Here is a 139468-nt window from a genome sequence, read left to right as displayed (position 1 = left end):
TAAATTGTACCGTCTAAATATTGGATGCATCCAGCTCGGAAATATTGATAGGCATGATATATAACACTGGCATGGAATCCAAGGTACTTTTTAGCAGGTAGTAATTGCTGAAAGGCGTATATTTAGTAGAATTCAATGTGTGCAAAATTTGACCGCAGAAAGTTTGGATACGGCTAATCTGGAAGAATAGATGGGAATGAAAGATAATACCGGCTTAGAAACAAAAGCACATTTTTAGCAGGTAGGAAATGTGCATATTTGGTGTATCATGTACTGTAGCTAATAAATGTGTAGATGTAGGACTATTCAAGTTAATCAGGAACATTTTCTTGAATATTTTGTCACTTTTCTGGTGAGTGGTCATTGCAGGTTGTATGCGTATATTTTGGAGGAATATGTCCAGTGTGAGAAATAGGTTGCCTTAACAAATCCTACTTGCCTTGGCTACCTTCTATACCCTTGCACACCCATCGAGTAAAACAAGAAGACCTTGCTCATTCAGCCCTAAGGGAGTGACAATCCATTTTTTTCTCAGTTATCACTGTAGCTAGATCGAGATATGGCATGGCGCCAGGTCACCAGGAGGGTGTCAGCTTAGCCCTTGCTCATTTAATATCAGATCTATATTGAGGTATGGTGCGTCGCCAAAGGGGTCATGACCCAAATAACAATCTAAAACCTTGTTTCATCTGCATAAAAGTAATAAAGTTTCTTGTTGACTTGCATCTCAATTTTCAGTGCTTGGGACCATCTATGTTGAAACCACTAGTATGCACTTAGGTCTTACAAGTTATGATCTTACGAGTGCCAATATGCAGGCTTACAAATTACTTTTAAGCAGTATAGCATTGACCTTTTCTGCTTACTGCGTTTTGCCATCTAAACTACACTGGAATACATTGCTCTCTCATTTTCAGCTATTGCAGATTATTGGAAGCAAGGTGAAGAAGATATGTCTTCCCCAGTCAAGGAAAATAATTGCATTTGCCGTTGCAGGTAGTTGTTTCTTCGACTCTGCATGTTCTTAGCACTTTTGCAGCCTAAGAATGTTACTCTTAGGCAACACATTTTGCCATGAACCAAGATAATTCATTCGGGGTTTAGGGAAACAAGAAGGTGACATATCTTCCTTGTTATCTTTTTATTTCAGTGGTTGCATATGGGCATTATCTTTCTGCTAATGGTGCCATTTCGATAGATAAACCAAAAGGAAGTAGAGATCAATAATGATCCTAAATTGTATTGACCTGTCCATGTTTTGCAGTTGCCCGTGCGAATTGGCACATAACCATCCCAGAGCGCTGAGACCCTGGTATAGATGCCATTGCCTGGTCGACTTTCTGATGGACAAATGGTCTAGTGCCCTGTTTGTTGGTTAATGCATGTACTGAGTTGTTCCTGATTTGAGTAAGTTAGACGAAGTGCTGTTTTAACAACATCAGAAGGGTGTTCTTCTCCGCAACCTGATTTCTGGGTGTCCAAGCATAGAAACTCTCCAACTTTTACTCCTCACCCTAAACTGGTTTCCAATTTATTTGAAATCAGGTATGATCGATTGGTTCATTGAGTTTGTTGAAGTTAAAATTCAGTGCTACCGCAGAATTTTTGCAGTTATGTCCGTCAATTAATCCATGGACTGTATCAGGGCACGTTTCTTTGCTTGATGGTACACTGAGATGACTGCAATTTTTACCCATTTGGTTTTGTATTTAATAATTGTAATGACCCTGCGTACCAACAAAAACATTCTGTGATTTGCTAATTGCTATGAACATTCGAAGTGTATCCTTTACGTTAAGTCTCCAGCAGGACGATCACATCGCATCCACGTGTACGATGCCTGTTTGGCCGGGTTTAAACTCTGGGCCATCCACGTGGATGGGCCAGAATTTGAGTTCAAAATTGGTATGTACGATGCCTGGATAGCCAGGCGAGCCGTAAATAAATGTATCCGCATGCTATTTTTCAGTGTTTCGTCAATAATTTGGTTTCGCAGGCCATTTGCATTTCCAACAGTTATCAACTTGGTTCCATGCCTATTATAGACCAAGGTTTTTTTTCTCGGCGATAAAATTCCGATAAAACCGAAAATCACGTTTTTCGGTGGGGCCCGGTTATTCTTTCTACCGCTCAAAATTTTTGTTGGTTTTGAAATCGGCCCAGCCCAAAAACCAGTCCACCCCGCTAGTGACCTTCGGAGTTCCCATTCCAACCCTAGCGCCATCCATTCAATTCCCAATCTCAGGCTCTGGCGGCGGCGGCACTCTGCGGTTTGCGGCTCTGCGCTCCGCTCGTTCCTGCTCGCCGGCGCCATAGCTGCGGCGGCGCACACCGCCTCGCCTCCCAGTCGGCACCGCGCGCCGAGCCTCTGCCTCCTTCCTGCCGGGCCGAGTCGCGCTTGCCTGTCTCCTGCGCCGGGCCCGACACCGCAGCAACACACGACGCACTCGGCCGCCGCTCTACGTGACTGCGCCCGGCCGCGGCTTCTCCCTGCTCGACTACGGCACTGCGCCCGGCCACACTGCACCCCGCCTCTCCCGCGCCACACAACGGCCCGGACGCCGCGACGCACGAGCCCCGGCCGCCCGCTCGAGTTCCCTCGCCGGCCTCGCCTAGCTCCAGCCTCCAGGAGCTCCGGTCCCTCGCCCTCACCGGCCTCCAGGAGAAATCGAGCTCCTGGGCCACTGCCGGCACCGCGCTACCTGGGCATTTGGCGCTGGAGGGAGGCGCCGCCGCTGCCGGGACCCGATTCCCCGATGCCGCACCCGAGCTGCGCCTTCCCCGACGCCTTGACCATGCTACCAGAGAAGGTGAGCCTCTTAAATTTCAGCAGTGCTTGCCGATTGTAGCAAGGTAAGCTGAGCCTTTTCAATTTCAGCATCTCGGAGTGGTGATGGCAATGGATGGGGGAAGGGAAGATGATGCGCCTGCGCATCCCACGCGAGGTCCTGATGATGCTGTTGAGCAAGATGCGGTGCAACGCCGCTGCAGAGGTAAAGGCATCGCTGGTGCATCCTCCAGTGGTGCCGCCGGCGCATCATACAGTGGTGCCATTCCTAGGGGAACAACGGACAGTAACGGTGGAGTGGAGGTGACTGCAAAAGATGGTAAATCGGCAAACTAGTTGCTTATTAGACTGTCATTGTGAAATGTTGGTTATTTATCTTGTTTTGAAGTGCTGATTTGAGTAGCATTGTGAGATTTAGATTTTAGAGTTTAGATTGGCAAGTGTGCAGCATAAAATTAATTGGCAAGTGTTGATCTGTACTATTGAACCATTCTTGATCTGTACTATTGAACAAGTTCAATCCGTGATATGCAATGATATACAATGATTTAATTGGCAAGTGTGCTGCATAAATTAAAGTTGAGTTGATTTAATTGACAAGTGTGCTGCATAAATTAAAGTTGAGTTTGTATGTGTTTCAACTTGATCCACTATTGATCAACTTGCAATGGAAAATCTTGGTCCACTATTGATCAACTTGCAATGGAAAATTTTGGTCCACTATTGATTAATTTGTATTCTCTTATCAGCTGGTAAGGATAAGGGAATCCCTCTCTGTCCGAGCTCGAAAAGGATGAAGAAACGTTCTGTCAAGACCTTGTACTGAAGCCTGAAAGTCAGATTCGAGGGTTCATGCAAAATGAATTGCTATTTGCCTGGGTTTGAGCTTGTCTTTTCGTGTGCTTCTAATATTTAGAACCATGGACTATTCTATGTAGTAATTGTTGGTACTTGGAATTGGAACTATGGATGGAGACTGTAATATTTGGGATTGAGCATCTTCGTGTGCAATATTTGAAACTCCATGTTGAACAGACTATCTGTTGCTTCGTGATAGCCATATTTCTAATTTCTATGCATTGTTATATCTTTTTTTCGCTTTTAGATTGTTTGAAAATAATCTATGTTATTCTCAGTACAAAATGAGGTATTTTTTTGAAATTTCGTCCGAAAACAAAACGTCGAATCCGAGAATTTTCCGATAAATCCGATAAACGTGTTTATCGGTGACCTCCGGTTTTTTTTGTTACCGGTAAAGAAAACCTTGTTATAGACTCGAAAAACCTATTTGAAATCCCACAGTTTTTTCTCTCTTTCTTTTTTTCTTTCTGGAAGGTACAAGCTCTCAGAAAATTAACCAGCAGCACACAAATTTCTACCTAAGTAAAAAATAAAAAAAAGCCCAAATAGTAAACCAAAGACCCAAAAAAATGGGCTTATATTGTGAAAAAAGGTTTAAAAGAGAACCAAATGAAAGAGCAAAAAAAAATAAAGAGAAAAGGCTAAGCTATTAGCAGTTGTTCCCTCCAAAATCCACAATAAATTTAAGAGGATAAGCCAAGCTTCCCCTGCCTTCACTATCCCCTCCTCCCCTCAGCCTCTCATCCTATCCATCCAAGAACCCCGAAAATTCCAGACCCGGGAGCGCGCAGAAATTAGCGCCCGCTAGCCAGCCAGCCAGCCAGCCGAAGCAGGCCGCAGCCATGGCCGCCCCCGCCACGACCTCCCTGCTGAGCACGCTGCTGCAGCTGCCCCTTGCCCCTTTCTCGGGGAAGAGCTCGCCGCCGTCCGTGGTGCACGTGGCCCGGCGGGCGCCGACGGCGGTGGTGGCCGCCAAGGGGTACAATGTGCAGATCCTGGTGGACGAGAACGAGGGCGAGGAGTCCATCTTCCGGCGGTTCCGCCGCGAGGTGATGCGCGCCGGCGTGCTGCAGGAGATCAAGCGCCGCCGGAGGTACGAGAGCAAGAAGGACGAGAAGAAGCGCAAGGCGCGCGAGGCCGGGCGCCGCAACCGCCGCAGGTAAACGCCCCGGCACTTCTGTTCGCTTTCCTTGATGCTATAGGCCAACCGAGCTAGTCCGTGGAAATCGGATACGATTGTGCACGACCCGTTTCAGGATGCTCTGTGCTTGCGGTTTCTTGTTCTTCGTGATGGAATTGATTATTCTTGTCATCAATTTACCCGCACACATTACCCGCAAAAAAAAAACCCGCACACAGCTATTCGAGACAGTGACGGGGTAGTGGTCATCTATGAATCACCGATACTTCACTAACCCAGCCATATCTGTATCCGATACTTGCGTATCCGATACTTCGATACTTCGATACTCCGATACTCTCTCTATACTACCACTATGTCGTTTTTTAAACTCACGTATCGCCGTACCCGTATCGCCGTACCCGTATCGCGTATCGGTGATACATAGGTGGGCATCGATGTTCAATGTTCATGCCTGTCAGTGTCAGCAGAAGGGATACTATGCAGTTGTGGTGATAATTGAGACTCACAATTTGAATTTGGTGTGGTTGATTGTGCGAATTGTTGGAAGGTTCGATCTCTGTTGTTGTTGCAAACTTAAAAGTAGCTGTGCTCGAGTTCATCTTAGTGACGTAGGACAAGATTTCTCTATTGCAACACTAATGTACAGGTAAAATTTCCTGGTTTAAGTTAGTATTGTGCTGACCAGTTTAGCTTGGTGATGGAATAGCTAAATAAAGAGATAATATCAGCTGGTAAAGTTTCCTGGTTTAAGTGAGTATTCTGCTGTATAACCAGTTGAACTTGGTGATGTGATTGCTGAATAAAGAGAGAATGTCAGCTGGTTCCTGCCTTGTTGCTACTGATTCAGTCATTTCATCAGTGCATTGTGCATTGTTTTTAGGTTTTGATGGTATTGTAGTGTCGTGGATGGCTCATTTGGATTCCACTGCTGGCATCCTTAGGACTAGGCAATGAGCCAATGATTATAGACTAGTTTAAACAAGCCAAGATAAGTTCAGCTCAAATGATGCCTACCTAGGCAAATTTTGGACTTTGGAGGGCATCTCTGGTTCCCATTAATCGTACATGATCAGCTAAGTTATGCTACGTGGTAGATCAATTTTAACTAGAACGGTAATGTGCTGAAAACTTTGCAGGCGCATGATGGATGAGCCAAGGTTCCCAGAAGAAGATGCAGGGGCAGCTGCAAGAGCTCGCGATGAGGATGATGACAACTGGGAAATTGACGGTCTCCTGTGAAACAATGGAGTTCATAAGTTCAGAACCCTCCAGATACACAGTTTCGACATTTGAGTTCTTTTTTGGCTAGGCAAAGCACAAAACTGTATTGAGTTTTGGCAGTGTTCATTTCCACTTCAATTGTACGATCGCTATGTTTTACTAAATCTTAGCTAATGCAGCATCCGTCGCTTTCACTGAGCCCTTGTGTCAACTGTGTTTCAAATCTGTCTTTTCCATCTGTTTCGACACCATAGTTTAGATATGTTTATGAAAGTTCAGAAACTGATGAGCAACGGTGTTCACAAACTGCATCTGCTCCTTTTCTGCAGAGAATATAATTAAAAGCTGCATTGGGACAAACAAATTACACCTTTCTTGCATATGCTTCCTATGATCATAAATATAAGTCCATCTAGGTTTGACCTAAGTCAATAAAAAGATGAATGATCTTGAATGAAAAGAATGGTACAGGTATTTTATAATGAATCTAATAGTATCAATCTTAAGATGCATGTTGTAAATATATACAAAATTTGAAATAGTGATGACCAAAGTTTAATTATTATTTTTACTTGGGACAAGCCTAAATCAACTTTATAATATGAATGAATTGTGATTACAACTAATTTTGCTCATTGCATATTTGAAGTTTAAATAGTAAATATTAGCCGATGGAAATGCTTTGTGCTCCCTTCTTGCGTACTAACTGTTAATCTTGACTCAGGAAGCATAGGCATTTTTCTTTTTGAAAAGAATATGCATGTTAAAAGAAAGAGAAAATAGACCAAGTATGTATATGCATCAGATGGAAGAAGCTCGACTAGTCGACTTGCAAACTTTTGCTTATTAAAAAAAGGAAATCATGCTGTTGACACTGTCAGGCAGGAAGATCTGCGCCTGAACAATCAGGATGACTTGCTGCGCGCCAATCTCCCCTGTCCGTCCCAAAAATAGTAGAGAGAGAACTGTCGTAGCGTCAGGGGGCAGCAACTGCCAGCGGTTGCTCGCGAGAGGCGCCTCCGTGACACCCGGTCGCCGTGCCGCCGCGGAGGCCTCTCGCAGCCGCACGCCTCCGAGCACCGGCGGCAACCAACGGACACGAACGTCCTTGACCGGATCCGCCGGCCCGGCGCCGCTCCATGGCCGCCTTTTTAGAGCACCGCGGGCACCTCCTCTTTCTGCCTCGCTGAACCTCCACGAGGATCTCCGATCCGCGCTCGCGATCCACCGCTGCCACCACCGTACCGTACGCACCTCACCCGCAGCCGTATCTCTCCCCGCATCGATCGATCGCCATGGCGCCGTCCACGCGCGCGCGGCTCCTCCTCGCGGCGGCGGCGCTCGCGGTGGCGTGCGCGCTGCTGGCGGCCACGCCCGCCGGCGCCGACGCCGCCCCCGTCGAGGGCCTCCCGCCTGCCCTCGGCGCCAGCGTGTTCGGGTGCAACCCGGCCACGGACAAGACGTGCAAGCCCGAGGGCCCCAAGCTGCTGCCGGGCGGCGGCGTGGACATCGACGGCGACGGCGACGAGGACGAGCTGCCCGGGTTCAACCCCCACTTCAACATCCTCGGCCACGCCCACTGAGTTAGCTGTGGGTGGCCGTGTCGTGTGTGTGTCTTCGATCGATCTTGACGCTCTCTAATCTGGACATGCTGTTGCGTTTGCATTGTACTATTGTGAGCATATATGATGGTAAATGGAACAAAGAATCTCAAGATCTCTAGGTTTTTTTTCTTTTGGAGATTAACTCGAGCTTTCTAGGTTTAATTTGTGTGGAGATTAACATTTGACTCAAGCTCTCTAGTTCAATTTACAATCATTTTCTCCTTGTTCTTGATCATGACAACTTGGCGTCTCTGCCCGTTCGTGGCAGGGCTGCACAGCCCATTCTTCATTTCTTCCATTGATGATTGATGAAATGCTGAAGCATAGCAAATCATGAATTAAGTAGGCTCATTAGATTCGTTTCGTGATTTACAACTCATTCTTTTCAAAAAGAATTTGTAAACAAATTTTATTTAGTACTTAATACATGTGTTTAAACATTCGATCTGATGAATTTGGGATAGACTCTTTTTTTTTTATCGAAACACGGCCGCATGCGTACGTGGGGCGTTGGGCGTGGAAAAAAAAATCGAGCTTGGAGTTTGACGTGTGTGCGGCGGTAGAGAAGATATAACACAGATCGATGGGTGTCGGGTGAGAACAGATCATGGCTGTCAGGCTGTCTGTTTGTCGGGTGGACTCTCTCTCTCTCTCTCAGATCTGATGAAGCTCAAAGACTGTGTTTATTGCACTTTTGTTGCAAAAGTTAAGATGCAAACTCAATCTAGAAAAGTTTACACAAAACTAGCAAATTTCAAGTGCATGTGCGCTAGAAAACAAAATTCTTGGAAGTTTGTGTGTTCTAGTACACATGCACCTCAATTTCGTCATTTTCATTTGATTTTTCTTACGCCTTATAATACGTAGTTTTATTATAATCTAATATAAGGCATCTTTGTTTCAACTTACAAATATAGTAACAGTTACAATCAGACCCTATTATCTAAAACCAATCCAACGACTCTGCCAGCCTTCGTTCCTCTCTGCGACAAACATTCCCTTCCGCAGATCTCTTACATGCATGCCTTTTCAGATGCAAAAAAAGGTCAGCCAGCTAGGAGTGCGGAGTGCCTACGGAAGAGGAAACATTCACTGCGTCGGGCACGCTGGAGCTGGAGGCTGGAGCTAGAATGGTGTGAGAGAAAAATACTGTTGGGCTAGCTGGAGCTGGAGTTGGCGGCTGGAGTGGTGTAAGAGGAAAATACTGTTGGGCTGGAGCTGGAGCTGGCTGCCGAACGCAGTGATTAACGTTGGTGATTGTGAGTTCTAAGTTGAAAGCAAAGGATCGGAGAAGACGACATGGCAATGGCATGCGAGTAAACTAGCGAGGAAGAGGAGCGGGCACCAAGGCGCGCGCGAGGCCTCTGCCCCCGGGCGCGGTGTCACGGCAGTGCATCTTCTGCGCCGCTGTCCCCGGTCACTTTGTAGCTAGAGTACGTTGCTCCCGATGATGGCTGTGTGCGTGCCGGTCTAGTATCTTGGATCGCAGGAGAAAAGACTCTCGCCTCCGTCCTCTGTTTTCTAAACCCTGCAACCGCATCGGCGCACGATTCCGGCCGGCCCCTCCGTATATGTATTATTTGGGGTGTTCTTGGATTCAAGCTTGCAATTTGCTCGGATTAATTAAAATTCCGGAGGAAATAGTGAATCCCCCGCCCCCCCCCAAAAAAAAATCTAATATTATAGGTATATTTGTTTGAGCTTTCTGGCAGCTTATCCCATCGTGAAAAACCAAAAGCTCAAACAAATAGTGAACTCCTCATACAGCTTTTGGAAAGCTAGAAGTCCAGAAAAGCTAAGTTTATATGGAAAGCTCAGTTTTATGAATTTTTTGTAGCTTTTTAAGCTCAGAAAGTTAAACACATCTTCTAAAAACTAGTATTGATTTTTTAGAACAAAAAGATAGCAGCAGCATTTCATAAAAACTTAAAAGCTGCAGCTCAAATAAATAGGCTCTAACACTCTACCCTTGCTATATAGTATGGCGCTTATATAGAACCGTCACTTAGGGGTCGGTGTATGCTGCTCATAGGGTTATAGTGTATACTCCTAATTCCTAATAGCTTGGCACATGACTCGCCTTCTACTAAATTTAGCCCCCCTTCTCTCTCATCTCCCTCCTTACCATGACCAGGTCATATAAGCTTTCTGCTTAATTAACTTAACCAAATTTTAGCTATATATCATGCCGATCCTAGAGCTCAGGGTCGCTAGGGTTTGGCAGTTAGAGGTGATGCGTGAGATGGGACATTGGGGGTGCCAACAATTTTGGAGGGCCTTGTTAGTGCTACATGACTCCACCTGCAGCCAGCAGCAGCAGGTATAGCTAGCACTTGGCCAAAGCTGCTTTTTCACATCGACCACAGCCCCGGCCACTTCCTCTGTTGCTTGGGAAATCCTATCTTGGTAATCTCCGACGGATCCGACTGTCTTGCCTATGCCTGGCAACAGACGGTGAGCACGCAGATCTCGATCACCAGCCGAGGGATTCTTGTCTTGAATTTGCTCGAGATCTATCTGTGCCTGGCCATAGGAAGGAACACTTGTAGAAGAGATCTTGTGACGAGAGAGGAGGAAGAAGAAAGGTGCAGGAGGCCATGCATTTAGCTGAAGATCTATGTGTCTGCTCCGACCATGCATTCTGCGTGATAAAATTGCATGGTGGATGGAGCGAGCGATATTGGCGAGGTTCAATCCGATGATGGGGGTTTTGCACGAAGGCGAATCCAGTATCTGATTGAGCCGCGCCAATATCACTTGCTTCCACCATATACACACAAAAAGGATCGCAGCAGCATTCTAGCTACTTTCAAAGGTTAGATCTTGTTATTATTGTTTATTTCATATTATTTGATTCAAATTCTTAATTTCTTATCCACCTTATTAGTTCATTTTTTTTCTTTGGAACAAAGGAATATTGTGTTGTTAAGAATCCTGAGTGCTACATACCGTTCCCTCTTTATTACTGAACCTTGGCCGAATTACAGTTGTTTTTTTTATACTTGCTTGCTGAGTTAGTACAATATAATTCATTGATTGATGCCAATAAGTACTGCTGCACGCTTGTAGTTAGTTAAGAAGCGGCAACTCTATCCTGATTGAGATTACCAGCATGTAGTACGTACTAGTAGTTCAATAATTAGCCGTTTAGAAAAGGTCGCGGCATGCATAGGGATCAACCAACAGACACCAATTTATTTCAAGATCTCAAGCCAACAGATCAGAAGACCTTTTTTGTAAACTAAAGTTTGGTGGCAACGTTAGGTTGCAATCCAAACAGGCCACTTGCCAGATTTGCTTAACATGATCATTTAGGTCATGCTTTTTTTCTAAATTAATAATTTAGACCATGTACTTGCACGGATTTTATGCACCACTAATTTCCCGACATTACAAATTGTTCGCGAACCGTAGATCATCATTGCAATGATCAGTTGTGTCAATTTCACACTGCCAAACAAGCTAGTGAAGTATAGATGCGCGCCCACACACACGAGATGTAATAATGTAAACCTAAGAGTCATGAACTGACTGTACATCTTGGTAATGTGCGTTTGCCTATACGTATGAATTACGTCGTCCATCTCACAAAACATGGACCAGGACAAACGTTTATCTCATGATTTGTGAAGTGTTGCCGTCCATATGGTACCCATTTTGAATGATTGATCTGATCTAGCAGACGACCATGTATACAGAGCTCGCTTTGAATGCAAGTTCCTCGGAAGCTTGCAAGAACAATACAGCCTATACAGGTGCCTTCAGTTTGGGTTTTCTAGCTATGGAATCTTTTGTTCCAAACTAACGGGTCCTTGCCGCTAGCTCCTACTATAGAGGCTCAACATCAATCATCCTATAGCTAGTTATAGTCTCTCTCTTTCAGGCTGCTTTCAGCTTGCGTATGCCCACAAGGACCGCAAATTGAATGTAACAGTGGCGGACGCAGAGTGCATCGTCATCTTTTCTTTTTTTTTTTGAAACGAAGTGCATCATCATCTTCACGATCGATGCGTTTGATCTCTATTGGCGTGAAAATTGCGAGCTTGCCTCCGCCTTTCTTCAAGCATTTCTGATGGCATAATCATACAGCCAAAGTTTTGGCATAAACTAGACATGATTGCCATCGTTATGCTATTGGCAAGGAAAAAAATAAATGCAGCCTGCACCTGAGTATAGACAAATTTGCACTTTTGTTAGTCACAAGAAATTATTATATGCACGGAGCATGTCGAGCAGGCCAATGTTACAGTGGGTGCGCACCCTTGATGAGTGGATTTTACTGTCGGAGAGATTGAAAGGTAACAATTGGAGTTTTACAGTCGAGGAAGGTAGGTAAAAGGATGGTTTGAACTTGAAAGGTCAAATTGGCTTTTTTTAACTTTTTATTTTTAGAATTATAAAATACAATTCAGACACTCACAACGCACGCACACTCACACACCTACAAACATGTTGTTAATCTTACCTAACATCTTCGAACACTGAAAAAGAAGATGGACTGGTGGGCCGGATCAACTCGAAAGAAAATATGGGAGCCTACTCCACTCCTTGTTGGCCCGTGGAACCGGCAACCGTGGCCAGCTCGGTGGCCCAACCGTCGGGTTCCCCGGGCCAGCTCAGCTCAGCTCCCGCCCGCCGCGACCGGAACGGAACGGCACGCCTCCTCTATCGCCTCCAACGGGCAACGGCTACCCGTTCGCTGCCCCGCCCCGCCCCGCCCCGAGGCAGCCCCTCCCCTCCCCTCCTCGGCGACACGACCGCCGCCGCCGCCGCCGCCGCGCCTGGGAGGAATCCAAGCAAACCAAACCCCGCCCCCACGCCGTTCCCGGTTCGTTGTCGCCTCCCGTACAAAGCGCGAGCACCCTCCCGCCCCCCCTCCAGCCTCTCGATCTCTCTCCCTCTCCGGGTTGGCAATTGGGCGTCGATTCGCTTTTTCCACGGCCGGGGCTGGTCGGTCTCCGCGTCGAGGAACCGGTTTCTCGCTGATTCCGTGGAGCGGCCGGGGCCGGCGGCGGCGGATTAGATCGCCGAGGATTTCTCAGGGTGGTCCGCTCAGCTCTATGCTGCCGCGATGCCGGCCAGCAGCATCCGCTCGGCGTCCCCCGACTCCGCCGGCGACGTCGGCGGCGCGCTCGCCCTCATGGACCTCGCCGTCGGCGTCGGCGGCGGCGGCGCGCTCTCCTGCGGCCGCAGCAGCTTCTCCTACCGCCGCATCCCCGATCCCCCCCTCCGCCTCACCGTCCGCAAGCTCGACGGATCCTTCTTCGGTACCTTCCGGAACAATCTCGCGCCATCTATTTTTGAGAGATCTCTATTTTTTTCCCCAAAAAAAATCTGATGAGATCTGACGTTTTACTGCCACCGCCACTAACAGACGTGGAGATCGCGAGGTCGGCCGCGGTGTGGGAGCTGAAGGCGGCCATCGAGGAGCTTTTCTTCACCCTCTTCGACGACACCGACAAGGCCATCTCTTGGTACGGCGCATTGCCCCCACAACATATATGCTATAATACTCTACCCTGAACAATTTGGATTGCGGCTTTCGCCTTCACGAAATGGTGCTTTTACGGTTATGGATTCAGATTTGCTGAGGTTGTTGGGTTAATTGCCATTTTTCATGCTAGCAACTTGACATCCAAGGACGCCGCTTGCTTGTTGTAGGCAGCACGTGTGGAGTCACTTCTGCTTATGCTTCAAGGACGAGAAACTGACGGATGACAAGGCAACATTGCGTGCATTCGGCATTAGGGATGGTGATAAGGTTTGTGCACTTTCCTTCTCACTTCTCAGCCATAGGTTCATGGATGAATTTGTCCAACGAAGGCCTCTTGAGGCGCCGGTGCATAATGGGGTTCTTGGGCGGGTCGATAATGTAAAGAGGGGTAGAGGTAGACCTAAACTGACGTGGGATGAGTCGGTTAAGAGAGACCTTAAGGATTGGAATATCTCTAAAGAGATAGCTTTAGATAGGAGCGCTTGGAGACTAGCTATCAATGTGCCTGAACCTTGAACTTATTTCTTTCGGGTTTCATCTCTAGCCTACCCCAACTTGCTTGGGAAAAAAGGCTATGTTGTTGTTGTTGTTGTTGTTGTTGTGCCGACTAATTCTGCTGTGTCTTGTGGGGTAAGCATGAATATCACATAACCAGCTTCGTTTACCAAACAAAAGTGGTACCATTACTAATTCAATACTCTAGAAATGGAACTAGCATAAGACATTTGCAGAAGCAATTGTATGTTTGGTTAAGCTTTAAGCTTTAATTTATTGCCAACCACAATTCCCATATTCCCTTGCATGTGTAGAACAGTAACTCAATGCTCAGTTCCTTTTATTTTGTAAAGTACATGTTCAAGGACCGTGATATAGTGCAGAACTACACTGTACTGCTTTTACGATCTCTTCTATTTCTTGATTGACAAGGAGATTAAAAATACCACGATGATCTGCCCTTTGTGTGCTTTGAATACGATAATCGAACCATTACTGTCATGTTAGTCTGCTTGGATAATCAAGTATAGCACACTTTCTAGTAGTATGTGTTTGCCCCTCTTGAGGTATTGTTTAGTATTTTGTGACATTTGCTATGGCAAGGTTGACATCCCGCATAATAAACTTCACTTTGTGATGCAGCATATCCTTAGGTTTCAGTGCCATGCCCCCTTTCTTATACTTTCTCCATTCATGCAGCTTCATTTTACCCAGCATCTCTCTGTTGACGACAGCCCATGCAAGAGTCTTTCCAAAAACCAGAAGGCAGCATCTCACCGGAGGTATTTAATATTCTAATGCCCTTGAAGGCGGCCACTGTGTCTGCTTCGTCACACATCTTCGATTTCCAGGAAGCCCAAAATTCTAATGCTGACAACGGGCTAACATCACAAATATTGTAGGTCAACTACTTCGTTGGATGATTCCAGGCCAAGGAATTTGTTGGATGATCTCAATGAAGATGAGGGTGTGAAGTTTACTTATAGCAGGTGTTCTACAAGTGTCTTTGAAGATCTTTGTATTCATGAGTACAATGAGGAGCGCGTGGAAGAAGAAAGGCCCAAGAAGGGAAGTTTGTTCCGCGGTTGGTTCTCTTACTCTAAACTGATGAGGGGTAACAGGAGGACGCATGCAGAATACACCGTGCCACTATCTTGTGAGAAGAAAAATACACGTCCAAAGTTTGGGAAATGGTTCTCCTCGAAAAGATGAAGACCCAGTGCAGTCAATGACCAAATGGAGGGTCTCTGTGGCATGTGTGTGCTTCTATTGCACCGACATGAAATTCTGGAATGGTGTTTGATCTGTCTATGTACACGCGCCTTCATACCGCCAGCCGAAAAAGCAGATGACATGATTCCTTGCAAATCTTAGAAAAGGCTAACTTAGTGATCTCCCAAAGTTTAATGTATATACGTGTATGATCCGAGTTATTGTTCCTTTATAAAAAAAACTCAACGATCTTATTATATGGTGCAATGAAAGGATTCAACTATGTATTGCGCTGCTTGTTGCATGAGAAACACTGATTCAATTCAACTATGTATCACATCAAACTACACATGAGCATCCCTTTGGAAAGAACAAATGAAACAGCAGAAGTTGAAGAGTAATAAAGTAATAAAGGAGAAATCCTTTGATTAATGATTACACTAGCTTACTTGGTAGAAATCAGATCAGAGGCTGAGAGGCCGCAGGTCTCTACACAGAAGAGCTAGCTACTAATGGCCAGCGCCCCGTCGGCTGGGCCCGGCCCTCGCGACGACGAACACCGGCAAGTTGGCCGTGGAGAACCCGCTGCTGCCGCGGTCGCGCAAAGGCCTGGCGCCCTCCGCCGTGCTCAGAGCGTAGCCGCAGAGGAGCAGGAGCACCGCCACAACCACCGCGCGGACGGCCAGCCGGGACGGCCGGAAGGCCATCGTCGTGTTGCTAGGTCTAGCTGCTGCTGCTGCTACCTCGACAACGAAGAAGAAGACCGTTGCGCCCCCACCTTCGTGGTATACTGGTATGTGAGAGGGTTAGAGGAATGGTAGGAAGGATGGAGATAGTCGGATCGGAGCTTGTAGTAGCTTGCAAATGGCAGCCGAGTATGAGCTTTAATTTGCGAGGTGCAAGCAGTAGTTTGCTTCGAGGAGGAGGAGGAAGACGCGCGAGGAGGCATAAATGGTGAGGTGTGAGGGCATGGGGCCCTTGCGTGAGACGTGTGCGGCAAGGAGTTTGAACGTGGAGGGGAGTTGACAAATGGGAGGCGGGAGGAGAGGCGAGAGGAGGAAAGCGGTCGAGATCGAGTAGGTTAGATCTCGTTAGGCTGCAACCACTCCCTGCTTTTGGGTTGTGAATCAAATCTAGCTTGCTCGCTTTTCTTTTTTGTCTCCCTTTGGGCTGCATATCTACACGCCGGGTCGTCTTGAGGGCCTTGACCCGTGTGGACGTGCTTGTTCCTCTTTCCTGGAGGATTGACGTACTTGCTTATTAGTAGCAAAGAGCAAATGGTTCATGTGATGATTAAGTATTAATAAGTGGGTGCTTTGGATTAATTAAGGATAGATGGCCCATGACTTGATGTTTGAAAGTTGGGAGAATATAGTACTGTTGTACTATGTTGTGCAGCAGACTGCAGTGCGCTGCAGGGTGCAGAATAATACAGTATGTCGCGTCTCTATCTACTATAAAAAGTCATGCTAGAACAACCACTTGTATATGGACTAAGTAGTTCATATGAGCAGCTTTTGCGCCAGTGGACTATAGTTGTTGCTGTCTCCACAATGTTTCACCCAACAAGTAGTCTACAAGGTGGGCCCCATATGAGATAAAAAAATCTTTACAATCCTGTGCAAAACCAAGAAAGAGAGAGAGAGGAGTAAGAGAAAGTAATATTTTTTTTAGTTCCTATGGGTAGTCCATAAGCTTATGGCTACTTTTTGTTATGGACTACCTTATGAACTAGTCTCACAATGTTCCAGCTATCTGATAGCAAATATTTTAAACCCATAGACTACCTTATGGCAAACATTATGATTGGTCAACAAAAGTACACCGTTGATCCATGGAGATGGAGTCGAAATTAAACCTTGGCGGGGTAGCAAAGCTAGCGAGCATGCACCGAGCGAGAAATTTACTTACATGGTCGGTAACGTGTGTATACTTAATGCTGCAAGATTTTCTTGCTGTGCTTTCTTTTTTCCTTCACTTTTTGAATGATTTTGTGATTCCGTATGTTCATGGTGTTCAGACTGTTGAACTAACGTAGAAAATTCCATTCTATTTATACCGTCTTTTCTAATGAGAAATTACAAGGAATATTGTTGAATGCCCGCCCCCTAGCTAGGAAATAACTAAAAGTGTCAAGTAGAGTTGTACATATTCCTCGCTCGCCCCCACTGATGACCAGCTTCAGTAGTTCAGGTGGTCGGTCGTCGTGCCGGTTATCTGATATAGAGTGTCTTTGAAACTAATCTTATTACTACCGGCCGGGCACCGTTTATTCCTTTCTTTGGATAAGAAGAGATCCTTTGGATCGCATGGTAGTTAAGATCACACCCGAGAGGACCAAAAAAAACCTTCGGTCTTCATCGATCGATCTTGTCCGTCCTTTTGGAGACCAAGCAAAACTCTCAGCCCGCACGCAGTACGGTCATGCACCTGGTGGTGGTGGCGGCCGGTGACGAACCTGCAGCGCCATCATGCCACGCAGCGCAGGCATTGCATTGGGTGCCCACCGACTGGCACAGTGTAACGACCCGACCCGACCCGGGTAACGGCTAAGATCTATTCTGCACGTTGAGTAAATCGCACCTGCTAAATAACTCTCTTGCGCTTTCGTCCTCGCTTCGCGCAAAAAGTTGCAACCGAAGTTATTCAACTATCCTGGGCCTGGTATTTAAAATGGCTCGTCCCTCTCTCGACTTCCGGTCTGTCACTATACTCCCGTCCCTATTTTTTTCCGGCGCTACAGTACCCGAGCTACAGTAACCCGGAATTCGGCCCGGCCCACCTAGCCCGTTCTGTTACAGACAGCGGCCGCGGCCGACGCGCAACCACGGCGTGGCGCATGCGTGCGCGCGCCACGCCTCTCTGATCCGTCCGCGATCCGTCGAAAGAAACTCGTCGAGGCGCTGCGGTAGGCGGCGTGTGCGGTGTCTTGCTGGGTGGGAATTCAAGCGAGCGGGGGCGAGGCAGGCGCGCGCTGACCTGTGTCATGTCCCCGAATTCTTCTTCCCCGGCCGGCGCGGCCTTTGACCCCACTACCATGAGGGTGGCGCAGGAAAATATGAAACCACTTATAATGCTGCATGATTTTCGTGCCGTGCTTTCTTTTCCTTAACTTTTTGAATGCTTTTGTGTGTCATCTGATGAATGAGACCACGCAGCAAGCCCGATCCGTTCGTGGTGTTCAGACGACTGTTCAACGTTAGAATACATATGTCCCGGCCCCTCTCATCGTCCTTTCCAATGAGAAATTAGCAAATAAAAGCGTCAAGTAGTGTTAGATATTCCTCGCTCTTTATTTTTTTAAAAAAAAAGAAGAATTCCTCGCTCGCACCCACTCATGACTAGCTTCAGTAATTGAGTCGTTGGTCGGTCGTGTCGGTTTCGTTTTATCCTGATGATCGAATAATAATGTCTTTGAAAATTAAAAAATCCAGTTACCGGCCACCATTATGCATGTATTCGATTCTTTTCCTTGCATAAGCTGAGAGATCATCCTTTAATTTGGATCGCACGGTAGTTAAGATCACACGATCGGGGACCATCCGACGCCGCGCGCCGCCGTGCAGCTCCGCGAGCGCACATGCATCGTCTTTCACCTGCAGACCGGCCGGTGGCGGTCGTCAGGCGGGCGTGGCCCGCCAGCCTGCTAGCTGACGCGGCGGCGTTGACTGACTACCTGTACGCGCCCCGGCCTCCTGCTCCGCTCCCTTCCGATCCGTGAGCTAGCGCTCGTCGCCGTGCATTGGTTGGGTAGGCGCGCACTAGAGCGAGGTTAATGGTGGAGCATTTTCACCGGCCGGTGACGAGAATATATATACTGTACGGCCGTAGTGCGGCAAGATTCCCCAGCGACGAGCATTCTATCGATTAGTTTCCTGTGGCGACAATTAAAAGATATATATTCGGAAATATGTCAGGTGTAAATTAATTTTTTTTTACAAATCATACAAACTTTAATCTAAATCATCGAATTAATATGCATTCATTCGGGTCGCCGAAAGGGTTCGACCAGCGATCGAGAGCGTGGTCCCGCGCCGTGCAGTGTCCCCGAATTCTTCTTCCCCGGCCGGCGTGGCTTTCGAGTTTTGACAGGCCGGGCCAGCTGCACATATAGATATCTCTCTCGGTTATTAGTGCTGGTGGTGGCCTGGCGGGTGGCAGTGGCATGCAAGCTCCGAAAGTCCAAACTGAAACGCAACCTGAAAGCAAGCAATGCAAAGGTGCCTGAACCGCCCGAAGGCCTAAGCAATTCAAAATGAGTGGCGGCGCAAATGAGTGTTCTTCGTTCTTAACCCTTTGCTCCCGGGCCGGATCCTTTTCTATTCTCGTACAGCCCAAACGGCCAACTGGCGGCGGGGTTCGGGGAAACCCTCGAGGATGTGGTCACGGGCCCATGGCCCATACTCCTTCCAGCTCTGCGATGCCAAACTCACCGATTGTACACTGGGCCGAAGAGTCTATGCCGAAGAAAATTATTAAATAGATAGATTCAAAATTACAAAACTAAGAAAACTAGCATTAGCACTTGATAAAAATATTTAATATCAGCAAAATAGATAAATTCGAAATTTAAAATATAAGAAAATTATAATTTGACTATATTAAATACAACTAATAAATATGACTTGTAAATAGATAAATTTAAGCATTACAAAATAGAAAAATAATAGACATTTTGTATAACAATTAAGAAGCAAATTAGGAATAAAAATAGCTTTTTCTAAAGTCCACCAAATACCTAAAGTATTAGGGTCCGTTTGTTGGGGTTTCTCCAATGTTTTTTAAAGTTACACCAAATACGTAAATATAAAACGACCTCACCCAAGAAATTTAAAAAAAGAAAATCTAACACCTCGGTAAAACTAAAAGGTCCGCACTCCTCCTGTCCTCCGGTTTGTTTGATAATCTCCAATAGATCTTTTCTGTTTTGCCTTTATCACTACTACAGAAAAGAGGTTTGTGATCCTTTGCATTTGTCCCAGCTGGTATTGAACCCGGAACTAATATGGACATTAGTCCCGGTTCCAACGGCTAGAGTACGAAAGGGCACTTTAGTCTCGGCTGAAGCCACCAACCGATACTAAAAGTCTACCTTTAATTCCGGTTGGTGTTACCAACCTGGACTAAAGGGCCTCTACGAGTTAGTTCAATAGAAAAATATCCCATGTAAAATCATATGTATTGCATAGGTGGAGTGGTAATGAAGCTGCGTGTGAGGCAAGAGGTTCTGGGTTCAATTCTTACAGGGCGCAATGTATTTTTAGTGTCGCAGACAACCGGGAGTTCGACTCTCCGTTCTCACATTAATTCAAAAAAGAGAAGGATTTACACTATTGGATTTTATAAAAATCTAACGGTCTAAAATAATCTCAAGAGTCATATCGAGTATGACTAATAACTATATAAATTCAGAATTTAAAATAACAAATGGAACATGATCGCATAGTCCATGTCGAATGCGATTAGTAAGTAAGTAAATTCAGAATTAGAAAAATAAGAAAATTAGCAGTTGACTAAAGAGTCCATATAAAGTACAATTAGTAAATTGCTAAATTAAAGTTTATAAAAATAAGAAAATTAGCACTTGATCAAAAAAGTTACATCAGTAAATAGATAAATTTTAAATTAAAACATAAGAAAATTACCAAAGAGTCTATATTGAATATGACTAATAAATAGATACATTTAAGAATTATAAATAGAAAGATAATTATTTTTTATAGCGATTATGAAGCAAATTAGGAATAAAAATAGTTTTTCCTAAAGTCCACCAAATACATAAAGTATTAGGGTTTGTTTGTTGGGGTTTCTCGAACAGCTTTTTTTAAAGTTATACCAAATACTTAAAACTAAAACGGCCTCACCCAAGAAGTTCAAATGAAATCCCAGAACAGCTTACAATAGAGAGGAGAAAAAATGGCTTCATTGGTTTCTCCTTCCTCCTTAAGTTCTAAAGTGTTCTCAGAATTACCATATTACCGCTAAGAAGCTGTTTTGACAAATATTTTTTAGAAAACAGTTTTGGCTCCATAAAAAATATGATTCTAAGTCAAAACTAGAGCAATTTTAGAAGGAGATGAGTCCAACAAAACAGGTCATTAGTGTGCAGTTTAGGGAGTGTCTTAAGAACCCTGAAAAATTATTAGAATAATGATGGGAAGGCACAATTGAATAGCATTAACTTACAGGGAACAACTATGAGTAAAATAAAAATAGAGAAAAGAGGTTAACACGAGTCAGATTTGGAGATAATGTTGATGGCCATAGAAAGTGGTGAGCATAAATAGGAGGATTGTTCCTTAGCAATAGCAATAGTTGCATGAAATTCACGGATTGAAGATTGTAGAATAAAAAAACTAGTTAGCAGCGCTATTTGCGCAGGACACTAGTTTAGGTATTATTTAACAAGTTCTATTATAATATTAAGCTAGTTTTTCTATCGGTATGTAGCTACGTATGTCACACCCGGTTTTAAAAATAAAACCGAATGCATAACTATATGCATGCCAGGATCAAGTTTCATACATATAGAGACATCATAAGTGAATAATCAGTAACAATATCACGAAAAGAGAAATTAAAACAATTAAAAGACTATCAGAGTTTACAGCTTATCCTGGAAACGAAGACTCCAAACTTCACAGGCAGTCGACTGGGGGTTGCGTACGCCTAGAACTCAGCAACATCTTCAATAGACTCCACCATAACTTTCTCCTTCTGAGCAGCAGTAAGCAAGGGTGAGTACACTTATGGTTGGTACTCAGCAAGGCCACAAGAAATAACCAGAATGTGATTTATATCCATCTTTAAGTTTATTAATCATGTGAGGGTCCAAGCCGCTCTTGACCGTGAGCACGGCAAACCGGTTAGTTTTAACTCTGCAGAGGTTGTACACTTTCACCACAATTCGCGTAAAAGTTCCGAAGAACTTTGAACCCAACCACGCAATGTGCTAGCTAGGCACAGTACCACACTTCCGAGGTGTGATTGCATAGGGACGCTACGAGGCCTTTACAAAGATTCCCTAACCTATGACAATCCGCTAAGGTTTCAAGTCAAAGCGGTCATAACACTATCCTAATGAGGTGGTACCTTGCCAAAGGACCATTAAACAATACCAATTGCCCCAAGAGGACCGAGCTATACCCCGTCGATGCATCCCCTCTTGCCCTTTCGGTAAGATTGTCACAAGCTAGAGTCTCTAATTAATCAGCCAAGACCAGAGCCATATAGTATTGTGGTTGTACTGTTTTCTTGGGTGGTTCTCCATGTTCCAATTAAATCATCATACTCTTGTAAATAAAGCATAGATAGAAAGATGGTTAGGGTCACTTGCCTTTCTCCAACGAAAAGCTACTCTTATTGCTCTTCAGCTCTTGCTCACTTGGAACTCTTGATCTTTAATCTTCGAACGGCGATCCTTCTACTCGGAACAATCATCGGGCAAACATACAAAGCAAACAACAAGATACAACTAAGAACTGTAACGACCCGGCCCGGGATAACGGCTAAGATCTACTCTTCAAGTTGAGTAAACCACACCTACTAATTAATCCTCTTGCGCTTTCGTCCTCGCTTCGCGCAAAAAGGATCGATCCGGAATTAATTAGCTTCCCGTGACTCGGTATTTAAATTGGTCTGGCTCTCAATGGTTTTCAGTATGGGACAATTCCCGCGGGTGAACAGTGCTGCGACGCTACAGTACCGACGTGCTACAGTACTCGAGCCACAGTAACCGACATCAGGCCCGGCCCAATTCGGCTACAGTACCCGAGCTACAGTACCCCCCGCCTGCTACAGTACCGGCCCACCACTGTTCCCTTGGCTGTTACAAGAACATTACACCATAACAAAAGAAAGGCTTTAAAAGAACACACTAAAGGATAGGGCTTGCTGCTATGATTACGAGAGCGCAAGAAACGCGGAAAACGGAGCTAAAACGGCGATTCTACGGGTTAAACGATGCTTCAGGGATCTAGTCGCGATTAACTAAAAGGTTAAGGACTAACAAAAAAGATTTGTAAGACACAACAAAGTGTGCTCACAGAGGATAAAAAGGTGATAAAACTACTGCACACGTCACAAGGATCACGTGAGTGCAAGAATCGATGAAAACAGAGTTAAAACGTGAAAGATATGGCTAAAACAGTGCACCAGGGACTTGTTTGTGAGAGTTTTGAACTTCCAGGGGCTAGATCTGAAGAAACCAGGGGCTAAAACCTAATTAACCATAGACTTCAAGGGCTAGCACGTAAAAACACCTAAGCAGGACTGCGGGTTCTATTTTGGAAAAGCAGAGGGGTTAAACCATAAAATAAAGGACTAGTTTGTAAATTCTTTTCACCTAGCATGGACCGCGGGTTGATTTGCATGAAACCGAGGGTCTCTTTTGCAAAGTGTACTAGGGTTGACCGGTATTCAGCTCGGTTGACTCAGGTTGAAACAGATCTGGGCCGTTCGATCTCGATCGGCCGGCTCAGAACGGATCGGGCGGATTGGGCAGCGACGCTGTGACGCCGGCGGCGGCTTCCGCGGCGGCGGGCGGCGGCGAGCTCGCCGGACTTCGCCCAACGGCGGTCCGGGGCTGGTTTTTGAGCGAGGCTAGAACGGGGAGCACGAGCGCGGCGCGGGCGATTGACCTAGGGCATCTGCACGGTGTATTGGCGCGCGGACAGAGCTCACGGCGGCGAGCGGCGGAGCAGCAACGCCGACGAGCAAAACCGCGGGGAGAAAAGCGAGAGCGCGAGGAAGAACGGGTTGGCGAGCTTCACAACCTCGACGCGAAGCTACTGGGCGGCGAACTCGTTGACGGGAAGCTGTGGAACGGCGTCGTGGCGGCGGCGGGCTCCGAGAGCTTCACAAGGCGGCACGGCTAGGGTTTTGCGCGAACTGGGGGCGGCGGCTGCGGTTCGATAGGGTTTCCAGGGGGAGCGGCGTCGCTTAAATAGGGGCGAGGTGGGGCCACCTTGGCGTGCGCGCCAAGGCGACGGGCGGCGAGGCGTGGCGTGGCCGGACTCTGGCTCGAGTCCGAGCCGCGCACGGGAGGAAGGAGACGGTCCCGACAGGTGGGGCCTACCTGTCGGCGGCAGAGAGGAGAGGGGGCGCGAGCTGGGCCGGGGAGAGGGAATTGGGCCGGCGGGATTGGGCTGCGCGGGGAGAAAAGGGGAAAGGAAAAAGTGCTGGGCCGGCTGAGGCGTTTTGGGCCGAAAGAAGCTTTTTCTTTCTTTCTTTCGCAAGAGATTCAAACAAATTCAATTTGAATTCAAATTTGAAGAATTCAAGTTCAAATTGAACCACAACATTAAAACAATGCAAGGGTAGCATGAGTGCAACACACAACCAACTTCATTATTTTTTTTAATTCAAACAAACTTTATTTTTTTTTACTAAATTCCCTGTGAAGAAAAAAAATGTTGCGAAAATTTTAAAATTATGAGAAAAATTGTTTATTTATTTTTAATTTTAATCACATCCTGAAATTCAAAAATTTCAGGGTGTGACAACGTACTACCTGGCTTTCCTGTTGGTTTGTAGGCTTGTACCCACACAACCTACGAGATTGTACTTTGACTAACGATTTCCATAAAAAAAACAGCAGCAATACTAAACAAAAAACAACCTACGAGATTGTAACTAACGATTTCCATTAAAAAACAGCAGCAATACTAAACAAAAAAACATTAGGTGTCGACGTGTCGTGAAAAAACGCTTTACGATGAACGTACAAACTCACTAATTAATCTAGTATTGCCGGTCTCTAGTACGTAATTCATGACGTGATAGCGGAATAGTCAGCCAGCATCCTATTCCTAGCTAAAACACAGTTGGTCCATGCATGCATTATACCCTCCGATCCAGGACGCGACCAACGCGCGCAATAATCATCCAACATTTGTAGTGCCCGCAGTATTCAACGACGACCCAGCGTAGGCATGCTCCCAAGCTAGTTGTCTGTGCTAGTGACACATACACATATACAAATCATGGAGCGAGCCCTAAATTTTCCGATGGAGCCCCACATGGCAGCTACCTCAACGACCCGGCCGCGGCCATCTCAGAGCGAGCAAACCGGCTGTGCTCGCCGCAAGACTTGGTCCTCTCGGGCGGCTAGGGTTCCGGGGGGGTTCTGCGGCCGGGTGAAGCCGTATTGCTTCCTCTTAATAAAAATGATGGGGTGCGTTCACCCCCCGCCACGTTTTTTTAGAGCGAGCAAACCGGCGGCCAGTACATGGCAGGCGCACACGACAAGTAACAAGAATAATCGTTCCAGTCTACGATCGTCGATGGGAACACAAAGCAGGCATTGCATTGCTCGCTTTAATTTCTCTCCTCTAGCTTGTTCCAAGAAAATGCAAACATGCTAGCTCGGAAACAAAAAAAACAAGAGTTGGCGTCGCCATCGTGCAGCTCTAGACTGCCGAATATCCTGCTAATAGCTAGGTCCAGAAGTCGCCATCGACCCGAGGTGTATTGAATTGGTGATCGATGATAGCAACAGGGATGTCGAGAACTCTAGATTGTTAGCTTGAGCCGCGACGACGACGACGACGACGACGAAGAAGAAGATCGCGGCACGATGGATTGGCCGGAGCGAGAGCTGCGCGGCGCGCGGCGTGCCTTCCAGAAGCATGCTTGGTAGAAAGAGTCGCGCACGGAATTGAGGCCTCCGCCCTGCTGTATCTACTCTCTCTTTCTCGGTAGCGGCCAAACCGCGCTGCGTCATTGCTGGGCTCACCGCGAGGCGGACCCATGCGGCGGAACCGGCGATGCGAAGCAAGAGCAGGAGAGGATAGCATCACAGCCGCAACCGCAAGGGAAAGCCCGGCGAAATCCTACAACTACAAGGTGAACAGCCAGCGCCGGTGTCTAGCCGATCGACGATACATGTGACTAACTGGTGTGACGTGCTAATTGTCGTGTGGTTGGATGGCATGAAGCGACTTCATTTCGTATGCCTGTCGTGGCTCTAGAAAGAGGGCTACAGCCGGGTGGCGTAGTGCACCCGCCTAATCCCAGAGGGTGGTTACTCGGGGAAGTGCAAGCTATTTGACAGATCTACTTATGAAGCAAGAACACAAGAACACACGGGGATTTAGAGTGGTTCGGGCCGCCAGAGCGTAATACCTTACGTCCACTGAGAGATGTATTGCTCTTGTGGATTAGTCTATCCTCTGCCTCCAAGTCCTTCCTTGGACTTTAGTCCTTCTCTAGCGGGTGTCTCCCCTTTTATAGCGCAAGGAGGGCGCGTACACAGGCGTTGGACTCCGACATGTGGGCTCAACAAGTATGTATAGTATACTATGAAAAAGACATTAACAGTGCTTCAGTGGTTGAGAATCTCTTCTCGGATACGCTTCATCACACTGTAGACTCTCTGACCGAAGGGAGTCTTCACTTGTCCCATCGGGGAAGCGCCCGTTGAGGGAGTGTAGGTTGCGGCGTAGACTGTTGGGTCTACCGCGTAGGCGTTATGATACTCCGTCGCCGAGCTGTCGTGTCTAACTGGCGTAGCAGACTGACGCGCGTGGCGTTGGTGGCGCCAGCGGCTGTACTGTGCGCCTTGGTAACGCGCGATCAACAGTTCAGCCTGGCAACAGTCTCCTCGGGCTCTGCTGTGGCAGAGCGCACTTAACGTCTATCGCATTGAATGCGGTAGGTGGACGAGTCTTCCCGAGGAAGCTTGGTGGCCGCACCACGTGCCTGCGCCTGCGGACACGTGGCGGCTCCAGACCCCCCAGGCGGGGCGTCTGTTCCCTCCCCACTGAGGGGTCCGAATAGTATATGGGGGTTCGGGACCCGTGGGAGGTCCGGGGTCCCCGGCTGTTTGGCTGAGTGCTCCCTTCTCTAGGACACGTGGTGACACCGGACCCGTCCGCGAGTGGGAAGCGGGTCCGGGACTGTTGGTCCGGTGAGATGGAGTCGGACCCCAGGGGTCCGGCTGCTCAGCTTCTTAGGGCGTAGTTACGGATAACTACGCGAGTCTTGACGAGAGGTACCCTAGTGCCCTTTCGTGGATGGGATTCGTCTGTGCACCTTGTATTGATGAACCGTTGTTCCAGAGAGATGACAAATTGTCTGCATATTCTCATTTCTTCAGCCCTGTAGCTGATAAACCATGTACTAGAAAACATGTTGTGGCGATTTCACTTTAGGTCGGAACTATTGTTTTTAGGTACACTTTCTTCTTTTACATCACTTATATAAGACTATGCATGAGATGAAAAATTGATGACGTGGAACACAGGACCTATGTACTACTAGGCACCGGACTTGTGGCCCGAGAATGCATGTCGACTGCCTAAAGAATCCTGCAGATGATCAGTGAATCGTGAACCATTTTACTGCAGATGATCGTGTGAATTGTGCAAAGCATTAGTAGTATGTGACAAGCACCGTTGGTACCAGGTCCCAGCGTCCCTGCTGCGCAAACCAAGTACTCTAGCGAATCGACCTCCTGCGTTGTCTTTTGTGCTAGCGTTTCTTCTTCCACTGAACAAAGAGAGGAGCCAACTTAGATCCCTCTAGCTCCGCGACACACACAAGATAGCCAGCCGTCATCCATGGCTGTCACATGTCAGTCTCTGTCCGTGTGTGCAGCATCCGTGGTCACCTCGGACGTCATCACGCTCAGCAGGGCCATCGTCCTCTCCCATATAAATGTACAGGACCAGTAGCCTTGTACCACTACGTTGCTTAAGGAGTTCGATCGAGAGCTGAGTCATCAAGTAGCTTCAGCTCCGAGAAGGCCGACGGCGACCCAGAAGATCGTGGCCGATCCGACCCTGGGAGCTCGCGCGCACAGTGCGCGGCCATGGGTGAGGAAGCGGCGGCCGTGCCCCATGCCGTGGCGGCGGCGAGCGCCCCGCCGCACCTGGTGCTGATATGCTTCCCGGGGCAGGGCCACGTGAACCCCATGCTCCGCCTGGCCAAGCGCGTCGCGGCCAAGGGCCTCCTCGTGACCTTCTCCTCGCTGGCCAGCGTGGGCGCGAGGCTGGCCGCCGCCGCGGGGGTGTCGGCCGGCGGCGACGGCGTGCCCGTGGGCCGGGGCCGCGTGCGGTTCGAGTTCCTGGAGGACGGCGACCCCGGGCCCGACCTGGACGACCTCATGCGGCACCTCGACACGGCCGGCCCGCCGGCGTTCGCGGCGCTGCTGCGGCGCCAGGCGGAGGAGGGCCGGCCCGTGGCGTGCGTGGTGGCGAACCCGTTCATGCCGTGGGCGAGCGACGTCGCCGCCGGCGAGGGGATCCTGACGGCGGTGCTGTGGGTGCAGTCGTGCACGGTGTTCTCGCTCTACTACCACCACGTGCACGGCCTGGTGGAGTTCCCGCCCGAGGATGACCCGGAGGCGCGGTTCCGGCTGCCGGGCCTGCCGGAGATGTCGGCCGCCGACGTGCCGTCGTTCCTGCTCCCGTTCAAGCTCCTCGCCGACGCGATCATCACGCAGTTCCGCACCATCGGGCGGGCCTCGTGGGTGCTGGTGAACTCGTTCGCGGAGCTGGAGGGGGACGTGGTGGCCGCGCTCCCCGGCGTGACGCCGCGCCCGCCGGAGCTCATCCCCGTGGGCCCGCTCATCGAGCTCCAGCAGCAGGCGGGCCAGGAGGAGGAGGACGCGGTGCGCGGGGACCTGATCAAGGCCGCCGACGACTGCGTGGAGTGGCTGGACGCGCAGCCGCCGCGGTCCGTGGTGTACGCGTCGGTGGGCAGCGTGGTGCTGCTGTCCCCCGGCGAGGTCGCGGAGATGGCGCACGGGCTGGTGTCGACGGGGCGGCCGTTCCTGTGGGTGGTGCGGCTGGACACGCAGCCGCACCTGCCGGCGGGGTTCGTGGAGTCCGTGTCCGGGCGCGGCGCGGTGGTGGCGTGGAGCCCGCAGGAGCGCGTGCTGGCGCACCCGTCGACGGCGTGCTTCCTGACGCACTGCGGGTGGAACTCGACGCTGGAGACGGTGGCGGCGGGGGTGCCCGTGGTGGCGTTCCCGCAGTGGGGGGACCAGTGCACGGACGCGCGCTTCCTGGTGGAGGAGCTCGGCATGGGCGTGCGCCTGCGGGGCGCCCGGCGGGAGGCCGTGCGAGAGGCCGTGGAGGCCGCCGTGGCGGGGCCCCGCGCGGGGGAGATGCTCGCGAGCGCCAGGCGGTGGAGCGCCGCGGCCAGGGCCGCCGTGGCGCCCGGCGGTTCCTCGGACGCCCACGTCCAGGCGTTCGTGGACGAGGTGGCGCGCCGGGCGCGTGGCGGCGGAGCGGCTAAGGCCGAGGCCCAGGCGGCCCAGCCTCCTCCCGCCGTCGCCACAGAGGCCTCCTAGCGTCGAGACGTGATCTCCAGAGGCAGAGAGGGTGCTAGTGCTAGCTAGGGTAAATGGCGGTAAAAAAAAAGGGAACAGTAAATAATTAATCGTGCGGCTACCGCGAATTTGATTTCGTTTTTTCACGGTTTTGCACTGCTCAATTCGATTCCAACCAGCAGATTCTGTGTGTTCTGCTCCTACCGTGGTTGGGCTGCCAATCTTGTTGCGTTCCGTGGTGTCCGCGTGTTGGCGGAAGGTTCGGAGGCGACGACGCGTGTGGTGCCGGCGAGCCGCCGCGCCAGCCAAACGAGAGAGCCTGGAAGCTTTTTGCCGGAAAACTAAAGTTAAGTTACGGGCGACTGGTCGAGGTGCGCCCGCCCACGGACGACGGCAGGAGGGCCGCGGGCAGCAGGAACGTACGGGCCACGGGCGAGCCGACGGCGACGTCGCGGCCACGGGCACAAATGACGCGGCGCGGCGGTTTCCCGGGCGGCGGGGATGGGTCGCGTCAGGCCACTCAAGTCTCCACACATGCATGCGAGCTAGAACAGGTCTGCCGTGATCGCCGGGCAAACGCTCAGGGTCAGGGAGCCGCCCGCCCCCCCGGACCAATCATCCACGAGACCACTCATGTGTCGGCGAAAGACAGGCCCGAGCAGATGCTTCCGTCCTGGAAGGATCAGAGGGTGTGCACGCTCTCGTGTCGAGGCACGTACTCGCAGGTGCTGTTCCTCGTGTTCCTCGTGGCCCAGCGAACCCTGTGAGGAGGAGTAATCAGCTTGGTGGCCGGGCCCTCGTGCCATACCGGCCTTCATGGTGGCGGAGCCGCTGAAGCCGACGGCTGCCGACGTCCGGCCACCATCACTATCAGCAAGCTAATATATATAGTGTCCCTATCTAGTTAATAAAGCACTCTCTTTACCCATAAAAAACGATTTATAGAAACATTCTATTTTTTAAGGGCGGGTCAAAACCTAATACACTCCTACAAAGAGAGCGGGACTATTATAGTAGTTGACCCGCTCCCAGAAAAACATTTTCAAGGACGGCCGTGCCATCACTCATCGTTAAAGATAGCACATTGGAGCGCGGGCCCTCGCAGGAGGAAGGCCTCGCCGGTGCTGTTGTAGTGACCGGAGGCGTGGTCCTCGCGGCCCGTCCGCCCCGCGGCGGGAGGTGGCGCCGACGGAGCTGCTGCAGCTCCCCTTTGTGGCTGACATTGGGGTCGTCGAGGATGGAGATGATGAGCTGCTTGATCTCGACCCTGGTTGTAGCGGATGCGGCTGGCCGCCTTGCCCGGCGACCCAGCGCTGGTGCGCCTGCGCGCATTTGAACGCGGCGACAAGCGCGTTGGACAGCACGGGCGTGTGGTGCCTGCCGTGGAGGTGGAACGTGATGGCGGCAGGTCCGGCAGTTGATGGCGACGTTGAAGCAAAGCTCGAGGGCCTTGCAGTACTGGAGGGGGTGGGAATGGGAGCGGCCCGTGCCCGATCAAAAGATGCCCATGCTACTCGCTGCCTTTCGCGAAACAAAACACAGCTCGGCCGCACGCCCCCCGCGTCATCAGGCGCGCCAGGGATGACGGACCATCGACCCGTGTACTACTCATCCGGGTTCAATTCCCTAAAGTTCAGACTTCCAGACCGCACTACGCTTGTCAATGTCGTTCTTCTAGTGGTTTGGTACGATCGAAAGAGATCCGCCATTATTAGTCGTTAAATCCCAAAAGCACTACTGTTACGACGACCATCGAGCCCGACGGAACCCTTCTCTAGTTTTCTGTCAACTGTCATGACATGGTGCCATACGAAAGCGCCCGCGCAAGCCATACGGCAGAGTGACAACAGCCGAACAGCCCTCAAGGATTTCTTTCTCACATTCCTCCAACTCCAGCCTCCAACTCCAACCTGCCGAACAGTGTTTTTCTCTCATACCACTCCACCTCCAGCCTCCAGCTCCAGCCTGCCGAAGACGGTGAACGTGGCACGGTACGGTTTTGTCTGTCGTGCCAAGCTCCTTTCTTGAAACTTTGGAAGTGAACTTTTCAAAAAAAAAAACTTTGGAAGTGTCGTCAGTTCGTAAGTCGTAACCGGTAACCCTGTCCTGCCCATCGATCAAACTTTATAGTGTGGTCGTCAGGTCAATGCATCACTTTTTAGTTATTAGTCTTCTCGTGCTGATCTCTCTTCCCATCGATATTCCACTGTAAACATGTGTCCATGTTCAGATATTAGTGTGCCGATGATCACCTATCTATATGATCTGTCCATGTTCAGATATGATAGCTTGTGCTGAGAATTTCTGAATGGCCTGATACTGTAAGCACCTGCATGCTTTTCGGCTCACGTTCATCCTTGTTGAATAATGACATCTTCTGCATTAGCAGGGAGCTTGGCGACTCACCGTCCCTTTAGAAACGGAGGAGTCTAAGCCTGGTGATGATGACGCTCTGATGACAGTGAAGAAGAACCGATGCATGCAGCGGTTTAAGCTATGCTCAGTCCAGGGCTTTTTGCATTGACCAGTTGTTCGCAGCAACGGAGGGCGTCAAAGTATGTATGCATCTTGTCTGTTGGCGTTTGCGTCGCAGCAATGCTCGCAGGTCTGCACTCCGCAGGGGAACATCTCTCCTGTGCTCCGCTCCTTCCCATGCTCCCACTTTTACAAGAACCATCATAATATGGATGAAAAAATAAATAAAAAATATGAATAGGTAAATGATGTAAAGATGCATGCTCCGCCATTTCTAAATTTTGTTTCTTCTTGTACAGAATGTACAGAATTTTGTTCATTCTCAATTTTTGCATGAACATGGATATTTTTCCTTTATCACTCCATTTATATTTTGGTTGATTTTTTAGTACAGATTTTGATGGATTTTTGGAAGCAGGAGTATGAGAGCATGGAAGGAGGTCGGAGCATGAGAGATGTTCTTGGTGGGGGGTGGTTTGGGGGTGTGTGGGTGTGAGTGGGTGGGGGGGGGGGGGGGGGTTGTTAATGCACTCTCCAAAACCAAGTTCAGACCTCGTTTAGCTTTTTTCAATTTAAGTCATAAGTCCCGTCATATCGCATATTTACACACCAATTAGGAATACTAAACATAGATTTATTACAAAACTAATTTCATAAGTTGTGGATTAATCACGAGACAAATCTATTAAGTCTAATTAGTATATAATTTGACCACTAATTACTACAGTAACTATCCGCTAATTATGTATTAATTATACTTAATAGATTCAACTAGAGCTCTAATTGCAATTTATGCAATTAGTTTTATATTAAGTTGATATCTTAACATTCGAATTGACACCCGAATATGATATGACAGCAACTTAAAAAACTAATCAATCCTAAAATATTCCCGAAAGAAGTTAGATTAGTCTCGCATTTAATACTCGCATTTAATAGATAGCTGCTGATGAATGCAGCAAGGTGGATTTCCTGTCGTTCCCGGCGCCACCTCCGGCAGCACCGCTAGCATTTGCTCCGACAGATCTCCCACCACCTTGATCAGAAAATCTTGGGCACCAGGAACGCATTGTGCGCCTGCAGTGGTGACCAGCAAGAAGAATGGAACAAGAATGAAATTAATCCAAGAACAGAAATGGTTACTGGATGGATACCTGAACTAGTGAACCTCCACCGCTTGGAAAATGGAAAGCCACGGCCGAACCTCCGCCGGTCGAGATGGGGGAACGAGATCGTCTGTTCGCAGCCACGCCTTGTTGATTCCAACATGGGCCGTTTGCAGAAGCAAAACAAAGAAAACAATAAAATCAGCCCACAATGAAACAGAAGGCAAAAAACAGTCAAACACAAAATCGGCCCACATTGTGTGAGAGCGGACCCAAAAATTGGCCCGCACCAAAAGCGGCCCCCAAAAATCGGACCTCTTTCATTATCCGTCCCTATAAATTTGGCCCACATCTGCTATGGACCTATTATGGGCCTTCCCTCTCCTCTGTAGACCCGAACAGCATGTAGGAACAAATCGGCTCATGACCAAAGGAAAGGCTAAGAGCACCTCCAGCAGTTTGACAAATCGAGTTGTCATTTCTGATTTTTGGCAAAAATATTAAAAATACTCTTCCAACAGTTTGGCAAAAGACTTGTCAATTTTTGGCAACTTGGAAAAAACCAGCCTCCAGCGCGTAAATATACGCGCGCGGCGCGCGGTTGGCATCGTGGTTTCTAGTCAGGTGGGAGAGTGAAAAAAGAAATAAATAACAGAGAAGGGTTCCTGATTTAAGTTTTCAAGAGGTGGAAGGGCATAAATATAATTTTGTTTCTCTCTCAGGGTTCCTGATGTAAGTTTAGATCTGGATTTGGCAAGTGAATTATGCCAAATTGTTGGAGATAAGCTCTTTTTTTACTTGGCATATCTTTTTAGAAGTTAGCAAAACACAAGATATGCCAAGTAAAATATGGCAAACTCTTGGAGATGCTCTAAGGATGGCAACGGGTCGGGTTCGGGTCGGGTGGAGTGTCTGAGTACCTAAAACCGAAATCCGAACTTGAAACCCGAACCCGCCCCGAACACCGATTCGGGTTAAAATTCATCCCCGAAACCAAAACCCGCGGATACCCGAAACCTGACGGATAATCCGAAACCCGAAATTATTTTTCACAAACCAGCCTCCGCAAACGGGCACGAGCAGCACTCCAACCGCTGTCGCCCTGCTAGTGGGCTGGGCTGTTTTGGTTTTTTTGGATCGGATATTGAAGTGGGCCTTACTAGTATGAAGGGAAATGGGTTCTAGAGTTTTTTTTATTTTTTATTCGATTTATCAAAAATATATATTCAATTTTTTTTTTGCAAAAATGTCACCCTGGCGCCAGTTCGTTTGGCGGTAATGAGATACCGCCGGATGAACCGGCGGTAAGGGTTCGGGCCCACCGCCTAACAACATATCGCCGGTTCATCCGGCGGTAAGAGGCCAGGCCAATGGGCCTTCGTGGGCCGGTAACTTACCGCCGGTTGAACCGGCGGTAGCTTGCGCTTACCGCCAGATGATCCGGCGGTAAGAACCTACCGTCGGACCAACCGGCGGTAAGGCCCCACCTCTTAATCTCGCCTGCCGCCGCCCACCAGCCCGCTCACTCCCCGCGCCGCCGCCCGCCCGCCAAACGCCGCTCGCTCTCGCGCGCCGCCGCCCGCTCTCGCGCGCCGCCGCCCGCCAGCCCTGCGGCCTGTCCGCTCCGCCGCCCGCGTCGCGGCTGGTGAGGGCCGGCCCCCGCGCGCCGGGGTTTGCGCGGCCCCGCTCCCCCGGCCGCGCGCTCGCGCTTTGGTTCACGCGCCCACTAGTGTGTCAGGTATATTTTTATTTTTAGTTTTACTAATAATAATTTGTAGATTAGTATTAGAAATATTAATGATTTAGATATAGTTTTAGATGTAGAAATAGTTTTAATAAATATTAGTGATTTACGTATAATTATTTTTAATATGAAATCGTTGAACTTGAAATTGAAAATATTAGTTTACAGACGAATATAATTTCATATATAAATATTAATGAGTCCAAACAGACATATTAGTGTTATAAAAATATTATTAATTGATATTATGTTACATAGAAAACCTATGAATATATGTCAGTAATAGTAATAGAAATTAAGATAGATGTAAATAGTAATAGAAATTGTAGAGAAACAATTAAGATAGATGTAAAAATAGTAGAATTATTTATTAGCATTGATTAAATTCTAAGGACAAGTAATTATTGTCGTAAATATTGGCAGGCATGTCAGATGATTTGTATTTTCAAGTGTTCTATGGGTCAGGAGAAGTTAGATATGGTCCTGAAGGGATAGATTTGTCAGAGTTTAGCTCGATCACAAAAAAAGTACCCCGAGATAGAGAGAGGACTTGGATTTCAATATCCAATTGGATATATAAAGCTTTCAGCCTTAGTCGAGATGAACATGAGATCTCTGTCATGACAGTGGTCAGTCGAAGGGAACCAGTATTTTGTGAGCTATTGCCGCTTGAAGGGATGCAAAACTGGAGGAACTATGTCAATATAAGTAGTAGCCGAGGCTTACCGCTTGTGTTGTTTGTTCAAGCATTCGAGAAGATTAGTTTTAGAATTGAAGCGGGCGGGGATCATGAAGGCCAGGGAGATATAGTATCGAAAGAAATTGAGACGATGCATGAACCTCATGAAGAAGGTGGTGAACTCGAGATTTTAGAAGATGATAGACATACTGCACACGAACCTCGTCAAGCAACTGGTCAGGCTGATGAAGGGGAAAACATTCCAGAGATAGTTGAAGAGTTTCAGAGGGAGGGTGAAGAACAACACAATGCAATGAATGATGACTCCTCGGATGATGATGATGATGATGATGATGCAGATTATCATGTCCCACACAACTGGTCCGGGTATGATTTTTCAAAATTAAGTGTAAATGAAGGTGAAGCGGTGCCTTGGGAGTACAGGCAAAATGAGGTATGCATCGGTTCGGTGTATGCCAACACTGACAACATGAAGGAAGCTATAAAACGTTGGTCGACTCTCTCTTTGTAAAGACAGTTCAAAGTTGTCAAGAGCAGTCCGAGAACATATGACGTGCGTTGTGTGAGAAGCGAATGTCCTTTCAGGGTGTATGCTTCTATGGGCAAGTGGCAGGATTTCTGGGAGGTCAAAAAAATTGTGGAGCACACATGCCTACTTGAGCAATTAGAACCAGAGCACCGCAACCTCAGTGTAGGTTTCATAGCTAACTACATGTACCCTTTGATCGTGGACAATCCTAGTTATGAACCTAAGTCAATCATTTGTGCTGTTGAGGAGGAGTTTAAATATAAAATTAGCTACAACAAAGCTTACAGAGCGAAACAGAAAGCGCTGCATATGAGGTGGGGGACGTATGAAGCTTCGTATCACAATATGCCGGCATTGCTGCACACTATATGTCTTAGAAATCCTGGTAGCTACTACGACTTGAAAACGTATCCATGTGCCCAGAAGCCTGGAAAGCAGGTACTCCAACGGTCGTTCTTGGCCTTGGGCGCTTGCATTGAGGCGTTTCCGCACTGCCGGCCAGTCATTTGTATAGATGGGACATTTTTGACAAGATGGTATAAAGGCACAATCCTCACAGCTGTTGCAGCTGATGGTAACAGATAATTGTTGCCTTTGGCAATTGCCTTTGTGGAGAAAGAATCAGGGGATACTTGGTATTGGTTTTTGCAGAGGGTGAAGCAGATGATTGTCAAAAATGTAGAGAACGTGTGTTTGATTTATGATCGGCACAAGGGTATATTACAAGTAATCGATGACATACAGAATGGTTCTACTGAGCGTAGTAGGACTGCACTTTGGCCAGACCTAAAGAGTAGGTGGTGCATGAGGCATATGGGGGCAAACTTTCATAGTCAGTTCAAGAACAAAACCCTTATGAAGCTATTCAAGCGGTTATGCAGCCAGAATCAGGAAAGGAAATTCAACTTCCTATGGAAAAAATTGGATGAGCTAACAAAAAAGCAAACGACGGAGCTAGCGAAGAGATCTGTCAATACAGAGGAGGACGACCAGGCCTCACTTGAAGACGTGGGCTTGGACGGTCCGAATGTCAGGCGCAAAAGGAGAAGGGCAATTAAGACATTCTCGGAGTGGATTGAGCACGAACCAAAAGAGAAATGGGCTTTACTGTTTGATGAAGGAGGTGCTAGGTACGGTTTAATGACTACTAACCTAGCCGAGGTATACAATTGGGTGCTGCGTGGTGTAAGATCATTGCCACTTGTTGGGATCGTGGAGTTCTTCTTGTATCGCACTTGCGAGTATTTTAGGGACCGTTACGCTGTGGCACAGAAAGATATGGTCGATAATCGCAAAGTTTACGGATACAATGTTACGGAGCATATGGAGGAAGCTTTCAAAAAGGCCCGTTTACATCGGGTGACTCCAGTTGGCTCTATGGAACGTCGGTACGAGGTGATGTGTAGAAACAAAGACCAAATGGGGGGCCGGTGTGAGAAGCATGTGCAGGAGTGTGTTCTCCGTCCTGATGCTTGTATTTGCTCATGTTATAAGCCAAAACTGCTGCACCTGCCGTGCACACATGTCATTGCTGCCTGTTTTGAATCTGGTGGACTACAGGCTCGTATGTATGTCTCAAATTACTTCATGAAGGAAACTATTTGGATGACTTGGAGGCACGAGATTTATGGGTTCCGCATCCTGGGAGACTTCATAACTGATCCTGGACACAATGCAACTTACATTCCGGATCCAGATCCAGAAATGTTTCAAGGGGTGGGCCGACGCAAGAAGAAACGCATTAGAAATAACATGGATCGATCGGAGGCTGGTCGAGATGTCCGCCTCTGCTCGAAGTGCCATGAGACGGGTCATACGTACAAGGATTGTTCGGCATTGAGTTATGGTGGCCGCACAGATGGAGCGGGCCCATCAGAAGCTGCTCCAAATCCGGCAACGCAGGCAACGGGTCGTCGTGGCCGCCGTCCTAACAACGATGGCCTTATGTGATCGATGACGATTGTCATTTATGTCATTCGCTATTGAATCATGTTCGATGTTAAATTATGTAATATTAAGAACTAATATGTCGTAAACTGATTTCGTCTTGGCGTACGAATATTTGTTGTAATATTTGGCACAAATGTATGTTCAACTTTGTTGCTGTAATTGGAAATTGAAGTTATATGATATGTAATTTATTGTGCATTATTTATTAGTTTATTACGTTATATTTTATTTAGTATTTTATTGAAAATTTATTGTATTACTTAATATTTTTATTTATGTTCTGAAATTTTATTTAGTATTTTATTACGTTAATGTTATTATGCTTAATATTGTTATTTATGTTCTGAAATTTTTTGTAATAAATCTTATTATACAGGTATGGCGCACGAGGAAGGAGCCACCCCTGAGTTGCTCGATGCTCTCGTCGACAAGCGCCACCGGTCGTACATGTCTGCGGTCCGTGGCATAAGCTTAGGGACGTTTCGGGCTCGTGTGCCCATGTCGACAATGCCGATACACCGTCGCTGGGTTCCTAGGTACGGGTTATATTTGTCACATATTTTAATTATTTCCTTAACTGTTTGTTCTAACTTGATTTTCATTTTCGCGATGCAGGCTACACGCTTCAGGTCTTCTCCCGATTGCGCAACTTGTGGAGGGAGATATGGCCGACCCTGCACGTCGATCTAGGGACAGGGCTCCACGGTTTCAGTTCGACATGTCCCTACTCGCGGCACTTCTCGACCGTTGGCGTCCGGAGACGCACACGTTTCACCTCCCGGTCGGTGAGATGACCCCTACTCTTTAGGACGTGGCGATGCTTCTAGGCTTGCCGTGTGCTGGACGAGCCGTGGGTGCAGAGGACGTGGGACTCTCGTGGCGCGACGACCTTTTGGCTCGGTTCCCCGGGTTCAGCGCAACGAGCTAGCGTTGCCGTACCGGCCCTTGCCTGCGAACCACGCACACGAACCGACAAAGAGGTGGCTCCTACAGTTCAGTGTGAGTACATAAATGTTGATTCTTTCCGTACCTATATTGATACGTATTTGCATTGACGACTCGTACCATTTTGAAGGCGGACTACATGAGGGCAGACGCAGCCGACTTTACGGTTGCCAGGCACTTCGAGGCCTAGTTACTGTGGCTGTTCGGCTGGGTCATGTTCTGCAGCTCGCAGGGTGACTCGTGCCCCCAAACAGCTCATTCCTTTGGCAAGGTCGATAGCTGATGCTCCACTTCACGAGATGCCACAGTTCAGCTGGGGTTCTGCCGTTTTGGCTGCGAGTTACAGGGGTCTTTGCACGGGCGTGACGAAGGTCTCAGCAGAGGAGCCCATTTTTGTTGGGTGTCCTCTACTGTTACAGCTCTGGTCGTACGAGCGCTTTCCCATCGGCAAGCCAGAGATGGACTTCGAGCCATACGTCCAGCTGTCCGCAGACCACGACGACGTCGACAAACCTACGATGGGTTCGTTGTGGTGCCTCAGGAGGGTACGTTACATCGTTTGTTTTACTTATTGTTACATGCCTACACAAATGTACGATTTAGCGGTTAACTTATTTTCACGGACTATTAGAGTTAAATCTAATTTGTATAAATTTTAAAAAAATATTTCCCTAACCTCCGCCATCTCTATTATTTTCTGAAATATCTCTAAACGTAAAGAAAATAATTATAGTTCAGACAGCCTATAAAATAATAATTATACAATTAATTACAGCAGTGAGAGCATATAAAATAATTAAAAAAATTGTGGGAATACCTACCGCCGTTTCAAACGGCGGTAGGGCGCTGGCCGTCTACAGGGCAGCTACAGCCGGCTATAGCCGCGCTGTAGCCCGGCGGTAGCACTTACCGCCGGTTCGTTTGGCGGTAAGGAGCTACCGCCGGATCAAACGGCGATAAGTTCCATGGGCCGTGGGCCAAGGATCTTGCCGCCGGTTCATCCGGCGGTACCTCCTTACCACCAAACGAACCGGCGGCAGGGTGACATTTTTGCAAAAAAATTATACCGACATATATTTTTGATAAATCGAATAAAAAATAATATAAAAATAAAAAAATTCTGGGTTCTAGGAGCTATTGGATTGGGCTGGGTTGGGTCTTTACTAAACATGGGTTGGGTGCGGGTCGAGTGTGGGTTCTGACCGGGCGTGGATCGAGTATTGGGTCCTCATCCACTGAAGAGCAGAGTCCTCATATCCACTCATCCGCAGGGAGCCGCCGCCCTCCTCATTGTCCGTCCTCGACGACAGGCTGCGCCAGCCACCCTCCGCGTCGGCCGCGACGACCGCCCTTCGCGCCGACCGCCCTCCCGCCGGCCGCGACGACCTCCCTTCGCGTCGGCAGCACCGGCCGCCCTCCTCGCCATCCTCGCCGGCCCATAGCGCCCTCCTCGCCGGCAGCGTGCCGCTCGGTGTGCCCATGGCCGTCACGCTGCCCAGGGCCTGCAACAACGCCTTCGTCCCTCCTCTAGTGCCAAGGTAAATCCATCCATTCATCCATCAATCGAGCTCTATGTAGCATTCATGGCAGTAATTCTGTGAGACACACTGAAAGATATGCTAATCCGGTGATCTTTGCAGACACGACGACGTCGGCTCAGACCCCGGCTCCTTGCGGGTCCCGTGGCGGACGACGCGCCTGCTCCCTCCTCCTTCATGGCGGAGGAAACCATGGATCTTCAAATGAGTTGAAACCATAGTTGTGGGGGTGGGTTAGTACACTATACGGGATAACGTAATATAATCGTGAGGGTGGGTTGGTTTTATTTATCAACGGATTTGGTTGGAGTGGGTTTAGTTTTTTTATAAGACTAGTATAGACCGATGTGGGTACATTGGGTTTCGGCCCACTAGCAGGGCGATCCGAACTTACAGCTGACACCCACGCGCCCAGCTTCCAAGCCTCCAACGGCAGCACCAATAAGGACCTAGGATTAAAAAAAAAACACGCATGCAGCCATGCACTGTGCCCAACGGCCGAACGCCATGCACCCCGAACGGCAGCAAACGGACGGCCTAGGCCCTAGGGTGGCCCCCATGCCGGAGCAGCGTGCGCCCGCTCCATTCCGGTCAAACCTGCGCCTGCTTTGCTCTCCCTGGCAAACGGACAAGCCGATCCCACCTCCTACACGCCCAGGGATTTTTTTACCGACCGTTGCGTTCGAACCGCCGGCGCTTGTTCCGGCTAACCGATCCGGTTTGACCGGTTACTGGTAAAAACCGGTCAAACTCAAATTTAAATTCAAAACCCGCAATTATACTGGTTTCGAACGGCTAACCGGCCGGTTAAACCGGTTTACCGGTCCGGTTTGACCGGTTACCGGTCGGTTTGAGTGGTAACCGGTCGGTTTGATCGGTAACTGACCAAATTCAATTTTTTTTCTTTTTTAGTTTAAATTCAAATGCCCGCAAAGTATATCAAATGAATGTTTGTATAATATGTTTTAGCCTAAATGAACCCTCCAACCCTCTTTTGTACTACTTTTACATTATATTTGTATGCACGTTTTTTTGTTTAACTTCAAATGCTCGCAAAGTATATTAAATGAACGAATATTTGAAAAAAATTGACACCATTAGATTCGTCGCAACTTGAAGTATTTTTAAGAATTTTTTGGGATTTTTCTATTTTTTGGAATTCAAATTTAAAATTTGAATTTGGCCCGGTTTCTAACCGCCCAGATCCGGAACCGGGCCGGGCCGGGCCGGTTAGACCGGTAACCGCGGTAACCGGTCCGGTTCCGAGCGGTTTTTTTAACCCTGCACACGCCAGGCCAACCAGCGGACCGCGGACAATTGGATCTTTCGGGTCCCGTTAGAAATCTGGGGATTAAATTAAAAATCCACCCCAAACCTCTGCATTTTGGGTATCCGAACCCGAGAATTCGTGGGTGAAAATCAAGCCTCGAAACCCGAACCCGTGGACCCAAAATCCACGGATATCCGACCCGACCCGAACCCACTGCCTTCCTTAGGAAAGGCATGGTCTCTGAAGCTAATCTTCTACACTTGTTGTTGACAGCCAAATTTGGCATATGCTGAGGCCGACCGGTCTGACCGGTCGGGTCTGTACAGTCCGGGTAGAATTAGGTTTTTTGTAAAGAGTCCTCATGTAATCCTACTCGTGAAGGGGTACTGCTTCCCCGGCCTATAAATATAAAGGCTAAGGCCGATTGAGGTTATTCCCAATCGAATCAATACAAAAAATCGCATTACTTTTATCTCTCAAACCCTAGCCTTTTCCAACCATAGATTGCTTTCTTCATTCGTCCCAGCGGCGTTTGAAGACGTTCTGAGTGGCCTGCCGACCTCAGAGCAACCCTACAATCACGAGCTCCGACGGGGTCCCTCCCGAGCTCGCTGTTCTAGGTTTCCAGCGAGCCCCTGCCTGCACCGGTCAGACCGGTCGGCGAAACCGGTTAGACTGGTCCGCCCAGTGTTTCGCGGGTGTTGATCGTTTTGACGATCATTCACGCGTTCTAGCGCACTCGAGTGTGTTTGGCGCAATTCTGTGTCAACACACTTTTTGGCGACTCCGCTGGGGAACAGATTAATCTGGTTTCAAAAAACCGATCTAGTCTAGATTCTCCAAGATGAGTACTCATGGTGAGATCCACAATGACAACATCATCAAGGAGACCATGGAGGAGCTCACTGAAGAGGAGCGCAAGGCCTACCTCATCGCTAAAGAGCACCTGAAGGAGCAGTTTCTTCAGGGATTCAAGAAGGAGCGAGGAGGCCTAGTCAAGAGGGTCGGGGAGTTCGTGATGCCATCGTTCAAGTTAAACCAAGACAAGGTCGTGGTACTTACTAATGATCCCTCTGAATTAGTTAGGCAATTCTCTCTCATGGTAGATTTGAAAATATCCGCTGCGCAAGTAGCTTCGGGAGAGACTCTTGCTGGGCATAATGATGAAATTGCAACGCTTAAAAAAGGTAAAACTGTCGAGGGTGGCGCTCAATTCACGGAATCAGATTCGGCTGGCACATCTTTTACCCAAGATCAATTCTATGGGATGCCGCCGAACTCGTTTCCAGGGCAATCTCCGTTGCCGTCCACTGTTCATGCGCCACCGGTCCCACCGGTCACCTCGACCGGTCAGACCGGTGCAGGCGGTCAGACCGGTTACTCGACCGGACAGACCAGTATGACAGGATAGCAACCAGTGCCCTCTGTACCGTACACGTCTTACCCTAGTTCGGCCGTCCCTAGCCGAACTAATGAGATGGTGATGTATACAGGGCCTCATGCTACGTCACAGCAGGGATCTGGACCTCATCGAGGGCCAATTTCTAACACTAACATGGCTTACTCCGGTCCTACCATGCAACGTGTTTCATCTTCTCTGAATACTTCGGCCAGTGGTGCTTATCAGGCCGATTTTAGTAGATTTAAAGAAGATTTAGCTGGAGTACTTAAATCTAAACTTGGGATTGATATGGGTGGGTCGCGTTTATATCAAAAGTCATATCCTCCTGAGTTTGATTTTATTTCATATCCTGTTGGTTGGCGTATTCCCGAGTTTGTCAAATTCAATGGTGAAGATTCTCGTACGACTTGGGAGCATGTTAGCCAATATGTCTTGCAATTGGGAGAAGCGAGTCTTAATGATGCCTTGCGGGTTCGTTTGTTTTCTTTGTCTTTGACTGGAACCGCTTTCTCTTGGTTTTCCTCACTTGCGCCGGGATCTATTTTAAATTGGAATCAATTAGAGCGCAAATTTCATGATCACTTCTATAGTGGGGAAGCCGAAGTTCGATTGCTAGACTTGACATCGATTAAACAAACTCGAGATGAAACAGTTTTGGATTACTTTCAAAGATTTAAAGCTTTGAAAAATCGGTGTTTTAATTCATCTCTTTCAGAAAAGGATTTGGCAGATTTAAAGTTTAATGGGTTGCGTTCTTACTTGAAGGAAAAACTTGAAGGTTTTGATTACATTACGGTTAATCATTTGCAAATGCGAGCTATTGGCACCGAATTTAAGTATAAAAATCTTAAAGATACTTTCAAACCTCATCGGTCCAACACACATGTTCTTGATCCTAATTTGGATGGTTCGGACGATGATAGTAAGGAAGTATATGCCGCTGAATTTGTTTGGCCATCAAAGGCCAAAACCGGTTCGGTTCCGTCTCTCAAGCCGATTCAAAAGAATCGGCAAGAGGAGCCGAAATTTACTTTTGATGTTTCTAAGTGTGATCGGATTTTTGATGAATTGCTTAAGAATGGTAACATCCGATTGTCACATGCTATTCCATCTCCCGATGAGTTTAGACGACATGCATATTGTAAGTGGCATAACTCTACATCTCATGCTACTAATGATTGTAATGTTTTTCGTCGACAGGTACAATCGGCCATTAATGAAGGACGATTGGTACTTTCTGAGATGCAAATTGACAAAGCTCCTTTCCCTGTTCATACGCTGGAATTGAACAATCCAAAGGTGCTCATTCGGCCGGAACAAGCCGAAGGAGCTAAGCGGAAGCATGTTGTCATCGGTGATCCAAGACCGATGGACACAAGTGATAAAATCCTTGCTCGTGAAGTTGTCAAAGAAAAAACTGATGATGGCAAGGATACTTTGAAGATCATCGTCAGAAATCCCAGACTCGGGGGGCAAGGAAGCTCTCCACCAGAAAATCGGTCTGCTGATCAGGCACAACCGGTCAGACCGGTGTCTGCGACCGGTGAGACCGGTCCGACCGGTTCTTCCAACCGGTCAGACCGCCCTGGTGACCATCCCCGGACCTTCAAGCCGAAACGTCCGGAAGTGGGTACTTGGAAGACCAACGAAGTGAAGGTGCAGGGAAGAACTGCTAATCAAAAGCCCACCTTCAACCAGTTGTTGAACAATATACAAAGGCCGTTCAAAACGATCGGCCGTTAACAAAAGAGACCACGTTCACCACCGCGTCAAGATCGTCCAGCGTCCCCAAGGAGGGAATCCAGCAGGCGCAAAGGTGATGTTGTCATGTTATATCCTCCTCAGAAGATGTATGCTACCATGCCGTGGATGCCACCGTTTTCAAATGCAACAAATCCGGCATGGGAGCATGGGGGGATATGGATGCAGTATTTCCCGATGCCTTATCCTCCACATTATCAAGGGGAAAGCTCCAGGATGTCAGTGCATGACCGATTGGGACCACGCCAATCCGGTCCAGGGCAGCAGGTTGCACCGGTCAGACCGGTACACACTGACCGGTCAGACCGGTCTCATCAGAAGCCGGGTCAAGCTCCTATTCCAAGGTTTGAGTATCGCGTCAAAGAAAAAAGGGGGGAGCAGAAGACCGTGGTTGATTCAGAAAAGCCCAAAGCCGATGTTATTCAAATCGGTGAAATCGAAGTGCCCATAAGAGATACGGGCAAGAGATCGATGGATGTAGATACATCGGTTGATGTTCCTTCACAAAAGCCGGTCATGTCCAATGATCATGAGGCCGGTAGCAGCAAGGGTGCAGCGGATAAGTACCATCAGCCTAGATGGTGCCCTTCAGGATGAACTCATACTCAAAAAAGGAAATTGCAGCGCCTCCACAACAAAGAAAAGAAGCAACAGGAGAAGGAGAAGATGAGGGATGAGGAGTTCAACAGATACAGGCCTATGTTCCTTCAAAGCAAGGTGTGGAAAGCTAAGACAGCTGACCAGCCAGACAGACCGGTCGGACCGTCACAGCCGACCGGTCAGACCGGTCAGGAGGACCGGTCGAGCCCAGTGCAGAGGCAACAGCTGAATCGGTGCCACCCGTTTCGGTTTCTTCTGTTGATGAAGCCCCAGCAGTTCCTCCGACAGCTGAAGACGAGGAATTGGTAGACTACGAAGTGTCTCCAGAGCGCACCAATATGGAGATCAATGTGGTGCACTTATCTTCGGATTACTTCGTGGTTCCGGAGGAGGATTTGGCTCATCTTCAGTTCGGGCCCCGTGAAGCTGTGTTCCAGAAGCCAAGCGAGAAAGACAATCATCTGAAGGCTCTTTATATGAGGGGACACATCAACGGGAAGCCAGTGACTCGCATGCTAGATGGTGGGGCCATTGTAAATCTTATGCCATACTCGTTGTACAAGAAGCTCGGTGGCCAAGACGAAGACTTGATCAAGATGAACATGACCGTTAGTGGTGTTGGAGGGAGCGAGCCCCTTAGCGCCAAAGGAGTTGCTTCCATGGAGCTCACCATTGGAAGTAAGACGCTTGCCACAGCTTTCTTCATCTTGGAAGTGCAAGGTAACTACAATTTGATTCTTGGGAGGGATTGGATTCATGCAAATCAGTGTGTTCCTTCTACCTTGCATCAGTTTCTTGTTCAGTGGATCGGCGATGAGGTTGAGATTGTCCATGGGGACACTTCATCCTTTGTTGCTTTAGCCGATTCGGATTCCATTAGTGCACACGACAACGTCAAGTGTTTATTGGGCGTGGACCTGTCCGATTATGATTTGATCAGTTGCACTAAGGATGGTTTTGTTTCTGCTGTACTAAAGCCGATGGATAATCGGCTAAATCATTTAATATAAATCAGATGAGTACAACAGAAGCACCAGAAGAGACCGGTCAGACCGCCCGTCCCGACCGGTCAGACTGGTCCTGTCCCGTTCGGCGCACAGGGCCGACCGGTCAGACCGGATACCCCTACCGGTCAGACCGGTCCAACACAGAGTGGCTGCAGCAGAGGCTAGATCAATATCGGGCGCGCACGAACGATATGTGTGAAGCCATTGAAGATTCTGATGATCTAGATAAGCTGGGTCAATGGTTTACATCGGCCGATCCTTTAGAAAATGTAGACATTGGTGATGGAACTATTCCTAGGCCGACTTTTGTAAACAAAAATTTATCGGCTGAATATAAAGCTGATTTGGTTAATTTATTGAAGGAATTTGTTGATTGTTTTGCTTGGGAGTATCATGAAATGCCTAGTTTGAGTCGTGATCTCGTTGAGCATCGTTTACCAATTAAAGCCGGTTTTAGACCTTATAAACAACCGGTTAGGCATTTCAATCCCATTATTTATGACCGAATTAAAATTGAAATTAATCGTTTACTTGATGCTGGATTTATTCGCTCTTGTCGTTATGCTGATTGGATCTCTAATATTGTGCCCATTGAGAAAAAGGATTCAGGGAAAATTAGAGTATGCATTGATTTTAGAGATCTTAATAAAGCTACTCCCAAGGATGAATATCCTATGCCTATAGCCGATATGTTGATCAACGAAGCTTCCGGACATCGTGTCATTAGTTTTCTTGATGGTAACACCGGTTACAATCAAATATTCATGGCCGAAGAAGATGTATCTAAAACGGCCTTTAGATGTCCGAGATTTGTCGGCTTATTTGAGTGGGTGGTTATGACTTTTGGTTTGAAAAATACGGGTGCTACTTATCAAAGAGCTATGAATTTAATCTTCCATGATTTGATTGGTGTCATCTTAGAAGTGTATATTGATGATATTGTCATTAAATCGGCCGGTTTAGATCATCATGCAAGAAAGTTGGAACCCCTACATGCAAGAAGGATTTACAGAAGTTCTTGGGCAAGTTAAATTTCTTGAGAAGATTTATATCTAACTTGTCCGGGAAGATCGATGCTTTTATTCTTATTCTTCGGTTAAAAGATGAAATTGTAGCGGATTTTATTGTTGAGCATCGGATTAATGACAGGCATGATTTAGAAGTCGGCTATAATGTTACGAAAAAATATTTCAACATTCGCAAGCCGATGCAAACGAAAGCCGAGTGTCTGGTTCTGGACGCACCGGTCCGACCGGTCAGCGAGACCGGTCTGACCGCCCAGACCGGTCACACCGGTCCAGAGACCGGTCTGACCGGTGATGCTGTTGCTTGTTCTAATTCGGCCAAAAAAGTTGATTTAATTGTCTCGGCCGAGTCCAGGATTGGAGAGTTCCTCTTATGTCGTATTTGAGAAATCCTGGTCGTGGCGCTGAGAGGAATATTCGGCGTTTGGCTTTCAAGTATGTTTTAATTGACGATGAACTTTATCGTCGGACTGCCGAAGATTTGCTCCTCAAATGTTTAGACTCGAATTAGGCCCGGATTGCTATGGGTGAGGTTCATGAAGGTATTTGTGGTACTCATCAATCGGCTCCTAAGATGAAGTGGTTACTTAGAAGAGCCGGTTTTTATTGGCCCACCATGCTATCCGATTGTTTTAAGTACTATAAAGGATGTGAAGAATGTCAGCGGTTTGGCGATTTGCAATTGGTGCCTGCTGCGTTGATGCATCCTATTATTAAATCATGGCCGTTCCGAGGTTGGGGGTTGGACTTCATTGGGCAAATTAATCCTCCATCTTCAAAGGGGCATCGCTTCGTGTTGGTCGCTACGGATTATTTTACTAAATGGACCGAAGCGGTTCCTTTGAAGAATATGACGCATAAAGAGGTAATTGAGTTTATTACTGAGCATATTATTCATAGATTCGGCATTCCACAAACTTTGCCAACGGATCAAGGTACTTCATTTATATCAAAAGAGGTGCGTGCCTTTGCCGAATCATACAAGATTAAATTGCTCAATTCCTCTCCATACTATGCTCAGGCCAATGGGCAGGCCGAGTCTAGTAATAAGATTTTGATCAAACTTGTCAAGAAGAAGATAGAAGAAAATCCTAGGAGGTGGCATGAAGTGTTATCCGAAGCATTATGGGCTCATCGTATATCTAGACATGGTGCTACTAAGGTTACTCCTTTTGAGCTTGTGTATGGTCAAGAGGCCGTTTTACCCGTTGAGGTGAATCTGGACGCATATATATTAGCAAAACAAAATGACCTCTCCGCTGTTGAGTATCATGATATGATGATGGATAATATTGATGAGGTGACCGACAAGCGTTTGAAGGCTTTGAAGGAAATTGAGAAGGACGAGCTTCGGGTGGCTAGAGCTTACAACAAGAAAGTAAAACTTAAATCTTTTCAGGTTGGAGATCTAGTTTGGAAGACAATTTTGCCTCTTGTGATGAAAAGCAACAAGTTTGGCAAATGGTCGCCAAGTTGGGAGGGTCCCTACAAGGTTATCATGGTTATCTCCGGTAATTCATATATGATGGAGACGGTGCAAGGTGAGCGTCTACCTAGAGCTATCAACGGGAGGTACTTGAAGAAATTTTATCCTAGCATATGGCAAAGTGCATGAAGACAAAGACGGCCGGTATTATATATCGCCCTTAGTTTTGTTTTAGGACTTGTATGCTCTGTGTAAAACATGTACATCAGGATAGTTCTTGCTTTTTGGCTTGTGAAACTCACCAAAAAGCAGGGGGGGCATATGTTGACAGCCAAATTTGGCATAAGCTGAGGCCGACCGGTCTGACCGGTCGGGTCTGTACAGTCCGGATAGAATTAGGTTTTTTGTAAAGAGTCCTCATGTAATCCTACTCGTGAAGGGGTACGTCTTCCCCGGCCTATAAATATAAAGGCTAAGGCCGATTGAGGTTATTCCCAATCGAATCAATACAAAAAATCGCATTACTTTTATCTCTCAAACCCTAGTCTTTTCCAACCCTAGATTGCTTTCTTCCTTCGTCCCGGCGGCGTTTGAAGACGTTCTGAGTGGCCTGCCGACCTCAGAGCAACCCTACGATCACGAGCTCCGACGGGGTCCCTCCCGAGCTCGGCGAAACCGGTTAGACCGGTCCGCCCAGGGTTTCGCGGGTGTTGATCGCTTTGACGATCGTTCGCGCGTTTTAGCACACTCGAGTGTGTTTGGCACAATTCCGTGTCAACACTTGTCATGGTAATGAACCCCGAACCTCCGTGTGGTTGCAATGGATCGGTGCAGCGGTGCTGATAATAGCACCCAGTGTGTGTGAAAAAACGATGCTTGATCAGGAGAGCGAAAATTAGAGCATCGATTTTGCCACTGCAGCCGGCAATGCTTGGTAAAAATTTTCTGGCCTCGAAGCCAGTAGAGTGATCGATGCCTGAAGCCTGATCTATTGAAAAAATGGCGCCAGCAGAGCCGCTATGCGGCAACCAACTCTCATCTCCCACCCCATATCAAGTTCTTTTATTTTTTTATGGGACCCCACAATGATGCTTGTACGCTGTACCAAAACTAAAAATCAAGCATCGTTTATGACAAGATCTTCGAAGCATGGAATTTGGTACATCACACTATGGGTGCCCTAAGGATCCGTACAAGAACACATTGCATATCGATCCATACCAGAACATATCCTATGTTGCCAGCCTTTTAAGTGTTCCATATCATCAAATATTCTAGCATATATACACATGCAAAATTTGAGATTAAACAAAAATTTGCGCAAAGAGAAACAAAGAAGAGAAATCAGCACCTAAATGGTTGCGGGTGGAATTGGTCATATCTGATCCGCAACCTGGAACTATTCAAGTGTAGATTTCCCTTTTTTTCTTCATGCACAATTTTTTGTTCAATCTCAAATTTTGCATGAACATAGATAATTGCATCCTCTGTCAATCCATATTTTTGGTATAATTTTACATACATCGGTTTAGTTGCTACCATGTTTGGTAACACAGTAACACTTAACCGGCTTGTAACACCAGATGTTCTCCGATCCATGCATACTATTGAATCATCATGTCATCATCTTTTGCTAAAAAAAGTTAGGCCATCATCATTTTAGAAAATTACGCGTGTCTTCCAAAAGAAGTGTGCGTGTGCTTGTCCGTTGGCACCAGGGGTGATGTCCTCGGTCGTGTTGGACTATGGAGAACTAGATGAAATGTTGTTCTTACAGGAGGCAAGAAGCGTGTGCCTCGGAAGGTTGGTGCTTTCAGATCGGAAAGGATATACATTGCTAGCGCAATAAATGATGGAACCATCGCCTCAAAGATTCCGATGTGGGTCGGTGGTGTAACTTCAACCCATTATTTTTTTCCATCTGTTGCTGCGCGGCTCTAGATAAGATTAAACTATCAATCTAAGGCCCTGTTTAGTTCCCTTCAAAATTCAAAAACTTTACAAGATTCTCCATCACATCGAATGTTTTAACGCATGCATGAAGTATTAAATGTAACTAAATAAAATAACTAATTACACAGTTAGATTGTAATTTGCGAGACGAATCTTTTGAGCTTAGTTAACCCATGGCGGGACAATAATTATCAAATACAAACGAAAGTGCTACAGTGTTTTACACCCAAATCTTTACGCAACTAAACAAGACCTAAGCATGAAAGTCTGCTATGCTATAACTGTAAGGTTGCCGCTACTCGTGGAAGGGTGTAAGTCTGCTGCTACTCGATCGCGACAACCAGACCTTGTTGTTTTCTCATTTCGATTTCTTCTGCCTTTTCTTCTTCGGTTGCTAGTTTTGTTTTCTCCCTCAACCTTCCCCTTTCATTGTACTTTCTCTTCTATCCATTCTTACAAATATTTTTAGTCTTATTTTATTTTTCTCCTCTTATTTACTTACTCCATCCGTCTCAAAATAATTGCACATCTAGAGTTCAAAATTTGTCCAAAAAAAGTGCCATTTTGACCCAACTACTATAAAAGACAAGTGTTTCCGGAGTCTTTTTACAAAAGAGAGGAGACATTGTCTAGATCCTTCTCATAAAAGACAAGGAGTATTTTTGTAATTTCACACTATGCATTATTTTGCGTGTCCGGTCTTAAAATTGCATTTATTTTGGGACCGAGGGAGTACTTATTTCTTTTTCTATTCCTAGGTAGTTGTTTCCTTTATTTTATAACACATATTATTCTTTCTTCGTTTTCTGTACCACACAAATTCATAATTGACTCTCTAGAAAAGAAGTGTGCCTCACTTGTTCTTCATTTTTTCCATTCTCCATGTTTTCTTTTCATTCTTTTTTCTTCCATATTTTTCTTTCATTTTTTCTTCTGTTATTTTTTTTCTCCTTTTTAACATATTTTTCTTCTTTCTTCTTTTTGTCCCTTTTGTTTTCAATTCTCTTCCTTGAATTTTACGTTGACTTCTTCCGCCAATAAGAATAAATTGTTTGTTTTGTAGATTAAATTGTTCCATAATGTTGACCCATTTGTTCGCATTGTAGATTAAATTGTTCCGTGATGTTAACTCATTTGTTCATGATATTATTTTTTCATATCTCTCATATACAATTAAATGTTTGCGATGTATAATATTTTATTCATTGTACATTTTTATGTGTTCCTTATATTTAATTTTTTTGTTCATCAAAATTATTATTTTTTCACAGCATCTGAAATTAATTATTTAGTTTTGAAGATCTTGTCAAAGAAAGACAATGGTACAATTCAAATTTATGACAAGAAATATAATGGTGACATCCAAGTTTAATTTGGATGCACGATTTAATAGTTATAATTTTTTAGTTTTGAATTTTCATGCATATAGATGATGTCATCTTTGTTATATTCTTTTATATGCATGCATCAAATTTTTTATTCATGATGTTCAGCGGTGTACTATTATTTGTTTGTCCGGTTTAATATTTTGTTCATAATAGTCCATACGTTTGAGCTTTATCAGAAAAATGATTGAAAATGGAATTCTCCAAATATAGCCAAGTATGATTTTTTTTTTTGAAGATCTTGATGCAAGAAATACAATATTCCCACTGAGATTTATGGGTTTTTTTTTTGTTTCAAACAAGTTTGCATGTGGATGATGTCATTATTTTATCTTATCTGCATGCGTGCACATATATTTTTGTTTTTCCGTGTGCAAATAGTCAAATTTATTGGGCTGAAACATGGCCCACCACGTGTAGAGCCGCTTCTTTAGGTGATGGTGGAATGATGTATCGCCTCAAGTGATATACAACCGCGTCCCTTTCAGATCCCCTCTTTCACCTTCCATTTCTAAAGAGTCTTTAGGGAGCCTCCATTATAAATTAGAATTGGCGACTATCGCTGGAGTGGAAGCAAAATTTAAAAGCCACCAGAAGCAGCCCTATTTAACATTTAAAGGGTTTGATTTATGAGTTATTGTTGGAGTTGTTCTTAACATGCACGAAATACATATCTAGCTTGCTTATCTAGCATTCTAGCTTCCGCGTCGATTTCACGGTGATGGGCTCGGCCAATCCACAATTTCACACCGAAGAAAACTTATGCCCATGGCTCGAACGACCACACTGACAGCTACTCCAAACAGAACACGACTGGGCAGTTGTACCTGCCATGTTCGTCTGCAATCATCAACCTTGATCTTATTTTTTCATCGATAGAAGAGAAAAAAAAGAAGCTGAAGGTTTCTTATCTTCTCCGAATTCGAGCTGGAAGTTCCCTAGGCCCTAGCTGAGACAGATAGGCAGACTTATGGTACATGGTAACTCTGAATGAAGCGGGGAGAGCTCTGAGCTTGTTTAGCCGGTGACGCCGCCGTGACATCAGGGCCCGCCGGCCGGCTCACCTACCCACGCCGGCCTGGTCCAACAACCCGAAAAATTTGCACCAGATCATACAGGGAGAAAAAAAAATTGTAACGCTGCTTACCAAACCAAATCAGAGCCACTCCGGGGAGAGCAAATGAGCTTCCATATAAAAATTTAGTTGGTGGACATCAAAAATCAATCTCCAATAGAAGAAATAAATAGACTACCATTTTGATAGATCTTCCAAATTTCTCCTCAAACCTCCTCAATTTGGTAACCCATTTGGGCTGCAACTATGAGTCTCACTTTTTTTTTCCCTTTCCTTCTCCGCTGTGTTTCCTGCGCCCAATCCGCCAGTGGCGGCTGCGCTCGATCCCGCCCTGCCGGCGGCGGCTGCGCTCCGTCCCGCCGCCACCCGCCCGCCTCCGGTACGCCACCTTGCGCTAACTAATTTATTTGGAGGTGCAGCTGTCGTAGTTCGGCGAAGGTACCGAGCTGACGGCCGCGAGGGCCACCGCGTTGAGCGCCAACTTCCACGGGGCGCTGTGGTGTAGCGCAGCGGCGGCCGCCGCGGTGCTGGCGCTGCTGCTCCCGCCGGAGCCGCTGGGCCCTCGCCTACGCCGCGCTCGCGGCCACCGCCGCCACCCACCTCATGTGGGCCACGGCAGCCACCCTCATCCTGACCGCCGCCGACAGCTGCTTGTGGTGGATGTGGATCGTCGGCATCGTGGACTTGTTCTTCTGGGCGGCAGGCGACGTCGTCTGCTTCCTGGCCCTCTCCTCGGCAGACTAGATGAAGATGACTTCAGCTACTAGCTACCTGCTGGGTCAGCTAGCAAGGAGCTCCATGGACGGATCAGCTAGCTCACGAGTGGGAGAGGTGTGTGACGTGCTGAGAAAATGACTGGGGGCCTAGTTGTCAGTTGGAAAAAAAAAAGAAACCCAATTTACTCAGTCCGCTGGAGTGGAGACTCATATTTGGGTGAGTAAAATTTAGAAGTGGCCTTCTAAATAGGTATTTGCTCATTCAAATTTAACAGCCCTACTGAAGTTGCTATCAGATACAATCATATGGTCACTACGGCATCTTGCTGATTTACTTAGTTTGATCATAGCGACGTACGCCAAGCGGGCTCCGGTGGCGGCGGACCACCCCGTCGTCTGGCAGCGACGTGCACGGGGCCCGGGACTGGATAGAGGCGGCCAATGCAAGCCGAGAGGTGCATGCATGCTCTGCAGCTCACTGGCCGCGCCGGAGCAAGCATGTGGCGGGGCACGGCAGCGAGGCTCCTGCCGCCGGCGAGTTCCTCCTGCCGGTCACTCGCTCACGCGCCCGCGTCCTGACGCCGGGGTGGGCTCATCGATCAACAAGGTTGGTTAGGCAATCGAGTAGTACGGAGTAACCTTGGATCCGTTCACTCAAACCGCACCTACCACCGGTACGACACGCATCTGCACCGTTGCCAGCAGAGCCTCGTCACGACCAACCGTGCCGGCCGATCACTGCACGCCGCCCGCGGCGCGCTTGAGTCTTGAGTGGCACCGAAGGGTGCGATTGGTTGGCTGGTTTTCCGCCGAGCCAGGCTCCCCGCATGCGAGTGTCGCATGATTGGTTAGCTGCAGCGACGACCAGGTCTGTCCAGCGGGATGCAATATTCCCTCCTCAGCCTGGTTCCGCGGATAAACTTGCCGGACCTGTTTGGAGTGAGCTCATGAGCTGCATGAGTGAGAAAGTGATGGTGCCGGACAAACATGTTAAAACACGCAACCAATCATTTTCTCTCAATATCTTGGCTATAAGCAAACAGCAAACCAATCAACATATCTCTGCATCTCACGAGCAGCCTGGCCGAGGAAGGTCTGGTTGAGTGGAACGAGCCAGGATGTGCTCGGCCAAGAAACCAATCAGATCCGAAGCTTCTCCACTTTTTTTTCCGCAACTGTGCCCGAGCACGTTTTTTATTAAGAAGAAAGCAGTTACAGACATAATTTTGATGCGGCCAAACAGAGCTTAACCAACACAAGAGCACAAAAGACTAAAAACAGAGAAACACTGAAGAAACGCACATACGAGCGAGAAAACAGAGCAACAACACAGACAGCAGCAAGCAACACGAGGGGACGACACGCTCAACCCACAAACCAAAGGAACCCACACCACCTCTACAACTGAACCAGCAAAAAGAAACCCAACAACACAAAATTTGCACAGCCTCCGTCGCAGCACCAAGACCCCCAGCGGCAAAGCATCCGCCGAAGGTGAAGAAGAAACACGGCGGCAAAGCATCTGCCCAGACCAAGAGAGGTGGCAAAGCATCCACCAGAAAGGCACGACCAGTTCTAACCCCGATGGCAGAACGTCCAGCCGAACAAAGTAGAGGTGGCAAAGCATCCACCTAAACGAACTTCGACCAGCAAGGCGGCAAAGCATCCACCAGACTGAAGCGACCTGAGCAACCAAAAGTGATGGTGGGGAAGATGAAGCGAAGGCAGAATCAGAGGGTCAGGTGATAGTGGCAACTTTCATGACGCCCAAACAAGGTGGGTAGGGTAGACATCCCAAAGCCCCAAAGCCGGCAGAGCACTAACAGCAAAGCCTCCAAGAAGGAAGTGACGCCACTTGCGCCACCGATGCCGGACCAAAAGGTCAAAGTTTTCACCTAGCAAGCTCGGAGGAAGGGAGGAAGAAATGGGGAAATGGATGACGCCTTCAACAAGGTAGGCGGCGCCCGAGGGCGTCGTCGTCATCGGCCCACAAGCGGACATGGCTTTCGCCTGAACCCCGTTCCTTCCCCAAGGACGCGACGCCAAGGAAGCCAGGCGAAGCGAGCGAATGGGGCCAAGGAAGCCCACCAGGACCCACAAAGCCGGACGCCACGGCTACCGAAAAGGTCACCAGAGCTACGGCCGCTAGGGACAGCAGCGAGCCACCCGTGACCCGCGCGCGAGGCCCAGGGACCACAACGGCCAAGCATCGGTAGAGGACAGGGGCCGCGCCGGCGCCAGCAGCAGCCAGCATGCGGACGGATGGCGCCAAGCACCACCGGCAGACGAACGCCGCGCCACGCCGGCGCCACGCCACAGCGCCGCGCCATGACACAGCGCGAGCGCCACGCCGGCGCCAGCAGCAACTACGCCCTAAGGAGCTGAGCAGCCGGACCCCTGGGGTCCAACTCCATCTCACCGGACCAACGTCCCGGACCCGCTTCCCGCTCGGGGACGGGTCCGGTGTCACCACGTGTCCCAGAGGTGGAAATGCTCAGCACCTGTGGCAGCGGACCCGGACCCCCGTAGGTGGGTCCGGGACCTCCACGTGCCTATCCGGACCCCCGTGAGCTCTCGGCTCAGCTAGCTGCACGGGAGGGGTCTGGAAGCTCCCTCACCCACCCGCATTAAGTGCGAGTGGTTGAGGCGTGCTCTGCTGCCGCTGGGCACGGGGCAGCTTTTGTCAGTCTACACTGTGGATCGCCAGTTACCGAGGCCGTCTGTTACCGAGGCATGCAGCAGTGTCTCAGCGCCGTGCACGTGGGCGACGAGTCATGATGACCAGCTACTAACTGGAGCAACAGTGCACGCTGCTACAGCGGACTGAGTCAGTAGTTCGGCGCTTCATCATGACCTCGACGCGCGGCTCCAGAGGCTAGACTCTACTCCGACAAGACAGCTCAAGACCATCCCTAGTCACAAGCTACGCACGGAAGCCGACGACAAGATCTCCGGATCTGAGGCATTGAAGGCCAAAGTGTAGTTTATAATATATCGCCGGGCCCACCTGTCGGGGTCCCGCTCAGTGTACTGCTCCCCTTGGGCTTATAAAAGGGAGAGTACGCACGGTAGAAAGGGGGGCTCAGCTGGAGACACGCCAAGACTCTCACCACACAAGCTCGCTACTCAGACTCTCTTGAGACTCTCTCCAGACTCCGAGCAACCCACCTCTCAACCTCTTGAGAGCGCAAGCAATACAACACAGTGGACGTAGGGTATTACGCTCCGGCGGTTCGAACCACTCTAAACCTGCTGTGTTCATCGTGTTCTCCCACCGAGATTGGGCTAATCCTAGCTAACCCCCGAGTACTCACCCTCTGGGTTTAGGCGGGAGCACTACGCCACCCGGCTGTGGGTTTACACACCACGACATTTGGCGCGCCAGGTAGGGGGAGACTGGGCAAAGGATAGATTCATTTATATACAAGAGCAATACAACTCACAGTGGACGTAACGTATTACGCTCCGGCGGCCCGAAGCACTCTAAATCCTCGAGTGCTCTTGTGTTCTTGCTCCCTAGGTAGACCTGTCGAATCGCTTAGCGCTTCCCCAAGTACTCACCCTCTGGGTTTAGGCGGGTGCATTACGCCACTCGGCTGTGGTTTTCCACACCACGACATTAGGCGCGCCACTTTCGCTTGATCATCGGCTCGGCATCACCATGTTTCAGGTGGCGAGCGCCCGGGGGCCAGAACTCGCGCGGCAAGCGCCCGCGTCAGCAGGACGGCGACAGCGGGTCATGCTCTCCCAGTTCGTCACCAATCCCGCTCCGGCGGAAAGCCGACTCCGGTCGCACCTAGCCTGCTCCGGTGGAAAGCCGACTCCGGTCGCACCAAGCCCGCTCCGGCGGAGAGCCGACTCCGGTCGCACCAAGCCCGCTCCGGCGGAAAGCCCACTCCGGTCGCACCAAGCCGACTCTGGTGGCTCTCTCCGGCGGAAAGCCGACTCCGGTCGCACCCCTGACTCTACATCACTGTAAGTCCTACCCTTAGAGGCCCAGCAGGGAATAAAATCTTTTCCTTTGTAACTAGGTAGTACTTCCATGTGGTCCAGTCCGGTGAGCCTCCCCTGTGGAGGGGTCCGGACCTCTGCGAACCAGGTTCAGGAAAGCGTACTCACCCTCCGGGGAGGTCCAGAGCCGTGTAGCTGCTTAGCCTGATTCTGTACCCTAAGCCTGCATGCTCTGCCTCCCTAGGGCGAGTACCGTAGTACCTAAGACTGGGGGGCCGGAGGTCCGGACAGCTCCGACCTCATAAACCTGTGTTCTAGCTTACATCGCACATCTCATGTACATCTAGTTATAAAGGAAAAGTTTATTCTCAGTTCGCCTCTAAGGATGTTACATTCCAATTTCAATCTACGCATTCTGTTTGCGCTAACCCCCACGTGGCTTCTTACTCTTGTGCAGTGATTGTGGTCCGAATTGAGTTGGCTAGCTAGTGACTTAGCTTGAGACCCCTCATGGAAGAGAGGGGTTCGAACCCCTGGGAACCTGCAGGTTCAGGGAAGCGTACTCATTCTCCGGGGAGGTCCGGAGCCGTGTAGCCGCTTAGCCTGGTTCCGTACCCTAAGCCTGCACGCACCACCTCCAGTGAATGAGTGCCGTAGTACCTAGGACTGGGAACCTTGAGGTCCGGACTTTCTCTTAACCTAAAGGCCGGCCCCTTGAGTTCCGTTCACTGAGTCTAGTTGTCTATCTCAAAGGATCACAGCCAACAGGATTTGGGACCCGTGGGCACGCTACTAAGCATCTACCTTGAGTCATGTGCAGATCCAAACGTGATGATGCAGCAGGTGACCCAAAGGATGGACAACGCAGGACAAGACCCTTGCGGCACGCACCGCTGGGCGCCAGAAGCAGCCAAGTTTCTCACAGTAGTGGCCCCACCTGCGGGTTCGTTGCCTCTCTTGAGGCGGGCCCGGGTGCCTCTGTCGGTACCCTACAACTGGGGTACCCACTCCTATTGTGCCAAGACTTGCGTAGTTATCCGTAACTACGCCCTAAGGAGCTGAGCAGCCGGACCCCTAGGGTCCGACTCCATCTCACCGGACCAACGGTCCCGGACCTGCTTCCCGCTCCGGGACGGGTCCGGTGTCACCACGTGTCCCAGAGGTGGAAATGCTCAGCACCTATGGCCGTGGACCCGAACCCCCGCAGGTGGGTCCGGGACCTCCACATGCCTATCCGGACCCCCATGAGCTCTCGGCTCAGCTAGCTGCTCGGGAGGGGTCCGGAGCCGCCACGTGTCACGCAGACGCGGGCACGGGCGCAAGTCTTCCGCTGGAAGCTCCCTCACCCACCCGCATTAAGTGCGAGCGGTTGAGGCATGCTCTGTTGTCGCTGGGCACGGGGCAGCTTTTGTCAGTCCACACTGTGGATGGCCAGTTACCGAGGCAGCTCGTCTGTTACCGAGGCACGCAGTAGTGTCTCAGCGCCGCGCGCGTGGGCGACGAGTCATGATGACCAGCTACTAACTAGAGCAGCAGTGTACGCTACTACAGCGGACTGAGTCAATAGTTCGGCGCTTCATCATGACCTCGACGCGCGGCTACAGAGGCTAGACTCTACTCCGACAAGACAGCTTAAGACCATCCCTGGTCAGAAGCTACGCACGGAAGCCGAAGACAAGATCTCCGGATCTGAGGCATTGAAGGCCAAAGTGTAGTTTATAATACATCGCCGGGCCCACCTGTCGGGGTCCCGCTCAGTGTACTGCTCCCCTTGGGATTATAAAAGGGAGAGCACGCACGGTAGAAAGTGGGGCTCAGTTAGAGACACGCCAAGACTCTCACCACATAAGCTCGCTACTTAGACTCTCTCGAGACTCTCTCCAGACTCCGAGCAACCCACCTCTCAACCTCTTGAGAGCACAAGCAATACAACACACAGTGGACGTAGGGTATTATGCTCCGGCAGTCCGAACCACTCTAAACCTGCTGTGTTCATCGTGTTCTTCCACCGAGATTGTGCTAATCCTAGCTAACCCCCGAGTACTCACCCTCTGGGTTTAGGCGGGTGCACTACGCCACCCGGCTGTGGATTTGCACACCACGACATTTGGCGCACCAGGTTGGGGGAGCCTGGGCAGAGGATAGATTCATTCTTATGCAAGAGCAATACAACTCACAGTGGACGTAGGGTATTATGCTCCGGCAGCCCGAAGCACTCTAAATCCTCGAGTGTTCTCGCGTTCTTGCTCCCTAGGTAGACCTGTCGAATCTCTTAGCGCTTCCCCGAGTACTCACCCTCTGGGTTTAGGCGGGTGCATTACGCCACACGGCTGTGGTTTTCCACACTACGACATTTGGTGCGCCAGGTAGGGGGTGCTTGGCTTTCGCTTGATCATCGGCTCGGCATCACCATGTTTCAGGTGGAGAGCGCCCGGGGGCCAGAACTCGCGCGACAAGCGCCCGCGTCAGAAGGACGGCGACAGCGGGTCATGCTCTCCCAGCTCGTCACCAATCCCGCTCCGGCGGAAAGCCGACTCCGGTCGCACCTAGCCTGCTCCGGCGGAAAGCCGACTCCGGTCGCACCAAGCCCGCTCCGGCGGAGAGCCGACTCGGGTCGCACCAAGCCCGCTCCGGCGGAAAGCCCACTCCGGTCGCACTAAGCCGCCTCTGGTGGCTCTCTCCGGCGGAAAGCCGACTCCGGTCGCACCCCGACTCTACATCTCTGTAAGTCCTACCCTTAGAGGCCCAGCAGGGAATAAAACATTTTCCTTTGTAACTAGGTAGTACTTCCGTGTGGTCCAGTCCGGTGAGCCTCCCCTGTGGAGGGGTCTGGACCTCTGCGGACAAGGTTCAGGGAAGCGTACTCACCCTCCGGGGAGGTCCGGAGCCGTGTAGCCGCTTAGCCTGGTTCCGTACCCTAAGCCTGCATGCTCTACCTCCATAGGGCAAGTACCGTAGTACCTAAGACTGGAGGCCCGGAGGTCCGGACAGCTCCGGCCTCATAAACCCGTGTTCTGGCTTACATCGCACATCTCATGTACATCTAGTTATAAAGGAAAAGTTTATTCTCAGTTCGCCTCTAAGAATGTTACATTCCAATTTCAATCTACGCATTCTGTTTGCGCTAACCCCCACATGGCTTCTTACTCTTGTGCGGTGATTGTGGTCCGAATTGAGTTGGTCTTAGCCTTTATATTGCGCTAACCCTCACGAGGCTTTCGGCTTCATTCTCAAGATTGTCTCAAGAAGCACCCTAGGAAGTTCATTCCCTTATGAACAGAAATAGGTGAAAAAACTTCAGATAATTTGAGGGCACTGCTGAACTAGATCCCAAGCCTATTAAAATTAAATGAAAATGAAAATTCTACATACAAGGACCTAATAAACATCTAGGAGGCTGGCGACTCCATGTACTAAGAAAAAAAATACTGGACACTCTTACAAACAAAATACAACTTCAAATGTCATAATATTGAAACCTCTACAGATACCTTCAATGAGAGCATCATGAATTTCTTGTACTCTGACATTCATTGCCTTAAAAACAACTACCAGGTTGCATAATTTTTTAACATTGAGAAGAGAAATGTTCTGAGAACTAGGATCCATGGAGGGGTGTTCCTTGTCCTTGAGGTTACTTCTGTTGCCAGCGCTATAACCGAACAATTCCTCTGTCATGTCCTCCTTCATACTTAAAATGTTATTGTGAGAAACATGTACAATGCAGACAAAATGCATCAACGATATATTTGTAATGATACTAACTGAAAAGAACTGAATTTGATGTCATGCCATGCCATTGAGTGATCAGGATTAGCAAGAACTTTGTCCCAATAGAAAGGTCGAAGTTTGGCTCTTGGAGCATTAACTTCGGCTTCGGATGATTCGCTGGTCTGCTCGCCAGCAGATGATCCCTCAGAACGACTTGACTCAACAGGTGACAGCTGAACAAGTCTTGCTTTTGAACCTTTGGGAGGTCCAGGTGGGGGGGAGGAGGAGCCTTCTTGATGGGAGGTGGCAAAGGTGGAGGTGGCGGAGGTGGTGGCATTGGCTTAGGAGCATCACTTGTGGCATTGTTCTCTAGTGTTCCTCCAATCACTTGTGAAGTTGGTGTGGTGTCAGATGATCCTTTAAAACAGCATCAAAAGCACTGACCCATGCTGACTCCATCCTTAGAAGGCCCAACCCTTTGATCATCCTTGTGAAGTGGACTGGCAGGACAACGAGCATCGGGTGATGAACCTGCAGCCAGAATGTTGCATATTATAGTACAATATCAGGAAATCCATCATAGGTGGACAAAATGGACACTACCTCACCTGGGACATTAGCCAATTGCATGTGAAGAAGAGAATGGTCATCTCGTTGCTCACCGATAGAGACCTTGCTTTTGTTGCATCCACAGCAGTAGAAAATTAGAAATGCAGCAATGAATGATAATGCTGCCGTTGGTATAACTGCAATCAAGACTAATTTAACATAGTCTTTTTGCTTGTCCAATGGTGAAATTGGAGGCACTCCCTGTCCCTGATGTTTGCGTGCAGGTTTATGGTTGTTGGGATCTTTGCTTCTTAGATGCCCAGACAGGGAGCATAAACAGTAAGAAAGATGACAATAAAAGCAGATGTCGAACTCCCCAATAATAATTAGAAAATTTAACCCTTTACACTATGGAAAGAGGGGGCTATTTATACCCCTAGCCCTCGGCCAGGGTTTCCTAAATTGCCCCCTCCCAACTCATTTACAGCTCACTCTTAGTCGGTTCCTGGGTAAAATTACAAGGTGAGAGGTTCACAAATCCGACCTTCTCACGTATTCGGGAGGTGTACAAATCCGACCTTCTCACATATTCACATTTTACTCACATGTCTACAATTGACGAAGGTTACAACAACCTTCGGGTACCTCCGGGAGTTTGAGCCATGAAGGTTCCATGAACGAGCAATCAGCCGTCATCTTCGCTCCCGGCGGTGATCTCTTTTCCCGAAGGTCTTGGCCTTCGAGTTTATGCTTCTGGGTAGCCGTTCGTCACCTTCGTCTCCCGAAGGTGAGCACCGAAGGTCTTGCTCTTAGACCTTTTGCTCCCGACCGGCGGTTTGTTTTCTTCGCCCACCGAAGGTTGTCACCGAAGGTCTTGGTCTTTAAGCTTGTGCTTCTGAGTGATCCTTCGTCACCTTCGGGTACGCTTACCCTCCTCTCGTTGGAGCCCTGCAAAAGAGTTAGGGAGCATTTCCGAGGGTAGGAGCTTGTCCCGGAGGTCCAATCCCCAACAATGGTGATGAGGTTTTGGTTGGGAGGTTCAGTGTTGAGAGTTGGAAGGCGTAGATGGTGTTTCTGTAACAGATTGGGGAAACCGAACTTCATTACCGGAGGACACGGATGGAACAAAAGCTGGAGCCATGGAAGGAGCATCCCCAATTGATTGACCGGTCAAATACTGTCTCGAATAGAAGTTTGAATGAAGTAATAGCTTGTGGCTCTCAAGATAGGTGCCAAGTGCAACACTGAATTCTTGTGGAATGCCGAAACCGAAGTAGTTTGCACGGATACAGTCACAGGTAGTAGATAATTTTTCATGGGAAAGAAGTGCTAGAAGCTCAAGAAACAACAGTCTTCAAAACATTCTCTGATGAACGACCAAACACAGATCGACTAAGGTTCTGATCATTACAATATCAGTAGGAAACCCAACATCAGTACCAAATTATTACACTTGCACTAATTCCCCTCACACTGATCAAAACCTTTTTTCCACCATGGGCAGAGCCCGAATTTCATCACTAGTAGCAACAAAATTACAAAGTTTAGCAGTTCAGAAAAGGAAAAGAAACGATCCTCCTTCCCACAGAGACAACCAGGTTTAACAGGTCGCAACGGAATTGCTAGTAAGAAAAAGGGGATACTGCAGCTAAGTAAACAGAAGACAACTGCCATGCAGGGCAACACATACACTGATCAAAACCTAGAAGAACGTATCTAGAGGGAGGTCGAATAACTTGTTAATGCTTAGAAGGAAAACCTGCATGTAATGCAATGTCTCAGGAAATCTGACTCTTGCCACCAACTCTGAACTCTGGGCATTGCATTTGGGAGTTAATTGGAGAGCCCGTTGATCTACCATCCATTTGAACAGGTGTTCCATCCTGTGAGCAGGCCTATTTCTTTGGAACTCAATCTGGTGCAAAGCCTCAATCCAATTGACCTGGTCTTGTGTCAAATTGGTTTGTTGACCACCAGGAGCAGTGCCAAGAGCCTTTGATTGTGATTTTGTAAGCTGGCCTTGGGTGGTCGATGTACTGACTTTGGTGTAAGCTTTGGGATTAAAGCCGAAACATGCAAGTAGAAGATCATTTCCATGGACAGCAGTTCTCCAATCCTGCATGTGAGGCATTTTATCCAAGAAAGAGGTGAACTGAATTGGGTCCAAAGTGAACCTGATGACATCGTAGAACTCCTTGAATGCAGCATAATACAAGGGCAATAGAACCAAGCTCGCGTGGACATGGTAAATAGGTCTGTTCTCATTTTTTGCAACCATTTTCAGAAGGAGATTTATCTCGACAGGAGGATTGTTTTTGCAGATTGTGGTAAAAAAATCTGCAAATTGTACCATGCCAATGCCCCTCAGGTAGGCCTTAGTGAGAGCACCAAGATATAGTTCTGGGAAGATCTAGATAGCATGGTTAATACCGTGCCTACCAGCGAGAAACTCTTCATAGGAGGAGATCTCAACGGCCATGTGGGTGCGACAAATGTAGGGTTCGAGCGAGTGCACGGGGGTTTTGGGTATGGTAGTAGGAGTCAAGAGGGGGAGGATGTGTTGAACTTCGCGTTAGCCTACAACTTGTTGATAGCGAATACCGTGTTTAAGAAGAGGGAATCCCATCTTGTTACGTTTCGTAGTGGACAACACTCGAGCCAGATCGACTTTATCCTTACTAGGAGGGAGGATAAACGTGATTGCTTAGATTGTAAGGTGATACCTGGGGAGTGTGTTGTCCCTCAACACAAGCTTGTGGTGGCGGACTTTGGTCTTCGGGTACGTGTCCACCGGGACAAATGTGCCAAGATTGTGAGAACAAAGTGGTGGAAGCTTAGAGGGGAAGCAGCACAAGCGTTTAAGGAAAGGATGCTAGGTGAGGGGCCTTGGGAAGAAGGAGAGGACGCAGATGACATGTGGCTAAAGATGGCAACATGTGTTCGGAAGGTGGCCTCAGAAGTGTTTGGCATGAGTAGGGGAGGCAAACAGGAGGGGAAAGACACCTGGTGGTGGAACGACGAGGTGCAAATGGCTATTAAGGAGAAGTAGTGTTTCAAGCGTCTCCACCTTGACAAGAGTGCAACCAACATCAAGGGCTATAAATTAGCGGAGAGGGTTGCAAAGCGAGCTGTGAGTGTAGCAAAGGGTAAGGCGTATGATGACCTGTATCAGCGGCTAGGCACGAAAGAAGGGGAGAAGGACATTTATAGGATGGCTAGGATTCGCGAGCGGAAGACAAGGGACATCAACCAAATCAAATGCATTAAGGATGGGATAGATCGACTGCTAGTGAAGGATAGATGGAGAGAGTACTTCGACAAGTTGTTTAATGGGGAGAGTGAGGGCCCTACCCTTGAGTTAGATGACTCTTTTGACGATACCAACAGACGTTTTGTGAGGAGAATTCAGGAGGTAGAGATCGGGGAGGCTTTGAAGGGAGGTAAAGCGATGGGCCCTGATGGTATCCTCATTGAGGTGTGGAGATGCCTAGGAGATAGAGTGTCGGTACCCTGCAGCTGGGGTATCCACTCCTACTGTGCCAATACTCGCGTAGTGATCCCGGGTGACAGAGCCAACCTTTGATGGATCACAACTTATACACTAAGTACTAAGCTTAACCGGAAGATTAACACTTATAAAGAAACTTACTTTATTGGAGCAACAAAGTTACGAAGGAACACACCTTGTGGTGGCTAACTTAGCACACTCTCCCTATGCTCACTTCTACCATGCCCTTGGATGTATGTGGGATGGAGTGGAGTAATATGACATGGCAAGGGGTGGCACATTCCTTATATAGGCACCCATACCCTCTTGGATGAGTGACACATGTCACACTCTAGGAAGTTCCCTAAAAATATCTATTTCTAGAAAATTCTAAATTTTACCATGACAAGAAAATATCCAAGCTTCATGTCTTCTTATGATTCTTGTGGGGCATTCTAGAACCTTGTCATGGTGAACAAAATTATGCGGGAGCACTGTTCATCGCGGGATGCTGTGCTCGGGACCGATGATCCCATACTGGAAATTGAGAAAGGGACAGACCAGCTTAAATAGCCGATCGCGAGAAGCTAGTTAATTCCGGATCGATCCTTTTTGCGCAAAGCGAGGACGAAAGCGCAAGAGGATTAATTAATAGATGTGGTTTACTCAACTTGTAGAGTAAATCTTAGCCGTTATCCCGGGCCGGGTCGTTACAGTTTAGATCCTCTGACTAACCTTTAAACTTTAGTTCATATATTTACTTTCCAATTAACCTCTATTTAATACTGCAAATTGGTGTTCAAATATTTGATGTGATGAAACAAAGTTTTGTCTAATTATAAAACTAAATGTATAAATGGAGGCTAATTCGTGAGATGAATCCATTAGGCCTAATTAATCTATGATTTGGTCATGTTGTGCTACAGTAACATGCACTAATGATATATTAATTAGACTTAATAGATTCGTCTCCTAAATTAGCTCCGGATTATGCTATTAGTTTTATAGTTTGTTTATATTTAATCATCCTAATTAGCATCAAACATTCGAAGTGACCGGAACTAAAAACTAGTGCGTGCATCCAAAACACTTTACTGATCCGGACATGCATGTTGCATCTGAGTGGTTCGAATTACGCTGTCGTGTGACTTGGGAGTGGTAATGTATACCGCATGCACTGATTGTTGTCAGATAAATTTCAGTGGAAGTGTTATAAAAATATTATAAATATTAAATTTGCTAACATGTACGAATAGTACGAGAGAAAGAAGAGATAAGTGTGAGTGTCATCATCATGACACTCTATTTGTATAGTTCTTAAAATTCCAGTTTATATAACTGTGTCGATGAAGAGATAAGTGTGAGTGTCATCATCATGACACTCTATTTGTATAGTTCTTAAAATTCCAGTTTATATAACTGTGTCGATGATACCTGAGACTGGTCTGAACAATTAAAATCTTAGTCACCAGAATTGAATCGAATTGAGCAAACCGTGAAAAACGAAATAAGATTCGCGGTAACAGCCACGCGATTATTTACTATCCACCTTTTTACCCTAGCTAGCACTAGCAGTCTAGCACCCTCTCTCTGAGATCAAGTCTCGACGGCTGGAGGACGCTGCCCCTGGGCCCGGCGCGCCACCTCGTCCACGAACGCCTGGATGTGGGCGTCCGAGGACCCGCCGGGAGCCACGGCGGCCCTGGCGGCGGCGCTCCAGCGCCTGGCGCTCGCGAGCATCTCCCCCGCGCGGGGCCCCGCGACGGCGGCCTTGACGGCCTCCCGCACGGCCTCCCGCCGCGCGCCCCGCAGGCGCACGCCCATGCCGAGCTCCTCCACCAGGAAGCGCGCGTCCGTGCACTGGTCCCCCCACTGCGGGAACGCCACCACGGGCACCCCCGCCGCCACCGTCTCCAGCGTCGAGTTCCACCCGCAGTGCGTCAGGAAGCACGCCGTCGACGGGTGCGCCAGCACGCGCTCCTGCGGGCTCCACGCCACCACCGCGCCGCGCCCGGACACGGACTCCACGAACCCCGCGGGAAGGTGCGGCTGCGTGTCCGGCCGCACCACCCACAGGAACGGCCGCCCCGTCGACGCCAGCCCGTGCGCCATCTCGGCGACCTCGCCGGGGGTCAGCACCACCACGCTGCCCATCGACGCGTACACCACGGACCGCGGCGGCTGCGCGTCCAGCCACTCCACGCAGTCGTCGGCGGCCTTGATCAGGTCCCCGCGCACCGCATCGTCCTCCTCCTGCCCCTCCTGCTGCTGCAGCTCGACGAGCGGACCCACGGAGATGAGCTCCGGCGGGCGCGGCGTCACGCCGGGGAGCGCGGCCACCACGTCCGCCTCCAGCTCCGCGAACGAGTTCACCAGCACCCACGACGCGCGCCCGATGGTGCGGAACTGCCTGATGATCGCGTCGGCGTGGAGCTTCAACGGGTTGGACGGGAGCAGGAACGACGGCACGTCGGCGGCGGACATCTCCGGCAGGCCCGGGAGCTTGAACCGCGCCGTCGGGTCGTCCTCGTGCGGGAACTCCACCAGGCCGTGCACTTGGTGGTAGTAGAGCGAGAACACCGCGCACGACTGCACCCACAGCACCGCCGTCGGGATCCCCTCGCCGGCGGCCACGTCGCTCGCCCACGGCATGAACGGGTTATTCGCCACCACGCACGCCACGGGCCGGCCCTCCTCCGCCTGGCGCCGCAGCAGCGCCGCGAACGGCGGGGGCCCGGCCGTCTCGAGGTGCCGCATGAGGTCGTCCAGGTCGGGCCCGGGGTCGCCGTCCTCCAGGAACTCGAACCGGACGCGGCCCCGGCCGACGGGCACGCCGTCGCCGCCGGCCGACACCCCCGCGGCGGCCGCCAGCTTCGGGCCAACGCTGGCCAGCGAGGAGAAGGTCACGAGGAGGCCCTTGGCCGCGACGCGCTTCGCCAGGCGGAGCATGGGGTTCACGTGGCCCTGCCCCGGGAAGCAGATCAGCAGCAGGTGCGGCGGGGCGCTCGCGGCCGCCGATGCCGCCACGGCGGGGGGCACGGCCGCCGCTTCCTCAACCATGGCCGCGTACTGTGCGCGCGAGCTCTCAGGGTCGGATCGGCGGCCTCTTCTGGCTCGCCGTCGTCGGGCGTCGGCCTTCTCCGAGCTGCTTGATGACTCTGCTGTCGCAGGCACTAGTTTATTTTATGGCTCAAGGTCAAGGTGACAGGTACCCGACACCAGCAGATGACCCGACAGGCAGACACAACGCTGGCTGAATCTGCTCCACAATTGACCTATCCATCACATCCAACAGGAATCGAAATAAAAAATTAATTGCAAAATTTAATTATAAATTATGAGACAAATCTAATTAGTCTAATTAAATTATGATTAGACATTATATTGCTATAGTAATTATGCACAAATGACGGATTAATTAGGCACATTAGATTTGTTTTGTACTTCACAGACGAGTTCTGTAATTAATTTTGTGATTAGTCTATATTCAATAGTTCAGATATAAAAAAATTCTATTTCAAAAATTTTACAAGAGCTACTAAGCAAGGTCTAAATAAAATCTGTTTATAAAATTTTTTACACATATGAGTTGTAAAGGGCGAAATGGATGTAATGAGACTATTTAATTCATAAATTGCAACAGTGATGATACAAGAAACATTCACTAATTATGAATTAATTAGACTCATTAGATTCATCTCTCAAATTACAATTCATCCGTGCAAAAATTTTGTAAATATATTTTATTTAAAGTTTACGCCAAAGGAACTAAACACAGCAGCTGATTTGCCGTGTTAATTATGAATTGACAGTGATGGAAGATAGCTATACATCACTAGATAAAAAATGGGTAATAAAACTAGGATCATGGTCCCAGATATAATTTTCTTTAATAATTATAGCCTGCCTATCTAACTCATGTGCCACTTGATTTGGTGGCCTTCATAAGTGCTCAATGAAAATATCTTGGAACCCACTCCAAACTGTAGTGCATTCATCATATATCGCGGCAGCTGAATTTGCAGTAAAACCTCCATTTGGAACAGCTGAAGGGGCGCTATGTCCTGCCACCATTTGGAGAGAATATTAACCTTCGGTGGTTCTCCGAGAAGAGTGGCACTCTGCTTGCACTATGCTTTTTACTCTCGGACAGGTAGTCGAGGCTTTTACATGTATATCGTTATAAAAGATGATTTAGACGTCCATACCATTAAAAAGTTTGAAGACACCTCTATACCATCGTGTTTTTTTTACTTCCATACCATTCCGTCCACCTGCTGTTACAAATTAACGATTTGTTGGCCCTGACAGGTGGGACCCATGTATGGAATTGACCATCTTACCCCTACACCTCTGTTCCTTTGACCAGACCATCCCGAGCGTGGCCTCCCATCCCGAGCCCGACCCCGCCGCCGGTGGAGGGTAGGGCGCCGCCGCCGCGTGGGCCGGGCGCGGCCGCAGCGAGCACCCGGCGCCGCCACCGCGGCACCGGGCGCGGCCGCCGGGCGCCGCCGCCGCTGCGTGCTCCGGACACGGGCGCCGCGGCCACCGGGCGCCGCCACCGCGGACGAGCCTCGGGCGCGGGACGCCGCTGCAAGGCCGGCGGCGCAGCCTGAGCGGGCCGCCGTGGCGAGGATGGCCGGGGCGGGCCGCTGCTCCGGGACGGCCACGGCGAAGCGTTGCGAGCTCCATGGCGAGGCGTGGGGAGGCAGCCGCGGCGAGGCGTGGGGAGGACAGGCGCACCGACCACGCATCCTTCCGCCACCGCCGGGGGCCGTGTCGGCGTCGTGGCGGGCGCCGCGCTGGGGAGGCGCCGTGCCAGCTACCTGGGGGCGCCGCGCCCGCCGCCTGGGGACGCCACGCAGGCTCCGCTGGGGCCGCCGCGCCGGGCGGGCGCCGCGCCATCCATGGACAGGGAGGCACAGAGGGAAGGGTCGAGAGGTCGAGAAGGAGGCCAAGAAGACAGGAAGGTCGTGGAGGAAAAGAACAGTGAGGAAGAAGATGACAAGTAGGGCCCGCTCGTCATTGAGAGAGAGGAGAGAGTTAAGCAATTTTTGGCATCCAAGGGTATAATGGTCTTTTTGCAACTCCGTTATCCTCCGTTAGTATTGCTTCCGTCCAAAATGGTACAGAGGTCAAAACGAAAAAACGCAATGGTATAGAGGTGCCTCCGAACTTTTTAGTGGTATGGACGTCGGAACCAACTTTTATAATGGTATACATATAAAAGACTCCCGGTAGTCCTGGAGCATTTGTACTCAATATCGCCACCAAGCATATCGACAAGGTGGCTGATGGCATCAACTGCTATTCATGGAAGAACTTTGCCGGATACGAAATGGATGGGGCTGCATACCTCGCGTCCATATCACCTAGATGATGCTCTTCATAAGAACTGTGAAATCAGAGGAGAACCCGGGTATCTACTTCTATCATTGCCCACCTAGATTTTTGTTTCTATGTGTTCTTCTGTTGCCTTTTGGATTCATTGAGTTTTTCATTGTAACCGTAAAATATTTTGTTACTATGAATCAAGAAACAAGGAGAGGGTGAGCTTTGTTCAGTGATCTTCTTTTGAGTTCTTTGGAGGCAGACATATAAATTATTCATGCTACGAAATTGTCATGCAATACTATGAGTAACATTATGCACTAGATCTTAGGCGAACACTCAAAATAAATTCTAGAAATTCTCTTAGACACGCAAAACATATAACCATCAATCTGATAGCTCTAACCATCATAGCCATTAGATCAATCATCTCTTCTAAAAAGTTACCTGCCTTTGTTATTATGAAAATAATAAAAAGTAGGAGTAACCCCTACTAACTCGATGTATTTATCCCTTCTCGAAGCCTTTTTCTACTTAGGTGAAGGCGTGAGGCAAACGTGCTCTCTACTGGTCGCCGGTCCTATGGCCGTCCCGATATTGACCAAGAATACATTGGCGAGCGATTGATGTTCTCTCATTGTGCGAATCATATCCGTGCTTCCACCTATGCATGTGATATATGCATGTGTAGATTCTCCAGAAGAGTTTATCAAGAAGACAAGAATTGCATATTGCCAAGTATAAATATTAACCTATGGCTCAAATGAAGGGGTCATAAGGTGTGCAGAGAGCCAAGTAAAGAAAGAAATCAGCTCATGCATGACTAAAGGAAAGGTATGGGCTCTGCGCTAGATTTCTGGGCCTGTCCTGTCATGGTAATGGGACCCGGAGCCTCTCGTGTAGTTGCAATGGGCCGGTGCTATGCATCCATGCAAATTGCCCCATCAGGCCATCATCATTCATCATCTCAGAAAACAGCGCGTCATTGGCACAAGGAGGTGCGATTATGGGAAAGTATTATTAGGAGTGGCTCAGGCTACTGGCAGTCAAACCATCGCACAAAGTCCAATAACTATTTTTTGTCTGAATAAATTTTTTGTATTGCTAGAATAATTAAAAAATTGTTTCGGAACAAAATAAATTTGTTCTAAACAAATTTGACTATGGCCCATTTTGTTGGGTCAGTTTAAGCCTAACAACATAAAATCTGTAGTGGGTGAAAAGTTGGGTCACGCGCGTGACCCCGGCAGCGCCCATTATGCATCACCAAAATGAGCAACCACCTGAAGATTATTTTTCACGCAGCAATTAAATGGGCCGGTAGCCCACAAACAGATTATATACTCTATTTCATTCGCCTGCCCCCACAAACTTCACCGAAAATTAACTGGACGAGTAGTACTCTAACCGGAGAAAAGAAAATAAGAGCATGCATGCAAATGGATAAAAAAAAAATCAATGACGTCACCCACATGCAAAGAGGTTGCAAAACTAAAAAAATCTATAAAACTTAAAATATATATTCAAATTAAATTTCGATTACACCATTATCTTTCTTATGACAAGATCTTCAAAATAAGACCACACTTGTCTATCTTTGCACGATATTTTTTAAAGTAATTTTTAATATTAAATAATTAATTTTGGCTACTGGGAATAAATATTTTAACAACACAAATAAATAATAATTTTCTACGAACAAAAAACTAAACATGACGAACAAATAATATTATGTTATGAACAAAATATTAAATATAGCGAACATTTGATTGTATTGGATAAATAATGAAAAATACATATATGAACAAATTAGTCAACATTACCGAACAATTTAGTCTACAAAACGAAATTTTACAAACAAGTTGGTTACATGCGGATATATAATTTTACATGAAGAACAACACATCCACCTGGCAAATAAATTATTTTTATATACAAATGGAATATGAATATGAGCGGGACAAGTTAGTATATAACTAAATTATTTTACACACCAACTAATGATTCTAGAATGCAAATAAATTTGTATACATAAACATGAGACATTTTGAGATATGAAAGAATAGATAGGAATAAAAACTAAATGAAATAAAAACATAATAGAAAACTAGGGTATGTGAAATAAATAAAAAACTTATCACTACTTGAACTTTATATACCAAGAAAAATGTCCACAAACTAATATAGAAAAGAATAAGGAAAAAATAGAAATAAAGAAAAAAATAGAGAGGGGATAATAAACCAAATGGAGACAGATTATGTAAGGATTATCTACGATTAGATTAAGAATAAAAAAGAAGGAATAAAGAAATGGGAAAAGAAAAATAAAACATAGAGTAGAAAAGGAAAAAAATGAAAGAGGAAAAAGCTAAAGCTTTGCTTGCATGCAGCAAGCGTGGATAGAGCTACATCACAGTTTGAGCACATACACCCAAACACGTGTTACCAGACATGCATGCATCAAAACAGCTGCTGGGCTGTTGGAAATTTATTGGGCCGAATTCCCGTCAAACGTGCTTTTCAGGCGACAGACAGGGACCCTGCTCGCTTAGCTTGTCCAGCCAACCAGCGCTACAGTGCTCCTCGAAGAAGTGTGCGCGCGCGCTTGTTCGTTGGCACCAGGCTGGAGGAGATGTCCTTGGTCGTCTTGGACTTTGCAAAACTGCACAAGAAATGCTACCATAGGCAAGAGGCGGGTGTTTTCAGACTCTTTCGACTTCAGACTTTCAGTGGACCCGCTTGCATTGGAAATTTCCAGTGGATTTCAAGCTGCATCGTTGACAATTACCGAGGGCTGTAAGACCGTCCACAGTGGAGGGAGCAAATAAAGGAGCAAATAAAGGAGCAAATACACTGTTTGACATTATAGATGTACTGTTTGACACTGTAGACAAAGAAGGCGTGGAAAACAAGGAGGGAGCAAATTTGCTCTTGCTCCCTCCGCTGTGGTCAGCCTAACAACCGCACCGATAGCTACTCCAAACTAGCATCACGTCCACACCACACGGCGTGCGATGCGCCATTCATCCCAAGCAACAGTGAGAAAATTAAAGAAATTAAATGAAATTCAAGCATCGCTCCATGCCTCCATACAACGGCAGACGACTCGGCATCTCTACCTGCCATGCTCGTCTGCAATCATCATCAACCTTGGCCTTGTTTTTTCATCGACAGAAAAAAAAAGAAGCTTGAAGGTTTCTTATCTTCTCCAAATTAAATTCGAGCTGGAAGTTCGCTAGCTGAGACAGACAGGCAGACTGACGGTAGCTCGATCAGAAAGAAACGGGGAGAGCTCTGAACTTGTTCCGGCGGTGACGCGGCCGTGACGTCAGCGCCCCGCGGGCCCCGCTGACCTACCACGCCGGCCGGCACACCAACCCCCGCATCCCTTTCGGTTGTCGCTTTCTCTTCTCCCTCGCCGCAGCTAATCCACTGCCTCGCGCCACGTCACTTTCCTGCGATCACTATGCGTCCACCCATCGAGCTCCGCCAGTCTCTCCTACCCCAAACTCCATTTGGCCCCCATGCAGGATCTTCTACCAAACCAAACTACCCTGTGAAAATTGCGAGTGAGATTTTCTGACCGGACCTGGTCTCCGGTAGAAATGTACCTGGTCAAGTTTGTCGATGTGCATGGAACTATCGCTTTTTTAGAGCAACTCCAACAATTTGTGTAAATAAATAATTAAATTTAGCTAATATGAGACTTTGTAAACAGGTGGAAAGCTCTATAAAACATAGGGGAATCCAACAGCCTCTCTTTCACTATATGCAAAAACTGTCCACGTCATCGGAGTCTACGGCTTTGCAAAAACAACCCCCGTATTCCCTTTCTTCTAAGGAGAGGTCCCCGGCGACCTATACGTCACCGGTGGCGGAGAGTGGCGCTAAAGAGACGAGCAAGTTGCCGGGACTCCGTTTCGTGTCTTTTGCGGCTCGCCGTGGCGTGGAGTTTGGGTCAGTGTGAGAGAGCAGTGGTGCGGCAGCCATGGCTGGATTACTGGAAGCTCCGCAGAGGAAAATCCGGCTCGGCTCCCTTTGCGGCGATGTGCGGTGGGCGCATGCAGGCGCAGACGCGCTCTTCCGTGTACACACGGCGGGGCGGCTTCGCAGGGCGCGCAGAGCGGCGATGCTGCAGCGAGCAGCAGCGAGCATGCGAGAAGAGAAGAGGGAGGGCGCGTGAGGATGGCGCGCGCACGCGGGAGGGCGGGAGGGCGCGCGGGAGCCTGGATGCCGAGTGGAGCTCGATCGGGATAAATGCCGAAGGAGCGCCCAGGTAGTTCCGAATGGGATTGCGAAGCGAGCTCGTTGCCGAATCCGTTGGAAACTGATTTTCGGAGGTAGTTCGCTGCTTTTACCGATGCCGAGTTCGATACCGAATCTGTTGGAGATGCTCTTAGTAGTATCTTCTTCATTGACCTAGTACTGGAAATTTCTCAGCCACAATGCATGCTGGGTACCATTTTGGTATGTGCATTTCTGGCTACTGGAAATTTGATTTTTTCTTTTTCTTTTTTTTGTCGGGATCACGGCCATTTACTTTTCCCCATCACCTAGTGGATATTAGGTGCTCCCTTATCTCCTCCGGATGTCAAGTCTCAACGAAACGGAGCAGCGCGAGTCGCAAAGATATCGTAAATTCGCAATGCATGTGGCATCGACAACGAACTACGAATTTTTTTTAAACAAATAATATTCGACGAGTGTGTTTTTATTGATATAGCAGAAAAAATACAAAGATATAACCCTAGGAGGCCATAACCAGGAAAAAAAGAAAAGAACACTTGACAACAAAACCGGCGGATTGGATTGTGACATTAACACGCGCCGAACGCAACTCCACAGGCTGGTCGGATTGGGACGTCGACGCGCAAATGTCTCCAAGAGACAACACTGTCCAGTCGGATTGGGACGTCGACACGAACGAGACCACTCTGCTAAGGCCGCGGCTGACAACCTTCTCCATCTCATGTAGCCACCGTCAGGTACGGCCTCGCGCCGACAGGGAAACAAGATAAACAGACCGCACCGCACCTAAGAAGACCACCACCATGTTGGACCCACCGCCGTAGTGCCGCTGCAACACCACACACCATCCGATAGGGTGAAATCACCGGATCCGAACCAAACACAGGTTGTCTCGCAGTCGCCACCACGACACACAACGCGCGGGGGCCTCGCCACATCCGCCGTTGGACTCCACCTCACTCGTCGCCTCGCCTCACGCGGGGGCCTCGCCACGCCCGCCTCAGCACTTCGAGTCGCAAATCCATCTACAAAGTCGCTGCCAGGATGAAGAATAGTGTTACCCCGTTTCCAAGAACCCCGTCAGAAACAGACTAGCCACGCCCGCCGGACGACAGCATCACGTTGCACCACCCGCGCAACCAGCCACCGCCATCATGCTAGCAACCCAAGTTGTCGTCCACGCCATCTTTCGACGATGTACCATATCGGAGTCGCCGAGCGATGCAGAGCAACCCGCCACAGTCCGCTACGGACCTAGTCTTCCCACGATGTCGTTGCTGCGAGCGCCGTCCTCCGACGCAGTCCCACACCGCACGGGCAATTGCCAAGCAACGCCAGCTGCCGCGGTCCGCTGCAAGCAGCCAGGAACCGACACCCGAGCGAAGACCCTTGGCTGCCGGCATAATTTTGGCCGCCGCCACGAGGGCTCGGCAACCCCCTTCGAGCCAACCGCCTGCACCAGCCGCCTTGCCGCACCACCGGCAGAGGCCACCCCCAACCACGGCGACATCGGCAAAGCCACAGGCTGAGATGGGTCTCTGCAAACGACGCCTCCAAGGAGGTGACGCCGCCGAAGGCGCCGCCGTCGCTCGTCCAAAGGTGGATAGGGCTTTCACCTAGAGAACCCGCGCAATACGGATGGGCTCCTTGATGACGCCCCCTACGGGGAAAACGACGCTCTCGGACGCCGTCGCCATCGCCGCCAGCAAGAACACCGGCAAGACTTTCGCCCGGAGAATCCCATCCACTACATGCACTCAGCCCTGGAATCCGGAGCCGCAGCCGTGGAGGCCCTCCCGGGCGCAACGCCGCTGCAGTGCCACTTCCAGCCGCGGCCAACTCCCGAACGCAGCCACCAACCAGCCGCACCTCCCCGCGCGGCCACGCCGCCTCCGCCGCACGTCGCACGTGGTCACCGCCTCATCATCACACGCGTCGCAGCCACCGCAGCTGCCGCGGCGCGCCGAGCTCGAGAGGGCCAAGCCACCGCGTCGCACGCCACGGCCACGGCCGCAGGGGACAGCTTCAGGCCGCCCCCGCCACCACCTCGCCACCAGCATCAGGGGACAGCAGCAGGCCACCGGCGGCCCCACCGTCGCCGCCACCACGCGGCCGCCGAGCCAGCAGTAGACACCCCGCGTGCGACCACGCCGCCGAAGCCGCCGTCGCCCCGCCGTCCCACGACCGTAGGAGGGCCGGATCCGGTCTCCCGGACACCAGATGTACCGCCACGAGCCGCCGTGCGCCATCGCCACCTCCGCCGCAGGCCGATGCCCCGCCGCCACGCGCGCGATGTGGCCCCGCGGCCACCGGATCTGGCGGACGCCGTGCCGGATCCGTGGCCTCACAGCATCGCAGCCCCCGGGGCGCCACACGCGCCGGCGAAGACCCCTGGAAGGGCCTGGCGCTGCCCGCGGCCGCAGCCGCGCGCCACCGTCCGCGGCCGCAGCCCCCGACCCCGCCTAACGCCTCCACTTCGCGGACCGCCAGTACCACGTGCCGTCTTCCCGGGCGCCGGCAACCGGCGCTAGCACTCGCCCGCGCGTCGTCCCAAATCCGCGCAAACCGCGCCCTCTCGCAACGAAAGAACCCCGCCGCCGCCGTCCTAGCAGGGACGCGGGCTTCCAAAGCCCTGCTCAGGCGGCGGCGAGGCACGGGCGAAGGTGGGGAGGGGCGGCGGCGGCGGTGGCTTGGTGCCGCCCGTGTCGCCCCGGAGGAAAGCGACGCGGGCGTGTGTACAAGAGAAATATTTCTGGATGACACGAACTACGAATAAAGGCTACATGTTTCTGGCCACGAACAATTACAGGGCCCCCTCACATTATCATTACGCACAATCATACAATTTTATTGGGAACAACTTTGACATGTTCTAGTTCTTTTGGGTAGGTAGCAAAAAAAAAGGACAATCATTGGAATTCTAGCAAAAAACCAAATCAAGCAGCGGGAGCGGACGAGCGGTAGGCACACCCAAGCAAGCTGCCTGCCTCAGAAGATCCTGGTGCGGCGGCCTAGCAGCCTTGCCACTTTGCACCAGTTTGCACTCGAGCCTCGAGGCCCAGTAGGCAGTTTGCTTCTATTCCCTCTTCTATATAGCCCTCCTCCTACCACAAGAGGTCACGCACTACTCGTGTTCCCCCAAGGCCAAACCCACCCGCGCTCCAACCCGTCCTCTTCTCCTCCTCCATCTCCATCGCTGCCGTCCCCGATCGATCTCCTCCGGCCTCTCGAGAATATGGGCAGCCTGGCGTCGGAGAGGACGGTGGTGGGGTGGGCCGCCCGGGACGCCGCCGGCCACCTCTCCCCCTACACCTACACCGTCAGGTACGCGCCCGCCGGCCGGCCACGGCCATCTCGACCGTCGTCCTTCGATCCCTTCCTGCTCGAACTCCGTTCTTGAAACATGCACGCATGGAAAGGAATCAAGGGAGACGAACAGGTTCTGCATGCGTATTCAGAGTAGTAGATCTTCTGCTTTTGCAGCCAGATTAGTTAACTAGCCTCCACGATCAACAGGAAATCTGATTAAAATATGGTTCTGAAGAAAAAAAATACAATCGAATTTGTCAAGCCTCCCCCCCCCCCAACCCCCCCCCCCCCCCACCACCACCCCACCACCAAAACCTGCAGGTCTGGGGTCCATGTTCTGGTAACTGATACGTTACGTTGCGCGTGATTTGCTCTTCAGTTGGCATAGCGTATAGTAGGCGTATCACGGCATGATGTGTACTTGTCTTGGTCCAGCTCTTGTGTGAGCAAATGTTGCACGTGACAACAAGAGAGGTTGAGCATGTCGCACGTGTCACAAACTCTCAAAGTACACTGTTCATCATTTTAAAAATTCGCAACATTTGGGGCCTGCATGTGAGTTTGAGGCTATCCGCACCAGGCTATCTGCACCGCAGCCCTATATCTGCTCTTGAACTGGAAATACGGCGGTGGAACTGCTGCACCGCGCACCTGTATGCGCACCCCAAAAGCTCCGTCGCTACAGTGCACCTCCAATCCTAGCGGCGGCCAGATGGAACGCTATCCCCGCTGCACCCTGCTGTCATGTGGGCCGCACCCCGCCACTGCGAGCTGCTGCCCTGCTCGCTGTTGATTTGGGGATGCATATACAGGCCAACGGGGCATTCTTTCCTTCTTTACCCATCTGTACATCCACCTGATAGATGGGCCATACCCCCTTTACAGGTTGATTTAGGCTTTGTTTAGTTTCCTTCAAAATTCGAAAATTTTACAAGATTTTCCATCACATCGAATCTTTTAACGCATGAATGAAGTATTAAATATAGCTAAATAAAATAATTAATTACACAGTTTGTCTATAATTTGCGAAACGAATCTTTTGAACCTACTTAATCCATGACAGGATAATAATTACCAAATATAAACGAAAGTGCTACAGTACTTTACACCCAAAATTTTATACATATAAACAAAGCCTCGTAGCATTGGAGCGGTGCGGATAGCCTGACATGCATGCCATTGAAATTCCTGAGGCCTGCCATCTCGTATTGTCACAATAGCAAGCAGCAGGCCCAACACTGATACCTACGGTTACCTACCACATCTGCTGTTCTAGACACAGGCACACGCCACTAGCTCGTATCAGTCTGAGAAAACAGAAAATAAATTAAGCCACAGCAACCTTTCGTTTTCATTCAGTGCATATAGGTTCTGCAAAGCAATATAATTTGGCAGACCGGCAGCATCCATCGATTGCATATTTATGTTCCTTTTTTCAGAAGGAATTCCCGTGTTTATATTCCTTCGAGCGAGAGAAGAACCTTGCTAACGCTTTCCCCTGTTTTCGTTTGTTAAAAAATCAAGAAAGCTAACGCTGTTCTAATGCCGCCGTGACTCATGAGCCATTATATTTTTCTTTGAGCCGAAGTGCGCCATTATCTAATTGTCTCAAAACATGCGCCTCCTGCAAGAATCAACTAATGCTTGTCTCTTTTTCTATATAATATGGGTTTGTTGTGCTGGTGACAACAACAGGAACACAGGCCCTGAAGATGTGGTGGTGAAGGTGCTGTACTGTGGGATCTGCCATACTGACATCCACCAGGCCAAGAACCACCTCGGCGCTTCCAAGTACCCCATGGTCCCTGGGTAAGCACAGGCACATCCATAGCTTTTCTCTCGTTTTCTAGAGATTTTTCAGCACTGCTAGTACTAGGGGATACAGAGTAGTCCACAAAAAAAAATGAAATTCAAGTGTTCATTCAACTTGTATGAAGTTTTCTGAAAAATATATACGGAAGGGCAGATAGCAACAGCATCGCAATTTGATGAGAAATTTTTTTGAGGGGTCATTAGATGAGAAATTACATGTGTATAACTAACATTAGGTGTGCATCTTTTAACCTGCACAGATAAAATAGATAGGAGGGCACATTTGGTTGCTGGAAATGGCAGTACCGATGTCATTTCAGAACTGTTGTCAGGTTTACAGGTGGCACATGTCACCATCATTCTTCACTTAGTCGTGAATTACTGTCAACAACCACCGCATTATTTAATTTGAAGCAAAGGATAAACACTACTTTAGTAGATTTCTTACTCACGAGAAACCCTATCATTCCTATCCTTTTCATGATACCTAACCTAGAAGAGCTACCATCATTTTGAGAGCATGACTAAAGCCAACCTCACCAAAACTTTCTCCGACAGCACAACAACTCCGCATGTTTATGGGAACTGATAATGTTGGAAAAACGCGCTTGGTGGTGATGGCTGAAACTTTTTCAGGCATGAGGTGGTCGGCGAGGTGGTGGAGGTCGGGCCGGAGGTGAGCAAGCACCGCGTCGGCGACGTCGTCGGCGTCGGGGTGATCGTCGGGTGCTGCCGGGAGTGCCGCCCCTGCAAGGCCAACGTTGAGCAGTACTGCAACAAGAGGATCTGGTCCTACAACGACGTCTACACTGACGGCCGGCCCACGCAGGGCGGGTTCGCCTCCACCATGGTTGTCGACCAGAAGTGAGTCCCTCAAACTGAACACCAGTCGCCACCGCACTTACAATTCAGCATTTGTCTTGTCAGTGTTCTACTTCTAGAGAGATTTATTTATTTTAAACACAAAAGAAAAGTGTTCTGGACAAAGCAAGCAACACTTTAATCTGGAATCTGGGAAGTGGATGAGGTCAAATCCTTCTAGAAAAGGGTGGAGGAAAGTATGGGTATAGGGAAATGTTACAATTGAGAAAATTCATCACGCACCAGTAACAGCAAGTATGGGTATTGGGTATGGGTGTGGTGACCAGGCAATAAGAGTGTGATGTCAAAAGAAAGGTTTGTTGTGCTACCTTTACTTGCTCAACTTTGTTGTGACCACAGAAGCCGAATCCTCCTCACCTACTGACCTACTCGTCTGAAGAATGGTCACCTAAACCACTGGTTGTTGGGAGAAGTGAGGATACCTTTCCCCATCCTTCCATCCAAAAGTTCTATGCAACTCGCACTACCTAAACCACTGCCGTGTGCGTGCTGTCTTTTTCAGTCAGTGGACAAATCGCACTACCTATCTAACTACATTCTGAGATAGCCTTTTTTTAAAAAATTTGCTCATGTGAATTATGATAGACACTAGGCAGTAACTCTATGTGAATTCACAACGATTACCAATATAATATCCGATCGAGTCGAAGATTAACCTGCTGAGATATTCTTCCTTGATTGGCGTGCACGCAGGTTCGTGGTGCCGATCCCTGCTGGTCTGGCGCCGGAGCAGGCGGCGCCGCTGCTGTGCGCGGGCGTGACGGTGTACAGCCCGCTGAAGCACTTCGGGCTGACGGCCCCGGGCCTCCGCGGCGGCATCCTGGGCCTGGGCGGCGTGGGCCACATGGGCGTGAAGGTGGCCAAGGCGCTGGGCCACCACGTGACGGTGATCAGCTCGTCGTCCCGGAAGCGCGCCGAGGCCATGGACGACCTGGGCGCCGACGCCTACCTGGTGAGCTCCGACGCGGGCGCCATGGCGGCGGCCGCCGACTCGCTGGACTACATCATCGACACGGTGCCCGTGCACCACCCGCTGGAGCCGTACCTGGCGCTGCTGCGGCTGGACGGCAAGCACGTGCTGCTGGGCGTCGTCGGCGAGCCGCTCAGCTTCGTGTCGCCCATGGTGATGCTGGGCCGCAAGTCCGTGACGGGCAGCTTCATCGGCAGCGTCGACGAGACCGCCGAGCTGCTGCGGTTCTGCGTCGACAAGGGGCTCACCTCCCAGATCGAGGTGGTGAAGATGGGGTACGTCAACGAGGCGCTCGAGCGGCTGGAGCGCAACGACGTCCGATACCGCTTCGTCGTCGACGTCGCCGGCAGCAACATCGAGGAGCAGGCCGCGGCGGCGGGGGCGCCGGCCAACTGAGACACTGACGGGCGCCGCCCGCCTGGAACCGTCAACCGTGTGAGGCCGCGGCCGTGCCGGTGGAGCGTTCGTTCTCGTGTCCGAGGTGTGTGTGTGGGTCGTGTGCGCTGGATCGGCTTGCAGATGATGGATGCTTGATGTGAATTTCATTATGCAGCAGTACTATTTTACTTTGATGAAGTTTACATGTATCTGGTTCCGGTCTCGCCAACCATTTGAATCTCTGCTAAAAAAAAATCTGAATCTGCCCATCACACGATGCTACTGCTATCCTAGTATTTTTTTTTTATTGCACCTCCGGCAATGGGCTGGACCGCTGGAAGAACGCTAGGCCTACTACTACCGGCTTGGACGTTCCGTACTGGGCCTCAGTAACCACCAGGCTCTGAGGCTCGAACAGAAAACAGATTGGCCCCAACATATAAGCCCAAGCGTAATCGAGATCAGGCCCACGTCCGAGCTCGGTCCTGCCTCCGGAGGAGAGACAGGCAGGCGAAGGCGCAATGCACGCCTCGCCGCCGGCACGCCGCCGCAGGGCCGTACCGGCAAATTCGGGGGCCATGTGCGAAACAATGGACTGGGGCCCTAGTGGCCTAGTGCAGGATCATGAATACCAAGCGATAGCAGCCGGCAAGCACGATATGATGTGTGAAAGCACAAATGTTACAAGTCACACGTGACTGTCAGTTAAATTATCACAGAAGGCCCAATAACTGTTTTTTTATTCCGAAACAATTTTTTGTTGCTAGAACAATTTTTATTGTTTGAGCAACAAAAAAATTTTCCGAAAAAAAAGTTTGTTCTAGCAACAAAGCATTGAGGGGTCTGGTTTATTTGGCCGATTTTAAGTCCAAAAGACGGAATCTTGGAGAGGTTGGGATGCTATGACAGGTCCACTCGAGATCACACACGTGACCCCGAGCAGCACCCATGTAAAAGGAAGTGACAAGTGATATGTCTATGACGATTTATCTTTTAGGAGCAATTTTGGGCCATGTTTTGCCACAAATTGGGTCAAACAATCAACTAAAATAAAGTCTTTACATGACTATATCTGATGTATACCTAATATTTTGGGGCCCTTCGAATTCGGGGGCCCTGTGCGGTCGCACGGCCCGCACGTGCCCGGATACGGGCCTGGCCGCCGTCTCCCTGATCGCTAGGGCTGCAGAGCACGCACGCACGCATAGGCATGCCCATCCCATCCTCTGCGAGCCTGCGAGGCCGGCCGGCCGGCCGTGGCCGCGTTGCACGGCTGCGTCCCCCGGCCCTCTCTTCTTCACTGTTCCGCGCGATGGTGTATTGGCGTTAAAGGTGCGCAGAGCAGGCCCAGCCCAGGACAGGAACACAGCTGGCTGCTGCTGCTGCTGCTGCTGCGAGCGGCGCCCTCAACGAGCTCACTCCCTGGCTCATTTGCTGCGCGCCTGTTGGCTGAATGACTGTCGCTAGCAGCGACCCAAGCCAGTTCATAGGTATGTTTACTTGATATAAAAGTTTGAGTTTTGGTGTTGTAGCATATTTTATTACATAATAAATAATGTCTAATTATAAATTAATTATGCTTAAAAAATTCATCTCGTGCTATTAGTTAGACTGTGTAATTAGATTCTGTTTGGTTCCAAATAAGTTACCTACTTATAAGCTAAAAAGTAAAAAAACTGACTTAATTTACCAAACAACCCTAATTTATAAGTCACCTCAACTTATAAGTTTTAAGCATCTCCACCCGAACTTAAAACTTATAAGTCTCCTTTTTCGTGTGGGCCCACACTTTTTAAGTCACTTAACAACCAAACACCCATGACTTATAAGTCACTGGTTTTAAATCATCTGATTTATAAGTAGGTTACTTATTTGGAACCAAACAGGACTTTAGTTATTTTTTAAACTTTTTTTGAAAGCACAGTTATTTTTTCAACTATATTTAATATTCCATGCATGTGTCTAAAAATTTGATGTGACGGATATTGTAGAATTTTTTTTTAAAAAAAAACTAAACACTCAATTTCGCTGATGAACCGCTCCATGGTTTGTACTGGAGCAGGAGTGCGTAGAACCGATCGATCTCATCGTTTGGGCGGTTGACACCAACCGGTGCTCACACGTCTCGCCTGTTTGGACCAAACGAATCCCACTGGAATCGCGTGGAGAACGGTTGAATCCTGGCACAATCCCCTCAGCGAGCGCATTGACGGCTCTGAGGATTGTTGAGAGCAGTTGATGCGGTGTGAACAATTGACGGGTTGCCGTTTATTTATTTATTTTTGAAATCTCGGCAGGGATTTATGATGTGTGAACAGCCGGAAAAGACGAGCAATCGAGCATGCTCTGATGCTCCAAGTCCGAGCAGATCTGCCGCAGAACACATCCTCTTTCTGAACAAACCGTGACCACATTCCGAGTGTAGAAATGACAGGCTCGATTCAGAGCGGCCGGCCGCCGCCGAAGAATGAAACATCGAGCTCCTCCTAATTACAGCGGCCATGAGAGAGGCCAGAGAACGACGACGACTAAGGTCTTCTACAATGGTTGGCTGTTTACTAGCTCTTAAATTGTTTAATCGATAAATAATATCAAAATAGTACAAAAATGGATTGGTTTTTTGCTAGCTCTTCAATGAATATTAGACGGCTAAGAGCTAGCAAAGAGCCAACTCACTTTTGTACTATTTTAGCACTGTTCATCGATTAAACAATTTAAGATCTAGCAAAGAGTCGACCATTAGAGAGTCGACCATTGGAGAAGGCCTAATAGTAGTGGCAGTAGTCTAGTACTAGTACTGCAGGGCTACACCGGATCGGATCTTAATTAACACAATGCTTCGCATTGATTCGATCTGATTTGGTCTCGGTTCCCTACGGCCGGCTGGTGACGACGGCGCCGACGCGCTCCGCGGCGGCGCGCATCACGCCCTCCACGAGCTGCGGCATGCACGCCTCGCCCAAGGCACCGGCGACGCACCCGGCGCGGAGCCCCGCGCCGGACATGTACTTGCGCACCTCCGCGCGGATCATCTCCTGCATCGCCGCCACCAGCTCGCCGCTGAACGGGTAGGGGCCGGTGGTGGAGGAGGAGGACGAGGAGGGCGGGGACGGGGGCGACGGGGAGCGCGAGGGGGAGAGCTCCTGGAAGTGGCTCCGGGCGCTGTCGTGGCGGAACCCCGAGGACGCCTGGTCTAGCCCCGGCAGCGAGAGGGAGAGCGAGGTGATCGGGTCCTCGTCCCGCGGCGGCGGAGGGCGCGCGTCCGCGGCGCCGATGGCGTCGAACCCGCCCGCGCGCGGGACGGGGCGGAACACCTGCGCGCCGCCGACGCCGGAGCCGTGGCCGAGCTCGCTGCGCTCCGACCCCGTCGGGCTCCCCGGCCCGGGGCTCGCGCGCTTGCACGGCCGCTCGGAGTCGGCGGCCTCCGGCGCCGCCGCGGTGGCGAGCTTCCGCTTGAGCGATGAGTTCCAGTGGTTCTTCACGGCGTTGTCGGTGCGGCCGGGGAGCAGGCGCGCGATGGCGGCCCACCGGTTGCCGAGCCGCGCGTGCGCGGCCAGGATCGCCGTGTCCTCCTCGGGCGTGAAGGGCCGCCGCTCCACCTGCGGCGACAGCTGGTTGCACCACCGCAGCCGGCACGACTTGCCCGACCGGCCGGGGATGCCCCGCCCGATCGCCGTCCAGTTCCGCGCGCCGTGCCGCTCCACGAGCCGCCGCAGCGCCTCGTCCTCCTCGGGGCTCCAGGGGCCCTTTATCCTGTCGCACTCCGACTCCACTCCCATCGCGCTGCTGCTGCTGCCGCCGCGGGCAATGGCGGTGTGTGAGATTGTGGCGTGATTACTGATTGCTCCGCTCGATTGGGACGTCACGATCGGTGGCTGGAGGAAGGGGAAGGCGAGGCGGGGGGCTTATATAGCCGGGGGTGACCGGGAGCGGCCGGTGGCTGGTCACCGGGGTACAGCTGGCGAGGTGCCACCTCATGCTCGGGGCGCGCGTCATTTTCGCCGCCCCAATGGCAGGTGGGGTCGCGGGTGGGGTGGTCCCGCATGGCAGTGGGCGCGCCGAGCGGGCGAGATCGAGGCCGTTTGGCTGTTAATCTTGGTCCCCCCCACCCCGGCGGTTTGAATTTTGAATTGTTTTCGGGTTCCGTACCGTCAAACGCAGGAGGACGTTTAAAACGGGAACCGGATCCGCTGACTTTAAGTCAGCGGGACACTGTGGCTGACGTGTGGGCCACGCTCACGTGGAGCCCACACTTCAGTGGCCCGAGAAGTCAGCGGAGACTCATCCTTTAAAACGGCCCAGCTGAAATCGGGCAAACTCCACTCGTCGCAGTGAATCGCACAGATCTTGTGCAGGACTGGCTTGTGCGCATTCCATCTGCATGCCGCGGTAACAAAAAAACGGCATGAAATCCACGAAAAAAATTGTTCGTTCGCATTTAGCACGGAACTGTTCGTGTTTCTACTATAGCGTTCAAATAGGTAGTTTTTTTCATTTGCAGAATGTTCTCCTAATAATGTTCTCCTGTTATTAGTGTTGAATTTTTTAGCACCAAAAGAAAAAAATGGTGCCATGAAATCGGAAGCAGACCGACAGAGAGTGTGGCGATGTGGTTATCCGGTGGCCGGGAGTTGGCATCCATCCTCCCATCCATCCGTCCAATCCATCCCCCCTTGGAGCTGGAATCGAATCATGCATGCATGCAAGTCGCATCGCAGCGGCAGTGTGTGTACCCGACCCGCGGCCCATCCCGCCGAATTGATGGCGAGTCGCCGGCGTCCGCCTCCGCCTCACGGCTAGGGGTGGTAATGGGCCATGGCCCTAATGTCCTTTTCACAGCCCAATAAAGTCTTTAAAATTTTTAGTTCAAAAATACATATGTTTAGAACCCGGTTCTTTTAGAGCCCGATTTTTAGATTTTCTAATTCAAAATATTGGACCATTTACCACCCCTACCCACGCCCCCTCCTCCCTCTCCCTCCCCGCGGCGGGCCCGCCACGCCCGTACATGTGTACAAGCCGGACAGTACGACCGCTGTGCGCGACGGTTTGGGCGGGGGTGGGGGCTCGTGGCCTGGCCTCCCTCCGGCGACCCTCGCTGTCGCGGCACCCTCATCCACTGACAGGTCCGGGCCACGTTGCTTCGGTCCCACCGGTCAGCGAGGTGCCCGTGGGAGGAGCTGGTGGCGGGGGGTTGTGGCGGAAGGCGACAGGGGAAGATAGGGGAGGGGGCGCGGCGGTTTGCGCGCGGTGGGCCCGGGGCCAGGCTGGAGCGCAATCTCTCGGGGGGTGGGGGTGGGGGCAATAAAAACCGGCGCGATTTCGTGGAGGGAGCGGAGCGGGGGGGCATGGCAGTTATGGGCACAGTTCAGCTCCCGCGCCCCAGGTGTCTGCGTGTATGTGCGCGCGCGCGCTCGCTGCTGCTGCTGCCTCGGTCTGCCTCTTCACGGGTGGGTCGTACCCGTACGGCCGGGAGCTGGCAGCCACTGCTGGTGGGGCCCGAGTGTGATTGGGTGGGTGGAGAACAAAGAAACGTGCTGATTTGTTACCGGCCGTTGGGTCATCGGATCCGCCGTGACAGGGCCGCGGTTACTGCTGGCTGTTACCGTCACCGCGCTGGATGTGGTACTACTTCTACGCAGCCCATGTTCGTGTTAGTTAGCGGAGTACAGTAACTTTGATGATGCGATGATGGAAGCAGCAGCTGTGACGCGTTTTTTTTTCTTCTGTCAGTAGTACGGCTGGAAAGGCTTTTTTACGGCCTCGTCGGTCGGGGAAAAGATAGTGTAGTACTCCGTAGTTGCGGTTTAGAGTACGTGCAACCGTCCGGGGTAGCGGCGGCCAGCCGGAGACGACCGATGGATGCAGGAGGAGGGTGCGGCACCGTACGGGGCGCATTGACTCGGAGTCCGGCGCCCATCCGCGGCAACCACCAGCACCGCCGCCACCTCTCTACTCTACGGCCACCTCCCCGGGGAGCAGCAGCCGCGCGGCACAGCGAAGCAAAGCAAAGCCCCCTCCCGCCCGGATCGCGTGCAGATGCAACGCACGCCGGTGGATCCACACGCGAGCTCCACGTACGCGTGCGAGGGACACGTCGCGGCCTCGCGGGTGGCTGGCGGAAGACGACAGGCGCGGGCGGCCCTCGAACGCCTCAATGAAAGCAGGGGAGGGGGAGGAGGGGGGAAGTCAGAGGCGGCGGCAGGCGTGGGGCATCCGCATCGGCATCGGCGGGGGTGGTGGTGGTGGGACGTGGTGGTCCTGGTGGATCAGGTCATCAGGCAGGGCCAGGCTGGCTGGCGCGGCTTTAACGGCCTCCCGCCGCACCGACACCGGCCGGTACTGTACTGTACTGTACCCCGCGCGCGCGCCCGGGCCAAGATCCCGTTGGCGACTTGGAAATCGTAGAATAGTGGAGGGAGCCGGGAAAGCCAGATCCCCGGCGACCGGGCCAACCAACCTCCCCACCCGTTTCCGTTACGCGCGCAGCTTCCTCGCAGCTTCCCAGCTTCCCCTCCCGATCCTGGACGACCGCGCTGGCTGGTCAGTGGTCACCGGCTCACCGCCGTCGCGGCGCGCGAGTTGTTTATCGCCGAACTGGCAGAAAGGGGCCTCGAGTCTCGCCTCCTACTACGAGCAGGTTTAATGGTTTCGCTAGCTCGTCGGCGTCTCGTGTCGTGGTTCAGCGCACACGAGCTGCTGAGTTGGTGCTGGCGGGCTCCACATTTTTTAATGCTCAACGCATGACGTGCACGAATGGAAGGAGAGAGATCAGTCCAATTAATGCTTTCGCCCGCTCTCGCCAGCGTCTCAAGAATCGCCCGTGTTCTTCTCTCTGATCGTTTCTCTGTCCGCCAGTTAGGAAAATCATGACGTGTACATACATTTCGCGCTGATGTGGCTTCATTATACTTGCTCTACTACTCTCCTCGGCGCCGCGACCGCGAATCCTATTCCCACGCGCCGGATCCGGCCTGCCCGCGCAACAAACGGCCGCGCGGCTTTTGTTTACGCGCGTGGGCGCGTACGGAGCGCGCGCGCGAGCACCACGTCGCCGGACCACCCGCCTCCCGACCGCGCCCACGGCCCACCGCCCGCCGTGTGGGGATTCCGGGTCCGGCCGATATCCCTGGTAAGGATGATTCGGATGTCTATTCGAATGTCAGATTTTTTGTTATTTTTTTTCGATTATGGATAAATAAGATATATAATTTACTATGTAAATTCATAATCTTGTATTTAACATTGATCTTGTAAAGATTCATAAAAACTAAACCTCAAATTTATTTCTCAAATAATATATATAAAAATTCGAATACGGATTGGATACGGATACGAATCTTTTTTCACTTTTTTAATTGTAGGGAGTAAATAATACATAAAAAAATTTATACAAAATTTTATTCTTAGAGTAATAATACGCTTGATAATATAAAAAAAGATTAGCATAAAATTTTAAGCATATCTATTTTAAAATATCAAATTTGTTCTAAAAATTTGGATGTTTAGATCCATCCTTAATCCCTGGCCATCTTTTTGATTTCCGAAGGGGGTGCGCGTGTGTCGTGTCCACCCTGCCGGTTGCTTTGGCCCGGCAGCGGTTTGGTTGGTTCGGCGCTCGCGCGCGCGGGCAATGGATGGACGGATCTGCGTGCAAGTCCGCCGCTGCCAGCGCCGCCGCGCAACTGAATGCGGCTGGCGTGAATACGGCGGCAGGTGGCGACGAGATGGGGTTGGGATAACTGGTAAGGGCGTTGGCCGGGTCCGGTACCGGTATACCGGTCCGGTTTGGCCGGAAACCGGTCGGTACCGGTGGAATTCAAATTGGGTAGTTCAACCGGTTTGTACCGGTATACCGATGATTTGAGAATACCGGTATACCGGCCAGTTAGACTAGTATACCGCCCGGTGTGGCCAGTATACCGGTGATTTAAAGAAATTTTCCGACGGTTACAAAATAGATCCCCGGTGTGAAATAAAAGGAAATTTCGGCATGAGCTATGCAAATATTAATATAAATGACCACACTAAAGCAACAATTTATAATTATGTATACAAATACAATAGTAATAAGCGTGCATACAAATACGGAGTCATACACTTATACACATGAAATAAAAGTTCAACGTAGGTATGGGAAGACCCCCATTTGTGACGTGGTTTGGTATTCGGCGGTGGACATCAAAGCGATACCTCGCACTCTAAGCAGGTCAGCCTTATAGTGTTACCAAGTTTGGCCCGTCCACGCCGATGTTGTCTGCCATTCCTGAACTAACATAGTGTAAAAATGAGGGTCTTCCCATTCGTACACCCATCTCGTCGGTGACTGCATGCTGATGTCAGGAATGGGGTAGTGAAAAGAGTGCTCGGAATCGCATCTCTCATCATTGTATTCAACTGACCATGATTGTGTAACCAATTTGAAATTCGCTTGCACTGCTTGATCATAACACCATATTCAGGCCTTCGAGCTATATCCTTCAACATCAAATTGACGGTGTATGCTAGACAAGGTGTCCAAGCTATGTGTTCATACACCTCAATTAAAAGTTCCTTGCATGTTTTCTTGTAGTTCGAGCCGTTGTCGGTGACTACGTGCACGACATTCTCCGGTCCAATCTCTTCCACCACCTTTCGAATCTCCTGCAAACAAAGACATATTGTTTAGTAACATATCAAAACATAGTCAATGTGAATGGAACATGTTTAGGGACTACCTTGAACAAATATGCAGCATCTTGAGTTCTTCCACTCGCATTAATAGATTTATGGAACCACGTGACCTCTGCAATATGGAAAAACTTTGACCAAGCTTTACCAATAGCTTCCTTTGCATTCTTACCCTTCTGCGTCCAGGAGCCTGTATCAATCCTTGGTTGCGTCATTCCTCTTCTCCCACCACCTGCCAAGTTATAGTCCTCCACCACAGGACTCTCCCTCTACGAAGTGGTCCTTCGAAACATCCTCTGCATAACATTCCCCCTCGTCGAACCACTACCCCTTCCACGCTCATATGAACCTCCTCTCTGTTCCACCCTTTGTTGGAATTCTGCTTCCGCTCTCGATAGATCCATGGCATGTTGCACCTGAGCCTCCTCATCTTCTTGATCACCGGGATAGTTTCCCTCCGCTGCAGCCTTCTCCCGTCTCAACCTCTCTCGGGCCCGGTCAGCAGTTGCCTTCTTTGCCCTATCCAACTCACGCTGAAAGAAGTCCCGCACATCAGGTGGCACATTCATGCAATGGACCACCTCTACCCCGCGCCCAGCCAAATGTTGTTTCAATCTAGTCGCACCACCTCCTCCTTTCTGCGTACGACAATAGTTGCATCGCCATCCGGGATAAAGATTTTCACCGTGTTCCCATACAACATCTCTCCCTGCCATTGTCTATCTGCATACATAGACAACAAAAACATATCATCTAATATTCTAACTCCTAATTCATAGTGTCAAAAATCATCTAATACACCTAAATCAAATCTACCTAAAACCTACTACATAGTGCAAAAAATCATCTAATACAAATAAATCTTACCTACATTCTAAATACACCTAAGTCATACACCTAAATCCTAAAATAAATCATATAATACTCTAAATCATAGGGCAAAAAAAAATTACCTGGCGGCGGCTTACCGCCGCTTGTGGGCGGTTTACCGCCTATCCGGGCCGGTAAACCGACCTCCCCAAGAGGCTAACCGATAGGGACCGGTAGATCTGCTACCGGTCCGGCTTACCGGTGTATCTAACCGGCTAGCTGAGCTCCGCGGGCGGCTGGCCGGAGTCGGGCGGCAGACGGGGCGTGCTGGCGGCGGACAGTAGCGACTAAGGGGGGAGCAGACTGAGGGGGGCACGAGTGAGGCTGTGGGATACTGGGGGAGGTTAACTGGCCGCTACCGCGCGATGTGCCTTAATAGGCTGTCGGTTTTTCTGTTTTTCTTTTTTGATTTAACTTCTAAATTCCGCAAACTATACTAAATGAACGAATTTTTGAGAAAATTTGACAACATTAGATTCATCGCACCTTGGAGTATTTTTAGGAATTTTTTAAGAATTTTCCATCTTTTTAAATTTAAATTTGAATTTGGGCCGGTTTGGTACAGCCCAAACCGGAGTCGGGCCGGACCGGTAACCGGTTTGACTAGTAACCGGTCAAACCGAAGTGGTTCCCACCGGTTTTGCAAACCCTCGACACGGGCGGGCTCGGCGAAGCAATGTGATGCGCATGCGAGCGGGGGCGAGGCCGCACGCGGTCGCCGGATTCCAGCGCCCCCCCCCCCCCCCCCCGCCCCGCAAGCGGACAACTGGGAGGACGCGGGGACTGCCACGGACGGGGTGAGAAAGGAGAGCGTACCCGAACACAAGCATCATAGATTGGCCGGATGGCCGTAACCGCCTCCCGTGCCGGGCTGCCGGCACGGTCACGGGCAGCGGCACGGACGAGGGGACTGTAAAGAGCGGTGGGTGGTGGTGCCCCCCCCCCCCCCCCCCCCCCCCCCCCCGCCGCGCGCGCGCCAGATGAGGGCTGGAGCAGCAGCGTTCGCCACCTCGAGGCCCACCAGGCTTTTCCGGCTCCAGTCACACCGCTCGGAGTTGAGACCAGCTAAGACAGGTAACAGCGGTCAGCAACGAGCCTGCCACCTTTTTTTTCTCTCTTCGAAACGAGTCCATCACTTTGCTCCACATGTGATTATCAAGTGCTCGGGCTCACGCTCAGCGGGGATTACGCAAACACACACGTTGGTGCACCACTAATTAACGCAAAAGCATCGGTGTTGTCAACCCTGATGCTAGTTCTACATACAAATCCGGAACAAACAGGTGCAGGCCGTTCTTGGACTTCGCCTTCAGGCCCGCGCAGCGGCAGGGGCAGGGGCTGCTGGGGCGGCTTCTGCTGGGGGCGGCAGGGACACCGAGCGCAGCAGCTCCAGGGTGCTCGCGAGCCCCAGGAAGTGCGACAGGATGGTGTTCGCCGAGGCCTGCTCGTGTGTCACAAATGACAAAGTTTAGTTGTACATTAATATGACTGTTGTAACCACAAACATTGATAGTCTGTTACTGATGCAAACATTTATAACTTTACCTGCCTAATAATGATTTTTACCATGATTACTGATTTCGAATAGGTGATGCCTGCATGATTCTAAATGCTGACTCCTAGTGTTATTTACATTGTCAGGCTGCAGGCTGAATTAAGTCCCCGGACTAAACTTTAATCCCTACCCTGTTTGGATGGAGGGACTAAAAGTCATTAATGCAGCTGCATAATGAGAGGGAGAGGGGGCTTTTAGTCCCCTTTAGCCACCCCTTAGAGACTAATGGTCTAAAGTATTTAGTCCCTCTTTTAGTCCCTATGTTTGACTCCCTAGGGACTAAAAAGGAACTAAACTTTAGTTGCGTGGATCCAAACAGGGCCTAATTTTAGTGTTGTTCCTAGACGTAAGGATGTCTTTCACATGTGGGTCTGGTACTATCTAATATGCTAGGTAGAACAAGGGATTACTACAGAACATAGCAAGGAAAAAAAGTCTCTGAAAAAAATGATAATATGGTGTATGTTGGAACTTGGAAATGTGATTTTCACTACCCAAACATTTAGTGAACTCTACAGATGTATTCTTTTCAGGCAAAATGATGTTAAGTGCAGTAGTAAGACAGAGGTCACGAGGCTGCTAGGGTAGTGCTAAAACAAGAGAATAGCTCCATTGGACTGATTGTTACAGATTCAAATTTATAATGACATAATAATTCATGCCAAATGGTAAAATTAGTGAACAAGGTGTACCTGGACTAGGAAAACATCCAGAGCCAAAACGGGGCTCTGGCCTGGGGTAGCCTGATAATAGGGTACTGCAGAGGTTGTGAGAGCTTTTGCTACCAAAGCACCAACAGTTGCCTGCATCCCCAGAACAGCAGCGCCCATCCCGAGAATATTAAGCACAATGCCATTTTTGAGACTCTTAACAACATCAGCGCGTGGAGGAGCCTGGGAAGCAATTCACAGTTCCATTTTAAGTTTCAAAAACATATCAGAAGAAGCATATCAAGCTTGCTATGCAAAGTTATCTAAAATACAAAATCTGACAAAAGTAGCTACAGGTCATCTTTGTGATGAATAACATGATGTGAAAACACCAGTTCAGTTATCAAATGACAGAAGCAGGAATGGCAGTAGGCAGGTAAAAGATAAGAGATGAGTCAAAGCTAGTGTGAAAGGAGATGCAATGTAGTTCTTTCATGTGAACTAGTTTTTTGTACGATGTTGCTTACGATGTACAAATTAGGTAACAGTTGAGGAAAAAAGAGAGTACCTTAGCAGGTTCTTTTGCTGTTCTTCTAAGCCTTTCAGAGAGACGAATATAACCAAATGACCAGAAGACTGAAATAAAAGCAGCAGCAATACCAGCAGCAGTTGCATAGAATGTAAAGGGTGAAGTCACCTTCCCCGTCACAACAGTAGAGAAGGACAAAATTCCAGCAGAAACAATTGTGCACACCAACTGGGACCAGAACCCAAAGGTACCCAAATTCTTGAAGTACCTTGCTGTTTTCTCTAGTCTCCTCATAACCTGTCCATTCCGTCCATAGAAACGAATCAGAGAAAGACCAATATTTCAGAATCATAGTGCATGTTCTGGACCATATAGAGATGAGCCAGAGAAAACATAACGAATTTAATCACATCACCATGTAAAAGTACAAAATAATTCAAACTAGAAGCTTGCACAGGTTAACAACCACATTGTAATAGAAAAACGACAGTTTGTTAAAGAATAGGAGTTACAACTATGTTTTTCATGTAAGTTATTTAAACAGATCCATAAGTACCAGAAGGTATGAATCATGAAGTCGTAGTAAGAGCATGGATCTGGACTGCAAGCATGCCTTCAAACAGAAAGTATATTTTATAACCAGATGCCTCTTCAATCGGGAAGGGCAAGTGCAGAAAGAAAAGTTCCAACCAGAAATTATGCACATTTTCAAAATCACTGATGAGCAATGATGGATTCTGAAATCAATGCTACAATGCAACTGTAGAGTGGAGAATGGCCACTACTGAACTACCAACAAAGATCTACCCCTAACTAGCTCCCAAGAATTTTGTTTGCATTCCTTATCCATAGGTTGTAACAATTCCTCTACATGAGAAACATACACGCACAGCTTCCCATGCCCAAAAATCCATCCTGCCAAGTGCATTTCCTTAAACAAGAAACCATCTACGTAATCCAACTGAATACAATTCTTGACGATTTGAGCACCAAAATCTCAATAAGGTTGCCAGTAAGCACACAATTCCTCAATTTAAACCATCACATAAACCCTACTTCATCCACGGAGCACAGCTCGGGCCGTTGAGTCGATAGATCAGAGGAAGGTTAGGAAGTAGCCAAGCACCTGCTCGTGCTTCACCCGCTCCACCTCCTGCTCGGTGGGTGGAGGCGTCGGGTAGAGTGGTCCCGGCGAGGACGGGGACGAGGACGAGGACGGCGCCGCCGCCGCCACTGTGAGGGGCCGCCGGGCGCATCCGCGGACCCCCAAGCTGAGGCGACCGGCGGCGCCGAGTAGAGAGCAGCGGGCCTGCGGCGGATACGCGGGCGCGGAAACCGCGGGATGCCTAAGCATCGCCGCCGCCGCCGCCGGCGCGGGCCGAGCGGGGAGGAGGAGCGCCTGCATTTTGCGATGGCGAATTGGCGATGGCGATGCTGTCCCTACTCCCTACTCCCTCGTGAGACCTGTTGCACAAACCTCCCTATCTAAATTTGTTATTTTCCTGGGCGCTACCAAAGGCGTCTATGGGGCTGTTCGGCTGATCCAGTGAATAGTATTAGGCTGGTAGAATGAATAGTATTATGTGAGAGGAGATAAGTCGAGACAAGCCAAGATTGGATCAGCCGAAAAGCCCCTATGGTTTTAAACACCATGGTTCAAACGGATTCAAAAAAGAGCCTATGGTTTTAAAAATGGTTTGAAATATAGGTAAAAAAATTCTGGAACATATATTGGATCCTTGCTACTAAAATCTTACAACAACAATGCCCAAACGATGTGATTTTTTTACCAAGACCCTTAGACCATAAAATTGGGCTTTCCAGCCCAAATATCTTTCTTTGACAAAGATCTTTTTACTGCATCATGGACGTCTATTTATATTTTTGCCGTGAGTTAGTTTTATGATGTTGATGGTGGGGTGGGGTGGGGTGGGGGTGGGGACGTGAAATGACACTAGCTGTGATGACACTCCTGTTCTTATAATTATATAATTATACAATATTTTGATTTTTTTTCTAAATGTATTTCGATATAATATATTCGTTACCTATATTATGATTTGTAAGTACTCTCTTGCTTATTGTTATATGTCGCTATTTGGTCGTGTGGAGAGATAATCTCTTATGCCCGACACTTCTTTTTATCGAGGCTGTGATGAGCACCGCATCCTGACTTTTTAAGAGCGGACAACCGCGTATGAAGAGAACGAAACGTAGATCGTGGTTATAGTCGTGTTGTCATGTATATATTTTCTAAACTTGGCAACCATATGTTATGTATTTGATGATGAGTTGACTTTGACACTTCACATTATGCGGATATGTTTGCCTAAATTATGCTATACATATATTTTGTATCTTCAAAGGAGGAATCTATTCCTAACATATGCGATTAGAATTTGTCCAATCACAGGCGCCGAGCACCCCCATCCTCGGCTCTGGCGCCACCTCCGTCGCTAATCATCTCCGACACGAGCTCTCTCGCTGATCCCTAGCCCATCTGATGTCAAGCCGTTGCCTTGCCACCGACTGCAACCCACCACCTCTAGTCTTCCCTTCCACCCCTCCCTCCTCTTTTCTAAGGGCGCCAGTCCCTCTCGAAGTCTGGCCACTGCAGCCCGACAGGGAAGATGAACAATGCCTCTGCGATGTCATGAGCTCTACTCGGATATGCGATCAATAGATTTTTCCTTTTCAAACACCAAAGTGAATAACTAATATAGATAATTCAGATGAGGTCAAAATACGAGAGAATGTGGAAACTATCACTAGTATTAAAAATAGCAAAAAGAAGTTTATGGGACTTCAGGTAATCAAATTATCATGGTTGCGACATCACAATATTGCTCTTATGATTTTAAAGTAAAAATGACTTGAGTTGAAACTCGAACTGTAGAGACAGGAAAATGAAAAAAAAACTGACTGTTAAAGAAAAGAACAAAAAAGAAAGAGAATGACGAAATTGCAGTATATCAGTGCGTCGAGGATGGGAACCTGTCGCCAGGGAGGCGAGCCACGCGGCCGTTCATCCTTCCATCTGACGGCCGTGAACCCGTGTCCGCCCTTGCTCCGCCGCATCCGCACAAAGCGCAACACGCGGCCACAGGCCACAAGCCCCCGACGCCTCCACCTTCCCCGTGCCGCCGCGAGCGTCCTCACTCAGCCCCCCAGCACCGCCTCAGCACGGGCGCCGCCGCCGCCGCCGCCCGGTCCCGCCCTCCCGCCTCCGCCTCCGCCGCCCCCATGGCCGCCAAGTGGGCCCAGAAGACCGTCGTCATCCCCGCGCAGCGCCGCGGCTGCCACCTCATCACCCCCAAGGTCCCGCCCAGCTCTCTCCCACCCTCGGCTTTTCTCGTCCTCGCAGCGCGTGGTCCTTGGTACTGAGACTCCCCTGATGTTCGTTCCTCCGGGTGCTGCAGATTCTGAGGGAGATCGAGGGCGACCTGTCCGGGTTCAAGTGCGGGCTCGCTCATTTCTTCCGTATGTGACACGCCCCTACTTATGCAATTCCTAGGCGTTTCCTTGTTCGCCTTTTATTACTTAGATGCCTTAATTGGCCGGTCAGTTGCAGCGTTGATCTGGATAGTTTTCTGTAGAAACCGACAGGGTGCAGGAGAGACAGGAAGGATTGAAATAAACCGAATTGAAATTTTGTTACACTACATTAAAAATTTACTAATTTAGTAGCCTCAACGTGTCTGCTAGAGTGATAGTAAAATCACTATGTTTATTAGGTGTATGTGTATTCAGCAGAACTTTAGGGGTCTTAGGGACGCTTATGAAGCGCTGATATGTAAAATTTGTGTGTTGTTGGCATTTAGGGGGTGGAAGTTCCATGTAGTCAGCTGGAATGGAACTATAAATATCATCATTCATTTTTTGCGGCATGACCTGGAGCAGTAGGTTGGGTGTGGTTTCTTACTTATAAGAGATAGCGATATATGCTTAGGCATAACTAATTGAAGTTGCAGCCTGATAGCACAGCAATTCAGTGCTGGTTCAGTGTGTTACATGCATAAAGAAGAGATTCAACGTAGCCGTGTACATACGTCAAGGCACATTCATGATAGCGATATACTAGCAAGAAGTTTGGCTAATTTGTGTTGCAACTCGTGGACTGCTTTTGTTGCCAGTTTGTCACTATTGACATTCATGTTCAAAGCCGACAAGCATAGCAAGTGTCAATTGTATTTTAGTAGTAGTGAAATTGTTTTTGTTTTGCAGTGCAGCACACAAGCGCTTCCCTGACCATCAATGAGAACTATGACTCTGATGTGCAGGCTGACACTGAAACTTTTCTTAACAGAATTGTCCCAGAGGTCAGTGGCCCAATTTTTCCTCTTCTTATTTAAATGGTAAAAATTTAATTCTTGCTTCATTATGTGTTCATGGTTCTCAGGGCCACAATGCTCCTTGGAAGCACACTATGGAAGGTTAGTTAAGTCTCCAGTCTCCACTGTGTTATTTTGCCCTCTTTGTGATAAACTGTAAAAGTTATGTTCTAATTTGCAGGACCAGACGACATGCCAGCACATATTAAGTCGTCAATGTTTGGTTGTGCCTTGACGTATGTATACCCTTGTTGTTTAGTCCCAACATTATGTTCTTCATCTATTGTGTAATAATTATAGGTTGCATCTTGTGCTCTTATCAGGATCCCAATAACTGATGGGCGTCTCAATATGGGCACTTGGCAGGTATCCTTTCACAATTGATCATCTGATGTTCAAGCTTAGTTCCATTTTTCCAATTTGCATTGGTGGTTCGAAATTAGTGAAAACCCTTGCTCGTAGGAGTCATCTAGTTAACAAACTGCCTGTTTGAGATTGCCAAATCTTACTTGGGGTTTACTCGACTGTTTCAGGGTATATGGCTGTGCGAACACCGTGACCATGCCAACCCTCGCAAAATTGTGATTACTCTTAATGGAGTCTAACTTCAAGATCGTAAATGCTGGCAGGAAATAGGGCAAATGCAATTTGGACCTGAATGTAAAGTTATAGTTCTATTTCAAGTGTACCATGTATTGTGTTGAGTGTAACATACGGTTGGATACTAGAAATTCCAATAAGTCAACTGCTATTGTTTTCTATGTGATTCTTGGGTTAACTGTTAGTGTTTTCTGTGTGATTCTTGGCTTAGGACATCATTATTAGGATGTTGAACTTTGATATATTTTTTTTAATCTGTGCGATAGTGAACTACCTTGCAGATTCTATAATTGTCATTTCATAGAAATTTGTGAATCTATCAGGAAAATTAAAAAAAAATCACATTCTTTGTTTCATAAGAGGGTAGTTACAACTTACAAAAGACCTTTTTTTGTAAAACAATGTGGGAAGTGGTGAACCCAAACGTTACATGTTTGGAAAATATTTTACGTGTGCTATTCTTAATGACTGCTTTGTTTCTTCGACACGAAGGTCAAGAAAGTTGCTGTTACGACTTACGACAACAGATAATAAGTTACAACAACAAAAGTAGCGGTAGGTTCTACTTGAGACGTCAAAAACTGCTCCCCCTCAATGAAAACAGCCAGCCAGATGTACACAGACGCTCCACCCCTCTAATTTTTCCCCTTTGGGAAAAGGAGCATATGGAACAAGTTATTTTTGTGAGTTGGAGCTCTAAATTAAGCTTGTTAAAAGGTGGCCATCATTCAGGTGCCCCCTAATTTTAGAAGTTTTTTCGTTGTCTGGAAATCTCCTCCTTTCTCTCCTCTCCACAATCTGATATAGGGTGCCTGCGGACCTTAGCCTTGGTGGGGCCGGAGAACAGTTTCTCTCGATTTTCTCTTGGAGTTTCATGTGAGGTACGACTCTATCATCAAACCTTTACAATTTAACTTTTACCTTGAATTTGTCTGAAATTTTACGTGCGGTGCAAGGTGTTTCCCTCCTAAATGAATTAATTGTGTTCTTTGAATGTTATTAGACCATAGTCACAAAGTTCCTGGGTCGACCGGGTCAAGGAACGGGGTCGAGGGTCGTCACTTTATAAAATTATGGTACGAAGGGGGTATACATCTATGGAACGATAAATTATTATGTGGGACGCGACCCTGATTCATCGGGGTCGATATCTTCGGGTCGATAAAGACAAAAACTATATATATGCTACTAATGAAGAAACTAATCTGCACAAGCATATAAGAAACATATAAAAGAGTATATTTAGACCATGCTACACGTACTCAGCTCATTGTCTAACAAAAACCACACCAATCCCCTGTCCTTAAACTCCTTATCCCAATTAAATTTGCTAGCAATGGGGCTGCGACCCCTTTCAAACCGGGACACGATCCAACCTTGAATGGGACACTGACCCACTTCGACCCCGACCCTCGAATCGGAACGACGTTCCCGGATCGAGGGACGAGACATCGACCCCGAATCATGTGACTATGTATTAGACTTTCACTCTGATGTTTGTTTTAATTCTTTGTTGCTGCTCACTAGTGGCGGACCTAGACTTTAAAAATTGAGTTTACATAACATCTAAATTGTTTTTTGCACTTAATCATATTCTAAATAAAAGTCACTATAACTAGTTTGAAACATATATTGTTTTCAAGCTAAAAGTCATTACTTAAACATACATTCTATCCCTCTTTAAACAATAGCTTCTCAAGATTAGATAATACAGATTTCACATGCTTTGTGTATGGACGTCTACTGCTTTATATGATTTTTTATGATACTAGAAAATATACCTGTGCATTGCTACAGGTGATACTGTGAAACATTGATTTACCTTATCGGTTTTCATCATGATATAATTAAATTTCACATGACAACATCTCGATCAAAATCCTTTCAAACAAAATTTTGACTTCTAGCACTTCTTAGCACTTTCATACATGCCACCCATCCCCCTTCCTAAAAAAATTTTCTTGTCATCCTTCACGATGCTGGCTGTTGCGAGTTGCGACCTTGACTTTAGCAACGACGAAGGTGCCCACTATATTAGCATGCGTGCTCGTCACGACAACGTGGTCTGATGAGCGAGCCAACCCTTCTTTTGCCCGCCAAATGTTCGCTCGCCGATGTTGTCACCAACTTTGTTGCGTGGTTACCTTGTGAAGCCGTCTCCGTGTTGGTGGCGCGCTATACTTCATCCTTCTCACGTCATTTCCCTTCCTCTCTTACTAATCATCTGTATATAAGGAAGATAAGGTGACATCAATTCCAAATCGGAGGAGACTACAATCTAGACGTTAACTCCGTCCACTTTCAATTCTGCATCTAGTTAGATTTTAATGACCAAAATCAATAATAAATTATAAATATAGTCAGCTATTTATAAATAAGTGGGGATATTATTTGAAATATTAGGAGCCAATATTTTATAAAATTTATAATAAAATTAATAAAATATAACTTTCTATACTCCATTTTGAAAACATATTTATTTTATTGCAAAGCACTATGCTAAAAAGATCAATGCTAATAAGATGCTCCAACTGGTGGATCATAAGATGCCAACCTTTTCAATATTTTTGAGACTGTCAATCGAAATATCAAATGTAATAAGCATTAAGTCAGATGGTTCATATCACTATTTTTCTTAGTCACATTTCTTAAGTCGTTGTCCAAAGTTGAGTTGGAGAAGATACCCTAACTTATTTGTTAGATATATATTTTGTAGATATATGATGTTTTCCTCATCGGAATTTTGCTGATTATTATTTATATGGAATTCTATCTTCTCACTTTATTCGCTAAAGTTTCATATTGTGTGTACTTACGTAAGCTTTGGATCAATAACCAACATTGAAAAGATTGGTCCAATACGATAATAATTAGTTGAGAGCCCAATTTAATTGGTATAACATGTTTATGTCGCTAAATAGGGTATTACCAAAAGGTGATCAATTTATTTTATTATTTCATCTATTATATTAAAAAGAAAATATATTAGTATAAAATAAAAGGAAAGATAGTTATTGAAATAAAAAGCATCATGACTAGCTGATTTATACCTGCTGAGCATTCACTGTTCACTCTTACTCTTAAGTAGGGTTATCAGAAAAGCTCAAGATTCAGGAGCTATTTATAAACTTGCTAAAATTCAATTCAACCTAAGATGAAACTCGAGTATTTCGGTTTGTGTGGCACTTGCATGCACCATGCTACCTTTATTAATTAAATTTCCAACATAAAAAATTAAAATAATATAGCTATAGGATAGCGCCATGCATTAGCTAGCGAGCTACTATGTTGCACAAACTAAAATAGGTACAAAATAATACTCCTTCTATTCTCTTTTCTATTTTGATAGTTCTATTTCATCTTGGTATAATGATCAAGAAGAACTTTGCTTATCATCTCGCAGTCATAATTTTTCATTTTTGATGTTACTTTATACTTACACTAGTATTTTTTCAAGAGAGTTACTCTGCATGGGAGTTGAACGGTCATCCATACTATTCTCAAGATGTCAATTTAATGAGAACAATTCAGTTTTGAAAATATGACTGTCAAAAGAAAATAGATAGAATAAAGCTAAATGTTCAGTTATACTTCATTTTTATTTATTTATAAATTAAATTAAATCTATCTTTTAGACTAATCTTAGTATATAGTTTTATTATACTATTTTGAATCCTCTATAAATTTGGTAACCGAAACCGATGCTCACCCGCCCTCCTGCTCAGGGCCTCACGTTCATCTCCTCCCTCTGTTTCTCGTCTCAAACCTTCTCTCGAAAAGAAACTCTCTCCTGATCTCCTCCCTTGCTCGAAATCTTCCTTCCCTGGCGGCGACGAGCGCATCCTCCAGGTATGCCGCGCCCGCCCCTTCTCTTGTGCTGTGCGAGACGGAGCACCCCAAAGCCTAACTTGGATGGCTCTAAAAAAAAAGCCTAACTTGGATTTCGTTTGCAAGAACAAGAATTATCGGGTGTACATGTGTACACCCATGTCCTATGCTGGGTCCGCCCCTGCTGCTCACTTTCTTGGTTTATGCATGGCTGTTCTTTGTTTTTCCGGTTATTGTCTGAATTTCTGAAGTGCCTGACGGCTCCCTGTTCTTTTTGGAAAAAAAGTAGCTGATAATTCTTTAGTCTTTGCGTCGCATTCTTGTAGAGCATGGTTCTTGTACGGGTGTTTTCCCGGAGCTCACAAAATTTGTGCTGTAATGCAGGGTGCTCCTCCTGACCAAATGGGAGCAAGCTATCCTCACATGTTTTTGATCCTCTTACTGCTTCATGGAGCCAATGCTGCTTCGAAGGCTCCAGCAGGGCCAAAATGGCAGACTCTGAGCGGTATCCTATTTCTATTTTGTTTCTTTTGTCGTTATTCTTTCACTTATCAAGGCTTTCAAGCATTTGTTTTGTTTTACCTGCCATTTCAAGATTCAAGCTCTCTGATGTGCAATTGCAGCGCCATGTCGCCAAGCTGCTAATGTTCGTGCTATCATCCTACAGGTCGTCCCCCTCAAGTTGTAGCTCGAGGAGGATTCTCTGGCTTGTTTCCTGACTCGAGCCAGTTTGCCTACCAGTTTGCTTTGTCGACCAGCTTGCCTGACGTTGTTCTCTTCTGCGATCTGCAATTCTCAAAGGACAGCATGGGCATGTGCAAAACAGGGTTGACCCTTGACAACTCGACGACAGTCTCGGAGATCTTCCCCAAGATGGCAAAGACATATAAGGTGCACGGAGAAGATGTCCATGGCTGGTTCTCTCTTGATTTCACCGCAGACCAGCTGATTCAGAACGTCACGTGTAAGCAGAAAAGGACCCTGACCACTTTCTAACTAAACCTTCCATGCTCTATTGCTGCTCCGTATGGATGGAATTAATTTTGCCAAAAAAATAGGATAGAAATAAGATGGGACTGACAAATTTGAATTATCATTTTGCTGTTGGAATTTTTCTGACTTGACATGCTGTCCTTTGATCATCTCCCAGTGATCCAGAACATCTTTTCTCGACCAAGCACATTTGATGGCTCCATGGGAATGTACACGCTTGATGATGTTGTTGAACTCCGCCCCCAACAAATATGGCTTAATGTACAGGTAAATGTTATTTCAGTCCTTTCCTCTTCTTATTTTATCTCATGTAATGTAACATATCTAACATGACTCTGTGTTCTCTTCCACAGTACAATTCATTCTTTGTGGAGCACAAATTAAGTACCGAAGATTACATATTAGGATTACCAAAAGAGTTTAGCCTCTCTTACATCTCCTCGACAGAGATTGATTTCCTAAAAAACCTGGGTGGGAAACTCAAGAAGAGCAATACAAAGCTCATCTTCCGGTGCCTCAACGAAGATGTCATTGAGTCCTCAACCAAGAAGACGTATGGGGAGCTCCTGAAAGACCTGAAAACCGTTAAGGAATTTGCAGCTGGGATTCTTGTCCCCAAGACTTACATCTGGCCACTGAACAAGGATCAGTACCTGGAACCATCCACAAGTTTGGTCAAAGACGCGCATGCTCTGGGGCTGGAAGTCTACGCGTCTGGATTTGCCAATGATATCGTTACGAGTTACAACTACAGCTATGATCCCAGTGCAGAGTACTTGCAGTTCATAGACAATCAGGACTTCTCTGTCGACGGCGTGCTCACGGACTTCCCGCCCACCGCATCTGGAGCAATTGGTGAGAACTATTCCATGTTGGAACTGGAAGGAGCTAAAACTACTGTCCATGGAGAAAACCTGCATGATCAATGTTGCTTTGGACATGATAGAGACCTGCACATTATGCTCTAACATCATAGATGCTCACCATCTTTCGCTGGTTCATGAAATCGCAGTAATTTTGCTTTTTTGCAGCTTGCTTGGCTCATTCTAAGGACAACCCTCTACCACCTCCTGGAAGTAAGCTATTGATGTTCACTGTCACGCCGTCTTATCATCATCCTTTGTACTTATTCCCCTCTACCAATGCAGAGGACACCAGGCCGCTGATCATCACCCACAATGGGGCGAGCGGTGTCTATGCCGGGTGCACAGATCTCGCCTACAAGCAAGCGATCAGAGATGGCGCCGACATCATAGATTGCAACGTTCAGATGTCAAAAGACGGAGTGGTCTTCTGCATGCACTCTGCCGATCTCTCTTCCCAGACGACCGCGGCGACGGCTTTCGTGTCCAAAAGCTCCACTGTTCATGAGATTCAGAACAAGTCTGGCATCTTCTCGTTCGATCTGTCATGGAGTGAGATCCAAACCTTGAAGCGTACGTGAGGCACATCTGTTTGCTTGTTCATGATTTCTTTCCTTCTTTCTTTCTTTCTTATCCCAGAATGCCATGTATTTGCCCATGCACTGACATCTCCGTTCTCTTTTCTTCTGAACAGCCGACCTGTTCTCTCCGTTTGCTCAGGCAGGCCTGAAAAGAAATCCCAAAGCGAAGAATGCCGGCAAGTTCTTGACTTTGGCCCAATTCCTAGACATGGCCAAGGCCAGCAACGTCTCCGGTATACTGCTGGAAGTAGAGGTAAACAACAACATTCAGTTCATTCGACGCTACAGTTGTTTCTTTCAGTCTGTCTATTCAGAAAAAAAAAACCACCCGATCAAGCATTCTTGTGCCGGATGCACGCGTGCAGCATGCCCCGTACCTCGCCAAGAGAGGGCTCGGCGTGGTGGACGCGGTGTCCAGCGCGCTGACCAAGGCCGGCTACGACAAGGAGACCAAGCAGCAGGTGTTCATCCAGTCCGACGACTCGGCGGTGCTCTCAGGGTTCACCAAGTTCAAATCGTTCAAGCGGGTGCTCAGCATCGAGATCGAGATCAGCGGCGCCTCCAAGCCGTCGCTGGATGACATCAAGAAGGTCGCCGACGGGGTGAGGATCCACCGGAGCTCCGTGGCGCAGATCACCGGGTACTTCATGACGTCCTTCACCGACACCGTCGGCAGCCTGCAGGCCGCCAACCTCACCGTGTTCATCGGCGTGCTCAAGAACGAGTTCATGAACCTTGGCTTCGACTTCTTCGCTGACCCGACGGTCGAGATCGTCACCTACTCCTCGGCAGTGCTGGCTGATGGGCTCGTCACCGACTACCCTGCCACTGCAGCTTCATACTTCAGTGAGTATCCGTCTGACAGCCTCACAGGCAGCAATGACCACTGAACATTCACAAGTAATTTCAGATACCACGATACCAAAGAATTTTGCCAGATTTAGAGTTACTAAATCTACTTCTTAAAAAAAAGAGTTACTAAATCTGTTTCAATACCTGTTTGCAGTCTACAAAATTTCAGAAGAAAAAAAAATCTTACCATCTATGAACCGCAGGGAGTCCATGCAGTGACATGAGCCTGAACCTGAGCTACTCGATCCTCCCAGCACAACCTGGCGCCCTGGTCCACATCGCCGCCCCTGGGGCGCTGGCACCGGCGGCAGGGCCGGCGCCGGTGCTCGAGCCCAAGGACGTCGTGGACCCTCCGCTGCCGCCTGTCAAAGCTGTGATCACCGCCGCCGACGCGCCGGCGCCGGGGGCCGCCGACAACACCACCTCGGCGGCGAGCTCCAGCGCCGGGAAGAGCCTCTTGGGCGCCGGCATCGCTGCCCTCTTGTCCCTGAGCTTCCTGCACTGATCCTTCTTCCATGGTTACCGGCATTGCACGCACCACCACTTTTCTTTTTTGTTCTCCGAGTTTCCCCATCCTCAAGTGTGCTGTAACATAATGTTCTTGAAATAGATATGCGATTGTCCTTAAACCTGCACAGAAATACAGATCAGAAAAAAAAGTTAACCCTGCCCATTCATGCTTGAATGCCACAACCTGAACATAAAATTTGTGCTTTTTTAATTTTCGTTTAGCACTGTAGCTCATCACTTGACATTTGGAAAACTGGAAAATCAAGGCGAGAAAAACACAGCAATAGTTTTTTTTGCGGGTATAATTTTTTAAAAAAACCCAGCAATAGTTCACAGCTGCACCACAGCAACAGGGAGGTATGGCACGATTTTATTTGAGTAAAAATTCAGCAAAATTTTGGACTGCCCTAATGGTAATTCCGTTTTATTTGCCTCATATGAGTAAATCAAATACGCATCTCAAAAGAAAACTTGAGTAAATTAAATCAAATACGTACACGGCATATTCCGTTTCCGGCTGGATAGAGCAACCTGCTTGCCGCCACACAACGTACACTGGCGTGGCGCCGATGCACACCGCACACGCCACCTCCTCCTCCCATGGCGACGGTCGCCGCGCGCTTCGGGTCCCTGCCGCCTCCTCCTCCTCGCCCGTGCCGCCGCAGCCGCGCGGCCTTCCCCGCCGGAGCCCGGCGCTCCGCCGCCGCTGCCCGCGGTCGCATTAGGAGGTTAGTTTTTTTCTCTCTCTCTTCTGGAGCTTCTTCTAGCAGGACCAGAGTCTGAATTATAATTGTTCCGTAGATTCATGAAATTTCTTGCAGATAGAGCAAATTATGATCTTTAAGTAACCGACTCTTATAGATTTAGGGCCGGCTTTAGCAGACAATGTTAGCTGAAAGGGATGTTTTTTTAAGGATGTGTTAGCTGCAATGTGATTGTTTTTTTTATTGTTTTTTGAAGGATGTGATTGTTACATTAAATGCTTTTGTGTTTCTTGCAAACATGTACAGTCTGCGCAGCTTATCCTGCTTGGCCTCTCGGACTGCAAAGGCATCAGTGTCCAGGGCAGAACCTTCTCCAGCTGGGGAAGATGCAAATGAGATTATTGATGCAGTGGAAGTAGTATCTACCACCCCAGGCGCTTCGTTCCTTGCTAAAGCGGCAGTTGCTATCGGTATTGCGGCCACCATTACTGTGATTTCACTCATCATGAAGCAGCCTTCATCATGCCCATCTTTCAGTCTGCCACAAATAGTTGATGCTTCCGCGCAGTCTGATGCAGCAGCAGCGACCATTGGATATACATTTTCTGCATTTGGGAAGAAAGTCTTAATTCCGGAGTACACACCAGGGTATGTGAATTTTGCTATATGAGCTGACATCATTTTCTGAATTACTGTTCTGTGTGCACATGTGGTAAATGTGATGGTATTATTGCTCTCAATGAATAGATACTCCAATAAATGCTATACATTGATGCCTGATGTTCAACATTTGTAGCTTGTGAGATACAAGCTGCATTTCTCCTCCGTGAACTATAATCCATAACCCTGGTCCATCAACTAGATTTTGTTTACCTTAGTAGAGCTAAACTTGCTTATTCGATTATATCTTCCCCATATTAATCTCAGACAATGCTTTAAACAACATCATATTACCCAATTTTTTCCCTCTAAGAAGTTTGTGACCTACCAATTATCTGACTGTGGAATAGTTTTCACAAACATTTGCTTTTTTGGTGTTCTTGTGTTTGTTGATTGCCAGTCAATCACTAATTAGTAAATGCAAACAAGTGCATCCATGGTTTAATTAATCCCCTTTTCTTACTGACTAGATTGCTTATCATGTTAGCATTTAAGACATATTTGTATTAGTATATTTTCCTTATCTTGTATCATTCAAGACATATTTTTACTAGTATACTTTCCTTATCTTATATCTCAGTGAGAGTTCTTTTTCATGAGTCAGGGCTTGTTGTTATCTTTTGAGTTCAATACATTGTGGTTTACTCTTATCTTTTGAGTTTTGGTTTAACAGATAATGATTTATGATTAGACATAATTATGACCCACAATATTGCGGGCTAGATAATTTTACTTTCCATGATAATTTATATATTTCTTTTATTTTCCCTTACAACTTTTAAATACACGGCATGGATGATTGCCAAATTAAGTCAATAATATCTTCCTCTTATTTGAGAACTTTTAATATGTCAGTAGCATTTGTTACCAAATGCTAAACAACATGCACAGCCTCTAGGGACAGGTTTCTCTGGGGGAAAAAAAAGTTCTCAAGTCTATCCATGGTATCGTTCTAACTGAGGTTTGCAGACAGTTCATGACGTCATCCTAAAAAGAAATGCAAATATGTGATCTATTTGGTACCCATGATTGAAGCTTGTCAGTTACTTTTTTGGCCCCATTTTCCTAATATATTGTATTGTGGATTAAAAAATTCTTCAGGTGGGTTTACTTTTGTTTGCTTATGGCTGCTGGATTTGGACTGTTTATCAGTGAAGAAGCTTTAAATGTTTGGGTCTGTCCTTTGTACTGGTACCTTCAATATGACCATGCTCAACTAAGTTTCTAACTTCATTTTCCACAAGTAGTCAGACTTCAAACACAGTGTTGAGAAGCATTTTCCCCCTTCATGATGTAGGCTGGAATTTCTTTAGCACGTACACTTTCATTGGATGGAACCTGGCAATCTCTTGTTAATTCGTTCTCGGCGAATGCACCTTATATAGTTTCTACAGTGCTATGGATTTACTGGTTCGTGCATCCTCTGTCCTCGATCTGTAGACTATTGTGCCTTCTGTTAGTGAGTACTAATGTTTTTTATGACTTGTCACTTACGCAGGGGCGTTTGTATCAGCGATATGATCCCATTCTTTCTGGGGAAGCTTTTTAGGAAAACTAAAGCATCTGAAAACATAAGCAGCAAGGTGTGAAGTAGGGGTTTATGTCACTTTATCATACACACATTAGTTCTCAGTTATACATTATAGCAAGGTGTGAATTACGACATGAAGTATTCTTGCCTTAGTGACATCTAATCACAACTGCCCTTTTAGATTGGAATTGGCAAGGAGAAAGTACTGAGCGTATCACGAGCAGTACAAAAGTATGGGAACCTAATTGGCTTCGGTATACTTCTGAACTCCCACATCGATTTTGCCAGCATTTGTAGCTCCGAGCGAAAGAAAAACAAAATGGGAAATTCTGTAGAGCACTGCATATGCACTCCACACACTGAATCTCTAAAGGCAAACTGGATGGTTGAATTTGTTCAGCACTTAAATTGGTGACGCCTATGCTGTTTGTTGCAGTTGAGAGATTTTCAATCGGTCTACGGAACCCCACAGCATTTCTAGCTGGCACATTGGTCAGTCATTTCTTTTAAAAAAAAAAAAAATTGGTCAGTCATTTCTTTTTTTTAAAAAAAAAATCTCAACCACTTACAGATAAGAGTATATATTGATCACAAGTGATTTGCGAATGACATGCTTTGGCCATTGCAAACAGGGTATCCCAGCAGACTGCTACTTCGCAGGAGTTTGTTGCGGTTGCCTGTTTACTCTTCCTATTCAGGTAATCCGCCCTTGACATCATGGCAGTCTGGTTATCTGTTACCAAAATAGCAAGAACCTCTCGCTCTTTTTATTCTGTGACTAAACAACTGGTGCTTTTTCTGCAGCTAGCAGTTGGGTTCGTCCTCCGAGAGCGGCCTGTCGTCGCACTAGCAAGCGTCGCAGCCGCCGTGGTAGAGTCTCCGTCTCCTGCACAGCCTCACTCCCTCTCCTCAACCTCTCTCCCTGCTGCCATTTCTGATGAGGCCATGCTTGTTCTGCAATGAAACCCAGGGCGTCTGCACGGCGTTCCCTTACGCCGCCGCCGCGTGCACGGCGCTGTTCCTCTACCTCCGCCGCCGGCGCGAGTCCAGCAGCTGAGAGTGCGGCGATCCTTTCCGTGGCGGGTCGGCAACTGGACACCTTGCCTTTTTCTTTTCACCACCAACCCTTGTACATCCTTGTACAACTTGAAACTTCTTTGGCTGAGTAGCTGGGCATTCCGTTTGTGTTTAAAAGGCTTGTGCATCTTTGTAATCTCTTTCTGTCTCCGATCAATTGCGTTGATCATTGTAAACATCCCACCCTTTCTTTCTGATGAAGTAGGGATTTTTGATGAGCCCTTGTTTGAATGTAAGAATACGAATTTTGTTGACCTTTACATGAACTGAAACGAAAGTGTCTTGAACAAAGCTCTTATAAATCCTTGCATTGCCTTCCACAGAACAGGCATTGATCTTTCTTTCCTTGATCTGCCATTTTCGGAGGAGGAGGTTTGGGCAACAATTTGTTCCCTCCCAGCTGATAGAGCACCAGGCCCAGATGGCTACACGGGACAATTTTACAAATCCCGCTGGCCTATAATCAAGATGGATTTCATGGCAGCCATATTGTCTCTACAGCAAGGAGATGCAAGGAAATTGGAACTACTCAATTCTGCATTCATCACTCTAATACCAAAGAAGGAAGATGCATTGGAAGCCAAAGACTATAGACCTATCAGTCTTGTGCACAGTTTTGTGAAATTGGTAACAAAACTCATGGCAAATCGCCTAGCCCCCCATCTGAACAGCATGGTTGCTACTAATCAAAGTGCATTCATACAAGGAAGATGCATACATGACAATTTTATGCTGGTACAACAGACCATCAAAGTACTGCACCGTCGCAAGATATCCAGCCTATTCTTGAAACTCGACATTTCTAAAGCTTTTGATTCAGTATCTTGGAGTTTTCTTCTTGAAATACTCTCTCACCTAGGCTTCAGTGCGACTTGGCCCGGTCTTCTCAATAACTTGCTCCGCTCAGCCTCAACTCAAGTGATGCTAAATAGTGAACCAGGGGACTTCATCTATTACCAACGAGGACTTCGACAGGGGGATCCCCTTTCTCCCATGCTTTTCATTTTGGTAATGGATGCTTTGAACAGTTTGTTTACAAAGGCTGAGTCAGAAGGTCTACTACGACCCCTCCACTCTACTGGGCATCACCTATCTTTGTATGCTGATGACGTGGCATTATTCATTCGCCCCGAAGCAGATGATTTGAAACTAACAAAAGATTTGTTACATATTTTTGGTGAGGCATCCGGACTGCAGACCAACCTTCAAAAGAGTTGTGTCATCCCTATTCAGTGTGATGGTGATATTGTGGAAGTGGTCGGTCAGTCCTTACATTGCACAACTTCTTCCTTTCCAACCACCTATCTCGGTCTGCCCATCTCTGACAAGAAACTAAGAAGAGGTGATCTTTTATCCTGGATTGAAAAAATAGCAAATAAACTCCTTGGATGGAAGGCCCCTCTCATGAACCTTGCTGGTCGAGCAGTACTTGTCCGCTTTGTCCTCACCGCCATCCCAGTTTATCTGTTGATTGCTCTCAAGGTCCCTAAGTGGTTTATCCGTGCAATAGACAATATAAGAAGAGGTTTTCTTTGGAAAGGACGAAAGGAGGCAAATGGAGGTTGCTGTTTAGTTGCTTGGGAGAAAGTTATGAGACCACTTGACCTAGGTGGATTGGGTATTCACAATCTTGAAGTCATGGGGTGGGCGCTCCAAATGCGTTGCCTTTGGTTTGGAAAGACCAACCCAAATCGCCCTTGCGCTGGCCTTGAAATACCAGTCCATCCTAATACTACTGCACTATTTGCTATATCAGTAGTAACTGCTGTTGGCAATGGAGAAAACACTCATCTTTGGACTGATCGTTGGCTGATGGGAACCAGATTAGAGGAGCTTGCACCATCTGTTTTTCAAGCTGTTCCAGCACGAGTAAGAAAATCAAGAACAGTGGCTGAAGCTTTGGTTGATCATTCTTGGGTATCTGACATAAGGGGGGCGCTGAGTTTGTGTGGTCTTATGGAGTATTTGGAACTGTGGGATGCCCTAACAAATTTTCAGTTAAACAGTACTGCAGACCAGCATCATTGGAAGTTCGAAAGCTCAGGTACTTTCTCCTCGAAATCTGCATATAGAGCTTTCTTCATTGGTTCCATTCAGTTCGAACTATGGAAATGCTTGTGGAAATCATGGGCTCCTAACAAATGCAAGATCTTCGTTTGGCTGACTGTTCGCAATCGCTGTTGGACAGCTGATCGCCTCCAAAAAAGGGGGCTCCCACATCCAGCCCACTGCTCTCTCTGTGATCAGGAAGGCGAAACAGCACAACACATCCTCATCTCGTGCGTATTCGCCCTGCAATTTTGGTTTGGCAATCTTCAATCTTTGAACATGTCCTCTTTGGTGCCCAATCGGCATGCGAAATCCTTTGCAGAGTGGTGGAGAATATCTTGGAGAAAGGTGACAAAACATAATAGAAAAGGCTTCAATTCGCTGGTTATTCTTGGAGCTTGGACTCTATGAAAGCATAGAAACTCCTGCATTTTCGATGGATCGGCCCCAAATGTTCAAGTTGCTTTACAAGCCTTCAAAGATGAATCGCATTCTTGGATTGCTTGTGGCGCTAAGGGCCTTGCAGCCCTAGCCTTAGGGAGAGCATTTTAACTATGTTAGGTGTGGTTTCTGTCTATGGTCAAGTCCTGCATCTTAGTTTGATTGTAATAGTCCTAGAAGTGTTGCAACCCTACTCCCCACTCTGATCCGGGGGGGAGTGATTCGTGTATTTGGATCTTTACTTCTTCTTAATACAAAAATACGCAGCTCTCCTGCGTATTCGAGAAAAAAGAAATCCTTGCATTCCAAGAACTAATAACGCTACAAAATTATAGCAAGCATAGTTTTTTTGTTTGAGCGTTATAGCAAGCATAGATTATGTACCAGACATGTGAATTGCTACAACGGAGAATGATCAATGATGCATACATAACGTAGGCATGGCAAGGCATATACACATTTGTAAAATCTCTCCTTTCGAATGGCTAAAAAGTAAAAACGACCAAACCTACTAGTTTTGCCCAAAGCCCCTCGAGTTCCGTGTTCCTTTCGATCGAGGCCCCGCATCACACACCACTCCACTCCCCCACCTCCGACCGCACAGGGCCCCCGAATTCGAAGGGCCCCAAAATATTAGGTATACATCAGATATAGTCATGTAAAGACTTTATTTTAGTTGATTGTGTTTGACCCAATTTGTGGCAAACATGGCCCAAATTGCTCCTAAAAGATAATCGTCATAGACATATCACTTGTCACTTCCTTTTACATGGGTGCTGCTCGGGGTCACGTGTGTGATCTCGAGTGGACCTGTCATAGCATCCCAACCTCTCCAAGATTCCGTCTTTTGGACTTAAAATCGGCCAAATAAACCAGACCCCTCAATGCTTTGTTGCTAGAACAAACTTTTTTTTTCGGAAAATTTTTTTTGTTGCTCAAACAATAAAAATTGTTCTAGCAACAAAAAATTGTTTCGGAATAAAAAACAGTTATTGGGCCTTCTGTGATAATTTAACTGACAGTCACGTGTGTGACTTGTAACATTGTGCTTTCACACATCATATCGTGCTTGCCGGCTGCTATCGCTTGGTATTCGATGGCCGGCCGCGTCCCGGGCGCCGCCGCGTCCTCGCCCCTCCCCCGCGCGCTCCTCCTGCTCGCGGCGCTCGCGCTCTTCACCCTATCCTTCCTCTCCCTCCGCTCCCTCCGCCCCGCCGCGGGGCCCTCGCTCCCCACCGCCGGGGTCACCTCCTCGCTCGGCGCCGCCGACAAGCCCCGCCCCATCCTCCCGCTCCAGCACTCCTCGTCGGCGTACCACTCGCCCGAGGCGTTCGCGGCGGGGTACGCGGAGATGGAGCGGAGCTTCAAGGTGTACATCTACCCGGACGGCGACCCCAAGACGTTCTACCAGACGCCGCGGAAGCTCACGGGCAAGTACGCCAGCGAGGGCTACTTCTTCCAGAACATCCGCGAGAGTCGGTTCCGCACCGACGACCCCGACAAGGCGCACCTCTTCTTCGTGCCCATCTCGCCGCACAAGATGCGCGGCAAGGTCGGTCACCTCTTCCCGTCCTCTCACTCTTGGGACTCTATTGCTCGTTTCATGGCGCTGCGAACCAGTAGTAATGCTATTAATCGTTGGACGCGTTGTGTTAAGGTTGAACTGTTCTTATCGTGTCTTGGTCGCCCATGTCAAGGTTGGCCAATGCTAAATTTGGCCACATAGGAGTAGGGTTATTTTGAATTTCGTAGCTGAATGTGGAGTGTGGCTAAGATCACCTTGATTGAACTAATATTACTGCTAGAGTTTGGGCAGTTGGTGCTTTGTTTATGTGCATGAATGGACAATGTGATTAAATCTCTGATCTGTATGTTGGTTCAGTTTGCACTTGTAATGGTTTCTCACTTCTCAAAGTATGTTGATCAATGTGTGCTTATGGCTGCAGCCCTGCAGCAGCAAAAGTTAGTAGTGGGTTCTGTATTGCTGTCCCTACTATTTACATGTATATTTTTTCCTTACTATTTACATGTATATTTTTTCTGGTCTTGATTCATGGCCATGATAGTTGCTTAGATGTGTTGTTTTGACCTTGCAGGGAACTTCATATGAGAATATGACAGTGATAGTTAAGGACTATGTAGAAGGATTGATAAACAAGTATCCGTACTGGAACAGAACACTAGGTGCAGACCACTTCTTTGTCACCTGCCATGATGTAGGTGTGAGAGCATTTGAAGGACTTCCATTCATGGTGAAAAACTCTATTAGAGTTGTATGTTCGCCAAGCTATAATGTTGACTTTATACCTCACAAGGATATTGCTCTTCCTCAAGTCCTACAGCCATTTGCTCTGCCTGAAGGAGGAAATGATATTGAGAACAGGTTAGTATTTGTTCAACATAGATTGCATGAAAACCTGCTGGTATGTTCCCGTTTGATTTTTTCCCCTAGATTCTTTTGGTGTATTCATGTATGATTCTAGTGCTTATATTGTATTGAAAAGTGAAAATTCTGTTTCAGATGAAAAGCTATGCAAAATGCACCCAATCGTCTCCTCATTCATGTATTGAAGTGTATATGTTAAGTTGCTACAATCTTGTGCAAAGAAGCACTTTTATTTTATACAACTGGAAGTAGCACACGACCATTTTCCAAAATTCAAAATATAAGGCTCGCTTGTAGATTCAATGTTTATTTCTCTTCTTTTCTTTAATACTCTTTCCTCTCTTTATCATTTATGAGTGTTCCCTAGACAATAGCACCATTGGCAACATTGCTGCTTTCTTCTATCATTTCTCAGTTTTACAAATTCCTCGATTCCCATGCCCAACCAAAATATGCCTCATAAAAAGAAACTGTAAATATCTAGTTGCACTGTTACTCTATTGCAAAATATATATCTTACAATTGTTTCTGCAATCGAAACAGGACAATTCTTGGATTTTGGGCTGGCCATCGCAATTCCAAAATAAGAGTTATTTTGGCACGAGTCTGGGAGAATGACACAGAGCTTGCTATCAGTAACAATCGGATTAGTAGAGCTATTGGAGAGCTAGTTTATCAGAAGCAGTTTTACCTTACGAAGTTCTGTATCTGTCCTGGTGGCTCTCAAGTTAACAGCGCTCGTATATCTGACTCAATACACTATGGTTGTGTTCCTGGTTAGCATTTCTATCAATAGACATGCAAAGGACATGTCACTGCTATATCTATTTGCATTTCGTCGGTTATTTGCCTGATTATTTTGTTCTAATACAAATTCTTCTGTCCTTTTAGTTATTTTGTCAGATTATTATGATTTGCCTTTCAATGATGCCCTTGACTGGAGAAAGTTTGCGGTTATACTTAGGGAGAGAGACGTGTATCAACTAAAGAGTATTCTGAAATCTATATCACAAGAGGAGTTTGCTTCATTGCACAAATCTCTGGTCCAGGTTTGTTTATTCTGAACACTTTCTAACTCTTACTGTATTCTGTGAATTCACTGTCATCCTACAAAAGAGTATTTGGAATTTCAGATATTGAATTTAACTGTAATAGAAAAAGCGATATATTGGATGACAAGATAGCAAATCATTTATCAGTAGAAAATTAGCTACCCTGAAGTTTATTTTTGTGAAGAGTGAATTATTTGATCTATTAGTTTTGGGATGGTGTTCTGAGTCTTTTTGAGACAACTAGATGCCTAACTGAATTCTTATTTAGTCCTGGGCTAATTGCTTAAGTTGGATTACAGGTGCAGAAACACTTTGTGTGGCATTCACCTCCTGTCCCATATGATGCATTTCACATGGTTATGTACGAACTATGGCTGCGGCATAATGTGATCAAGTACTGAAGCATACTCTAGTGAGTTTTGATTGCTAACCTATACGACCGATCCATCAGAAATATACTGCCAAGTCTGACAGCCTACTGCCAAGTCTGACAGCCTGCTGGTGCTACCTTGAATGGGGCCATTTGTTCCTTTGCTCTTAGAATCTCCAGCTGGATGGATCATTGAATATAATGGGTAGCTAGTTAGCTATGCATATTGCACTAGAGAGCATCTGCATGAAAGTAGGTCAACGTTGAGCATATATCATACAACTGGAGTCCAGTTAATAGATGGATGCGTTAATTCTTTCAACAATAGTTGGTTTTCCACATATTGCAATCCTTTCCTCTAGATATTTTTGTATTTCATAGATCAATCTGCCTGGTTGATCGCATGCTGTTTCTCATGCAATTTTTGTGTTCAGACTTGTAAGTAATGTACAATATTATTGACGAAAAATAAATTAATTTTATCTGACTGAACAGATTGCTGTGAGCTGTGACTGAAAAAAAGTTGGTTCTTTGGTCCATTCTTGAATTAGAGAATTTTCAATACAAACATTTTAGTTTATAAGGGATGAACTGAGAAGGTGGACAATGCCACAGTACTTTTGCCAAATTCTAGCAGTAGCCAATTTTTTAAACCCTATATGCAAGCCGATATCCATGTAATGTTTCGAAGGCCATGTACTCCAAAGACCAATGATTTGTAACATCTTGCGGTTCTATCAGATCATCAGAATCACATTATAGAAAGAACATGTGCATCTGCAATTTGGTAATTCAGTATGCAAGATGCCTGTGCTAAGCTTTAGGTACTGCTAGTAATGGAGAATTGCAGATATAGCTACTATTACAGATTATAATATTGAAATAACAGTTCAAAACAAGCAGACAGCATTTGCCTCCCATGTGAACCACTGTAAGTCTTTCGTACAAACATGGACATGTGACATGTCAGTAGTAAATTATTGACGTTTCCTTGTTGAGTTCACAAACATATCAAAATGGAGTCAAACATTTCCTTTCATACAGAGGTGGTATTTGTGCCAGGATGCAGTATCAGCTGGCATGATACACTGTCACCTTCAGCAGTAGTACCGCGTGGTCACTTGATAAGGATGCACCTGATTGGTGAGCCATCACATCCGATCAGTCTGAGAGGTAAGCAGTGCAACGTGTATATTCCAGCCTTTACATGATCTAGTTTCAGACCTTCTATTGGGATTATGTCCTGTGAGAAGCAAAGCAACCAATGATTCATTTAAATGCATCACTTGACACCTACACATGAAGTAAAATGTACTTTGGAGATGCAGAAGTAAGCAAGCAGAATACCAAAAGGGTTAGTTGACTTGGAATTTTAGATACTTTGGCTGTGCTTGTCAACTTCAATAATGTAATTGCATGTTTTTGAGTTAAATAGAATGTTTGACATGGAAGTATTATGGATTTTCTTACCGGGTTATTTAAAAAGACCAAATGGGCTGAAATCAAGTGATCAAATGCTGCAAATGATAGATAGTCAACCCCTGCATAATTGCCATATCAGTAAGTTGAGTATATTTATTGATTCACCAAGTAACAAAAGGCCAAAGAAGAAACAAATTATCCACAATTACAGGCTCCTAGAAAATAATTTCTTGAGCCCTCAACTGTAGATCGAGATTACAAAAAAGTTACAAACACATGGCAATCAGCAAATCAGAGACACCAAGATCCATTCAGAGTTTTGCTGATGATCTATAGTGCAGTGCATGTGTGCTGTTGCCTGTTGGGAGCATAGTTTCTTACCAACTAGCTTGATGTCAGTGTTATCAAGTAACCACTGCGCACCATCCTCTGTAAACCCAACAAAACTCGTGTCGATTTCCTTTGTCCACATCAGCTTCCTGGAAATCATTCAGTTCTACGTTCAGTAGTCAACAAAATTGTTGTATAATGATATCTGAATTTTGAAATATCATGTCCTGGGAAAAATAAAAAAGTTACACCTGTCTGTGTTCAGTGTCCTGAATAGAACCCGACGAACTCCTTTAGGGATATTTAGGGATTCCATTGCTTCGGCTGTGTGCAGTAAGTGGGGTTAGTATGTTCGGCATTGTTCATGATCCCTTGAAATCCTAAAAGAAATGACCACTTGCTACTAAATGTTGGTAATGATGTCTGAATATCTATCAGCAATAATTCATTTGAATAGGAGCTAGTTTGATGATGAAGTAATGCAGGATACCTGTTATGTTTGTGTCTCTTGGAACATCAATGAGCAATGCAGGCCCTGTCCAGAAAAAGGAGAATCACGCACTGTCAAATCATTCCTTTGCGACACGGCCTGTTGTGCTTTTTAGATCTGTTTGGAATGCAGAAATTTCCTATGCTCGCTGTATTTATCAATTCCAACAAAATTCATGTAGCAGAAACAACAATAATAACAGTCATTTTGCATGCATTTGGAACCTGACAATATGACCTACAGGCTACAGTAAAAACCCGTCCAAAGTCATTTTTGAGAGAGAGAGAGAGAGAGAGAGAGAGAGAGAGAGAGAGAGAGAGATGTTTAGACAATTGATGTGGACTATCTGTAGCAAACTAAGTAGATACATTAGCATTTTCATAAAAAAAAAGATGCATACGCATTTAGCGAGCCAGAATTACTTGGCGAACTCACCATTGAGGACGTCGAGGTCGAGCTTGTCGACGTCCAAGCCGGCCTCGAAGTGCGCCTGCACCATATGGCCCGGCGCGTCGACATGGGTCCCGGAGTGCACCAGCATGCGCAGCTCCGACACGTTGCTGACGGACCCGTTGGCCATGGACTCCGCGAGCCGGGTCACCGGACCCAGCCCGCCGTCCCGCCCGGGCGCCGGCAGCTCCGGTCGGTACGCGTGCGTGATGTCGATGATCCGCCCGCCGCCGTGCTCCTCCAGCCGCGCCTCCGCGCCGGCAGCGGCCGGCCCGCAGGTGCCGCCGGCGTCCGGGTAGGCCGGGTGGGCGCCGCTGCCACGGGCGACGGGAGCACGGGGCGCCAGCATCACGGCGACCGCTAGGAGCATCGCCATCAGAGGAGGAGGAGCAGACATGGTCGATCCCAAGCTCGCAGCTCAGACTGGCGACAAGATGAGGAATCGAGGAGGAGCAGCTGAGCAGCCCTGTGGACTTTTCTAGCACATGTCAGACATCACATGATAGCAGCAAGCCACTCGATTTTTTCAGCGATTGGGAAGGGCGGATGCCGGAGGAGAAAGCTTCGAGGTTTTCTAGTAAAAAAGCATAGCACTCGTCATCAGAACAGAGTTGGTGGCAAGTACCAGTAGCTAATTGCCAAAAATTTAGGCATGATTGGAGTTTCAAGAGGTCGGATGGGGCTCTGAATTCAAACCTGAACACAACTCATGCTATTGTTATATTCTGATACCCCTTCTTGCGAGCAGTAGCTTCTGAATTCAGACCAAACAAAACCAAAAATTTGGCTGCAGAGTACATGCTCCTTCACAACCATATTAAACTTTTGGATAAGAGGACCGGGGACCAAAATCCTAAACATCTAGTTCAAATTTTCAAAATTTGAACCAACTGTTGCTTTATTTATTATTTTTTTGGGAAATGTCCAGACATATCTACATGGCTTGCAGCATTTCCTTTCATACAGACAGACATGGCTCAGTATGCACCGAGATTGATAAGCCAGGATGAAGCATCTCAGGTGGCTTGATACAGTTTGTCCTTCAGTGACACCAGGGAGCGATTAAGCGATCACTTGATAAGGATGCATCTGACTGGCGAACCCTCGGCTCCAACCTGCCTAAGAGGTAAGCAATGGAGATTGTATACTCCCACCGGGACATCGTCTAGTTTCAGACCTACCACTGGGATTATGTCGTAACAGAACAAAGAAAGTCAACCATTGGCTCAAATGCTATGCACTTTTTAGATACAAGAAAAAGTTACTTGAAATAAAACAAGCACGAAAAATTTGGAACCAATAGACTACACTAGACTAGTTGTCGGTTTCGGAAAACAATGTAACTGCTCGATGTTCCAAGTGTTGGTGAGGATGTTACCATCGCAATCCTTCGCCTGTAGGTTCGCAATCCTTCGCCTGTAGGTTCCTGGTCGTACTACCTCCGCGATGGTGTATGGTCCTTCCTATGGCGGAGAGAGCTTGTGCTTGTCCTTTGTTGAGAGTATCCTGCGCAGCACCAGGTCGCCGACTTGGAGTGTCCTACCTCGTATCTTCCTTTTGTGGTACCTGCAAAGAGTTTGCTGGTAGCGGGCCGAGCAAGCGAGGGTTGTCAGTCATGCTTCCTCTAGCAAATCGATGGCGCCCCGCTGGGCCTCGGCAGCCAAGTTGGGGTCAAAAGCCTTGACCTTGGGTGCGCCATAGTCGAGGTCGGAGGGGAGCACGGCCTCGGATCCGTATGTGAGGAAGAAAGTGGTTAGGCCTCTGGAGTGGTTGGGCGTGGTGCGCAGACTCCAGAGTACTGCGGGTAGTTCTTCCACCCATCGTCCAGCGAACTTTTTGAACTGGTCGAAGATTCGTGGCTTTAGTCCCTGGAGAACCATGGCGTTCGCTTTTTGACTTGCTTGTTGGTTCGCGGGTGTCCGACCGAGGCCCAATCGATGTGGATCCCATATCCTTCAGTGAAATCCTAGAATAATTTGCTGGTGAAGTTGGTGTCGTAGTTAGTGATAATGGAATCGGGCACACCAAATCTATAAACGATGTCCAGAAAAAACTTTACGGCTTCTTTGGAATCAATCGTGGTGATTGGTTTTGTCTCTATCCACTTGGTGAACTTGTCAACTGCGTCAAGGAGGTGGGTGAGCCCCTCGGGTGCCTTTCTGAGGAGTCCAACCATGTCGAGGCCCCAAACAGCGAATGGCCATGTGATGGGGATTGTCTGCAAGGCTTGAGCCGGCAGGTGGGTTTGCTGGGCGTAGAACTGGCAACCCTTGCAAGCGCGGACGATCTCTTCTGCATTGCGTAAGGATGTGGGCCAGTAAAAGCCATGGCGGAAGGCTTTTCCAACCAGATATTGTGGTGCGGCATGGTGTCCGCAGATCCCGATGTGGATCTCGAGAAGTTCCTTGCCCTATGCCATAGGGATACATTTCATAAGCACGCCTGCCGCAGATGGGTTGCGTTTGTAGAGCTCGCCGTCAACGACGACGAAAGTTTTGGCCCGTCGTGCAATTCACCGGGCCTCATTCCGATCAGCAGGAAGAACATTAAGGATGTATGCCAGCAGGTCCGCCCTCCAGGCTTTATCCGGGCCACCCAATGCGCTGGGTTCGGATTGTGCCGAGTCATCTGCCAGGCAGTGAGGGCCCATGGGCATCTGGTCGGGTGTGGGCCCATTGGGGTGGGTTCCGCTACATTTTCGGGGATCTTTTCAGCGATCGGTGGTTTCTCTCGCACCGACGGGATGTGAAGGTCGTTGGTGAATACTCCGTTGGGGACGGGTTTGTGCTCGGCTGCCATCTTGGAGAGGGTGTCCACGTTGGAGTTGTCCTTTCGCGGGATGTGGTGGAGCTTCAGGCCGCAGAACTTTCCGTGCAACTTGCGGACCTCTTGGCAGCACGCGTCCATGAGGGGGCTCTCGCGGTTGGAGTCCTTTGTGACCTAGTCGACTACCAACTTTGAATCACCGAACACGTACAACCGGGTCGCTCCAAGTTTGAGGGCTATGCGGAGACTGTTGATGAGCCCCTCGTACAGTCACCGGCAACCAGGTTCTCCAGGCCCGCGGGCACATCGTCCCAAGACAGGTCGGCATTCGAAGAACACATACAACCACGAGCAGCAAGTTCATGAGCAATGCTATTACAATAACGAGGATAGTAGCTAATAGAGAAAGATGTTAAAGTAGGCTACAACCATCGCCTTAATCTCATGCACAAGTCCCCCCCCAGGCACAGGGGACAAGTCCGTCCAACCGATTGCCATCTTCAACAGCATGGGGTCGGTCTCAGCCGTGATCTTGGTCGTCATACCCCGTTCACCTGCTGCTCTAATGTAACGTCCCGCCTCCCCGAGGCCGGGCCCGCTTACATCTGGCTGCTTTCTAGGACATAGACTGTCCTCACAGACCAACACTAGTCTTTTCTGCACACTTTGTCCTCACTCGTGCGCACCCGGGAAGAACTTCCCGGTCGGTCACCCATCCCCAAATTTCTCCGGGCCAAGCACGCTTAATCTCGGAGTTCTTTGGAGACCGGCTTCCGGAAAAAAAGTTGCAACTTGTTGGTATGAGTATCCTATTAATCCTATTAAGCCCTGGGCCGGGGTGTCACATGCTCACCCCAAGAGACCGACGTCCTCGTCGGTCAATCCCAAACCAGGAACGTCCTCTCTTGGCCACGTCCCGTACGTCCAGTGCCAGCAGCCCATGTGCCACGTCCGTGCGTCCAGTGCCAACGGTCCCTGTGCCACGTCCGTGCGTCCAGTGCCAACGGCGCATCCCAGATGCCCGTGCACAGACCCGCCATGCGCCCGTGCACATGCCGGTGGCATTTGCACCCCCACGCGCCCGTGCTCATGCCTCCGCACTTACGCCCGTACGTGCCCGTGAAACCGCGAGAGTCGGCTCTGATACCATTCTGTAACGTCCCGCTTCCCCGAGGCCGGGCCCGCTTACATCTGGCTGCTTTCCAGGACATAGACTGTCCTCACAGACCAACACCAGTCTTTTCTGGACACTTTGTGCTCACTCGTGCGCACCCGGGAAGAACTTCCCGGTCGGTCACCCATCCCCAAATTTCTCCGGGCCAAGCACACTTAACCTCGGAGTTCTTTGGAGTCCGGCTTCCGGAAAAGAAGTTGTAACTTGTTGGTATGAGTATCCTATTAATCCTATTAAGCCCTGGGCCGGGGTGTCACATCTAACACCAGCCAAACATCCTGGGGCTTCGACATGGAGAGCATCCAAGCATTTGGCACTACACCTGCCCCTGCATGGATCACAATACCCTCAGAATCCCAGATAACAAAACCCCAACCTCCCTTCCTGGTCGCTAGGTTAAAAGCGCCATCAGAGTTTATTGTCAGCATATCTCCAGTTGGTCGCCTCCACTTCTTCCGGGCTACAGGATGATTGATATTCTCCTTCGCTACTATTTTCAGGAACTACTCCGCCTGGGCTCGTATGATGAAAGGTAGCCCTTCTAAGTCCCTCCTACACTCTCCTTCTCTAATCCGGTTCTCTCCAACCACCAGTGCCACAACAAAGTCATAGTCCTAGTGTGAGAGCCCTCGTTGAGGTGAGGTGATGGTGACGGCCCGACGAAAATGTTGTGGAGTAGCTCCAGGCGCTACCTGGTGCCGCCGCCTGAGCATCAACCATACCCGACCTCTCGTAGTCTCGTTCAGAGGTGCAATGGTCTTTAAAGAGAGACAATGTCTACATTTGCATGGTATCATCATAATTTATGTAACAAAGAGAGAAAAAAATAGAATGTGAGGCAAGTGTACTTTTGGTTATAGTACTAATTTTGGATTGAAATAGGTGGTATATAAAGCTATGAATATATATATTACCAAGTGAGTAAATGAGTACTTTCACTTGAATCTGTTCTATGTAGTCTGAAGGCTCAGGTGCCTTGAGTTTATGTGCATGTAGACCTGTTGTTGTTTTCATAAAAGAAGCTGGTGAATCAGCAGAGTGGCTGACAAACGCATATCCACCCAAAAATATATGAAGAGGGGACTTGTCTCCCTTCTTTTCTTCTTCCTCCCCATTCTTCATTCTTTCTTCCTAAAAATAGAGGATGGCTTAAGGTAACCATTAATCTTGAGGAGGTAGGGGACTTGTGCCCCCTAGCCCCCTTAGATCCACCACTAGTGGCTGAGGATGCAACATGATGAGCGTGGAAATGGTGCTAGCGCTGCATGAAGTAGATGACGTAATTTGATTTATTGTACTATATTAGCACAAACTTTGAAATGGAGTTCGAAATTAATGGAACAAATATGTTTTAATTGCATAGTACCTTGAAGACTACTCTAGGCGTGTACGAGAGTTCTCCACAAGATTGTGAACACATGAAACTAGAACCACAAAAGAAACTCCAAATTTGTCATGTTAATATAAACTTTGAAATGAAATTTGAAATTAATGGAAGGAATAGCTTTTACGTGCCTTGAAGGCTATTCTAGGTTTATACGTAGACGGTTGACGGGGCAGCACCGCCAGCAGGGGATGGGGAGCTGGCACCAAAGCTACCCGTCCAAACCGTAGGAGAACCCCGCATCAAGGTGTGGCCACAGGTAGGGCAGTGGCCCGTCTAACGTGTGTAGGCTTGCAATTCAGTCGATTTCATATTCACACTAAGATGACGTTTTACACACACTTTTTGGGATGATTTATCTCGAAGAAAGGGCGGTAAAGGAGGTGTTCACCTCGTGTATCTCGCCCACGGGTTCTGGTCCTCCTCCATCTCCATCCACTCCAAAGACACGGGCGCCATGCTGTATAGTGTAGAGCGGCTAGAGTAAGGACCAGCATGCTTAGGGAAGTATCTATTGATCTTGGGGAGGTAGGGGGCTTGAGCCCCCCTAGCTCCCCCCTCCTAAATCCACCATTTAGAGCCTGCCATTACGTTAGCAGTCTGTTGCTCCTCCTGCTGTTGCCTAATTGACATCTGACGTACACGTAGTGGTCCCGATCTGGTCATCCATAGCACCGCAAAACTCACATTGCCAGAAAGATAGCGACGTCTGTGCCACGTCCGTGCGTCCAGTGCCAACGGCGCATCCCAGATGCCCGTGCACAGACCCGCCATGCGCCCGTGCACATGCCGGTGGCATTTGCACCCCCACGCGCCCGTGCTCATGCCTCCGCACTTACGCCCGTACGTGCCCGTGAAACCGCGAGAGTCGGCTCTGATACCATTCTGTAACGTCCCGCTTCCCCGAGGCCGGGCCCGCTTACATCTGGCTGCTTTCCAGGACATAGACTGTCCTCACAGACCAACACCAGTCTTTTCTGGACACTTTGTGCTCACTCGTGCGCACCCGAGAAGAACTTCCCGGTCGGTCACCCATCCCCAAATTTCTCCGGGCCAAGCACACTTAACCTCGGAGTTCTTTGGAGTCCGGCTTCCGGAAAAGAAGTTGTAACTTGTTGGTATGAGTATCATATTAATCCTATTAAGCCCTGGGCCGGGGTGTCACATCTAACACCAGCCAAACATCCTGGGGCTTCGACATGGAGAGCATCCAAGCATTTGGCACTACACCTGCCCCTGCATGGATCACAATACCCTCAGAATCCCAGATAACGAAACCCCAACCTCCCTTCCTGGTCGCTAGGTTAAAAGCGCCATCAGAGTTTATTGTCAGCATATCTCCAGTTGGTCGCCTCCACTTCTTCCGGGCTACAGGATGATTGATATTCTCCTTCGCTACTATTTTCAGGAACTACTCCGCCTGGGCTCGTATGATGAAAGGTAGCCCTTCTAAGTCCCTCCTACACTCTCCTTCTCTAATCCGGTTCTCTCCAACCACCAGTGCCACAACAAAGTCATAGTCCTAGTGTGAGAGCCCTCGTTGAGGTGAGGTGATGGTGACGGCCCGACGAAAATGTTGTGGAGTAGCTCCAGGCGCTACCTGGTGCCGCCGCCTGAGCATCAACCATACCCGACCTCTCGTAGTCTCGTTCAGAGGTGCAATGGTCTTTAAAGAGAGACAATGTCTACATTTGCATGGTATCATCATAATTTATGTAACAAAGAGAGAAAAAAATAGAATGTGAGGCAAGTGTACTTTTGGTTATAGTACTAATTTTGGATTGAAATAGGTGGTATATAAAGCTATGAATATATATATTACCAAGTGAGTAAATGAGTACTTTCACTTGAATCTGTTCTATGTAGTCTGAAGGCTCAGGTGCCTTGAGTTTATGTGCATGTAGACCTGTTGTTGTTTTCATAAAAGAAGCTGGTGAATCAGCAGAGTGGCTGACAAACGCATATCCACCCAAAAATATATGAAGAGGGGACTTGTCTCCCTTCTTTTCTTCTTCCTCCCCATTCTTCATTCTTTCTTCCTAAAAATAGAGGATGGCTTAAGGTAACCATTAATCTTGAGGAGGTAGGGGACTTGTGCCCCCTAGCCCCCTTAGATCCACCACTAGTGGCTGAGGATGCAACATGATGAGCGTGGAAATGGTGCTAGCGCTGCATGAAGTAGATGACGTAATTTGATTTATTGTACTATATTAGCACAAACTTTGAAATGGAGTTCGAAATTAATGGAACAAATATGTTTTAATTGCATAGTACCTTGAAGACTACTCTAGGCGTGTACGAGAGTTCTCCACAAGATTGTGAACACATGAAACTAGAACCACAAAAGAAACTCCAAATTTGTCATGTTAATATAAACTTTGAAATGAAATTTGAAATTAATGGAAGGAATAGCTTTTACGTGCCTTGAAGGCTATTCTAGGTTTATACGTAGACGGTTGACGGGGCAGCACCGCCAGCAGGGGATGGGGAGCTGGCACCAAAGCTACCCGTCCAAACCGTAGGAGAACCCCGCATCAAGGTGTGGCCACAGGTAGGGCAGTGGCCCGTCTAACGTGTGTAGGCTTGCAATTCAGTCGATTTCATATTCACACTAAGATGACGTTTTACACACACTTTTTGGGATGATTTATCTCGAAGAAAGGGCGGTAAAGGAGGTGTTCACCTCGTGTATCTCGCCCACGGGTTCTGGTCCTCCTCCATCTCCATCCACTCCAAAGACACGGGCGCCATGCTGTATAGTGTAGAGCGGCTAGAGTAAGGACCAGCATGCTTAGGGAAGTATCTATTGATCTTGGGGAGGTAGGGGGCTTGAGCCCCCCTAGCTCCCCCCTCCTAAATCCACCATTTAGAGCCTGCCATTACGTTAGCAGTCTGTTGCTCCTCCTGCTGTTGCCTAATTGACATCTGACGTACACGTAGTGGTCCCGATCTGGTCATCCATAGCACCGCAAAACTCACATTGCCAGAAAGATAGCGACGTCTGTGCCACGTCCGTGCGTCCAGTGCCAACGGCGCATCCCAGATGCCCGTGCACAGACCCGCCATGCGCCCGTGCACATGCCGGTGGCATTTGCACCCCCACGCGCCCGTGCTCATGCCTCCGCACTTACGCCCGTACGTGCCCGTGAAACCGCGAGAGTCGGCTCTGATACCATTCTGTAACGTCCCGCTTCCCCGAGGCCGGGCCCGCTTACATCTGGCTGCTTTCCAGGACATAGACTGTCCTCACAGACCAACACCAGTCTTTTCTGGACACTTTGTGCTCACTCGTGCGCACCCGAGAAGAACTTCCCGGTCGGTCACCCATCCCCAAATTTCTCCGGGCCAAGCACACTTAACCTCGGAGTTCTTTGGAGTCCGGCTTCCGGAAAAGAAGTTGTAACTTGTTGGTATGAGTATCATATTAATCCTATTAAGCCCTGGGCCGGGGTGTCACATCTAACACCAGCCAAACATCCTGGGGCTTCGACATGGAGAGCATCCAAGCATTTGGCACTACACCTGCCCCTGCATGGATCACAATACCCTCAGAATCCCAGATAACGAAACCCCAACCTCCCTTCCTGGTCGCTAGGTTAAAAGCGCCATCAGAGTTTATTGTCAGCATATCTCCAGTTGGTCGCCTCCACTTCTTCCGGGCTACAGGATGATTGATATTCTCCTTCGCTACTATTTTCAGGAACTACTCCGCCTGGGCTCGTATGATGAAAGGTAGCCCTTCTAAGTCCCTCCTACACTCTCCTTCTCTAATCCGGTTCTCTCCAACCACCAGTGCCACAACAAAGTCATAGTCCTAGTGTGAGAGCCCTCGTTGAGGTGAGGTGATGGTGACGGCCCGACGAAAATGTTGTGGAGTAGCTCCAGGCGCTACCTGGTGCCGCCGCCTGAGCATCAACCATACCCGACCTCTCGTAGTCTCGTTCAGAGGTGCAATGGTCTTTAAAGAGAGACAATGTCTACATTTGCATCGTATCATCATAATTTATGTAACAAAGAGAGAAAAAAATAGAATGTGAGGCAAGTGTACTTTTGGTTATAGTACTAATTTTGGATTGAAATAGGTGGTATATAAAGCTATGAATATATATATTACCAAGTGAGTAAATGAGTACTTTCACTTGAATCTGTTCTATGTAGTCTGAAGGCTCAGGTGCCTTGAGTTTATGTGCATGTAGACCTGTTGTTGTTTTCATAAAAGAAGCTGGTGAATCAGCAGAGTGGCTGACAAACGCATATCCACCCAAAAATATATGAAGAGGGGACTTGTCTCCCTTCTTTTCTTCTTCCTCCCCATTCTTCATTCTTTCTTCCTAAAAATAGAGGATGGCTTAAGGTAACCATTAATCTCGAGGAGGTAGGGGACTTGTGCCCCCTAGCCCCCTTAGATCCACCACTAGTGGCTGAGGATGCAACATGATGAGCGTGGAAATGGTGCTAGCGCTGCATGAAGTAGATGACGTAATTTGATTTATTGTACTATATTAGCACAAACTTTGAAATGGAGTTCGAAATTAATGGAACAAATATGTTTTAATTGCATAGTACCTTGAAGACTACTCTAGGTGTGTACGAGAGTTCTCCACAAGATTGTGAACACATGAAACTAGAACCACAAAAGAAACTCCAAATTTGTCATGTTAATATAAACTTTGAAATGAAATTTGAAATTAATGGAAGGAATAGCTTTTACGTGCCTTGAAGGCTATTCTAGGTTTATACGTAGACGGTTGACGGGGCAGCACCGCCAGCAGGGGATGGGGAGCTGGCACCAAAGCTACCCGTCCAAACCGCAGGAGAACCCCGCATCAAGGTGTGGCCACAGGTAGGGCAGTGGCCCGTCTAACGTGTGTAGGCCTGCAATTCAGTCAATTTCATATTCACACTAAGATGACGTTTTACACACACTTTTTGGGATGATTTATCTCGAAGAAAGGGCGGTAAAGGAGGTGTCCACCTCGTGTATCTCGCCCACGGGTTCTGGTCCTCCTCCATCTCCATCCACTCCAAAGACACGGGCGCCATGCTGTATAGTGTAGAGCGGCTAGAGTAAGGACCAGCATGCTTAGGGAAGTATCTATTGATCTTGGGGAGGTAGGGGGCTTGAGCCCCCCTAGCTCCCCCCTCCTAAATCCACCATTTAGAGCCTGCCATTACGTTAGCAGTCTGTTGCTCCTCCTGCTGTTGCCTAATTGACATCTGACGTACACGTAGTGGTCCCGATCTGGTCATCCATAGCACCGCAAAACTCACATTGCCAGAAAGATAGCGACGACCACAATACATGTTCCACATATAAGCCAAAGATCTATTTGGTTCTTCAATTTATATACCACGGGTCTACATTATTAGAACTCTCCTCTAGCACAAATCAAAGAGTTATATTAATATGATGATCAATCTATCCATCGCTAAGAGCCCACCACCACGAGCGGAAGATGTTGTTTATTGTATTATGAGCCGCGCTCCTATTTTCAAATTAATTAATTAATTAATTAATTAATTAATAAGAATAAGCCTGTGGATAGCTCGCATTTTTTGTCTACTCTGCCCAATTAGCTCCCAAGTAATTAGTAATCATCAACTAAGTCTTCCTATACCACTTGAAAGTCGGATGAGAGGGGTGGTAAAGGGCCTTAAAATTTGACCTAGATAATATGAGAGTTGAGCTCTAATCTTATATAATTTTAAACTAAAAGGATTAAAATTTGACCTAAATAATTTTAAGCTAAGAGACCACTAGGGCTGCTAAGCTGTTTTTGGGCTAAAAGGAAAATTGCGCCCTTAGTAGTCTGGTTTGTGGTATAAATTTTATTTTTTTAAATCATATATCTAGAATACACTATATGTATAAAATTTTTGTTCAAAAATAATTGGTATTCAACTGATAACTCTGCAAGTCGAGCACGCACATGCTTCACAAATCGCCAGCAGCATCTCCTTGGTAGATGATAACTCTGCCAGTCGAGCATGCACATGCTCCAAATTCAGCTCCTGCCATAAGCGTTTCACAAACTTGTCATAACTCTGGCACTCATGTGCAAGCATATGGATTGAAAAGGGAAAACAACAGGCTATCCTGACATCAAACTTCTAAACAGGCGAGTAATATGATGGATTGATACCGCGTGAAAACATTATAAGATTGAAACAAAAACGAAGAAGAAGATTGAAGCTTAGTCTTCTAGATTTCTTTTTTTGTTTTATTGCTTTTATCTTGTATTTGTGAAATCCATCATTTGAGGTTTAGAGTCTAAGAACTTATGTAACTCTTTTGGTTGTAGTCGTTCGCTCGCTTGTGAGCGAATGATCAAGACCATAATTCTTTTCATAATCTAAAAAAAACTTGCACTTGCAGAACAGGTGACCCCATCTTCATCTAATCTGGTGCAGACTATGTTAGAGTGCGCAGCGGAAACCGGCCCGGCCCGCTATACCCACGAGCCGACGCCCTACCAGGTCTAGGTCCACCGGAGCCAACCAACTAAGGCTTCAGGTCTAACTCAACCCAAAAGACTAGCCTTATGGGTGAGGACTGCCCCACCTTATATGTTGTGCTCCCCCACCATCAATTTTCGATGTGAGACTAAATCTAACAATCTCCCCCGTCACACATCAGGCCCAACTCTTTCATCATATACAGCCCATGTGATCTCCCGGAAGACGTTCTACTAGGCCCCGAGTCTAACTTTCCGGTCACACACAACCCCGTGCGACCTTCCGGAGACGTTCACGGGGGATATTCTAGATTTTTCAACCTTCGGCATTGATACCACTTGTCAGAGTGCGCAGCAAAAACCGGCCCAGCCCGCTATACCCACGAGCCGGCGCCCTACCAAGCCTAGGTCCACCGGAGCCCAACCAAGACTTCAGGCCTAACTCAAACCAAAAGACTAGCCTCATGGGTGAGGACTACCCCACCTTATATGTTGTGCTCCCCCACCATCAATTTTTGAGGTGGGACTAAATCTAACAATCTCCCCCGTCACACATCAGGCCCAACTCTTCCATCACATACAGCCCATGTGATCTCCCGAAAGACGTTCTACCAGACCCCGAGTCCAACTCTCCGGTCACACTGTTATCGCCATAAATTAACAGGGTTAATTTATGGGCCGAAATCAAGATGAGCTTAAAGCAAAAGATGAGGAAGGCTTGTAAATTGGCTCCTGCGTGAGCGTCTGGGCCATATTGGCCGTGTATCCTTAGATTCAGTTTAATGTTAGAGATAGAGTCCAATCGGGACAAGATTAGTTTAGATTGTTTCCCAAGTCTCCGGACTATAAATATGTATCCTTTGTTATTCATGAAGAGAGCGTCATCACGACTCGCAAACAACAACTCTTGGCGCATCGCCACCCCTAACCCTAGGGTTTCATCCAAGTAAGTGTCATGCTGCCCTGATCGCTTCTTGCGATCAGGGCAGTATTGTTCTTGCTTTTACCTTGTATTACTTGTACTGAAGCGTTTTTGATGGCGAGTAGTACTAGTTATCATGATGTCCGTAGCATAGTTTTTAGTAGATCCATTGTGCTTTGTTGCTTATTGTCTGCGAATATCATGTTGTCTCTGTGCAGTCACGTTCCAATCTCTTGCTAGTTCTTATCGCATAGAATTAGTCGCACAGGGGCAACGCCCTACTTCTTTCATGTTTAGTAGATCCGATCTGTTATGGTTTGCTCTTATCTTAAGAGTTGGCATAATATCTGCTAGGTTAGGCCTTGCAAACGGATTGGATGATCCGGTGGTGTAGTAGATGCTTTATCTTAGCCTTGATAGGGATTGTTCCGGGAATCGGCTCTTGCTAATTCTTAGGCCTCTGTTTTAGGTTGTGGTTTAGTTGTCTGTTACGTTCGCTAGGCCTAGTCACGTGTAGGATGTTCCGATCTAGCAGTGAAGCTGTTACCATCGTGGGTTAGATCAATTAGATTTGACTGAAGCAGTTTTATAATGATTTATTCTATTTATCATATCCGGATACAACCAGATCCTGTCTGACATCGGGACTCGATCGGCTCTTCAAAGCCGATGCAAGAGTCGTCCCGGGGAGCCGACCACGGCTCGGACTTACGTTTACACGTGTCTTTGTATGCAGGAAACTGTTCGGAGCACGTCTGCACCCTCCTGATCGGGTATAGATCAGGTGGCACGCCCGGTTTCGACACCTCCTCCGGGCGCGTGACGGAAATTGCGGGCCGTCGACGAGGGAGCAGTGCCTCTAGCGCCCTAGCGACCTCTCGGCTCTTCGTGTTGCCCGTCGTTGCTCGCCGGTGGGTTTCGGTCGACAACACATTCTGGCACGCCCGGTGGGACGCTTGGCAACAACATCCATCGCAATGATGACCGGAGCTCAAGATCAAGAACCCGCTCCCAAGCCCGTCACATATGAAGAGCTTCCTCCTGAACACAAGAAGAAGTATGACGAGATTAAAGCTCTGCTGGAAGCCGATCTCATTGGCTCTTTTGAGAGGACTCGCAACCATGGCATTAAGTGGAAGGGGTTCTCACCAGAAGGCGCTCTGGACAATGTGGATCTGTCTGTACCATCTGAAGAACGCACCAGAGCCCTGCGTCAGGAGATGAACTATATGGTGGCCCATGCGCTTCATCGGCACTCTCAGAGCCTGATGAACGAGCTTGAGCGCATGGCGCACCGCGTCATCCAGGAGATAATCAATAATCAGTACTCTCCATCGGGGCCAACCCTGGGGAGTCACACAGAGGAAGCTGCACTGCATTCTAGACCGCAACTGCCATTCTCATTTGCAGCTCCAAGACCACACAGCTCGCCGATCTACGTCGTCCACAAGATTGGCGGTGATCCTGGAGAAGGCCAATTCCTCACCGAGCCACCTAAGGAGATTCCGCACGGTTACACGTGCGCCTACATCCCTGACAGCGTCAGTCCAGCACGCTCAGTGCAGATGGTGAACCCAGGAGCTCCTGGAGCAGATGCAGAAAAACAAGCGTGGCTGGCAAAGTACGCTACTGGGCCGAGTGCTGAGCCATCGGCCCTAGGAGTTCTTAGTGTGGAGCATGTCAGTGCAATACTCAGAGACCAGTTCGGCATCCTGCCCAAGAGAAAAATGATCGGCTATACCAAGCCGTATCCAAGCGACTATGACTTAATCCCACTGCCACCCAAGTACCGGCTTCCTGAGTTCACCAAGTTCAACGGATTGGAAGGAGCCAGCTCCATCGAGCATGTGAGCCGATACTTAACGCAGCTTGGGATGATCTCAGTGTCGGATCCATTGAGGGTCCAGTTCTTCGGCCAATCCCTTACAGGCCCAGCCTTTGGATGGTACGCGTAGCTAGCTCCGGATTCGATTCGGACATGGAGGCAGCTTGAAGATCAATTCCATACCCAGTACCACTCGGAAGCTGCAGAAGCCGGAATTGCCGACCTCGCTCAAGTCAGGCAGAAGCGAGGAGAGATCGTGTCAGAGTACATACAGCGCTTCAGGGAGGTCAAGAACCGATGCTACTCGTCACGCATCACAGAGAAAGACGCAGTCGATCTGGCTGTCCTGGGACTTGCTAAGCTGATCAAGGATGCGGCTTTCCAGTTGGAGTTCACATCTCTGGCTCACCTTGTGCAGAAGCTTACCGCATACGAGCATTATCATCATGAGCTGTACCAGGACAAGTTCAAGCGCCATGTAAACATGGCACAAGCTGAAGAATCTGACGACTCGGGTGAAGAGCAAGAAGTAGCCGTGGCAGAATGGACCCGGGGGGCAAATCCTGTCCCATGCAAGTGGATCAAGCAGCAGGGGCTTGTGAAGGGCTTCGACTTCGACGTAACCAAAACAGAGCAGATATTCGACCTGCTCCTCAAAGAAAAACAGCTGAAGCTCCCAGAAAATCACAAGCTGTCGACGGCACAAGAGTTGCAGGGAAGACTATACTGTAAGTGGCACAACTCGTTTACTCATGCCACTGGTAAATGCAAGCAGTTGCGTCACCAGATCCAATCGGCTATCGAGCAAGGCCGATTAATCCTGGCTCAGCACACTATGAAGGTGGACACGAAGCCCTTCCCACAAGCTAATGTGGTGGAACTGTCAGACTTCAAGTCCAAGGGCCAGGACTTGGCATTCCACATCAACATGGTGGGACCTATGCGCCGCCATAACAAGCAGAGGAGAGAGGCCGCTTCTGGCAAGCGGCCGCAGAAGCAACACGAGTTGGAACAGCAGCATGTGACCGAAGAGCAAGTGCGTCACATCCGCAATCAGCTTCCAGCTTCTAATCGGCTTCTGGAGAAATATCGGTACCAGTACAACCTGCGCCGCCGACGCGAATCGGAAGAAGACGAGTACGAGCACCGCACGGGAAGGACGTTGGGAAGGCGCCAGGCTATACGAGACCACTGGCACTGCCCGTTCTTCAGGTACTATTGGAACTCCGGCATGAGCCGATTACCTACTATAGATGATTGCTTGGAGTGCAGGCCTCGAGGGCACCAACAGGACAAGACATCGGTGTTCCGGCGTTTGGGGCCCAGAACACGTCAAGACAATCATGTGAGGCGACCATCCAGAGGAGATTCCGAGCCAGAGGAAGAAGACAGGTACCATCGCCCACGGTGGTGTCCTGACGGGCTCAATCGGTCGCAGAAGCGCAGAATATAGCGCTTGCGCAACCTCGAAGACGCAGAAGCAAAGTATCTTGACGTACTGAGGAAAGCGCGTCCGGATCTCGCGGAGCAAGTTAGGCGACCGCAGAGGGAAGAAAGGCGCCCCCCGAGGATGGAGTGGCGCCCCAAGCAGTCAAAAGCCGATGAGAAGCCATCGGCTGACGTGAACATGGTGTTCGTGCTCCCGTCGGAGTTTCGAGCACCCCAACCGGAGGAATTGGCCATCGCGCAGCTGGATCTCGGCCCACGGCCGATCATTTTCGAGAAGCCCAAGGAGAAGAGCTACAAACACCTGAAGGGGTTATATCTCAAGGGCTTCATTGACGGCAAACCTATGAACAGGATGTTGGTCGACACTGGTGCTGCAGTTAACCTGATGCCATATTCTGTGCTGCGCCGATTGGGTCGTTCTTCTGCCGATTTGATCAAGACCAATGTGATGCTCAACGACTTTAATGGACAGCCATCAGAGGCGATGGGGGTTCTTAATGTGGAACTGACAGTGGGCCGCAAGACTGTGCTGACATCATTCTTCATCGTTAACAGCAAGAGCACATACACGGTGCTGCTTGGAAGAGATTGGATTCATGCCAACTGTTGTATCCCTTCCACAATGCACCAGTACCTCGTCCAATGGGATGGCGATGAAGTAGAGGTGGTCCCTGCAGATGATTCAAGCGAGGTCTCGGTCGCAGATATGAACGCCTGGGATGCGGAAGGACAAGAGCCAATTTCCGGGATCGCCCTGGAAGACTGTGATCGGATTGAGGCGACAAAAAACGGATTGAGGCTGGTCTTATCCACTGGCCTCACAGAATAGATGCACCCTGGATAGCCACGGGGTGTAAGGGAAATAGAGAGGCCGGTCCCGGCGATCGGCCCCGAAAAATAGACAAATTCTGTTTTTGGTCGGAATTGTTACATCGTGTACACGTGATGGCCTCCTCTAGCAGTTGGCTATCTATTGACTATTTGGCTCTGAGAAATAATAGAAGTATAGAAGCGGCCAGCCCGTGCGGTTGGCCAGATAATCTTTCTTGTCATCTCCCTGTGTTTGCTGCTGACATTGTGGATGGTGAAGATTCGCTCGCATTCGCGGTCGATTTTTCAGATGACGGCAAACTCGGATACGGATTCACATCAGCTGATGATTTGGAAGAGGTTGACATCGGTCCTGGGGATAAGCCACGGCCGACATTTATCAGTAGTAAGTTGGATCCGGTTTTGCGAGAGGAGATGATCACATTGCTAAAAGAATACCGGGATTGCTTTGCATGGGACTACACGGAGATGCCTGGATTGGATAGAAGCATAGTAGAGCATCGGCTCCCGCTCAAGAAAGGGTTTCGGCCGTTTCAGCAACGAGCACGTCAGATGAAGGCCGAAGTCCTAGAAGAAGTTAAGAAAGAGGTGGAGAAGATGCTGGATGCTGGGTTCATCAGGCCGTGCTGGTATGCAGAATGGATCTCCAGTGTGGTGCCGGTACAAAAGAAAGATGGCCGATGGCGAGTCTGCGTCGATTTTAGAGATCTCAACAGGGCAACTCCGAAGGATGAATACCCAATGCCTGTTGCAGAGACGTTGATCAACGCCGCTACTGGCCACAAAATGATGAGTTTCATGGATGGCAACGCCGGTTACAACCAGATCTTCATGGCCCCAGAGGACGTGAACAAGACTGCGTTCAGAGTACCAGGTGCAGTCGGCTTGTTCGAATACTTGGTTATGACCTTCGGATTGAAAAATGCCGGTGCAACGTACCAACGTGCTATGAATTACATTTTTCATGATCTCATCGGCAAGCTGGTAGAGATTTATATTGATGACGTTGTGGTCAAGTCCAAGTCAGCTGCAGGGCATTTAGAAGATTTGCGTCAAGTTTTAGAGCGGACTCGAAGGTTTGGGCTCAAAATGAACCCAAAGAAGTGTGCCTTCGGTGTATCGGCCGGTCAATTTCTGGGATTCCTAGTGCATGAAAGGGGAATCGAGATCGGTCTAAAAAGTCAAGAAGCAGTAAAGATGATGAAGCCACCTACTACAAAGAAGGAGTTACAGAAACTCATCGGTAAAATTAACTTTGTCAGGCGATTTATTTCTAATCTGTCCGGACGTATTGAGCCGTTTATGGGTTTAGTAAAGATCAAATCCGATGATGAGTTTCGCTGGGGGGCAGAACAGCAGCAAGCTTTTGATGAAATCAAAGAATATTTGTCAAAGCCTCCAGTATTGGTTCCTCCTCAGCAAGATAGGCCATTCTATGTGTACCTATCCGTTGGTGACACTTCCATTGCTTCGGTGCTAGTCCAGAAGCATGATGGCCAAGAGAGGGTGGTTTTCTACCTTAGCAGACGCATGTTAGACGCCGAGACCAGGTATCCTGAAATCGAGAAGCTTTGTCTTTGCTTATACTTTACATGTACAAAGTTTCGCCATATTTTGCTCTCGGCGGAAACAATTGTCATATGCAAATCAGATGTCATAAAACATATGCTGTCGGCCCCTGTCCTTAAAGGCCGGCTCGGAAAATGGATGTTTGCATTGTCAGAGTTCGATATCCGATACCAGCCTGCGAAAGCAGTCAAGGGACAAGCATTGCCAGATCTTGTTGCGGATAGGATCAACGTTGATATTGCTGCGTTGTTTATTCGTGCTTGGGCTATGTTCTTTGACGGATCGGCTTGTGATGATGGGTGCGGTGTGGGAATTCTGCTGGTGTCACCTCGAGGGGCGACTTATTCCTTCTCCGTCAGAATGACTGCCCCGTGCACCAATAATCTGGTGGAGTATGAAGCCGTTCGCAAAGGGATGGGATTGCTTCTCGAAGCCGGTGCAGAAGCAGTGGAAATTTTTGGAGATTCGAAGCTGGTGATTTCTCAACTCACAGAGCAATATAGGTGTGAGAGCGAGGCTCTTTTCCCGATATGGATGCAATGCCGTGAGTTGATGTCAAGATTCAGGTACATCAATTTCCACTGGATACGCAGGACTCTGAACAATGAAGCCAATGATTTAGCACAGATGGCTTCCGGCTACAAGGAGACAGCCGATGGAGTCAAGGTGGAGGTCCAGTTTCTAGAACCCGGAGACTGGAGAACCGATATCTTCAATTACTTGAAGGATTCGGCTCGGGGGGCACCCAGAAGGATAAGACTCAAGGCCATGAAGTATGTTATGATAGGGGACGATATGTTCTACAGGACCTTGGAAGGACTATTACTTAAATGTCTGGGACCGTCAGAGTCAAATCGGCTATTGCATGAGGTTCATGAAGGAGCCTGCGGTACGCACCAATCGGCTCATAAGATGAAATGGCTGATTAGGCGATCGGGTTATTACTGGCCCACTATGCTTGAAGATTGTT

At 48.3% G+C, this 139468-nt stretch overlaps 13 protein-coding genes and 1 pseudogene across 14 annotated transcripts; 8 read left to right on the top strand and 6 right to left on the bottom strand.

The window, feature by feature from the left end:
• Positions 1-4346: 4346 nt before the first annotated feature.
• On the top strand, positions 4347-6212 carry LOC120648215 (30S ribosomal protein S21, chloroplastic-like). Its single transcript, XM_039924952.1, has 2 exons — positions 4347-4808; positions 5930-6212. Exons 1-2 carry the CDS (start codon positions 4492-4494, stop codon positions 6030-6032), a joined length of 420 nt encoding a protein of 139 aa, XP_039780886.1. The 5' UTR covers positions 4347-4491; the 3' UTR covers positions 6033-6212.
• Positions 6213-6966: 754 nt separating this feature from the next.
• On the top strand, positions 6967-7760 carry LOC120648205. Its single transcript, XM_039924945.1, has one exon. It carries the CDS (start codon positions 7310-7312, stop codon positions 7595-7597), a length of 288 nt encoding a protein of 95 aa, XP_039780879.1. The 5' UTR covers positions 6967-7309; the 3' UTR covers positions 7598-7760.
• A 4534-nt stretch (positions 7761-12294) lies between these two features.
• On the top strand, positions 12295-15116 carry LOC120648192. 2 transcript variants are annotated; one of them, XM_039924936.1, is made up of 5 exons: positions 12295-12885; positions 12993-13092; positions 13280-13379; positions 14307-14389; positions 14510-15116. In XM_039924936.1, exons 1-5 carry the CDS (start codon positions 12690-12692, stop codon positions 14817-14819), a joined length of 789 nt encoding a protein of 262 aa, XP_039780870.1. In that variant the 5' UTR covers positions 12295-12689; the 3' UTR covers positions 14820-15116. The 2 variants fall into 2 exon arrangements, with proteins under 2 accessions (XP_039780870.1, XP_039780865.1); XM_039924931.1 differs by having other exon boundaries at positions 12337-12885; positions 13259-13379.
• Positions 15117-27303: 12187 nt separating this feature from the next.
• On the top strand, positions 27304-29275 carry LOC120678679 (gallate 1-beta-glucosyltransferase-like). Its single transcript, XM_039960003.1, has one exon. The coding sequence runs from the start codon at positions 27631-27633 to the stop codon at positions 29113-29115; it is 1485 nt and encodes a 494-aa protein (XP_039815937.1). The 5' UTR covers positions 27304-27630; the 3' UTR covers positions 29116-29275.
• A 31780-nt stretch (positions 29276-61055) lies between these two features.
• On the bottom strand, positions 61056-62608 carry LOC120652103 (annotated as a pseudogene).
• A 4183-nt stretch (positions 62609-66791) lies between these two features.
• On the bottom strand, positions 66792-68665 carry LOC120678607 (gallate 1-beta-glucosyltransferase-like). Its single transcript, XM_039959887.1, has one exon. The coding sequence runs from the start codon at positions 68457-68459 to the stop codon at positions 66996-66998; it is 1464 nt and encodes a 487-aa protein (XP_039815821.1). The 5' UTR covers positions 68460-68665; the 3' UTR covers positions 66792-66995.
• A 7951-nt stretch (positions 68666-76616) lies between these two features.
• Positions 76617-77108, top strand: LOC120652096. The gene has a single exon (XM_039929813.1). It carries the CDS (start codon positions 76617-76619, stop codon positions 77106-77108), a length of 492 nt encoding a protein of 163 aa, XP_039785747.1.
• An 884-nt stretch (positions 77109-77992) lies between these two features.
• On the top strand, positions 77993-82571 carry LOC120678524 (probable cinnamyl alcohol dehydrogenase). The gene is made up of 4 exons (XM_039959793.1): positions 77993-78302; positions 79983-80096; positions 80736-80963; positions 81675-82571. Exons 1-4 carry the CDS (start codon positions 78214-78216, stop codon positions 82345-82347), a joined length of 1104 nt encoding a protein of 367 aa, XP_039815727.1. The 5' UTR covers positions 77993-78213; the 3' UTR covers positions 82348-82571.
• Positions 82572-84719: 2148 nt separating this feature from the next.
• LOC120678461 (transcription factor MYB44-like) lies at positions 84720-86195 on the bottom strand. The gene has a single exon (XM_039959676.1). The coding sequence runs from the start codon at positions 86106-86108 to the stop codon at positions 85203-85205; it is 906 nt and encodes a 301-aa protein (XP_039815610.1). The 5' UTR covers positions 86109-86195; the 3' UTR covers positions 84720-85202.
• Positions 86196-90544: 4349 nt separating this feature from the next.
• LOC120651141 lies at positions 90545-91398 on the bottom strand. Its single transcript, XM_039928533.1, has 2 exons — positions 91047-91398; positions 90545-90972 (listed from the first exon to the last, which is right to left on the bottom strand). Exons 1-2 carry the CDS (start codon positions 91212-91214, stop codon positions 90601-90603), a joined length of 540 nt encoding a protein of 179 aa, XP_039784467.1. The 5' UTR covers positions 91215-91398; the 3' UTR covers positions 90545-90600.
• Positions 91399-92935: 1537 nt separating this feature from the next.
• Positions 92936-96099, bottom strand: LOC120678384 (protein TIC 21, chloroplastic-like). Its single transcript, XM_039959589.1, has 4 exons — positions 95730-96099; positions 94643-94900; positions 94117-94317; positions 92936-93310 (listed from the first exon to the last, which is right to left on the bottom strand). Exons 1-4 carry the CDS (start codon positions 96006-96008, stop codon positions 93179-93181), a joined length of 870 nt encoding a protein of 289 aa, XP_039815523.1. The 5' UTR covers positions 96009-96099; the 3' UTR covers positions 92936-93178.
• A 1568-nt stretch (positions 96100-97667) lies between these two features.
• LOC120678318 (glycerophosphodiester phosphodiesterase GDPDL7-like) lies at positions 97668-111435 on the top strand. The gene is made up of 21 exons (XM_039959471.1): positions 97668-97921; positions 98023-98083; positions 98828-98922; positions 99003-99036; positions 104030-104326; positions 104513-104622; positions 104709-105210; positions 105387-105791; positions 105913-106052; positions 106165-106645; positions 106855-107024; position 107938; positions 108219-108513; positions 109627-109699; positions 109823-109935; positions 110024-110108; positions 110238-110310; positions 110493-110548; positions 110689-110754; positions 110861-110926; positions 111027-111435. The coding sequence occupies exons 1-21, from the start codon at positions 97847-97849 to the stop codon at positions 111111-111113; spliced, it is 3285 nt and encodes a 1094-aa protein (XP_039815405.1). The 5' UTR covers positions 97668-97846; the 3' UTR covers positions 111114-111435.
• A 3284-nt stretch (positions 111436-114719) lies between these two features.
• Positions 114720-117936, top strand: LOC120678127 (probable glycosyltransferase At5g03795). Its single transcript, XM_039959311.1, has 5 exons — positions 114720-115175; positions 115720-116006; positions 116553-116785; positions 116901-117058; positions 117361-117936. The coding sequence occupies exons 1-5, from the start codon at positions 114720-114722 to the stop codon at positions 117460-117462; spliced, it is 1236 nt and encodes a 411-aa protein (XP_039815245.1). The 3' UTR covers positions 117463-117936.
• Positions 117937-118245: 309 nt separating this feature from the next.
• LOC120678220 (cyclase-like protein 1) lies at positions 118246-120759 on the bottom strand. The gene is made up of 6 exons (XM_039959391.1): positions 120109-120759; positions 119674-119718; positions 119435-119507; positions 119235-119332; positions 118902-118972; positions 118246-118674 (listed from the first exon to the last, which is right to left on the bottom strand). The coding sequence occupies exons 1-6, from the start codon at positions 120518-120520 to the stop codon at positions 118549-118551; spliced, it is 825 nt and encodes a 274-aa protein (XP_039815325.1). The 5' UTR covers positions 120521-120759; the 3' UTR covers positions 118246-118548.
• Positions 120760-139468: the final 18709 nt, after the last annotated feature.

The sequence above is a fragment of the Panicum virgatum genome, chromosome 1K (genome assembly GCF_016808335.1).
Source record: "Panicum virgatum strain AP13 chromosome 1K, P.virgatum_v5, whole genome shotgun sequence".
Lineage (NCBI taxonomy): Eukaryota > Viridiplantae > Streptophyta > Magnoliopsida > Poales > Poaceae > Panicum > Panicum virgatum.
The sequence above is the reverse complement of the archived record's forward strand: the minus strand, read 5'-3'. Positions and strand labels throughout refer to the sequence as shown.

Excerpts from the sequence above, each read along its gene's own strand:
- LOC120678318 (XM_039959471.1), top strand. The coding sequence starts at position 97,847 with ATGGCCGCCAAGTGGGCCCAGAAGACCGTCGTCATCCCCGCGCAGCGC. Across the intron at positions 104,623-104,708 it reads AAATATGGCTTAATGTACAG|TACAATTCATTCTTTGTGGA; the intron begins GTAAATGTTATT and ends TCTCTTCCACAG. Across the intron at positions 105,211-105,386 it reads CACCGCATCTGGAGCAATTG|CTTGCTTGGCTCATTCTAAG; the intron begins GTGAGAACTATT and ends GCTTTTTTGCAG.
- LOC120648205 (XM_039924945.1), top strand. The coding sequence starts at position 7,310 with ATGGCGCCGTCCACGCGCGCGCGGCTCCTCCTCGCGGCGGCGGCGCTC.
- LOC120652096 (XM_039929813.1), top strand. The coding sequence starts at position 76,617 with ATGGGCTCCTTGATGACGCCCCCTACGGGGAAAACGACGCTCTCGGAC.
- LOC120678220 (XM_039959391.1), bottom strand. The coding sequence starts at position 120,520 with ATGTCTGCTCCTCCTCCTCTGATGGCGATGCTCCTAGCGGTCGCCGTG. Across the intron at positions 119,508-119,673 it reads AAGAGACACAAACATAACAG|CCGAAGCAATGGAATCCCTA; the intron begins GTATCCTGCATT and ends TACTGCACACAG. Across the intron at positions 118,675-118,901 it reads TGGTCTTTTTAAATAACCCG|GACATAATCCCAATAGAAGG; the intron begins GTAAGAAAATCC and ends TGCTTCTCACAG.
- LOC120651141 (XM_039928533.1), bottom strand. The coding sequence starts at position 91,214 with ATGACGCAACCAAGGATTGATACAGGCTCCTGGACGCAGAAGGGTAAG. Across the intron at positions 90,973-91,046 it reads ATGCTGCATATTTGTTCAAG|GAGATTCGAAAGGTGGTGGA; the intron begins GTAGTCCCTAAA and ends CTTTGTTTGCAG.
- LOC120648215 (XM_039924952.1), top strand. The coding sequence starts at position 4,492 with ATGGCCGCCCCCGCCACGACCTCCCTGCTGAGCACGCTGCTGCAGCTG. Across the intron at positions 4,809-5,929 it reads GGGCGCCGCAACCGCCGCAG|GCGCATGATGGATGAGCCAA; the intron begins GTAAACGCCCCG and ends AAAACTTTGCAG.
- LOC120678679 (XM_039960003.1), top strand. The coding sequence starts at position 27,631 with ATGGGTGAGGAAGCGGCGGCCGTGCCCCATGCCGTGGCGGCGGCGAGC.
- LOC120678524 (XM_039959793.1), top strand. The coding sequence starts at position 78,214 with ATGGGCAGCCTGGCGTCGGAGAGGACGGTGGTGGGGTGGGCCGCCCGG. Across the intron at positions 78,303-79,982 it reads CCCTACACCTACACCGTCAG|GAACACAGGCCCTGAAGATG; the intron begins GTACGCGCCCGC and ends TGACAACAACAG. Across the intron at positions 80,097-80,735 it reads AAGTACCCCATGGTCCCTGG|GCATGAGGTGGTCGGCGAGG; the intron begins GTAAGCACAGGC and ends AAACTTTTTCAG.
- LOC120678607 (XM_039959887.1), bottom strand. The coding sequence starts at position 68,459 with ATGGTTGAGGAAGCGGCGGCCGTGCCCCCCGCCGTGGCGGCATCGGCG.
- LOC120678461 (XM_039959676.1), bottom strand. The coding sequence starts at position 86,108 with ATGGGAGTGGAGTCGGAGTGCGACAGGATAAAGGGCCCCTGGAGCCCC.
- LOC120648192 (XM_039924931.1), top strand. The coding sequence starts at position 12,690 with ATGCCGGCCAGCAGCATCCGCTCGGCGTCCCCCGACTCCGCCGGCGAC. Across the intron at positions 12,886-12,992 it reads GCTCGACGGATCCTTCTTCG|ACGTGGAGATCGCGAGGTCG; the intron begins GTACCTTCCGGA and ends CGCCACTAACAG. Across the intron at positions 14,390-14,509 it reads AAGGCAGCATCTCACCGGAG|GTCAACTACTTCGTTGGATG; the intron begins GTATTTAATATT and ends CAAATATTGTAG.
- LOC120678127 (XM_039959311.1), top strand. The coding sequence starts at position 114,720 with ATGGCCGGCCGCGTCCCGGGCGCCGCCGCGTCCTCGCCCCTCCCCCGC. Across the intron at positions 115,176-115,719 it reads CGCACAAGATGCGCGGCAAG|GGAACTTCATATGAGAATAT; the intron begins GTCGGTCACCTC and ends TTGACCTTGCAG. Across the intron at positions 116,007-116,552 it reads GGAAATGATATTGAGAACAG|GACAATTCTTGGATTTTGGG; the intron begins GTTAGTATTTGT and ends CAATCGAAACAG.
- LOC120678384 (XM_039959589.1), bottom strand. The coding sequence starts at position 96,008 with ATGCAGGCGCTCCTCCTCCCCGCTCGGCCCGCGCCGGCGGCGGCGGCG. Across the intron at positions 94,901-95,729 it reads AGCGGGTGAAGCACGAGCAG|GTTATGAGGAGACTAGAGAA; the intron begins GTGCTTGGCTAC and ends CGGAATGGACAG. Across the intron at positions 93,311-94,116 it reads TGGATGTTTTCCTAGTCCAG|GCCTCGGCGAACACCATCCT; the intron begins GTACACCTTGTT and ends ACACACGAGCAG.